Genomic DNA, 144,179 nt, shown 5'->3' with positions numbered 1-144,179 from the left:
CAATAAAATTTTCTCAATTTCCTTGACATGATTTAATTGAGAAAAATAAAATAAAATTTCTCAATTAAATCTACATTGGCCGGCCACATCATTGGAGAACAAATTTGACAAGTTTCAATCAACAATTAAAACTTCCTAATTTGTTTCCGGAAATTTTAAAATTAAAATTTCTCTTTAAAAATCTCTACATGGTTAATAAAAGAAATTTCTATAATTTTAATTTTATAACATGTGAATAATTTTTAAAGAGAAAATAAAATATCTCACCAATCTACAAATAAGGAAAGAGATCTAATCTCTTTCTTTAATCTTTTGTAAATTTTACAAGAGAGATAATTTAATTTAAATTCTCTTTAATAAATTATTTCTTCCACATAATAAAAATTAAAATTAAAATTCTTTTAATTTATTTTGGTCGACCCTACTAGCTTGGGTTCAAGCTAGGGCCGGCCTTGTTTCCCAAGCTAGCTTGGCCGGCCCCTATTGGGTGGGTATAGAAGGTGGGTATAGGTGGGTATAAAACTCTATAACTAAGAGGCTACGATAGGGACCGAGAGGAGGAATTGGTTTTGGTCTCCGATAACCGTGTTTGCCCCGAACACACAACTTAATTTTATCAATGATAATTCATTCCACTAGAGAACTATCATTGAACTACCGCACCAATCCCAAATTACATTTTGGGCTCTTTCTTATTATGAGTGTGTTAGTCTCCTGTGTTTAAGATATCGAATGTCCACTAATTAAGTGAGTTCTTGACAACTCATTTAATTAATATCTAAGTCCAAGAGTAGTACCACTCAACCTTATCGTCATGTCGGACTAAGTCCACCTACAGGGTTTAACATGACAATCCTTATGAGCTCCTCTTGGGGACATTATCAACCTAGTATCTTTAGGACACAGTTTCCTTCTATAATCAACAACACACACTATAAGTGATATCATTTCCCAACTTATCGGGCTTATTGATTCATCGAACTAAATCTCACCCATTGATAAATTAAAGAAATAAATATCAAATATATGTGCTTGTTATTATATCAGGATTAAGAGCACACACTTCCATAATAACCGAGGTCTTTGTTTCTTTATAAAGTCAGTATAAAAGAAACGACCTCAAATGGTCCTACTCAATACACTCTAAGTGTACTAGTGTAATTATACAATCAAGATAAACTGATACCTAATTACACTACGACTTTCTAATGGTTTGTTCCTTTCCATTTTGGTCGTGAGCTACTGTTTATAATTTATAAGATACTGACAACATCATCTTCTGCATGTGACACCACATACTATGTTATCTACAGTATAAATTAATTGAACAACTACAACTAAATGTAGACAATTTGACCAAATATGATTCTTTATTCATAATGAATGTTTACAAAGCTTAGGCTTTCAGTATACACTCCAACAATCTCCCACTTATACTAATGACTAAGCTGCCATATCTTCTACCATACATCTGATTCTCATTCCCTCCACATGCTGATCAAAAGCTTTCGCCGGAAGGGCCTTAGTGAAAGGATCTCCCAGGTTATCTGCTGATGCAATCTTGGCGATGATAACTTCTCCTCGCTTCACGATATCTCGTATCAGGTGGTACTTGCCTCTATATGTTTATTTGCCTTATGAGCTCGTGGTTCTTTCGAGTTTGCAACTGCACCGCTATTATCACAATAAATTGTGATGATTTTGGGCAAACCAGGAATCACATCTAAGTCCATTAGAAAGTTCCTGAGCCATCGCTTCTTTAGGCGCCTCGGAGCTACATACTCACTTCCATGGTTGATTCAAACGCATCGCTTAACACTCCACCATGAAATGGCTCCACCTCCTAAAGTAAACACATAGCACGATATAGACTTCTTGTTATCCCTATCGATTGGAAATCGAATCTGTAACCCACGGGAAGCGGATCGTGCTTGGTAAACTAGCATATAATTTCTTGTCCTTCTCGGTACTTTAATATATGCTTTATCGCATCCAATGTCCTTGTCGAGGGTTACTTCTGTGACCATTACTGTAAAGATATCGGGTCTCGTACATAGCATTGCATACATTAGGCTTCCTACAACAGAAGCAAACCGCTTTCATGTCCTCTATCTCTTTTGCGTCTTTGGAGACATCTCTTTAGATAGAGCTACTCCATGTCTAAAAGGTAAGAAACCTTTCTTGGAATCCTGCATGCTAAAACGAGCAAGGATTGTATCTATATATGAAGCTTGGGACAGACACAACATTCTTTTCTTACGATCCCTTATAACTTTGATCCCAAGAATGTGTGCACAATCTCCTAAGTCCTTCATATCAAATTGTTTGGACAACCATAACCTTACGTCTGATAATACCTTGACATTGTTGCCAATTAACAAAATATCATCTACGTATAGTACAAGAAATACCACCACGTTTCCGTTACACTTCTTGTATACACAAGACTCATCCGGACACTGAATAAATCCATACGACTGGATTACTTCATTAAACCGGATGTTCCAAGACCTTGAAACTTGCTTCAGTCCATAAATGGACCGATTGAGCTTGCACACTAGATGCTCTTTGCCTTTTTCAATGAACCCTTCTGATTGCTTCATATGAATGTTCTCTTTAAGACTTCCATTAAGGAAAGCTGTCTTGACATCCATTTGCCAAATCTCATAATCCATATGAGCAGCAATAGATAAGAGTATCCGGATAGACTTAAGCATGGCTACCGGTGAAAAGGTCTCCTCATAATCGATTCCCTCTTTCTGAGTGTACCATTTCGCAACAAGCCTAGCTTTGAAGGTCTCTACCTTCCCGTCTGTCTCTCTTTTCCTTTTGTAAATCCATTTGCATCCAACGGCTTTTACACCATCAGGTGGTTCTACAAGCTCCCAGACCTTATTAGAGTACATAGACTCTATTTCAGAATTCATTGTCTTTTGCCAAGATGCTGCATCTATATCTTGGAGTGCTTCGTCGTATGATCATGTTCACCAGGGATCAAGTCCAAGACTCTCCCAAAAACATGAATCTTCAGGTGCCTTACAACCCTCCCACTACGAGGATCCGTGGTTGTGTATCATGTGTGACACGTGTTGCGGTCTCTTGTGGTACTTCATCTTGTCCTGTTGATGCTGAAGTAGACATGTCCTCTCTAAGTTCTTCTAAAGAACTTTACTTGAGCTTGTGATCCATTATATAGTCTTCTTCTAAAAACTGGGCATTGGTGCTAACAATGACCTTCTGGTCTTTAGGACTATAAAATAAACCACCTTTCGTTCCTTTGGGATATCCTACAAACACGCGAACTTCTGTATGGGATTCTAACTTATCAGCATCTGGTTTCAGCACATGTGCTGGACTGGGTTTTGCCCATTCCACAATTCTATAGGAGTAGAAGAAACTGGTTTAGAAGGTACTAAGTTCAGAACGTATACTGCTGTTTCCAGAGCATATCCCCAAAACGAATTTGGTAATTCTGAATAACTCATCATTGATCTAACCATCTCCATAAGAGTCCTATTCCTTCGTTCTGCTACACCATTCTGTTGGGGTATTCCAGGTGCAGACAATTGGGATTGAATCCCGGCCTCTGATAAGTAATTCCTAAACTCTCCTAAGAGGTATTCGCCACCATGATCTGACCGTAGTGTCTTGATACTTTTACCTAGTCGTTTCTCCACATCAGCCTTGTATTCTTTGAACTTATCAAAGCACTCGGACTTGCGGCGCATTAGGTAAATGTATCCATATCTTGAATAATCGTCTATGAAAGAGACAAAATATTCAAAACCTTCTCTTGCCTGGACAGACATAGGACCACACAAATCAGAGTGAACCAACTCTAACACTTCTTTGGCTCTATACCCCTTGGCCTTGAACGACCTCTTGGTCATTTTACCTTCCAAGCAAGATTCACAAGTTGGAAAATTTTCCAACTCAAATGAACTCAAAAGTCCATCGACTATAAGCCTCTGAATCCTACTTAAGTTAATATGACCAAGCCTTAGATGCCAAAGATATGCTTGGTTCATTTCCAAAGGTTCTTTTCTCTTATTCGAGTTAGAAGATGAGTTATAAATTTTCATGTTTTGCTTTGTGGAAGAAATTGGATTTAAAGTATACAAATTGCCAACTAATGCACCAGAACATATAATCACTTTATTTCTTTTAATAACTACATCATTACTGAAAGAAACTGAATATCCATCTAAAAACAGTTTAGAAACTGAAATTAAATTCTTTCTAAAACTGGGTACATAAAGATAATTTCTTAAAATCAAATTTCTATTTCTACTAAAAGATAAGTAGACGTCTCCCACTGCAACAGCTGCCACCTTAGTAGCATTGCCCATGTAGACGGTAATTTCTCCTTCAGATAGTCGTCGGGTTTCCTGGAACCCCTGCAAGGAATTGCAGACATGATCAGTGGCTCCCGTATCTACACACCAGGTGCTGGTAGATAACACCGCTAAACATGTTTCAACAACTAGAGTATGAGATATACCTTTGTTTTGGTTCCTACGAGGATAGTCCGCCTTCCAATGTCCTGCCTGCTTACAGATGAAGCACTTGCCCTTCGGCTTCTTCATTCCAGCTTTAAATCCCGTACTCTGAGATTTATTCACTTTCTTTGCTGAACCAGCTTGTTTCTTTTTCTTCTTTCCTTTCGGTTTAGAAGTAGAACCATTTTCAGCATAGTGAATTTGAGCATTGTGACGAAATAATCCTTCTGCTGCTTGAAGTTCTGTCAGTAGTTCCGCTAATGAATAAACCCTCTTATTCATATTATAGTTCAGGCGAAACTGCTCAAAACTTCTAGGTAGCGTTTTGGAGGATCATATCGATCTGGGTTTCCCCATCAATTTCTCTTCCAAGTATTTGTATCTCGTTCAGATAAGCCATCATCTTTAGGATATGATCCCTTACAGGAGTACCCTCTTGCATGGTGCTGTCATTATCTTTCTCATGGCTTCTTGCCTAGAAGCCCTATCCTGATGACCAAAGAGTTCCTTGAGATTGTTCATAATATCATAGGCTGTTGGTAAATCTTGATGCTGATGTTGCAATACATTTGACATTGAAGCCAAAATATAACACCGCGCCATCTTATCTGCTTTTACCCATTTCCTATGATATTCAATCTCCTCTTGGGTAGATTCACCAGTAGGTGCATCAGGGCACTGCTCAGTCAGTATAAATTTATAGCTTTCAGCAGTAAGAACAATGTCCAGGTTTCTTTTCCAATCTATGTAGTTTGGTCCAGTAAGTCTATTCTGTTGAAGTATGATGGACAGTGGGTTGAAAGACATCCTAAGAATCACAAATAACTTTTGGTCAGAACTCTAAATTTAGAATAATATTGATTCCTCAAACAATACTATTTTAAATTAACCAACACCTCAAAACACCGTGAATTTTATATGCCACGTTAGTGTGGACGTATACAAATTCAACATTTGTAAAAGGAGGGTTTTAACCCATTAATTTTATTATCTTGTCAACCTAACTTTTTGACAAATAAAATTAATAGTTGGTATATTTTGGTCACACAAATAATAGCAGTGACTCCGATGGGAGGATACTATTAGGTGTGTCTAAGTGTATACCATTACTTGACATCGAGTCCATTAATAAGATTATGCCCCTTGGTTGGGGAAGATCACACGCTCTTAATTAATTTCCTATAGTCATCCAAAATGGAAGTCATTCTAGTGATCCACAAACAAGCTCATCCATTATGGAGGAAGGCACTCGAGCCAACGCCAGCTTGTTTGCATCACTTACAAACCAGTAATGGAGACCATGGGATTTATTTGAAAATCCCTCTCCCACTTAGTTATTTATAAATGAGAATTTTAACTATGCTAGCCTACTAAGCATGTAAACTAACACATACACACGACAATATAAAAGCAATAAATAGAAAATCTAATTTTCAACTATTATGACTTTTTCTATCCTTGTGTTGTCATCCCAAGCTTCCGCCATATTTGGCCACCGCCAACGGTCTCATTGTCGCATCCATCTTACTCCTAGTTCCGCGCCTCTGGTCCTTAGAAGGTTCCATGCTTTGCAAGATTCGATCCGCGACATAAATAGAATTTTACATTTTGATCCTATATTCCATAAAAGGAATGTACATGTATCTAGATCAAAAATAAAATCCTAATAAAACTAAATACAGCTCCTGCTGTATTTTAATACAATCATGCACACACATATAAATGCCCTTGACATGTCCAAGGGTCCAATCACACACATAATAACTAAAAGCCATAATAGTTGGATCCTGCATCCACAAAGTTAGCATATCCTACTATTATCCTGCCTAAATTATGTATGACATGTGCATAATTAAACTAATACCAAATACACAGAGGCAAAACCCTAGCTCTAATACCAATTGTTGGTTGCTACTCAGAAAACCTATAGGTTCCACTGTACAAAAATTTTGTACAAAGGTCTGAACCTTTTCCTAGCTACCATGTGTTCTTTTAAATTAAATTTTGGATCGCCTGCGGAACTTAACACGTTTGATCCAAAACTTAATCTATTTGTCTTTTAGGTTTTGACTTGGATCTCCTGCAGAACTTTACACGTTCGACCCAAGTCTCCTTAAGTTATTAATTCCATTAAATATTAATTTCCATAATTGGTTCCCAGTACTGACGTGGCGAGGCACATGGCCTTCTTGGATATGGGAGCAAGCACCACCGACTAGACAAAACCTTTTATAGAAAGCTAATATTTAATTTCCTAAAATAACTTTAGGTTAACCAAAAAGAACAATCAAATCACAAGGAAAAGAAAAAATAAAAGAACACAGCATCGAAAAAACATATTCGAAATTCTAGAACGTAAGCCTCTTGTATTTGGTATTATTTCCATAAATAACTAGCATGATGCGGAAATAAAAATTACTAGTTATACCTTGTAGAAAAACCTCTTGATCTTCTACCGTATTCCTCTTCTAACCTCGGACGTTGTGTGGGCAACGATCTACCGAGATGAGAAACCACCAACCACCTTCTTCTCCTCCAAGCAAGGTTCGGCCACAAAGGAAAACTTCACCAAGGAGAAAAACCAAAATACTAACCAAGCTCCAAGAGATGCTAGCTTTCTCTCCTTCTTCTTCTTCTTCTTCAAGTAGTATCCGGCCACCACAAGAGCTCCAAGAGAGAGAGAGAGGTTCGGCCACCACAAGAGGAAGAGAGGGAGAGGATGGCCGGCCACACCAAGGAACAAAAGAGGGAGAGAAATAATAGATGTTGTCTCTCATGAAGGCACCCTCTCCCCTTCTTTTATACTCCTTGGCCTAGGCAAATTAGGAAATTTAATTACAATAAAATTTTCTCAATTTCCTTGACATGATTTAATTGAGAAAAATAAAATAAAATTTCCCAATTAAATCTACATTGGCCGGCCACATCATTGGAGAACAAATTGGACAAGTTTCAATCAACAATTAAAACTTCCTAATTTGTTTCCGGAAATTTTAAAATTAAAATTTCTCTTTAAAAATCTCTACATGGTTAATAAAAGAAAATTTCTATAATTTTAATTTTACAACATGTGAATAATTTTTAAAGAGAAAATAAAATATCTCACCAATCTACAAATAAGGAAAGAGATCTAATCTCTTTCTTTAATCTTTTGTAGATCTTTTACAAGAGAGATATTTTAATTTTAATTCTCTTTAATAAATTATATCTTCCACATAATAAAAATTAAAATTAAATTTCTTTTTTAATTCAATTTGGCCGGCCCCCACTAGCTTGGGTTCAAGCTAGGGCCGGCCACCCAATCTTATACCTAGGCCGGCCCTAGCTTGTTCCCAAGCTAGCTTGGCCGGCCCCTATTGGGTGGGTATAGAAGGTGGGTATAGGTGGGTATAGAACTCTATAACTAAGAGGCTACGATAGGGACCAAGAGGAGGAATTGGTTTTGGTCTCCCGATAAAATTAAGCATCCCGTGTTCGCCCCGAACACACAACTTAATTTTATCAATGATAATTCATTCCACTAGAGAACTATCATTGAACTACCGCACCAATCCCAAATTACATTTTTGGGCTCCTTCTTATTATGAGTGTGTTAGTCTCCCTGTGTTTAAGATATCGAATGCCCACTAATTAAGTGAGTTATTGACAACTCATTTAATTAATATCTAAGTCCAAGAGTAGTACCACTCAACCTTATCGTCATGTCGGACTAAGTCCACCTGCAGGGTTTAACATGACAATCCTTATGAGCTCCTCTTGGGGACATTATCAACCTAGTATCTCTAGGACACAGTTTCCTTCTATAATCAACAACACACACTATAAGTAATACCATTTCCCAACTTATCGGGCTTATTGATTCATCGAACTAAATCTCACCCATTGATAAATTAAAGAAATAAATATCAAATATATGTGCTTGTTATTATATCAGGATTAAGAGCACGCACTTCCATAATAATCGAGGTCTTTGTTTCTTTATAAAGTCAGTATAAAAGAAACGACCTCAAATGGTCCTACTCAATACACTCTAAGTGTACTAGTGTAATTATACAGTCAAGATAAACTGATACCTAATTACACTACGACCTTCTAATGGTTTGTTCCTTTCCATTTTGGTCGTGAGCTACTGTTTATAATTTATAAGGTACTGACAACATCATCTTCTGCATGTGACACCACATACTATGTTATCTACAGTATAAATTAATTGAACAACTACAACTAAATGTAGACAATTTGACCAAATATGATTCTTTATTCATAACGAATGTTTACAAAGCTTAGGCTTTCAGTATACACTCCAACACTTATGCTCCTAAATGGGTTTAGGGGCATTGCCAACGTTACAAGAACCTATAGGGTCACACACTAAGGACAATTAAATGGAGATTAGGTTCATATGATAAACCAAGAGGATTAGATTTATGTGATGAATCAAATTGGATTAAGAGTAATCCTAATTGAGCTAATTGAGTTGGACTCAAGTTGATTCATATGTTCAATGAGTCTAATTTAGATTATGACTCATTGAATCAATTTAATTAAATGAATTAGATTCACTATATTAAGTTGGTTTGAATCAAATGGTTAGATTAGATCAACCATGAGAGAGATCTGGTCAAGTTTGACTTGACTTGAGAAGGAAGATGAAAGGTCAAGTTTGACTTGACCATTTGCCACCTCATTTGTGAGTTGGCATTAGGAGGACTAATGATGATGTGCCACATCATCATAGTTGGCACATGTGTGTACCACCTCATGGAGGTTACAAGTCTCCTCTTTAATGACCTCCACATTTAATGAAAAGGAGTTACACTCCTTAATGTGGCCGACCACTTTTGTGAGTGAATGAAATTCATTTTTTCATTCAAGCCAATTATTCCATCTTCTTCCTCAAGCTCTCTCCTCAAGCTCTCCCTCTCCTCTCTTGGTCGAACCCTACTAAGGTGCTAGCACACTTTAGTTTGGTTTTCTCCCTCTTTTGTTCATGTGGATACGTGTAGAGGATTGTCTACTTTGATAATCTTGAGATCCGACACCTTGGACGAGCGGGATTCGCGAAGGGCGCACATCAAGGGTAAAAACTCTTAACCATCTAGAACTCTAATGTAGATTTAGAGTTAGTAAACTCGTACTCGAAGGTTTTTCGAAATTTTATTCTTCGCACGGATCCGGTGATGGGGGTTTCGGGGTTTCCGCGACGCGAAAAAGCGATTTTCGCGGCCCGAAAAGTCCAACAGTGGTATCAGAGCCACGTGCGAAGTCTTGTACGAGTTTATTTTGTATTTTTATAAAAAAAATAATAGTTCTGTAATATTCTGTAAATTTTCTATTTTTATAGTTTTTATGGATATTTTTCTCATAGAAACGAAGCCCAAGTGTCACTTGTAGGTTTCGACTACCGAGAAGATTTTTCTGAAACGGCAAGGTTTCGCCCCAAATCTTTTTGGGACAGCGAGGTAAGGCGATGTAGGATCGCTAAGGAACACTTGCGATGGTTAGATCGCGGGTAGGGGCGTTGCCCCTGGCCCCGCAAGGGGATTCATTCCGCGATTGCGCCCGAAACCCCGCTAAACGGAACCGCCAGAAATTTTACTCATAAAAATTGTAAAAATTATAGAAAATGATAGAAAATACATAATTTAGACTTATGTATCATTTTGTGATAGTCATGGCCCAAAAAGACCCAATTTGATTGGAAATGTGTTGTAATTCATAATACGACCTGCGTGTCGTCATGTGATTTGCGTATTGTATATTTGATTCGCGACCTACGTGTCGTGCCTTTCTCTATTTTTTATTCTTGTTGTAAATTAGTTTAGACTCGAATGTAACTCGAGTTTCAAAAATTGTAATGTACAAAATTGGAGCGGTGGAAGGTCCACTCGAGACGGAGTTACGAGGAGGGCGCGAGCAACACAAGGTGGTCAAAGGGAGGAGCTTGAGAAGCTGTTGACCTTAAGTTGACCATCCGATCTTCTCATTGGCTTGAGAAGATCGTCGTAGGGCCATGACTAATCACAAATAATTTAATTAATTGCTTGAGTGTATGTTATGCATAATTAGTAATTAATTAGTACCTAACGATTAGATTAGATCTAAATCATGTACAAGATGCACCCTCTAGATTAGATTAGATCTCAATCGCGTTAACTCAAATGCCTACCGTGCCGTGATACCTATCACTACCTCGATCACATGTGTTGTTGAATCTGCCAAAGTAGAGCAACACATATTATCTTGATAGGGTACGGAGGGACAATCTTGGTCCCGCTTATCAACACATGGGTGAGTACAACTCAATTAGATTGAGTAACTAGTTAACTCAATTAGATCGAGTTTAACTATAGGCATTTTCCAATGGTTGGTAGATAGGTCAAAATCACATTTATATTAATTCTTGGGCGTATTAGCCTAAGCTAACTCGAGTTTTAATATAAATACGGATCTTGATCCTATAAATAAGAGTTGCATAGAGATGTAATTGGTAAATTGTTACCTACCGATCATATTAAGTCTTGGGCGATTTAGCCAAAGCTAACTCAAAGCGTAGTATGATGTGGATCTTGTCTCACATGAATTATAGAATTCAGTGGGAGCATCATTTAGTTAAAGGTCTAATTAAATGATTTAAAAGAATATGATATTTATTTTCTGTATTTTTTTGTTGTAGATAACCATGACGTCGAATACGAACTCTTTCTCCCTGCGTTCTGTCCTTGAGAAGGACAAGCTCAACGGAGCAAATTTCCTGGACTGGTATAGGAACTTTAGAATAGTTCTCACTCAAGAACGTAAATTGTACGTTCTGGACCAGCCCATTCCGGAGGCTCCTCCTGCCACTGCCACGCGAGCTGACCGAGATGCTTACAAGAAGCATCAAGATGACGCATTAGATGTGTCCTGTCTGATGCTCGCGACCATGAACTCTGAGCTTTAGAAGCAACATGAGTTGATGGGCGCTTACGATATGGTTGAACATCTTCGTCAACTGAATCAAGGACAAGCGAGGCATGAGAGATTCGAGATCTCTACGGGACTATTTCAGTGCAAGATGTCAGATGGGGCTCCCGTAGGTCCATATGTACTCAAAATGATTGGGTACATAGAAAACCTACAGAGGTTGGGATTCCCGCTTGGCCAAGAGATGGCCACTAACCTGATCTTGCAATCCTTGTCAGATAACTATAGTCAATTCGTTCTAAATTACAACATGAACAAAATTGACAAGCCACTGCCCGAGCTGCTTAGCATGTTAAGAACTACTGAGCTGAACCTTAAGAAGGTTAAGCCCAACTCTATTCTGATGGTTCAGAAACACAAGGGCAAGGGCAGGCCCAAAGGCAAAGGAAAGTCTGAAGCTAAGGCTACCTGCTTCCACTGCGGTCAGACCGGGCATTGGAAGAGGAACTGCAAGATGTACCTGGAAGATCTTAAGAAGAAGCGAAGTGAGACTTCCACTTCAAGTATATATGTTATAGAAGTCAATCTATCTATTTCTTCATCATGGATATTAGATACCGGATGTGCTTCTCACATTTGTACTAATGTGCAGGCGCTGAGAAATAGCATGGGTTGTTGCTGTTGCTGTAGGGACTTATTTTCTATCTCTGCCCTCTGGGCTTGTACTAGAGTTGGATGATTGTTGTTATGTGTCTGCTTTAACTAAGAACATAATTTCAGTTTCTTGTTTGGACAAGAAAGGTTTCTCTTTTATAATAAAGGACAAATGTTGTTCTGTTTATTTAAAAGATATGTTCTATTGTAGTGCACCTCTGATGAACGGACTCTACATTCTAGACCTTGAAAGCTCTATCTATAACATAAATACCAAGAGGTTCAAGTCAAATGACATGAACTAAACCTATCTCTGGCACTGTCGCTTAGGTCATATAAATGACAAGCGCTTATCCCAGCTCTATAAAGATGGTTTGCTGGACTTATTTGATTTTGAATCTTATGAGACGTGCGAGTCATGCCTACTAGGCAAGATGACCAAGACTCCCTTTAGAGGGCACAGCGAAAGAGCGACTGATTTGTTAGGACTTATACATAGTGATGTATGTGGTCCTTTCAATGTCGCTGCTAGAGGCTGTTATAGGTACTTCATTACATTTACTGATGACTTCAGTAGATATGGTTATGTGTACTTGATGACACATAAGTCAGAATCCTTTGAAAAGTTTAAAGAATTCAAGAATGAAGTATAGAACCAGTATGGCAAGAGTAGTAAGATAATTCGATCAGATCGAGGTAGGGAATACTTTAGCCATGAGTTTCGTGACTATCTAGCTGAGTGTGGGATCTTATCCCAACTCACTCCTCCTGGAACACCACAGTGGAATGGTGTATCCGAAAGGAGGAATCGTACCCTATTAGATATGGTACGGTCTATGATGAGTCACACAAATCTTCCTACATTTCTTTGGGGTTATGCTCTAGACACGGCAGCTTTTATACTCAACCGAGTTCCATCCAAGGCCGTGATAAAGACACCATATAGGATATGGACTGGGAGAGATGCCCAGGTGTCTTTTATGAGGATTTGGGGTTGTGAGGCTTACGTTAGACATCAAGTCTCAGACAAACTAGGACTCAAATCCGAAAAGTGCTACTTTATTGGATATCCCAAGGAAACTAAGGGATATTACTTCTACATTCCCAATCAACACAAGGTAGTTGTGGCAAAGACTCGGGTTTTTCTAGAAAGGGACTTTATTTCTAGAAAGGCTAGTGGGAGTACATTCGATCTTGAAGAAGTTCAAGATGCGGACCATAGCACAGAAGCCTCGATGGAAGTTGAACTGGAACCAAAAAGTGTTGTGGATGATGTTGTTCCATAATGAGTTGAGGAACAACAATCAGTTCAAGTAGACATACCTCTTCGCAGGTTTGATAGGGTACGTCGTTAGCCTGAGAGATACTCATTTCTCTTGTCTGACCATGATGACATTGTGCTCATAGAGAATGAGCCTACCACCTATCAAGAAGCTGTGATGAAACCAAATTCCGAGAAATGGCTAGAGGCCATGAGATCCGAAATGGAATCCATGTACACCAACCAAGTATGGACTTTGGTTGATCCACCTGAAGGGGTAAAACCCATTGGGTGTAAGTGGGTCTTTAAGAGAAAGACTGACATGGATGGACTTATCTATAAGGGTCGCTTGGTAGCTAAAGTTTTTAAGTAAATTCATGGTATTGACTATGATGAAACATTTTCTCCAGTAGCGATGTTTATGTTCATTCGGATCATGCTTGCTATTGTAGCATACCATGACTATAAGATATGGCAGATGGATGTCAAAACAGCGTTTCTGAATGGAAACCTGCTCGAGTATGTGTACATGACACAACCTGAGGATTTTGTAGATCCACAGCATACTAGCAGAGTATGCAAGCTGTATAGGTCCATTTATGGACTAAAGCAAGCTTCTCGGAGCTGGAATCTTCTATTCGATAATGCAATCAAACAGTTTGGTTCATCAAGAATGAAGATGAACCTTGTGTCTACAAAAATATTGTAGGGGATATAGTTGTCTTCCTCATATTGTATGTGGATGACATACTACTCATTGGGAAAGACATCCCTTTGCTACAGTCTGTCAAGACTTGGCTAGGGACTTGTTTCTCAATGAAGGACTTAGGTGAAGCATCCCTCATTCTAGGGATACAGATCTATAGAGATAGATCTAAGAGATTGCTTGGCCTAAGTCAGAGTACATACATTGACAAGGTACTCCTTCGGTTTGCCATGCAGAACTCCAAGAAGGGATTTCTGCCGATGTCACATGGCGTGAGTCTTTCGAAGACTCAAGGTCCCTCTTCTAGAGAGGAGAGAGACCACATGGATCAAATCCCTTATGCCTCAGCCATAGGATCTATCATGTACGCCATGCTATGTACTGGTCCTGACGTCTCGTATGCTTTGAGCATGATGAGCAGATACCAGTCAGATCCAGGTGAAAGTCACTGGATAGCGGTCAAGAATATTCATAAGTACTTAAAAAGAACTAAAGAATATTTCTTGATATATGGAGGTGATGACGAGCTAGCTGTAAAGGGTTACAATGATGCTAGCTTCCAGACTGACCAGGACAATTATCGATCACAGTCAGGGTTCGTGTTTTGCATAAATGGTGGTGATGTTAGCTGGAAGAGTTCGAAGCAGGACACAGTAGCTGATTCTACGACAGAGGCCGAGTAAATTGCTGCATCAGAAGAAGCAAAGGAGGCAGTTTGGATCCGCAAGTTCATCACTGAACTTGGGGTGGTTCCTAGCATTGCTGACCCTATTGAGCTCTATTGTGACAACAATGGAGCTATAGCACAGGCGAAGGATCCTCGCTCAAACCAGCGGACCAAACACATACTACGGCGCTTCCATCTCATTCGAGAGATTATCGAGAGAGGAGATGTGAAGATTTACAGAGTACCCACAGAGGCTAACATCGCAGATCCCTTAACTAAGGCTTTGGCATAGAGAAAGTATGATGGTCACACTTGGTCATTGGGGCTTAGAGCCTACACTGATTGGCACTAGTGCTAGTGGGAGATTGTTAGTTAGAGCCCTAGAGCTAATCATTTGATGATTGTATTATGGACTTGTTGTATCATATTCTTATATAAATAAAGGCATTTGTTTTGGTTATTATACTTACTTGTATTGGTGCCAAATAACTAAGTATTATAGCATCCTTGAGTAGAGGGGTCTTACCTATATCAATCGGTTAGTTGAACTGATAGTGAGATGATATAGGGAACACTACTCTTAATCATTCCTAGTCGAGTATTAACATTCAGGGACAATGTTAATGCGACGAGACTAGCATGTAGGTCAACTCGATGACTTGATCTCAAAAGTCATGGATATAGAGATATCAAGTTGACACATGGGTATGCATTGGAGAATGTATACTGAATGACCCGCCGTGAGAAAGTATCATGGATCGTTATATAAGTGTCATATATTTTTTCATGTGGCTATTACTATGACTATTAGTCCTTGGACCTGAAGTCACCATGGTTCCCTATATAAGGAGTTACGTACTTTGGTTTCGTCAAACGTCACCCGTAACTGGGTGGACTATAAAGGCGATTACTGGTTATGTAACAAATTATGCGAAGGGATGTGAATGATGTAGATGGGATCTATCCCTCCTATATGATGGGAGTGACATCGATATTCTTGATAGAGTGAGACCACGAAGTACATGGCCATGCCTAAATAAGTCAATATGAGATATTTCGCTCATTTGATTTAGTGAGGCTACTTGGAGTTCAAGATTTAGTTTGGTCAGAGGATGACACGCGGTCTATGCCTCACATTGATCAATCTAGATGTCTAGGATAGAAGGACACTTGTCATATATTGTGTGGAGTCACAATTAGTAGTCACAAGGTGATGTTGGATCTCAACATTCTTGTAACTTGGGTAGTAATGATGTGTTGCTAGATAACGCTCATTACTTATGCTCCTAAATGGGTTTATGGGCATTGCCAACGTTACAAGAACCTATAGGGTCACACACTAAGGACAATTAGATAGAGATTAGGTTCATATGATGAACCAAGAGGATTAGATTCATGTGATGAATTGTTACGCTCCGCAAGTGTACGGAAATGTCGCAAGTAATATAAAAGATTATCGTATCCACAGGGACTGGAATAAGCACTAGAAATTTCTCAATGCGAATTAGCTAAACAACTATCCAATCGTTTCAAATGCAAAGTGAAGGTAAACAAATCTAATATTAAAGATCAACAAACAAGAGTTTAGTGTTTTGGGTTATGATAAAGGGAGATTCTAGGAGTTTCGGTTTCTTTGTAAGGTTTCTTGAATGTAAATGGTTCACCAATTCTTATCTCTCAATTGCCAAACACTTGTAGAAAGTTGCCGGTTCTCTCTTGCAATAGATAACTGGCTAAGGACTGAGAAATGTATCTAAATATGATCAATTAGACGTGAACCTACGTTGTCCTTACACAGAAGCGCACCTATTACTATGCCTTCCTCGGATATCAACATAGAAGCCCACAACTTATTAATCTATCAAGATACAAGAAACTAATCACAAAATCCATCCTACTCTCTTGAATATTCCTATTTCCTCTTCAAGATTATCTCTCAAACGTCCTTACACGGGCTTGCACCTGTCACGTGGATCCCTCGGATGATCGAGTGAGAGTTTATCTTTACAAAGTCCACAAGAAATCCAAACAATCAATCAAGAATGAGAATTAAGCACAAATCACCATTAATCATTCAAGATCTAATTGATACAAGCAAGACAATGTCATTGAAACAAGAAAATGGCAAATCCATAAGAGATTACATCAATCCATCATACAAATACTCCCTTAATCCTAGAATACAAGATCTACTCCATGAATCGAGGAAGAATACCCGAAGAAATAAAGATTACAAGCATTTCTTAAATCCCCAATCCAAGAAACCAAGAAAAGGGGAAGGAGAAAACTTATCTACGAAGAAGCCTCGTCTTCAGATCCAATCCTCGCTCCGGAGTCGAAATCGTCAAGAACTCCCTTAGAATCGCCCATAAATCCTCCCAAGAATGGGAGGAAACCACCAAATCTTGCCTTCACCCCAAGGGGGAGAGATCCCCTTTCAATTCATGAAGGAAGGTTTAAATAGAGGAGGAAATCGGGCGCCACACGGCCGTGTGAGATTCACACGGCCATGTCCAGTTCCTTCTCTACTGCCACACGGCCAGGACCCTACTGTTCTCTGGAAGTGCTACACGGCCGTGTGGTGCACACGGCCACCACCTGCTTGGTCTCTGGAAACTTCACACGGCAGTGTGATGCACACGGCCACCACCTTCTTGGCCTCTGGAAACCTCACACGACCGTGTAGATGCACACGGCCATGTAAGGCATCTGCTCTGATTTCTTTAAATCAAGACAAGGCCGTGTGAGATTCACACGGCCATGTCCTCTTCCATTCCTGTTAAGACTACACGGTCATGTGTGGTACACGGCCTGATGCTCTCTCCCTTCAATTACTTCCAAGCTTGCCCGAGGACGCATAATCTTCACCAATTTCGACTCCTGTGTACAGAAAATGCACAAAAAGCAGATCTCCGAACCAAAAGAGTAAATATGCTAAAAGGAAAGCTGGAAGTATAAAAATGCATAGATCAAGCATGCTCAAAGTATGTAAATGTGCGTAAAAACATGCGTAAAAGAGTATATAATCTACGCACATCACACCCCCAGACTTAAACCTTTGCTTGTCCTCAAGCAAAATGCTGCAGTTTAAATTCATATGTTCTACAACACATTCATAAAACCTAGTGCACTTTCCTAATTCTATCAAAAAGTTTCATTAACAAGCATGATCATGGAAACAAGTAAAGTATGGTTCAAACATAAGAATCTTGTGCACAGTGTAAAAGTAACTCAACACCCTTCAAGTTTCAATCCATGTCCTAGTCAAGTCGTCATCAAATTTGAATTCCTAATGTTTCCAGTGAAAGACAAGTAACCAGTGATAGGCACTTACTCACCATTCACTTGGTTCATATTTCTCAACTAACCCAAGGTCTCAAAGGTGTGCTCAATCTCAAGGGAAGCTAAGCAGTCATTTCCCCAGTAACCTAACTCGGTCTTAAAGGGGTGACTTGCTAGATTCCACTCATGACAACTATTTTTTATATCCCTTTTTTTTTTTTATAAGTGTTTGCATTGTGCAAAACTTATTCACAAATGTACTTTTAGCACACATGTTGGGATATTTTGATTCTTCCAAATGAGCTTTAATGATTTGAGCCTCATCCAGTAACCAAAATGAAAGTTGAGAAATCACCATGGAAACCAAGTACTAAGCAAACAAGATGAATCATGACTATTTCAATGACATCAACTATTCAAGCATCAAGCACAAGTGTAGTGAAGATAAAATCCTTAAGGTTGAACCAAAACTAAAACTCATCACCATAAGATTCTTAGCTTATTAATGCTTCCCAAGATAGAAAAAAGAACTACACAAAGTTTACTACTAGCATCATTCGAACATCATGAATCAAGACAATAATTGTGCTAACATTTCACTTGAATCCAAGAAAGCATATAAGTGAAGATTTGATGTTCTCAAAAAAAAATTTTTTGCCATGATTATTTCAAAAACAAGCACAATAAAGCAACAAGCAATGAAAATAAGAACCAACATGAAAAACTAACAAAAACTAAACAGTACATGACACCCCCCCAGACTTAAACTTTTCATCGTCCCGATGAAATCAATATGGTGGAGGAGGTGGAGGTGGACGAGGAAAAGGGGGTCTACGACGTGGTTGGCCAATAGGAAAACTAGGAAAACCTGGAATCTCACCCAAGGATCTATGATACTCATATAAAGCATCTACTTGTTGGCTAGTAAGTGTCATGCTCTACATAAAATCTCTCATCCTAGCCTGATCAGTATCATAATCCTGCACAAACTCAGCCACTTGACCTTGAAAATTCCTCGTAAACTGAAAATGATTTTGTACCTCCCTAAACTGATCATCAGATAAAGAGAAGCGACCCTCCAACATTTTTCATTGGGCATCTTGCTTCTCATGAAGTGATTCTAGAGACGTACGAAAATCTGAAAAATCAAACCTAGAAGATCCCGTGCCATATGCAAAAGAATGCCTAGCAGGCTCCATAAAACTAGAAGGCTGCGGGTGTCCAAATGACGAGGGCTCATGATGTGGCTCAGTGTCTCCAGGTATAGAAGGGTTATCCTCAAAATCTGACTCAGAAATTACCCAATTAGCCGGGTTACGAATAGTAGTTCGTTCAGGAAAAGGAAGGGGTAAAGGAGAACCACTCCTCCTAGGAAACGCGAAACCATTCTCATCCCGAACGATCATTTTCATAGCAAGACATGCATCAATGTCAATCATGTCATTACCATGAATTATTTCCAACCCATCAACATCAAGATTTAAATTATAAGCTATTCGGGTAATCAAACCACCAAAAACAATTGATCCCAATGATGCCCTAGCAGATCTTAATAAGGTTTGAACAAAATAGAAACCAGAATCAAATTCAACCTTATAAAGCATAGCCCATAAAGCATAAAGCTCTATCTTTTTAACTACCCCATCACTCTCTCCCCTACCAAAAATAGTTTTACTCATGACTCTATGTAGATACCTAAAGATGGGGTTTTGCATATTGGAGGCCTTAGCTCTTGAAGGCTCATAAGGTTGATCTAACCCAGTTATTGCATTCCAAAAATGATTCCAATTAAACCTTGGATCAAACCTACGAGGGCTCCCGGTGGTTAATCCAAAACAAGAATTAAAGTCACTAAATGTCCATAGAAATTCTTGATTCATTAGTCTAAATGAGATATTTCCAAAATAATCATCTTCATTAGTAAAATAGACATCTAATGAACTTAAAAATTCCAAAACAAGACGAGGATATGTAGGCAAATGTGTGTGCATAATATCACTCCAATCCAAAAACCCAATCATCAAATATACATCTTCCCTAATTCCAAGCATATCAAGAACAGTTGGGTCCATATATCTAGTACACACTATCTTTCTATTGAGAAGAATTGCAAATCTAGTTACTTGATCATCATTTCTAAACACAATATTGAATTCATTGTCATTACCTTCGTTGCGTGAAGTCCTTTTGCCTTTTCCCTTCACTGGTTGTTTTCCTTTGTCCCTTGATGGCTCCTCCTCTTTGTCCCCACTGGATCCACCACCTCTTTTGCGAAGTTTCTTCAAAATGTTGGACATCTTGATGAGTTTAGATAGGGGAAGAATTATCTAGGGTTGGAAGAATGAAACTCAAAGAACACAACTTCAAAGAGCAAAGATCTTAGGTTAGGAGAATGAAAAGTCCAAGTCTTAGAGAGGAAGAGAATCCAGATCTAAGAGATCTTGAGAGATTAGAGAGGAGTTTTTAAGAGATTGGGAGAGAAAGAGATGTTTTGGAGAGTTGGGGGTGTGCGGAACACGGCCAAGATCTGGCCGTGTGAGGTAGAAAGAAGACTTTAATAGCTCCCCTACACGGGCCGTGTAGATCCACACGGCCTCCCCCTCTTCCTTCTCTGGATTCTTCGCACGGCCGTGTCTGGGACACAGCCTCTCCATCTTTCTTCTCGGGATTCTTTACACGGCCGTGTTTGGGACACGGCCTAGACCTTTTTCTCCTCGGGAGATCCTACACGGCCGTGTCTGGATGACACGGCCCAAGCGCTTCCCTTCTCTGCAACTTTTGCCTGGCCGTGTATAGCACACGGCCGGGCTCTGTTTTGCACCTAACCTGAAAACAAAATCAAAAGAATGCATCAAACTAAAAGAAATTAAAACACAAATCCAAACTAACTAAAAGAACCCTTGGGTTGCCTCCCAAGAAGCGCTTGTTTAGGGTCTTTAGCTCGACCAATCCAACTTATTCTTCTCTTTTCCTTGCCCTTGGAGGGCAGACATATTTTCCATTTTTGTTGGGAGTTCTCCTCCCAACATCCTCCACCAAATTATTCTTTTCATTAGGTGGCCTTCCATGAGGATGGAAATTCCATTCCTCAAGTTTGTAAATGCTTGCCCTGATACAAGCATTTAAAAGAGAAGAAACATGGTTAGAGACATTAGATAAATCATACTCCAACCGTTCCTTACCAACTACCAATGACAACTTATGATTTTTAACATCAATAATTGCTCCAGCTGTAGCAAGGAATGGTCTTCCCAATATGATAGGAACCTTCCATGTCCAACACAACAAAATCTGTGGGAATAATACTCCCACTAACTTCTACTGGCACATCTTCAATAATACCCATAGGGTACCTGCAAGAATGATCAGCAAGTTGTAGTGCCATAGTAGTAAGTTTAATGTTTTTGAGACCTAACTTATTACAAATTGAATAGGGAATGAGGATAACACTTGCCCCCAAATCACAAAAAGCTTTTTCAAAATTTCTTTTCCTATCTTGCAAGGAATATAAAAGCTCCCTGGTCCTTTAGTTTTGGGGAAGTGTTCTTCTCAAAAATAGCACTACATTCCTCACTAAGCGCAATGGTCTCAACCTCTCCTCTTCTTCTCTTGTTTGACATGAGATCCTTCAGGAATTTGGCAAATCTAGGCATTTGAAGAATAGCATCAATAAGAGGTACCTCTACACAAATTTCCTTAACTTTTTCTAAAAACTTGCCAAATTCTTCATCTTTCTTGAGCATTGTAAGTCTCTGAGGAAAAGGGACAACTTTGCTCTGATGGTTCAGTGGAAGAGTCTCTTCAACCTCAATGGTACTCTCCTCATTAGCTTGAATTCGATTTGGTATAGGAGGAGAGAGCTCTTCTTCTTTTGTATCCCTTTTGGAGCAGTCACTTGGGAGTCTCCCAAGGTCCGTCCGCTCCTAAGCTCAATTCTATTGCAATGCTCCATAGGATTCACATCAGGTTTTCCTGGAAGTTGTCCTGGTGCTCTGGATGATGAGGAAGCTAGTTGGGCAATTTGACTATCCTGGATCTTTTGATGCTTTTCAGAATTATCCATTCTCTGAATGAGCTTTGCTAAATCTTGCTTCATTTCATTCTGACTTGAGATAATTTCTTCAAGCATCTTTTCAATATTTGACTTTGGTAAGCCTTGAGAAGATAGATGTTGAAAATTTTGTTGCCCAGCTTGAAAATTTGGTCTTGCCCCCATAGATGGTCCTTGATCTTGATTATTTCTGTAAGAAAAATTGGGATGACTCTTCCATCCAGGGTTATAAGTATTTGAGTATGGGTTGTTCTGCCTTTGATTGTAACTCATGATTGCATCACATTGTTCAAGTTGATTGATTTGTGCAGTGATAGCTCCCAATGGACATGAGTCATTTGAATGCTCTGAACTCCCACATACTTCACAAGATGTACTAATAGCATTGACCATATTAGCACTAGTCCCCATATTCTCAAATTTCTTTGTAAGAGCGTCCAATTTTGCAGACAAAAGAGTGACTGCATCTACATCAAACTTCCCTGATGCTTTAATTGTTGGGTTTACAGAAGAATAGCCACCACTTCTTTCATTTGCCCATTGATGATGATTTTGTGCTACACTTTCAATGATTTCTTCGGCTTCATCTAAGCTTTTGTTCATAAGTGCCCCTCCAGCAGCTGAATCAAGGGACACTTTGGTATGATAATTGATACCATTATAAAAAGTGTGCAACACTAACCATCTTTCCAACCCATGATGTGGGCATTGTCTGAGCATACTATTATATCTATCCCATGCTTCAAAAAGAGATTCTGAGTTAGTCTGCTTGAAGCTTGCAATTAAATTCCTCATATGAGCTGTTTTGCTTGGTGGATAGAATTTATCAAGAAACTGTTGCTCACACTGCTCCCAAGTGGTGATGCTATTAGGGGCCAAAGAATTCAGCCATTGCTTTGCCCTATCTCTTAGAGAAAACTCAAATAATAATAATCTAACTGCATCTGAAGGAACTCCATTCATTTTCATGGTACCACATATTTTATAAAAGACCTCTAAGTGTTGATTGGGGTCTTCATGAGGTCCTCCACCAAATTGGTTCTGCTGCACCATAGATATAATTGCGGGTTTGATCTCAAAGTTATTAGCTTCCACTGAAGGTCTTGAAATACAAGATCGAAAACCTCTTGCATAAGGTGCTGCATAATCCTTGAGTGGTCTATTCGCCATTTTCAAATGTTCCTGTTCTTCAATTTGCCTTTGCAGAATTCTTCTTTTATGGAAAGTTCTGTCAATCTCAGGGTCAAAAGGAAAGAATTCCCCTGCAAAGTTCGATCTTTGCATACACAAGAACAAGATAGCAAATGACAGTTCAACAGAAAAAGAGAAATAAAAGAATCAAAAATGCAGAATTGAATTTGTACAAAAAGAATTAACAAGAAGTAAAAGTTATACAAGAAAGTAAAAAGAGAAATCTAATGATTAGTTACAACTATGCAATATGAAAGGAAAACAAATGTTATGTTTAGTCTAACTCAATTGATAATTCCTAATGTTATAGCGCAGTCCCCGGCAAAAACTTATTACGCTCCGCAAGTGTACGGAAATGTCGCAAGTAATATAAAAGATTATCGTATCCACAGGGACTGGAATAAGCACTAGAAATGTCTCAATGCGAATTAGCTAAACAACTATCCAATCGTTTCAAATGCAAAGTAAGGGTAAACAAATCTAATATTAAAGATCAACAAACAAGAGTTTAGTGTTTTGGGTTATGATAAAGGGAGATTCTAGGAGCTTCGGTTTCTTTGTAAGATTTCTTGAATGTAAATGGTTCACCAATTCTTTTCCCTCAATTGTCAAACACTTGTAGAAAGTTGTCGGTTCTCTCTTGCAATAGATAACCGGCTAAGGACCGAGAAATGTATCTAAATATGATCAATTAGATGTGAACCTACGTTGTCATTACACAGAAGCGCACCTATTACTATGCCTTCCTCGGATATCAACATAGAAGCCCACAACCTATTAATCTATCAAGATACAAGAAACTAATCACAAAATCCATCATACTCTCTTGAATATTCTTATTTCCTCTTCAAGATTATCTCTCAAACGTCCTTACATGGGCTTGCACCTGTCACGTGGATCCCTCGGATGATCGAGTGAGAGTTTATCTCTACAAAGTCCACAAGAAATCCAAATCATCAATCAAGAATGAGAATTAAGCACAAATCACCATTAATCATTCAAGATCTAATTGATACAAGCAAGACAATGTCATTGAAACAAGAAAAATGGCAAATCCATAAGAGATTACATCAATACATCATACAAATACTCCCTTAATCCTAGAATACAAGATCTACTCCATTAATCGAGGAAGAAAACCCGAAGAAATAAAGATTACAAGCATTTCTTAAATCCCCAATCCAAGAAACCAAGAAAAGGAGAAGGAGAAAACTTATCTACGAAGAAGCCTCGTCTTCGGATCCAATCCTCGCTCCGGAGTCGAAATCGTCAAGAACTCCCTTAGAATCGCCCAGAAATCCTCCCAAGAATGGGAGGAAACCACCAAATCTTGCCTTCTCCCCAAGGGGGAGAGATCTCCTTTCAATTCATGAAGGAAGGTTTAAATAGAGGAGGAAATCGGGCACCACACGGCCCCACGACACGACCGTGTGAGATTCACACGGCCATGTCCAGTTCCCTCTCTGCCACACGGCCAGGACCCTACTGTTCTCTGGAAGTGCTACACGGCTGTGTGGTGCACACGGCCACCACCTGCTTGGTCTCTGGAAACTTCACACGGCAGTGTGATGCACACGGCCACCACCTGCTTGGCCTCTGGAAACCTCACACGGCCATGTAAGGCATCTGCTCTGATTTCTTCAAATCAAGACACGGCCGTGTGAGATTCACACGGCCATGTCCTCTTCCCTTCCAGTTAAGACTACACGGCCATGTGTGGTACACGGCCTGATGCTCTCTCCCTTCAATTACTTCCAAGCTTGCCCGAGGACGCATAATCTTCACCAATTTCGACTCCTGTGTACAGAAAATGCACAAAAAGCAGATCTCCGAACCAAAAGAGTAAATATGCTAAAAGGAAAGCTGGAAGTATAAAAATGCATAGATCAAGCATGCTCAAAGTATGTAAATGTGCGTAAAAACATGCATAAAAGAGTATATAATCTACGCACATCATGAATCAAATTGGATTAAGAGTAATCCTAATTGAGCTAATTGAGTTGGACTCAAGTTGATTCATGTGTTCAATGAGTCTAATTTAGATTATGACTAATTGAATCAATTTAATTAAATGAATTAGATTCATTATATTAAGTTGGTTTGAATCAAATGGTTAGATTAGATCAACCATGAGAGAGATTTGGTCAAGTTTGACTTGACTTGAGAAGGAAGATGAAAGGTCAAGTTTGACTTGACCATTTGTCACGTCATTTGTAAGTTGGCATTAGGAGGACTAATGATGATGTGTCATATCATCATAGTTGGCACATGTGTGTGCCACCTCATGGAGGTTACAAGTCCCCTCTTTAATAGCCTCCACATTTAATGAAAAGGAGTTACACTCCTTAATGTGGTCGGCCACTTTTGTGAGTGAAGGAAATTCATTTTTTTCATTCAAGCCAATTATTCCATCTTTTTCCTCAAGCTCTCCCTCTCCTCTCTTGGCCGACCCCTACTAAGGTGCTAGCACACTTTAGTTTGGTTTTCTCCCTCTTTTGTTCGTGTGGATACGTGTAGAGGATTGTCTACTTTGACAATCTTGAGATCTGGCACCTTAGACGAGCAGGATTCGCGCAGGGCGCGCATCAAGGGTAAAAACTCTTAACCATCTAGAACTCTAATGTAGATCTAGAGTTAGTAAACTCGTACTCGAAGGTTTTTCGAAATTTTATTCTTCGCACGGATCCGGTGACGGGGGTTTCGGGGTTTCCGCGGCGCGAAAAAGTGGTTTTCGCGGCCCGAAAAGTCCAACATCAGCACCATCAGCCTGAGCAGGATCTTAGGGACCAGTCACAACAATATTTGCAACATCAGGAAATACAATTCCAGCCAAGAACACATTCATTGACACAGTTACAGTTACACTCAGATCAACCTACTGCATCAATTCCTAAGGAGATGGATTATAGAGTTTGTGATATTCCTGACTTTGATTCTGTTAGTTAGAGCCCTAGAGCCAATCATTTGATGATTGTTGTATGGACTCATTGTATCATATTCTTATATATAAAGGCATTTGTTTTTTTGGTTATTATGCTTACTTGTATTGGTGTCAAATAAACTAAGTATAATAGCGTCCTTGAGTAGAGGGTTCTCACCTATATCAATCGGTTAGTTGAACCGATAGTGAGATGATATAGGGAACACTACTCTTAATCATTCCTAGTCGAGTATTAACATTCAGGGACAATGTTAATATGACGAGACTTGCATGTAGGTCAACTCAATGACTTGATCTCACAAGTCATGGATATAGAGATATCAAGTTGACACATGGGTATGCATTGGAGAATGTATACTAAATGACCCGCCATAAGAAAGTATCATGGATCGTTATATGAGTGTCATATACTTTCTCATGTGGCTATTAGTATGACTACTAGTCCTTGGACATGAAGTCACCATGGATCCCTACATAAGGAGTTACGTACTTTGGCTTCGTCAAACGTCACTCGTAACTGGGTGGACTATAAAGGCGATTACTGGGTATGTAACGAATTATGCAGAGGGATGTGTTTGATGTAGATGAGATCTATCCCTCCTATATGACGGGAGTGACATCGATATTCTTGATAGAGTGAGACCACGAAGTGCATGGTCATGCCCAAATGAGTCAATTTGAGATATTGAGCTCATTTGTTTGAGTGAGACTTCTTGGAGTTCAAGATTTAGATTGATTAGAGGATGACACGGTCTATGCCTCACATTGATCAATCTAGATGTCTAGGATAGAAGGATAATGTCATATATTATGAGGAGTCACAATTAGTAGTCACAAGGTGATGTTGGATCTCAACATTCTTATAACTTGGGTAGTAATGATGTGTTGCTAGATACCGCTTATTACTTATGCTTCTAAATAGGTTTAGGAGCATTGCCAACGTTATAAGAACCTATAGGGTCACACACAAAGGACAATTAGATTGAGATTAGGTTCATATGATTAACCAAGAGGATTTGATTCATGTGATGAATCAAATTGGATTAAGAGTAATCCTAATTGGGCTAATTGAGTTGGACTCAATTTGATTCATGTGTTCAATGAGTCTAATTTAGATTATGACTCATTAAATCAATTTAATTAAATGAATTAGATTCATTATATTAAATTGGCTTGAATCAAATGGTTGGATTTGATCAACCACGGGAGTTATAATGTCAAGTTTGACTTGACTTGAGAGAAAGAGAAAGAGTCAAGTTTGACTTGACTATTTGCCACCTCATTTGTGAGTTGGCATTAGGAGGACTAATGATGATGTGCCACATCATCATAGTTGGCACATGTGTGTGCCACCTCATGAAGGTTACAAATCTTCTCTTTAATGGCCACATTAAATGAGAATGGAGGTTACAACTCCATTGTGGCCGGCCACTTATTGTGAGGAAAAGAGTTGATTTTTTCATTCAAGGCATTCACTCCATCTTCTTCCTCTTGCTCTCAATTTTCTTCTCCCTCTCCTCTCTTGGACGAACACTTCATAGGTGCTAGCACACCTTTTGTTTGGCCTCTCCACCTAGTTTGTTCGTGTGGATACTTCTAGAGGATCGTATGCTTGACGATCTCGAGATCTGGCGAACCGTTGGACGAGTGGGATTGCGAAGGGCATCACATCGAGGGTAACTTCCTTCTCTAGTGTAGATTTAGTCTTTAGTAAACTCATACTCGAAGTTTGTTTATAAACTTCGCACGGATCCGGTGGCATGGGAGATTCGGGGTTTCCGCAACGCGAAAAAGCGGTTTTTGCGGCCCGAAAATCCCAACAGTGGTATCAGAGCCACGTGCGAAGTTTTCATTTTTATGAAAAATGTAGGTTCAGTAACTTTCTATAAATTTAGGTTTTTTATGGTTTTTATGAGTATTTTTTCGTAGAAGCGAAGCACAAGTGTTTAGACACTTGTAGGCTTCGACTATTGAGAAGATTTTTCCAAAACGGCAAGGTTTCACCCCAAACTTTTTGGGACAGCGGATTAAGGTGATGTAGGATCACTTAGGGACACTCGCGATGGTTATATCGTGGGTAGGGGCGCTGCCCCTGACCCCGCAAGGGGATTCGTTCTGTGATTGCGCCCGAAAATCGCTAATCTACACCGCAGGGAATTTTTACTCATAAAAATTGTAAAAATTGGTATTAAAATTACAAAAAATTATGGAAATTGCATAATTTAGAATTATGTATAATTTTTGATGGTCATGGCCCAAAAAGACCCAAATTGGATTTGAAAAATTGTGTTGTAATTCATATTACGGCCTGCGCACCGTCATTTGTGTTGTGTGTGTTGTATACTTGTTATGCGTCTTGCGCGTCGTGCCTCTCTTTTATTATTATTGTAAATTATTTTAGACTCGAATGTAACTCGAGTTTAAAAATTGTAATGTACAAAATTGGAGCGGTGGAAGGTCCACTCGAGGCAGAGTTAAGAGGAGGGTGCGAGCAACACAAGGTGGTCAAAGGGAGGAACTTGAGAAGCTGTTGACCCTAGGTTGACCATCCGATCTTCTCATTAGCTTGAGAAGTTCGTAGTAGAGTCATGACTAATCACAAATAGTATAATTAATTACTTGTGTGTGTGTATTTGATGCGTGCTAGTAAAGTAGTTAATTAGTGCCTTAACGATTAGATTAGATCTAAATCGTGTACAAGATGCACCCTACGATTAGATTAGATCTCAATCACTTTAACTCTAAAATGCCTACCATGCCTTGATACCTATCACTACCTCGATCACATGTGTTGTTGAATCTACCAAAGCAGAGCAACACATATTATCTTGGTAGGGTACGGAGGGACAATCTTGGTCTCGCCTATCAACGCATGGGTGAGTAGAGACTCAATTTGATTGAGTACAACTAGTTAAATCGAGTTTAACTGTAGGCATTCTTCCAACGGTTGGAAAGATAGGACATAAATCACATTTATATTAATTTTTACGCGTATTAGCCAAAGCTAACTCAAGTTTTAATATAGCTACAGATAATGATCCTATAAACAAGAGTTGCATAGAGATGTAATTGGTAAATCGTTACCTACCGATCATACTAAATCTTGGGTGTATTAGCCAAAACTAACTCAAGGGTTAGTATGATGTGGATCTTGTCCCACATGAGTTATAGAATTCAATGGGAGCATCATTTAATTAAAGGTCTAATTAAATGATAAATAGAATATGATGTTTATTTATTTTCTGCATTTTTCTATTGTAGATAACCATGATGTCAAACACGAACACTTTCTCTCTGCGTTCTGTCCTTGACAAGGACAAGCTCAACGGAGCAAATTTCCTGGACTGGTACAAGAATCTGAGAATAGTTCTCATCCAGGAACGTAAACTGTACGTTCTAGAGCATCCCATTCCGGAGGCTCCTCCTGCCAATGCCACGCGAGCAGATAAAGATGCTTACAAGAAGCATCAAGATGACGCATTAGATGTATCATGTCTAATGCTCGTGACCATGAACTCCGAGCTATAGAAGCAACATGAGTTAATGGGTGCTTATGATATGGTTGAACATCTTCGTCAACTATATCAAGGACAAGCACAGCACGAGAGATTTGAGATCTCAAGGGCACTATTTCAGTGCAAGATGTCAGATGGGGCTCCCGTAGGCCCATATGTACTCAAAATGATTAGGTACATAGAAACCTACAGTGGTTGAGATTCCCTCTTGACCAAGAGCTAGCCACTGATCTGATCTTGCAATCCTTGTCGGATAGCTATAGTCAATTCATTCTAAACTACAACATGAACGAAATTGACAAGCCACTGCCCAAGTTGCATAGCATGTTAAGAACTGCTGAGCTGAACCTTAAGAAGGTTAAGCTCCACTCTGTTTTGATGGTTCAGAAACACAAGGGCAAGGGCAAGCCCAAAGGCAAAGGAAAGTCCCAAGCCAAGGGCAAAGGCAAGGCACTGAAGCCTAAAGGAGTGGTCGCCAAGGATGCTACCTGCTTCCACTGCGGTCAGACCGGGCACTGGAAGAGGAACTGCAAGGTGTACCTAGAAGATCATAAGAAGAAGCGAAGTGATACTTCCACTTCAAGTATATATGTTATAGAAGTCAATCTATCTATTTCTTCATCATGGGTATTAGATACCGGATGTGCTTCTCACATTTGTACTAATGTGCAGGCGTTGAGAAATAGTAGGGCATTGGTAAAGGGCGAGGTGGACCTACGCATAGGCAATGGAGCACGGGTTGCTGTTGTTGCTATAGGGACTTATTTTCTATCTCTGCCCTCTGGGCTTGTACTAGAGTTGGATGATTGTTGTTATGTGTCTGCTTTAACTAAGAACATAATTTTAGTTTCTTGTTTGGACAAGAAAAGTTTCTCTTTTATAATAAAGGACAAATGTTGTTCTGTTTATTTAAAAGATATGTTCTATTGTAGTACACCTCTGATGAACGGACTCTATATTCTAGAACTTGAAAGCCCTATCTATAACATAAATACCAAGAGGTTCAAGTCAAATGACATGAACCAAACCTATCTCTGGCACTGTCGCTTATGTCATATAAATGACAAGCGCTTATCCTAGCTCCATAAGGATGGTTTGTTGGACTCATTTGATTTTGAATCTTATGAGACGTGTGAGTCATGCCTACTAGGCAAGATGACCAAGACTCCCTTTAGTGGGCACAGCGAAAGAGCAACTGATTTGTTAGGACTTATATATAGTGATGTATGTGGTCCTTTCAATGTCACTGCTAGAGGCGGTTATAGGTACTTCATCACATTTACTGATGACTTCAGTAGATATGGTTATGTGTACTTGATGACACATAAATTAGAATCCTTTAAAAAGTTCAAAAAATTCAAGAATGAAGTACAAAACCAGCTTGGCAAAAGTATTAAGACACTTCGATCAGATCGAGGTAGGGAATACCTAAGCCATGAGTTTCGTGACTATCTAGCTGAGTGTGGGATTCTATCCCAACTCACTCCTCCTGGACATCACAGTGGAATGGTGTATCCGAAAGGAGGAATCGTACCCTATTAGATATGGTACGGTCTATGATGAGTAACACAGATCTTCCTACATTTCTTTGGGGCTATGCTCTAGACACGACAGCTTTTATACTCAACCGAGTTCCATCCAAGGACGTGATAAAGACACCATATAGGATATGGACTAGGAGAGATGCCCAGGTGTCTTTTATGAGGTTTTGGGGTTGTGAGGCTTACGTTAAACGTCAAGTCTCAGACAAATTAGGACCCAAATCCGACAAGTGCTACTTTATTGGATATCCCAAGGAAACTAAGGGATATTACTTCTACATTCCCAGTCAGCACAAGGTAGTTGTGGCAAAGATGTGGGTCTTTCTAGAAAGACTAGTGGGAGTACGTTCGATCTTGAAGAAGTTCAAGATGCGGACCATAGCACTGAAGCCTCGATGGAAGTTGAACTGGAACCACAAAGTGTTGTGGATGATGTTGTTCCACAAAAAGTTGAGGAAAAACAACCAGTTCAAGTAGATATACCTCTTCGCAGGTCTGATAGGGTACGTCGTTAGCCTGAGAGATACTCATTTCTCTTGTCTGACCATGATAACGTTGTGCTCATAGAGGATGAGTCTACCACCTATCAGGAAGCTGTGATGAGACAAGATTCCGAGAAATGGCTAGAGGCCAAGAGATCCGAAATGGAATCCATGTACACCAACCAAGTATGGACTTTGGTTGATCCACCTGAAGGGGTAAAACCCATTGGGTGTAAGTGGGTCTTTAAGAGAAAGACTGACATGGATGGACTTATCTATAAGGGTCACTTGGTAGCTAAAGGTTTCAAGCAGATTCATGGTATTGACTATGATGAAACCTTTTCTCCAGTAGCGATGTTTATGTCCATTCGGATCATGCTTACTATTGCAGCATACCATGACTATGAGATATGGCAGATGGATGTCAAAACCACATTTATGAATGGAAACCTGCTCGAGGATGTAAACATGACACAACCTGAGGGTTTTGTAGATCCACAGCATACTAGCAGAGTATGCAAGCTGCATAGGTCCATTTATGGACTAAAGCAAGCTTCTCGGAGCTAGAATCTTCGATTCGATGATACAATCAAATAGTTTGGTTTCATCAAGAATGAAGATGAACCTTGTGTCTACAAGAAAGTTGTAGGGTGCATAGTTATCTTCCTCATATTGTATGTAGATGACATACTACTCATTGGGAAAGACATCCCTTTGCTGCAATCTGTCAAGACTTGGCTAGGGACGTGTTTCTCAATGAAGGACTTAGGTGAAGCATCCCGCATTCTAGGGATACATATCTATAAAGATAGATCTAGGAGATTGTTTGGCCTAAGTCAGAGTAAATATATTGACAAGGTACTCCTTCGGTTTGCCATGCAGAACTTCAAGAAGGGATTTCTGCCGATGTCACATGGCGTGAGTCTTTCGAAGACTCAAGGTCCCTCTTCTAGAGAGGAGAGAGACCACATGGGTCAGATCCCTTATGCCTCAGCCATAGGATCTATCATGTACATCATGCTATGTACTCGTCCTGATGTCTCGTATGCTTTGAGCATGATGAGCATATACCAGTCAGATCCAGGTGAAAGTCACTGGTTAGAGGTCAAGAAAATTCTTAAGTACTTTAGAAGGACTAAAAAATATTTCTTGATATATGGAGGCGATGACGAGTTAGCTGTAATGGGTTACAGTGATGCTAGCTTCCAGACCGACCAGGATGATTATCGATCGCAGTCAAGGTTCATGTTTTGCATAAATGGTGGTGCTGTGAGCTGGAAGAGTTCGAAGCAGGACACAGTAGTTGATTCTATGACAGAGGCCGAGTATATTGCTGCATCAGAAGTAGCAAAGGAGGCAGTTTGGATCCGCAAGTTCATCACTGAACTTGGGGTGGTTCCTAGTATCGGTGACCCTATTGAGCTATATTGTGACAACAATGGAGCTATAGCACAGGCTAAGGATCCTCGCTCATACTAGCGGACCAAACACATACTACGGCGCTTCCATCTCATTCAAGAATTATCGAGAGAGGAGATGTGAAGATTTGCAGAGTACCCACAGAGGCTAACATCGCAGATCCCTTGACCAAGGCTTTGGCACAGAGGAAGCACGATGGTCACACTAGGTCATTGGGGCTTAGAGCCTACACTGATTGGCACTAGTGCTAGTGAGAGATTGTTAGTTAGAGCCCTAGAGCCAATCATTTGATGATTGTTGTATGGACTCATTGTATCATATTCTTATATATAAAGGCATTTGATTTTTTTGTTATTATGCTTACTTGTATTGGTGCCAAATAAACTAAGTATAATAACGTCCTTGAGTAGAGGATTCTTACCTATATCAATCGGTTAGTTGAACCGATAGTGAGATGATATAGGGAACACTACTCTTAATCATTCCTAGTCGAGTATTAACATTTATGGACAATGTTAATGCGACGAGACTAGCATGTAGATCAACTCGATGACTTGATCTCAAAATTCATGGATATAAAGATATCAAGTTGACACATGGGTATGCATTGGAGAATGTATACTGAATGACCCGCCATGAGAAAGTATTATGGATCGTTATATGAGTGTCATATACTTTCTCATATGGCTATTAGTATGACTACTAGTCCTTGGACATGATGTCACCATGGATCCCTACATAAGGAGTTACCTACTTTGGCTTTGTCAAACGTCACCCATAACTGGGTGGACTATAAAGGTGATTACTGGGTATGTAATGAATTATGCAGAGGGATGTGAGTGATATAGATGGGATCTATCCCTCCTATATGACGGGAGCGACATCGATATTCTTGATAGAGTGAGACCACGAAGTGCATGACCATGCCCAAATGAGTCAATATGAGATATTGAGCTCATTTGTTTGAGTGAGTCTACTTGGAGTTCAAGATTTAGATTGATTAGAGGATGACACGGTCTATATCTCACATTGATCAATCTAGATGTCTAGGATAGAATGACAATGTCATATATTGTGAGGAGTCACAATTAGTAGTCACAAGGTGATGTTAGATCTCAACATTCTTATAACTTGGGTAGTAATGATGTGTTGCTAGATACCGCTCATTGCTTATGCTTCTAAATGGGTTTAGGAGCATTGCCAACGTTATAAGAACCTATAGGGTCACACACAAAGGATAATTAGATAAAGATTAGGTTCATATGATGAACCAAGAGGATTAGATTCATGTGATGAATCAAATTGGATTAAGAGTAATCCTAATTGGGCTAATTGAGTTGGACTCAATTTGATTCATGTGTTCAATGAGTCTAATTTAGATTATGACTCATTGAATCAATTTAATTAAATGAATTAGATTCATTATATTAAATTGGCTTGAATCAAATGGTTGGATTTGATTAACCATGGGAGTTATAATGTCAAGTTTGACTTGACTTGAGAGGAAGAGGAAGAGTCAAGTTTGACTTGACTATTTGCCACCTCATTTGTGAGTTGGCATTAGGAGGACTAATGATGATGTGTCACATCATCATAGTTGGCACATTTGTGTGCCACCTCATGGAGGTTACAAATCTTCTCTTTAATGGCCACATTAAATGAGAATGGAGGTTACAACTCCATTGTGGCCAGCCATTTATTGTGAGGAAAAGAGTTGATTTTTTTCATTCAAGGCATTCACTCCATCTTCTTCCTCTTGCTCTCAATTTTCTTCTCCGTCTCCTCTCTTGGCCGAACACTTCATAGGTGCTAGCACACCTTTTGTTTGGCCTCTCCACCTAGTTTGTTCGTGTGGATACTTCTAGAGGATCGTACGCTTGACGATCTCGAGATCCGGCGAACCGTTGGACGAGCGGGATTGCGAAGGGCATCGCATCGAGGGTAACTTCCTTCTCTAGTGTAGATCTAGGCTTTAGTAAACTCGTACTCGAATTTTGTTTATAAACTTCGCATGGATCCGGTGGCATGGGAGATTCGGGGTTTCCGCAACGTGAAAAAGCGATTTTTGCGGCCCGAAAATCCCAACAGATTCTGCTACTCTACATACCTTTTCTAGTTGTTTGTATTGTGATATTATAGTTGATCCTGATAATATTTTTATTGATGATATTGTTGTTCCAGATATTCTTGATGTTGCAGGTGTTATTGATGATGATGGAAGTGTAGAAGAGACCCAAGAATCACTTCCTTTGACTATTCTATCACCCGTGTCAGCTGAGCCAGTTGAGCCTGCTATTGTACTTATTGACGATGGAAGTGTAGGGGAAACTCAAGAATCACTTTCGTTGATTGTACCTGATTCAGAGCTAGATCTTTTACCTGATTAAGATGATGTCACATTCACTATTTTAGAGCCTCTAGGTACCTATCAAAATGGTAAGGTCAATGTTTCTTCTGAATCTTTAGGAAATTCCATGGAGTTAGTTCATTTTGATTGTAGTGGATGTGACATATTTACTTTTTCGCTTCTTAATCTGATTCAATTTTACGAAAAAGGAAAAGAATATTTACGAGCGATATTCAACCCCCCCCCCCCCCTCTATCGTGTTCTTGATCTTTCACCTCCTTACTTTTTGTCCCTTAAATACATCCCTTGTGTCCTTCACGTTCCACCAGAGTACTTTTTCACAGCTCCTCTTACATCAGATGCACCGAGTCCTTCAGATTTTTTCCCATGTCATCCTTCTCGCTAGCTTGTGTCTTCTATCATCTCTGATGCTCCTTAGTCATCGAGTATTTGTATGTTCTCCTAAGTCTCTGTACACTTAGACATATAGATTAGATCTATAAGATCTAACTTAATCTGTGTTAAACTCTCATCAAAATTGTGGCTCAACCACTTGGAGTACTTACACGTAACATGTAATCTGTATGATGGATGAAAAAACATTATTCATACATACCTTAGCTAGATGTTAAACTACAGCTGACTCATCTAGACTTAGTTGTCAAGACTCAACTCCTAGCTAACTTACTTGGACTTATTTGTCAAGACTTCAACTCCCAACTAACTCCCGTTGGATTCGAATCACCAAGTTACTAACTAAGATTTCCTTGCCTATTCCCAACTAGGTCTTCTACCGCTTAGCCCCGTTGGAATTTTCATCTTTCTTGCCTAGTCCCACTAGGTTTTTGCCTCTACCTAGTTCCCAACCAATATTTTTGTTGCCTAGTCCCACTAGAACTTAGTCATTGCCTAATTCCCGACCAAGACTTCACCTCTTGTCAAGTAACCTACACCAACATACTTGACAGCATCCATCAGTACAAAACAAGACTAACTTTAAAATTAGTCATACATCAAAATATAGGTTCGATGTAGTGCTCCCAGCACTAACAATTTCCTAAAAATACTCTAATTTGTTTTAAATAGACCAAAGCACCCTCACTTTGTGTTCAATAATTTCATTCGTCTAACTTTTCGATCGATGATAGAAATTACGTATGAAAAAAGATCCCGGATTAGTCATGAATTTTAATTTAGAGATTTAAAACTCATCAGATGAACAATTGAAAGGTTAGCCCTCCCTATGCTCTTGAGGAGATGAGTCAGCTACAGGCCACGGGATGAGAGGGACAAAGTTGATAAGCGATGATATGTGTTTCGACGTTTCTGAATGAGAGGGAAAGGCGATGAGCTATGAGTAAGGTTTTTGTGTCTCGAGGTTTCCACATTTCGAGTTGAGAGAAGAGATCTCCAAGGTTCCGCATATCTAAGCCCAAAACCTTTTTTTCTATTTCAAAATGTGACTTGGGTGGTCTAGAAGGTACAACCTTTGGCAAATTGAGAAGCCTCAGCACATCATTTAGGAAAATGCTGAAATTTTCTTTATTTATTTAGTAATCCAAGTATGAAGGTATGACGATCCGACTAATATTGAAGGTGATTGATTCAATCCTATAAAAATTTTTAACTAGCCATTAGGTAAATCTAGAAATGTAAATAGCAATCCACACAATGATGTAATGATTCCAGTGATTCAAACGCAGAAGACAAATTTCTTATGCTCCATAAATTTTAAATTCTAAGTGCATAAAAACCCCAAAATATACTTATCACTACATAGCCCGAGGGGCAATACTGAAAGGGGTAATATTGGACAATGCTGAAGTTATATAGGATCATGTATTCATGTGTTGGAAATTATAAAGAAAATGGATTAAGGAAAAAATACTCCATAAAATAATTTCATATTAGAAATTTTATGATAAATAAAATAGTTTATATTAAATGACACAACTAAAATAATGTTATTACTAAATACAAAACTCTCTATACCTTAAAATAATGAAAGGAGTAACTCTCATTTTGCATTCTACTACATTTTAAATTTTGTATCCCCCACCCAATACCTTGATTCTTGAACATGTTTTTTATTGAAACAAAAACATGTTGATATTCATGATTCAGGAAACAACCATCCTTTAATTTTATGATAGATTAAATTGAAAATTTATCAAAGATATAAAAACATATTTTCTTACATATCAAATAAAGCTAGTGAGATTAATTGGGTCAATCGAGTGTAATATACAAGAAAGATCAATCAAGTGGATCCTCTTGGTGGGCCAATTGGATCAATCATCTTGATTGGACCGATCAACTTGGTTGCAACCATGCATTTGTAAACTCAATTAGGCCGAACAAGCATTTCAGCCAGTCAACTTCAGTTAGATTAAGTGTCACGGACCAAGTAAATCATGCAGACTAAGCACGATTTGATCATCAATATGGAGGAAAAGGTGTTCACATAAGTAATATTGTTATACTTGTTGGTGCAATATTTCCTAGGTCAAGATTGACTTCGTTGACTGAGCTTGAATTGGGTCAAGCTCGAGTCTTGATGGTTAAGTTTCGATGTTTGATAATACATGTGGACAATACATGGAGATTGCAAGTGCAATTGTTCATGTGTGAAGGAGAGTCAAGTAGGTCAAGGTTGACTGGATACTTGACTAAAAAGTCCTGGTGAGTGAAGCCAGGCATTTGGAAGTCCTGGTGAGTGAAACCAGACATTTGGGAAGTCCTGGTGAGTGAAGCTAGGCAGATGAGAAGACCTAGTGAGTGAAGCTAGGCAGTTGGGAAAGACCTAGTGAGTGAAACCAGACACGAGGAAATCCAGATGGATCAAGACTAATCGGACATCTGGTATTGGGAAGTCCAAGTAGGTCAAAGGGATTGATCGGATACTTGGCACGAGGAAATATAGATGGGTCAAGGTTGACCAGACATATGGTGGAAGTCCAAGTGGGTCATGAAGGACCGGACACTTGGCACAAGGAGATAAGTCCAAGTGGGTCAAGGATGACCGAACACTTGGCACGAGGAGAAAAGTCTAAGTGGATCAAAGGAATTGACCGGACACTTGATGAGTGGATCCTAGCAGGTCAAGGGTGACCGGATGCTAGGCATGATGTACCAACAGGTCATGGTTGATCGGTTGTTGGTTTAGGGGACTTTGAACTTGGTTTTGGGCAAAAACCTTGAGCTGGATCGATCAGCCGATCGATTGGCTCATGCCCAATCGATCGGCTGATCGATTGGGTGAGTCCCCGCGACAAACCTCCTCCCAATCGATCAATGGATCGATTGGGGAGAAGTGTCACGCGCATAGAATGGCTCTAGATCGATCGGCCGATCGATTCAGAGCCTCCAATTGATTAGCCGATCGATTGGGAGTCGCGATTCTATGCGATAAGCCCTGGATCGATGGGCCGATCGATCCAGGCATTTCCTGAGAGCACAGAAGCGCTCTGGATCGATCGACCGATCGATCCAAAGCCTCCCCAATCGATTGGGAGCAATCCAATCGATTGGGATCTGACCGTTGGCGCAGAATATAGTTGTTGGCGTGCGTTCGTCTTCGGCAGAGCTCACGATTTTCATCTCAGATCTACACAGCGCTTCCAGGGCTTCTTCACAGAGTTCTCACCGCCAGTTCTTGAAGTTCTTAGAGGTCTTTCCAAGTTAAGAGGCGGATCTACATAAAGAAGAAGAAAGCTAAGGTTAGGGTTTTCTTGTGCAAACTTGTAAGCTTTTGCTTGTATTTTGTTTCCTTTCCCTTTCTTCTTGTAGTGTGAACTTGTAGGGCCTCTCCGCCTTTGGTAGTTACCATAAAGGAGTGTTTATTAGTGGAGGGTGCGTGAGTGTGTGGATCCTTGGATTAGTAACCTCTTCTTGAGGTGGATACCAAGTAAATCCTTTGTGTTAGCATTGTATATGTTGTTTCTTGTATTCCCGCTGCATATCATTAAAGAAAGAAGCAACGAAGAGCATGATGAACGTGAAAAGCTATTCACCCCTCCCCTTCTAGCTACATATTTGGTCCCAACAAGTGGTATCAGAGCGAGGTCGCTCTTCACCGGAATCATCGCCGGAAGGGGCAACAAGGTTAGAGGGTGTAGAAGTTGGAGCAAATTCTATCAAGTCAAAGACTTCATCATCAAGCTCAACTTCAAATGGAATTCCAAGATGGCCTTGGATTCGACACAAGGGTGCCTCCACCATATGTAGCTACAAGTTTTGATTCTTGGAAATCAAGGATCAAGAATTTTCTTATGATGGAGATAGAGCAATGGTTTGCTCTAATGGAAGGCTTTGAAGCTCCAACAAACTCCAAGGGCAAGGTTATCAAGAAGAATAAATGGAGCCAAGAGCAAATTCAAAGGCGCGAGGCAAACGATAAAGTGATCAAGCTATTGGTCAATTTATTGCCAAGCAACATTTTAGCTCAAGTTGGAGAAGTTCAAGATGCTAAGGATCTATAGAGTAAATTGTCAAAGCTTCATGAAGAACCCTCCACTATACCAATTCAAGAAAAATCCAAAGAGAGCGACTCATTGGAGAAAATACAAGAAGAAGAGGACTCCGAAGTTGAGAGATGCTCAACTTCCAAAGAGGAAGTCCAAGAAATCTCATCTTCAAAGGAATGCAATGAGAAGAGCAAAGAGGGAGCATACTCTTTGTTCCATATACAAGATAAGGATGAAGAAGCTTCCACCTCCATAAGTCAAGTCAAATCTATTGGAGGAGCACCATTATCGGAACAAGAGGAAGTTTCTATCTCCGGATCAAAAGGAGAAGATGTCATCCCTACACATGAAGGTATAAATATTTCAATTAAAATTAAAAATCATATTACATGTTTTGAGTGTAGGGAACATAGGCATTATAAGAGAAAATGCCCTAAATTGGCCAAGAAGAAGGGCCAAGTGGCACCTAAGGGCAAGAAGAAGCCTAAGGAGACCGCTCCCACAACAAGGAAAAACAAGGAGCACATTGTGTGCTTCTTGTGCAACCAAAAGGGGCATTATAGAAGTCAATGTCCTAAGGGGAAGAAAGCGGGCAAGGCTCAAGGAGGAAGCATGAGTCAAGGGGGAGCCTCCAAGGTAAAACGAAATGTATCATTTATTGAGTCTACCCCTTTAAATAATGGTAGAAAGCATGTTAGTTCTAATTTATACCATTTTAATGCTATTTACCATAAGAATAGGGAGCATGATAGCATTAAAGAAAAACATATGGCTCTACATGCTAAAACTATCACACCTAGGGTTAGGAAGGTAAATGAAAATCTATGCAAGAAAACTAAGAGTTTTAGTTATAGGTCTAAAAATAAAAATGCTCATGGATTTAATGAAACGCCAAAAACTAAGAACTTAATAATGGAAAATCAAGTTTTGAGGTCAAGACTTGATAAATTAGAAAAGACCCTAAAAAGGATGGAAAATATCCTAAAAGGGCAAAATGAGCAAAACCTAGGTTTAGCACAACAAGGGTCATCCAAGGGCTATAAGGGTTTGGGATACAAACCTAAAACCAAAAAGGATGTGCCTTCTTACCATATAGTTCCATATAGTTATGGAACCAACCCTAGGTCAAATGGTCAACTCAAAAATACTAGGGAGGTTATCCCTAAGAGTATTTTTACAACAAACGTGACTAAGACTTCTAAGAAGTCCAAAAAAGTCACTAAGAAGGTCACAAGGGAGGCAATTCCTAGAGTTGACCTAGAAAAGGTGACCAAGGCTTCTAATAAGCCAAACAAGGTCACTAGGAAGGTATCTAGGGAAGCTATCCCTAGTGAGTACCTAGAGCATCCAAGGAGCACCAATAGATTTTGGGTTCTCAGGAGCATTTTCTCTATCCCTTAGATGGGATAGAGAGTGTCAACTCTAATTGAAAGGGTAGTTAACCCAATCATGACGAAGTTGGTACTCTAAGAGCATTTTCAAGGTTATTATTGACCTTTGAAAATGAAGTGGATATTTGAATTACTCTTGGGAAGAGTAAAACGTGTCATAATGTGAGAAAATTGATTTTAAGATTAAATTGGCACAATTGGGAAAATCACAAGAACTACCAAATTGGGTTTTTGGTATGTTCTTAGGAAGTTAAAGGCAAATCTAAGCCTTATTTTATTTGGTTACTCTTGGAAGAGTAATTTGTGCCAAAATTTGAGGAATATACTTAATTTAAATTGGCAAAAATTCAGAAAAGCAAAAGCAATGTCAAAATTAGATTTTGGTATTTTCTTGGGAAATAGTGGGCGACCTAGGGTTTAAATTTTTAAGTTAGCTAAGGTTTTAGGATACTTAGATAGATAATCTAGGTATATTTTATTTATACTAATTTTTCATGCATTGTTTGTCCATCATATGTCATGACATCATATTTATTTTGCATTCATGTATTATTATGAGAAATACAAAAATATCATGTCATATCATACATACATCATGTAATTATAGGAAATTTTCTTTTAAAAATTATTTCATTTTGATGTATGTCATAAAATATCATGCATTATGTTTAAATCCCTTGCAATTAAGGATAAAATGACATTTACTAACAAGTAACATCCTTGATGGATGTTTATATTTCAAAATGCCTAGATAGATATGCATGATCCTTAGATTAGGGCAAAACCAAATTTTACATCTTACTAAAGAACTATAAGATAACTTGTATGTGGTTTCATACACATAAAATACAAGTGAGATGTTAGGATGATGAACAAAACTCAAGATGTTGATTTAGTGCATTCTTTTGAGTTTAAAGTTCATCAAAACACATAGTTATGTGTTTTCCAAACATTGGGAAAGTTAATGTACAAGTCATGTGCATTGAGCCCAAAGAACATGGTTGGATATTAGTTTTGAAAATGATTTTAAAATTCTTTTGGAAAACCTTGATGAAGACTATCTTTTGATAGTAATCATCATTGAAGAGTTAGGCACAAACTTGAAGAAAACACTAAAATTTTTACAAGTTTTCAAGTTTGTGTCAATCTTTGAAAATATAAAGTATTTTAATAGAAAACTATTTTTCCTTGATAAAGTATACCCTAAATAATGTCTACATGAATTTTCATGATTTTTCGAATTTTGTAAAATTTTTGGGGAGTTACTAAAGTTGACTGAAATTCAATTTCAGCAATTTCAGGCCTCCAATCGATCACCCGATCGATTGGAGTACCTCACTCGATCGGGCAATCGATTGAGAGGAGTTTTCCCGCGAGCAGAAGCTCGTTGGATCGATCAGCCGATCGATCCACCACCCTTGAATCGATCAGTGGATCGATTCAAGCAGGTTCAATCGATTGGGACCCAACTCCAATCAATTGGGGATGTTGATTTTGGCTGGGAAAGTCTATGTTCAGCATTCTAAATCATTTTTAGTATATAAAACCATTTCTAACCCCTTGAAACATATTTGTATACATTTATGGGGAGTTTTCATGATGAAAATAAGGATGGATTGGTTAAGAAAGACTAAGTAGAGGTTTAGGTTGAGGTTTGGTTTCATTATTGAATTTTTGAACCTCAAAACTTATAAATTTGGGTTTCCTAAAGATTTAGGGATTCCAAGTCATTGTTAGTGCAATGACAGAAGTGACGTGCATGTCTTTAGGGGGAGTTACTCTTTAAGGACATGAAAATCTATTGTTCATACACCTTGGGAGGTGGTTAACCTTCCTTAGCGTAAATGCTCAAGGTTGGGCATTTACCTACAATGGAGAGTGGATATCTTCATTGTTCACGGGGTATATGCTCAAGGTTGAGCGTTAAGAATAATGAAGGGTATGGGACCTTTGTGATTGTGTTGTGAACATCGAGTGAAGTTGTGAACAACGTTGGGTAACTCTTCAGAGGGAGAATTTTTTTATGTGTGCTAATAGGGGGAGAATGTAGGGTTAAGTTAGGCCTTCATTACCAAAGAGGGAGGTTGCCCTCTAGAAAAGGAGGAGGATGGAGGGAATCCTCATTCATATATTGGCATGAAGGAGGTTAAGGCTATGGGATTAGCCTAACTTAAAGGAGGTATTGTCAAACATCAAAAAGTGGGAGATTGTTGGTGCAATATTCCCTAGGTCAAGGTTGACCTGGTTGACTGAGCTTGAATTGGGTCAAGCTCGAGTCTTGATGGTTAAGTTTCGATGTTTGACAATACATGGAGATTGCAGGTGCAATTGTTCATGTGTGAAGGAGAGTCAAGTAGGTCAAGGTTGATTGGATACTTGACTAGAAAATCCTGGTGAGTGAAGCCAGACATTTGGAAGTCCTAGTGAGTGAAACGAGATATTTGGGAAGTCCTGGTGAGTGAAGCTAGGCAGTTGGAAGTCCTGGTGAGTGAAGCCAGGCAGATGAGAAGACCTAGTGAGTGAAGCTAGGCAGTTGGGAAAGACCTGGTGAGTGAAACCAGGCACGAGGAAATCCAGATGGATCAAGACTAATCGGACATCTGGTGTTGGGAAGTCCAAGTAGGTCAAAGGGATTGATCGGATAGTTGATACGAGGAAATTCAGATGGGTCAAGGTTGACTAGACATCTGGTGGAAGTCCAAGTGGGTCATGAAAGACCGAATACTTGGCACGAGGAGATAACTCCAAGTGGGTCAAGGATGACCGAACACTTGGCACGAGGAGAAAAGTCCAAGTGGATCAAAGGAATTGACCGGACATTTGGTGAGTGGGTCCTAGCAGGTCAAGGGTGACCGGATGCTAGGCCTGATGTACCAACAGGTCATGGTTGACCGGATGTTGGTTTAGGGGACTTTGGACTTGGTTTTGGACAAAAACCTTGAGCTAGATCGATCAGCCAATCAATTGGCTCATGCCCAATCGATCATCTGATCGATTGGGTGAGTCCCCACAATAAACCTCCTCCCAATCGATCAGTGGATCGATTGGGGAGAAGTGTTGCGCGCACAGAATGGCTCTGGATCAATCGGTCGATCGATTCAGAGCCTCCAATCGATTAGCCGATCGATTGGGAGTCGCGATTCTGTGCGATAAGCCCTGGATCGATCGGTCGATCGATCCAGGCATTTCCCGAGAGTACAGAGGCGCTCTGGATCGATCGATCGATCCAAAGCCTCCCCAATCGATTGGCAGCAATCCAATCGATTGGGATCCGACCGTTGGCGCAGAATATAGCTGTTGGCATGCGTTCGTCTTCGGCAGAGCTCACGGATTTCATCTCAGATCTACACAGCGCTTCCAGGGCTTCTTCGCAGAGTTCTCACCGCCAGTTCTTGAAGTTCTTGGAGGTATTTTCAAGTCAAGAGGTGGATCTACAGCAAGAAGAAGAAAGCTAGGGTTAGGATTTTCTTGTGCAAACTTGTAAACTTTTGCTTGTATTTTATTTCCTGTCCCTTTCTTCTTGTAGTGTGAACTTGTAGGGCTCTCCGCCTTTGGTAGTTACCATAAAGGAGTGTTTATTAGTGGAGGGTGCGTGAGTGTGTGGATCCTTGGATTAGTCACCTCTTCTTGAGGTGGATACCAAGTAAATCCTTTGTGTTAGCATTGTATGTGTTGTTTCTTGTATTCCCGTTGCATATCTTTGAAGAAACAAGCAACGCAGAGCACGACGAACGCGATTCACCCTCCCCCCTCCTCTAGCTACATATTTGGTCCCAACAATACTGAAAGATGAAATCTATCATCCCAGTCATCTCATACAGTCAATCTTATAACCATCGATGAAAGACATTCACACAAATATATCGTGAACCATGTAATCATGCAGACTAAGCAAATAATGCTATTTAAATGGGAAAGATAAAATATTCAATTGTGAAAATCAAATTTTTTTATCTATTGTTATAACTTTCTAACAAATCAAACATAATAAATAAAGAAACTATTCAGTATCTTTCTAAGCGTACATAGGTTAAACGAATAGAAGGAGAAGTGTTAGTTAGAGCCCTAGAGCCAATCATTTGATGATTGTTGTATGAACTCATTGTATCATATTCTTGTATATTAATAAAAGCATTTGTTTTGGTTATTATACTTACTTGTATTGGTGCCAAATAACTAAGTATAATAGCATCCTTGAGTAGAAGGTTCTTACCTATATCAATCGATTGGTTGAATCGATAGTGAGATGATATAGGGAACACTACTCTTAATCATTCCTAGTCGAGTATTAACATTCAGGGACAATGTTAATGCAATAAGACTAGCATGTAGGTCAACTCGATGACTTGATATCACAAGTCATGGATATAGAGATATCAAGTTGACACATGGGTATGCATTGGAGAATGTATACTGAATGACCCGCCATGAGAAAGTATCATGGATCGTTATATGAGTGTCATATACTTTCTCATGTGACTATTAGTATGACTACTAGTCCTTGGACCTGAAGTCACCATGGATCCCTACATAAGGAGTTACCTACTTCGGCTTCGTCAAACGTCACCCGTAACTGGGTGGACTATAAAGGCGATTACTGGGTATGTAACGAATTATGCAGAGGGATGTGAGTGATGTAGATGGGATCTATCCCTCCTATATGACGGGAGTGACATCGATATTCTTGATAGAGTGAGACCACGAAGTGCATGGCCATGCCCAAATGAGTCAATATGAGATATTGAGCTCATTTGATTGAGTGGGTATACTTGGAGTTCAAGAATTAGATTGATTAGAGGATGACACGGTCTATGTCTCACATTGATCAATCTAGATGTTTAGGATAGAAGGACAATGTCATATATTGTGAGGAGTCACAATTAGTAGTCACAAGGTGATGTTGGATCTCAACATTCTTATAACTTGGGTAGTAATGATGTGTTGCTAGATACCGCTCATTACTTATGCTTCTAAATGGGTTTAGGAGCATTACCAATGTTATAAGAACCTATAGGGTCAAACACAAAGGACAATTAGATGGGGATAGGTTCATATGATGAACCAAGAGGATTAGATTCATGTGATGAATCAAATTGGATTAAGAGTAATCCTAATTGGGTAATTGATTTGGACTCAATTTGATTCATGTGTTCAATGAGTCTAATTTAGATTATGACTCATTGAATCAATTTAATTAAATGAATTAGATTCATTATATTAAATTGGCTTGAATCAAATGGTTAGATTAAATCAACCATGAGAGAGATTTGGTCAAGTTTGACTTGACTTGAGAGGAAGATGAAAAGTCAAGTTTGACTTGACTATTTGCCACCTCATTTGTGAGTTAGCATTATGAGGACTAATGATGATGTACCACATCATCATGTTTAGCACATGTGTGTGCCACCTCATGGAGGTTACAAATCTCCTCTTTAATTGTTAGTTAGAGCTCTAAAACCAATCATTTGATGATTGTATTATGGACTTGTTGTATCATATTCTTATATAAAGGCATTTGTTTTTGGTTATTATACTTACTTGTACTGGTGCCAAATAAACTAAGTATAATAGCGTCCTTGAGTAGAAGGTTCTCACCTATATCAATCAGTTAGTTGAACCGATAGTGTGATGATATAGGGAACACTACTCTTAATCATTCCTAGTCGAGTATTAACATTCAAGGACAATGTTAATGCAATAAGACTAGCATGTAGGTAGACTCGATGACTTGATCTCTCAAGTCATGGATATAGAGATATCAAGTTGACATATGGGTATGCATTGGAGAATGTATACTGAATGACCTGCCATGAGAAAGTATCATGGATCATTATATGAGTGTCATATACTTTCTCATGTGGCTATTAGTATGACTACTAGTCCTTGGACCTGAAGTCACCATGGATCCCTACATAAGGAGTTATGTACTTTGGTTTCGTCAAACGTCACCTGTAACTGGGTGGACTATAAAGGCGATTACTGGGTATGTAACGAATTATGCAGAGGGATGTGAGTAATGTAGATGGGATCTATCCCTCCAATATGATGGGAGCGACATCAATATTCTTGATAGAGTGAGACCACGAAGTGCATGGCCATGCCCAAATGAGTCAATATGAGATATTGAGCTCATTTGATTTAGTGAGTCTACTTGGAGATCAAGATTTAGATTGGTCAAAGGATGACACGGACAATGCCTCAAATTTATCAATCTAGATGTCTAGGATAGAAGGACACTTGTCATATATTGTGAGGAGTCACAATTAGTAGTCACAAGGTGATGTTGGATCTCAACATTCTTGTAACTTGGGTAGTAATGATGTGTTGCTAGATACCGCTCATTACTTATGCTCCTAAATGGGTTTAGGGGCATTACCAACGTTACAAGAACCTATAGGGTCACACACTAAGGACAATTAGATGGAGATTAGGTTCATATGATGAACCAAGAGGATTAGATTCATGTGATGAATCAAATTGGATTAAGAGTAATCCTAATTGGGCTAATTGAGTTGGACTCAAGTTGATTCATGTGTTCAATGAGTCTAATTTAAATTATGACTCATTGAATCTATTTAATTAAATGAATTAGATTCATTATATTAAATTGGCTTGAATTAAATGGTTGGATTAGATCAACCATGAGAGAGATTAAGTCAAGTTTGACTTGACTTGAGAGGAAGAGGAAGAGGAAGAGGAAGAGTCAAGTTTGACTTGACTTTATGCCACATCATTTGTGACTTGGCATTAAGTGGCCAATGATAATGTGTCACATCATCATAGTTGGCACATATGTGTACCACCTCATGGAGGTTACATATTCCCTCTTTAATAGCCACTTAATGCAAAAATGGGGGTTACACTTCTTGAGGTGGCCGGCCACTTTTGTGGTGAATGAGAAATTCATTTTTCATTCAAGGCTCATTCACATCTTCCTCTTCCTCAAACTCTCCCTCTCCTCCTCTTGCTGTGGCTGATCAAGGGTGTTAGCACACCTTTGTTTAGTTTTTCTCCACTCATTTGTTTGTGTGGATACTTCTAGAGGATCGTACGCTTGACGATCTCGAGATCCGGCACTTCCTTGGACGAGCGGGATTCGTAAAGGGCACGCATCAAGGGTAATTCCTTCTCCTAGTTTAGAACTAGCATAAAACTCGTACTCGTAATGTTTTCAAACGTTTTTACTTCGCACGGATCCGGTGGCTGGGGGTTTCGGGGTTCCGTGACGCGAAAAAGTGATTTTCGCGACCCGAAAAATCCAACATTAATGGCCACATTAAAGAGAATAGAGGTTACAACTCCAAGAGGTGGCCGGCCACTTATTGTGTGGAATGAAAATTTGATTTTCATTCAAGGCATTCATTCCATCTTCTTCCTCTTGCTCTCAATTTTCTTCTCCCTCTCCTCCCTTGGCCAAACACTTCATAGGTGCTAGCACACCTATGTTTGGTCTTCTCCACCTAGTTTGTTCGTGTGGACATGCATAGAAGATCATACACTTGACGATCTCGAGATCCGACGAATCTTTGGACGAGCGGGATTGCGAAGGGCATCGCATCGAGGGTAAATTCCTTCTCCTAGTGTAGATCTAGGCTTTAGTAAACGCGTACATGAAATTTTGTTTTATAAACTTCGCACAGATCCGGTGGCATGGGAGATTTGGGGTTTCCGTAACGCGAAAAAGCAGTTTTTGCGGCCCGAAAATCCCAACAGTGGTATCAGAGGCACGTGCGAAGCGTGTACGAGTTTAGTTTGTATTTTTATGAAAATTGTAGGTTCTGTAACTTTCTGTAAATTTAGGTTTTTTATGGTTTTTATGAGTATTTTTCTCGTAGAAGCGAAGCACAAGTGTTTAGACATTTGTAGGCTTCGACTACCGAGAAGATTTTTTCAAAACGACAAGGTTTCGCCACAAATCTTTTTGGGACAGCGGACTAAGGTGCTGTAGGATCGCTTAGGGACACTCGCGATGGTTATATTGCGAGAAGGGGTGCTGCCCCTGACCCAGCAAGGGGATTCGTTCCACGATTGCGCCCGAAAACCGCTAATCGGGACCGCCGGGAATTTTTACTCATAAAAATTGTAAAAAATAGTATTAAAATTACAGAAAATTATGAAAATTACATAATTTAGAATTATGTATAATTTGTCATGGTCATAGCCCAAAAAGACCCAAATTGGATTTAAAAATTTGTGTTATAATTCATATTACGGCCTGCGCACCGTCATTTGTGTTGTGTGTGTTGTATACTTGATATGCGACCTGCGCGTCATGCCTTTCTCCATTTATTCTTGTTGTAAATTAGTTTAGACTCGAATGTAACTCGAGTTTCAAAATTGTAATGTACAAAATTGGAGCTGTGGAAGGTCCACTCGAGACGGAGTTACGAGGAGGGCGCGAGCAACACAAGGTGGTCAAAGGGAGGAGCTTGAGAAGTTGTTGACCCTAGGTTGACCATCCGATCTTCTCATTGGCTTGAGAAGATCGTAGTAGGGCCATGACTAATCACAAATAGTATAATTAATTGCTTGTGTGTGTGTATTTGATGCATGCTAGTAAAGTAGTTAATTAGCGCCTTAACAATTAGATTAGATCTAAATCGTGTACAAGATGCACCCTACGATTAGAATCGATCTCAATCGCTTCAACTCTAAAATGCCTACCATGTCGTGATACCTATCACTACCTCGATCACATGTGTTGTTGAATCTGCCAAAGCATAGCAACACATATTATCTTGGTAGGGTACGGAGGGACAATCTTGGTCCCGCCTATCAACGCATGGGTGAGTAGAGACTCAATTTGATTGAGTACAACTAGTTAAATCGAGTTTAACTGTAGGCATTCTTCCAACGGTTGGAAAGATAGGACATAAATCATATTTATATTAATTCTTGGGCATATTACCCAAAGCTAACTCAAGTTGTAATATAACTGCGGATAATGATCCTATAAACAAGAGTTGCATAGAGATGTAATTGGTAAATCGTTACCTACCGATCATACAAAATCTTGGGCGTATTAGCCAAAGCAAACTCAAGGGTTAGTATGATGTGGATCTTGTCCCGCATGACTTATAGAATTCAGTGGAAGCATCATTTAATTAAAGGCCTAATTAAATGATTACTAGAATATGATGTTTATTTATTTTCTGCATTTTTCAGTTGTAGATAACCATGACGTCAAACACGAACACCTTCTCTCTACATTCTGTCCTTGACAAGGACAAGCTCAACGGAGCAAATTTCTTTGACTGGTACAGGAATCTGAGAATAGTTCTCACCCAAGAACGTAAACTGTACGTTCTGGAGCAGCCCATTCCGGAGGCTCCTCCTACCAATGCCACGCGAGCAGACAAAGATGCTTACAAGAAGCATCAAGATGACACATTAGATGTATCATGTCTAATGCTCGCGACCATGAACTCTGAGCTTCAGAAGCAACATGAGTTAATGGGTGTTTATGATATGATTGAACATCTTCGTCAACTATATCAAGGACAAGCGTGGCACGAGAGATTTGAGATCTCAAGGGCACTATTTCAGTGCAAGATGTCAGATGGAGCTCCCATAGGTCCATATGTACTCAAGATGATTGGGTATATAGAAAACCTACAGAGGTTGGGGTTCCCACTTGGCCAAGAGCTGGCCACTGACCTGATCTTGCAATCCTTGCCGGATAGCTATAGTCAATTCGTTCTAAACTACAACATGAACGAAATTGACAAGTCACTGCCCGAGCTGCTTAGCATGTTAAGAACTACTGAGCTGAACCTTAAGAAGGTTAAGCCACACTCTGTTCTGATGGTTCAGAAACACAAGGGCAAGGGCAAGCCCAAAGGCAAAGGAAAGTCCCAAGTCAAGGGCAAAGGCAAGGCACTGAAGCATAAAGGAGGGGTCGCCAAGGATGCTACCTGCTTCCACTGCGGTCAGACCGGGCACTGGAAGAGGAACTGCAAAGTGTACCTGGAAGATCTTAAGAAGAAGAGGAGTGAGACTTCCACTTCAGGTATATATGTTATAGAAGTCAATCTATCTATTTCTTCATCATGGGTATTAGATACCGGATATGCTTCTCACATTTGTACTAATGTACAGGCGCTGAGAAATAGCAGGGCATAGACAAAGGGCGAGGTGGACCTACGAGTAGGCAATGGAGCACGGGTTGTTGCTGTTGCTATAGGGACTTATTTTCTATCTCTGCCCTCTAGGCTTGTACTAGAGTTGGATGATTATTGTTATGTGCCTGCTTTAACTAAGAACATAATTTCAGTTTCTTGTTTGGACAAGAAAGGTTTCTCTTTTATAATAAAGGACAAATGTTGTTCTGTTTATTTAAAAGATATGTTTTATTTGTTAGCTAGAGCCCTAGGGCCAATCATTTGATAATTGTATTTTGGACTTGTTGTATCATATTCTATATAAATAAAGGCATTTGGTTTTTGGTTATTATACTTACTTGTATTGGTGCCAAATAAACTAAGTATAATAACGTCCTTGAGTAGAAGGTTCTTACCTATATCAATCGATTGGTTGAATCGATAGTGAGATGATATAGGGAACACTACTCTTAATCATTCCTAGTCGAGTATTAACATTCAGGGACAATGTTAATGTAATAAGACTAGCATGTAGGTCAACTCGATGACTTGATCTCACAAGTCATGGATATAGAGATATCAAGTTGACACATGGGTATGCATTAGAGAATGTATACTGAATGACCCGCCATGAGAAAGTATCATGGATCGTTATATAAGTGTCATATACTTTCTCATGTGACTATTAGTATGACTACTAGTCCTTAGACCTGAAGTCACCATAGTTCCCTACATAAGGAGTTATGTACTTTGGTTTCGTCAAACGTCACCCGTAACTGGGTGGACTATAAAGGCGATTACTGGGTATGTAACGAATTATGCAGAGGGATGTGAGTGATGTAGATAGGATCTATCCCTCCTATATGACGGGAGCGACATCGATATTCTTGATAGAGTGAGACCACGAAGTGCATGGCCATGCCCAAATGAGTCAATATAGGATATTGAGCTCATTTGATTTAGTGAGTCTACTTGGAGTTCAAGATTTAGATTGATTAGAGGATGACACGGTCTATGCCTTATATTGATCAATCTAGATGTCTAGGATAGAAGGACACTTGTCATATATTGTGAGGAGTCACAATTAGTAGTCACAAGGTGATGTTGGATCTCAACATTCTTGTAACATTGGGTAGTAATGATGTGTTGCAAGATACTGCTCATTACTTATGCTCGTAAATGGGTTTAGGGGCATTGCCAACGTTACAAGAACCTATAGGGTCACACACTAAGGACAATTAGATGGAGATTAGGTTCATATGATGAACCAAGATAATTAGATTCATTTGATGAATCAAATTGGATTAAGAGTAATCCAAATTGGGCTAATTGAGTTGGACTCAAGTTGATTCATGTATTCAATGAGTCTAATTTAGATTATGACTCATTAAATCAACTTAATTTAATGAATTAGATTAATTATATTAAGTTGGCTTGAATCAAATGGTTAGATTAGATCAACCATGGAAGAGATTGGTCAAGTTTGACTTAACTTGAGAGGAAGAGGAAGAGGAAGAGTCAATTTTGACTTGACTAATTGCCACATCATAAGTGAGATGGCAAGATGTGGACCAATGATGATGCTCCATATCATCATGGTGTGCCACCTCATGGAGGTTACAAGCCTCCTTTCCCATTAATGTGGCCGGCCACATTAAATGAGTGGGAGTTACTCAAGTGGTCGGCCACACAAGGGGATGAATGGGAATGAATTTTCATTCAAGACTCATTCACTCTATCTTCTTCCTCTAGCTCTCCCTCTCCCTCTCCTCCTCAACTTGGCCGAACCACACAAGGTGCTAGCACACCCTTTTGTGTGGTTTTTCTCCACCTACGTGTCCGTGTGGATACTTCTAGAGGGGTATCTATTTTGATACTCTCGAGATCCGGCACCGTTTGGATGAGAGGGGTATAACTTTTCTTTTGTAGATCTAAGTGTAGATCTAGGTAGAAACTCGTATTTGTATGTTTTTCAAATTTTTCTTTGCACGGATCCGTTGGCTAGGGGCTTTCGGGGTTTCCGCGATGCGAAAAAGCGATTTTCGCGGCCTGAAAATCCAACAGTGGTATCAGAGCCACGTGCAAAGACGAATACGAGTTTATTTTGTGTTTTATGAAAACTTTTCAATTCTGTAATATTCTGTAAATTTATGATTTTTATAGTTTTTATGGGTATTTTTCTCGTAGAAGTGAAGCACAAGTGTTTCGGTACTTGTAGGCTTTAACTACCGAGAAGAATTTTCCAAAACGGCCAAGTTTCGCCCCAAAAACTTTTGGGACAGCGGGCTAAGGCGCTGTTAGATCGCAATGGAACCCTCGCAATGGTTAGATCACGGGTAGGGGTGTTTCCCCTAGCCCCGCAAGGGGATTCGTTCCGCGATTGTGCCCGAAAACCGCTTAACGGAACCGCCGGGAAATTGTACTCGTAAAAATTGTAAAAATTATAGAAAAATTACAGAAAATTATAGAAATATATAATTTTGAATTATATATTATTTTTGTGATAGTAATGGCCCAAAGACCCAATTCGATTGGATAATTTGTGTTGTAATTAATAATACGGCCTGCGTGTCGTGATGTGATGTGCGTGTTGTATTTTATTTTTATTTCGCGACCTGCGTGTCGTGCCTTTCTCTTTTATTCTTGTTGTAAATTAGATTTAGACTCGAATATAACTCGAGTTTCAAAATGTAATGTAAATTTTGAAGCGGTGGAAGGTCCACTCGAGACGGAGTTACGAGGAGGGCGCGAGCAACACGAGGTGGTCAAAGGAAGGAGCTTGAGAAGCTGTTGACCTTAGGTTGACCATCCGATCTTCTCATTGGCTTGAGAAGATCGTAGTAGGGCCATGACATAATCACAAAATTATTTAATTAATTGCTTTTGTGTGTATGTGATGCATGCTAGTTAATTAAGTAATTAATTAGTGCCTAACAATTAAATTAGATCTAAGTCGTGCACATGATGCACCCTTCGATTAGATTAGATCTATTGAGTATATGATACGCATCATCGTTTAGATTAGATCTAAATCGCGTCAACTCGTAATGCCTACCATGCCGTGATACCTACCACTACCTCGATCGCATGTTGTTGTTGAATCTGCCAAAGCAGAGCAACACATACTATCTTGGTAGGGTACGGAGGGACAATTTTGGTCCCGCCTATCAACGCATGGATGAGTACAACTCAATTAGATTGAGTAACTAGTTAACTCAATTGGATTGAGTTTAACTATAGGCATTATCCAATGGTTGGTAGATAGGTCAAAATCACGTTTATATTAACTCTTGGGCGTATTAGCCAAAGCTAACTCGAGTTTTAATATAAATGCGGATTTTGATCCTATAAACAAGAGTTGCATAGAGATATAATTAGTAATCGTTACCTACCGATCATACTAAGTCTTGGGCATATTAGCCAAAGCTGACTCAAGGGTTAGTATGATGTGGATCTTGTCCCACATGAATTATAGAATTCAGTGGGAGCATCATTTAGTTGAAGGCCTAATTAAATGATTTAAAAGAATATGATATTTATTTCTGCATTTATTTCTGTTGTAGAATTTCCATGACGTCAAACACGAACAACTTCTCTCTGCGTTCTGTCCTTAAGAAGGACAAGCTCAACGGAGCAAATTTCCTAGGCGATGCAGGACACGAGAATAGTTCTCACCCAGAGCGTAGCATGCGTTCTAGAGCAGGCTCATTCAGGCTCCTCTTGCGCCGAGCGAGACCAAGATGCTTACAAGAAGCATCAAGATGACGCATTAGATGTGTCCTGTCTTATGCTCGCGACCATGAACTCTGAGCTTCAGAAGCAACATGAGTTGATGGGCGCTTATGATATGGTTGAACATCTTTGTCACCTATATCAAGGACAAGCAAGGCACTGGAAGAGGAACTCCAAAGAATACCTGGAAGATCTTAAGAAGAGAAATAAGATTTCTACTTCAGGTATACATGTTATAGAAGTCAACCTCTCTATTTCTTCATCGTGGGTATTAGACACCGGATGTGCTTCGCACATTTGTACTAATGTACAAGTGCTGAGAAATAGCAGGGCATTGACAAAGGGTGAGGTAGACCTACGAGTAGTCAATGGAGCATGGGTTGCTGCTATTGCTGTAGGAACTTACTATCTATCTCTACCCTCTGGGCTTGTACTAGAATTAGATGATTGTTGTTATGTGCCTGCCTTGACTAAGAACATAATTTCAGTTTCTTGTTTGGACAAGAAAGGATTTTCGTTTACAATAAAGAACAAATGTTGTTCCATCTATTTAAACGATATGTTCTATTGTAGTGCACCTCTGATGAACGGACTCTATATTCTAGACCTTGAGAGCTCTATCTATAACATAAATACTAAGAGGTTCAAGTCAAATGACATGAACCAAACCTACCTCTGGCACTGTCGCTTAGGTCATATAAATGATAAGCGCTTATCCCAGCTCCATAAGGATGGTTTGCTGGACTCATTTGATTTTGAATCATATGAGATATGCGAGTCATGCCTACGAGGCAAGATGACCAAGACTCCCTTTAGTGGGCACAGCGAGAGAGAGACTGATTTGTTAGGACTTATACATAGTGATGTATGTGGCCCTTTCAATGTCGCTGCTAGAGGTGGCTATAGGTACTTCATCACATTTACTGATGACTTCAGTAGATATGGTTATGTGTACTTGATGACACATAAGTCTAAATCCTTTGAAAAGTTCGAAGAATTCAAGAATAAAGTACAGAACCCTCTTGGCAAGAGTATTAAGATACTTCGATCTGACCGAAGTGGAGAATACCTTAGCCATGAGTTTCGTGACTTCCTAGCTGAGTGTGGGATTCTATCCCAACTCACTCCTCCTGGAACACCACAGTGGAATGGTGTATCCGAAAGGAGGAATCGTACCTTATTAGATATGGTACGATCTATGATGAGTCACACAGATCTTCCGACATACCTTTGGGGCTATGCTCTAGACACGGCAGCTTTTATACTCAATCAAGTTCCATCCAAGGCCGTGATAAAGACACCATATAGGATATGGACTGGGAGAGATGCCCATGTGTCTTTCATGAGGATTTGGGGTTGTGAGGCTTACGTTAGACGTCAAGTCTCAGACAAGTTAGGACCCAAATCTGACAAGTGCTACTTTATTGGATATCCCAAGGAAACTAAGGGATATTACTTCTACATTCCCAGTCAGCACAAGGTAGTTGTGGCAAAGACTGGGGTCTTTCTAGAATGGGACTTTGTTTCTAGAAAGACTAGTGGGAGCACGTTCGATCTTGAAGAAGTTCAAGAAGCGAACAATAGTACTGATGCCTCGATGGAAGTTGAACTGGAACCACAAAGTGTTGTGGATCATGTTGTTCTACAAAGAGTTGAGGAACAACAACCAGTTCAAGTAGACATACCTCTTCGCAGGTCTAATAGGGTACGTCGTCAGCCTGAGAGATATTCATTTCTCTTGTCTGACCATGATGACGTTGTGCTCATAGATGATGAGCCTACCACCTATCAGGAAGCTGTGATGAGACCAGATTCCGAGAAATGACTAGAGGCCATGAGATTCGAGATAGAATCTATGTACACCAACCAAGTATGGACTTTGGTTGATCCACCTGAAGGGGTAAAACACATTGGGTGTAAGTGGGTCTTTAAGAGAAAGACTGACATGGATGGACTTATCTATAAGGATCGCTTGGTAGCTAAAGGTTTCAAGCAGATTCATGGTATTGACTATGATGAAACCTTTTCTCCAGTAGCGATGTTTAAGTCCATCGGATCATGCTTCCTATTGCAGCTTACCACGATTACGAGATCTGGCAGATGGATGTCAAAACCGCGTTTCTGAATGGAAACCTGCTCGAGGATGTGTACATGACACAACCTGAGGGTTTTGTAGATCCACGGCATACTAGCAGAGTATGCAAGCTGCATAGGTCCATTTATGGACTAAAGCAAGCTTCTCGGAGCTGGAATCTTCAATTCGATGATGCAATCAAACAGTTTGGTTTCATCAAGAACGAAGATGAACCTTGTGTCTACAAGAAGGTTGTAGGGGACATAGTTGTCTTCCTCATATTGTATGTGAATGACATATTGCTCATTGGGAAAGACATCCCTTTGCTACAGTCTGTCAAGACTTGGCTAGGGACTTGTTTCTCAATGAAGGACTTAGGTGAAGCATCCCGCATTCTAGGGATACAGATCTATAGAGATAGATCTAAGAGATTGCTTGGCCTAAGTCAGAGTATATACATTGATAAGGTACTCCTTCAGTTTGCCATGCAGAACTCCAAGAAGGGATTTCTGCCGATGTCACATGGCGTGAGTCTTTCGAAGACTCAAGGTCCCTCTTCTAGAGAGGAGAGAGACCGCATGGATCAGATCCCTTATGCCTCAGCCATAGGATCGATCATGTACACCATGCTATGTACTCGACCTGATGTCTCGTATGCTTTGAGCATGACGAGCAGATACCAGTCAGATCCAGGTGAAAGTCACTGGATAGTGGTCAAGAATATTCTTAAGTACTTAAGAAGGACTAAAGAATATTTCTTGATATATGGAGGCAATGATGAGCTAGCTATAAGGGTTACAGTGATGCCAGCTTCCAAACCGATCAGGATGATTACCGATCGTAGTCAGGGTTCGTATTTTGCATTAATGGTTGTGCTGTCAGCTGGAAGAGTTCGAAGCAGGACACAGTAGCTGATTCTACAATAGAGGCCGAGTACATTGCTGCATCAGAAGCAGCAAAGGAGGCAGTTTGGATCCGCAAGTTCATCACTGAACTTGGGGTGGTTCCTAGCATTGCTGACACCCCATTGAGCTCTATTGTGACAACAATGGAGCTATAGCACAGGCGAAGGAACCTCGCTCACACCAGCGGACCAAACACATACTATGGCGCGTCCATCTCATTCGAGAGATCATCGAGAGAGGAGATGTGAAGATTTGCAGAGTACCTACAGAGGCTAACATCGCAGATCCCTTGACCAAGGATTTGGCACAAAGGAAGCATGATGGTCACACTAGGTCATTGGGGCTTAGAGCCTACACTGATTGGCACTAGTGCTAGTGGGAGATTGTTAGCTAGAGCCCTAGAACCAATCATTTGATGATTGTATTTTGGACTTGTTGTATCATATTCTATATAAATAAAGGCATTTGGTTTTTGATTATTATACTTACTTGTATTGGTGCCAAATAAACTAAGTATAATAACATCCTTGAGTAGAAGGTTCTTACCTATATCAATCGATTAGTTGAATCGATAGTGAGATGATATAGGGAACACTACTCTTAATCATTCCTAGTCGAGTATTAACATTCAGGGACAATGTTAATGCAATAAGACTAGCATGTAGGTCAACTCGATTACTTGATCTCACAAGTCATGGATATAGAGATATCAAGTTGACACATGGGTATGCATTAGATAATGTATACTGAATGACCCGCCATGAGAAAGTATCATGGATCGTTATATAAGTGTCATATACTTTCTCATGTGGCTATTAGTATGACTACTAGTCCTTAGAACTGAAGTCACCATAGTTCCCTACATGAGGAGTTATGTACTTTGGTTTCGTCAAACGTCACCCGTAACTGGGTGGACTATAAAGGCGATTACTGGGTATGTAACGAATTATGCAGAGGGATGTGAGTGATGTAGATGGGATCTATCCCTCCTATATGACGGGAGCGACATCGATATTCTTGATAGAGTGAGACCACGAAGTACATGGCCATGCCCAAATGAGTCAATATAGGATATTGAGCTCATTTGATTTAGTGAGTCTACTTGGAGTTCAAGATTTAGATTGATTAAAGGATGACACGGTCTATGCCTCATATTGATCAATCTAGATGTCTAGGATAGAAGGACACTTGTCATATATTGTGAGGAGTCACAATTAGTAGTCACAAGGTGATGCTGGATCTCAACATTCTTGTAACATTGGATAGTAATGATGTGTTGCTAGATACCGCTCATTACTTATGCTCCTAAATGGGTTTAGGGGCATTGCCAACGTTACAAGAACCTATAGGGTCACACACTAAGGACAATTAGATGGAGATTAGGTTCATATGATGAACCAAGAGGATTAGATTCATTTGATGAATCAAATTGGATTAAGAGTAATCCAAATTGGGCTAATTGAGTTGGACTCAAGTTGATTCATGTATTCACTGAGTCTAATTTAGATTATGACTCATTAAATCAATTTAATTTAATGAATTAGATTCATTATATTAATTGGCTTGAATCAAATGGTTAGATTAGATCAACCATGGAAGAGATTTGGTCAAGTTTGACTTGACTTGAGAGGAAGAGGAAGAGTCAAGTTTGACTTGACTAATTGCCACATCATAAGTGAGATGGCAAGATGTGGACCAATGATGATGCTCCACATCATCATGGTGTGCCACCTCATGGAGGTTACAAGCCTCCTTTCCCATTAATGTGGCCGGCCACATTAAATGAGTGGGAGTTACTCAAGTGGCCGGCCACACAAGAGGATGAATAGGAATGAATTTTCATTCAAGACTCATTCACTCCATTTTCTTCCTCTAGCTCTCCCTCTCCCTCTCCTCCTCAACTTGGCCGAACCACACAAGGTGCTAGCACACCCTTTTGTGTGGTTTTTTTCCACCTACGTGTCCGTGTGGATACTTCTAAAGGGGTATATATTTTGATACTCTCGAGATTCGACACCGTTTGGAGGAGTGGGAACGCGAAGGGCTTCGCTTCATAGGTATAACTTTTATTTTGTAGATCTAAGTGTAGATCTAGGTAGAAACTCGTATTCGTATGTTTTTCAAATTTTTCTTTGTACAGATCCGTTGGCTAGGGGCTTTCGGGGTTTCCGCTACGCGAAAAAGCGGTTTTCGCGGCCCGAAAAACCCAACACTATTGTAGTGCACCTCGGATGAACGGACTCTACATTCTAGACCTTGAAAGCCCTATCTATAACATAAATACGAAGAGGTTCAAGTCAAATGACATGAACCAAACCTATCTCTGGCACTGTCGCTTAGGTCATATAAACGACAAGCCCTTATCCTAGCTACATAAGGATGGTTTGCTGGACTCATTTGATTTTGAATCTTATGAGACGTGCGAGTCATGCCTACTAGGCAAGATGACCAAGACTCCCTTCAGTGGGCATAGCGAGAGAGTGACTGATTTGTTAGGACTTATACATAGTGATGTATGTGGCCCTTTCAATGTCGCTGCTAGAGGCGGTTATAAGTATTTCATCACATTTACTGATGACTTCAGTAGATATGGTTATGTGTACTTGATGACACATAAGTCTGAATCCTTTGAAAAGTTCAAAGAATTCAAGAATGAAGTACAAAACCAGCTTGGCAAGAGTATTAAAATACTTCAATCAGATCGAGGTGGTGAATACCTTAGCCATGAGTTTCGTGACTATCTAGCTGAGTGTGGGATTCTATCTCAACTCACTCCTCCTGAACACCACAGTGGAATGGTGTATCCGAAAGGAGGAACCGTACTTTATTAGATATGGTACGGTCTATGATGAGTCACACAGATCTTCCTACATTTCTTTGGGGCTATGCTCTAGACACGGCAGCTTTTATACTCAACCGAGTTCCATCCAAGGTCGTGATAAAGACACCATATAGGATATGGACTGGGAGAGATGCCCAGGTGTCTTTTATGAGGATTTGGGGTTGTGAGGCTTACATTAGACGTCAAGTCTCAGACAAATTAGGACTCAAATCTGACAAGTGCTACTTTATTGGATATCCTAAGGAAACTAAGGGATATTACTTCTACATTCCCAGTCAGCACAAGGTATTTGTGGCAAAGATTGGGGTATTTCTAGAAAGGAACTTTGTTTCTAGAAAGACTAGTGGGAGTACGTTCGATCTTGAAAAAGTTCAAGATGCGGACCATAGCACTGAAGCCTCGATGGAAGTGGAACTGGAACCACAAAGTGTTGTGGATGATGTTGTTCTATAAAGAGTTGAGGAACAACAACCAGTTCAAGTAGACATACCTCTTCGCAGGTCTGATAGGTACGTCGTCATCCTGAGAGATACTCATTTCTTTTGTCTGACCATGATGACGTTGTGCTCATAGAGGATGAGCCTACCACCTATCAGGAAGTTGTGATGAGACCAGATTCCGAGAAATGGCTAGAGGTCATGAGATCCGAAATAGAATCCTTGTACACCAACCAAGTATGGACTTTGGTTGATCCACCTGAAGGGGTAAAACCCATTGGGTGTAAGTGAGTCTTTAAGAGAAAGACTGACATTGATGGACTTATCTATAAGGGTCACTTGGTAGCTAAAGGTTTCAAGCAGATTCATGGTATTGACTATGATGAAACATTTTCTCCAGTAGCGATGTTTAAGTCCATTCGGATCATGTTTGCTATTGCAGCATACCATAACTATGAGATATGGAAAATGGATGGTAAAATCACGTTTTTGAATGGAAACCTGCTCGAGGATGTGTACATGACACAACCTGAGGGTTTTGAAGATCCACAGCATACTAGCAGAGTATGCAAGCTGCATAGGTCCATTTATGGACTAAAGCAAGCTTCTCGGAGCTGGAATCTTCGATTCGATGATGCAATCAAACAGTTTGGCTTCATCAAGAATGAAGATGAACCTTATGTCTACAAGAAGGTTGTAGGGGATATAGTTGTCTTCCTCATATTGTATGTGGATGACATACTACTCATTGGGAAAGACATCCCTTTGCTACAGTTTGTCAAGACTTGGCTAGGGACATGTTTCTCAATGAAGGACTTAGGTGAAGCATCCCGCATTCTAGGGATACAAATCTATAAAGATAGATCTAAAATGATGCTTGGCCTAAGTCAAAGTACATATATTAACAAGGTACTCCTTCGGTTTGCCATGCAGAACTCCAAGAAAGGATTTCTGCCGATGTCACATGGCGTGAGTCTTTCGAAGACTCAAGGTCCCTCATCTAGAGAGGAGAGAGACCACATGGATCAGATCCCTTATGCCTCAGCCATAGGATATATCATGTACGCCATGCTATGTACTCGTCCTGATGTCTCGTATGCTTTGAGCATGACGAGCAGATACTAGTCAGATCCAGGTGAAAATCACTGGATAGCGGTCAAGAATATTCTTAAGTACTTAAGAAGGACTAAAGAATATTTCTTGATATATGGAGGCGATGACGAGCTAGTTGTAAAGGGTTACAGTGATGCCAGTTTCCAGACCAACCAGGATGATTATCGATCGCAGTTAGGGTTCGTGTTTTGCATAAATGATGGTGTTGTGAGCTGGAAGAGTTCGAAGCAGAATACAGTAGCTGATTCTACGACAGAGGCTGAGTATATTGCTGCATCAGAAGCAGCAAAGGAGGCAGTTTGGATCCGCAAGTTCATCACTGAACTTGGGGTGGTTCGTAGCATTGCTGACCCTATTGAGTTCTATTGTGACAACAATGGAGCTATAGCATAGGCGAAGGAACCTCGCTCACACCAGCGGACCAAATACATACTACGGCGCTTCCATCTCATTCGAGAGATTATCAACAGAGGAGATGTAAAGATTTGCAGAGTACCTACAGAGGCTAACATCGCAGATCCCTTGACCAAGGCTTTGGCACAGAGAAAGCATGATGGTCACACTAGGTCATTGGGGCTTAGAGCCTACACTGATTGGCACTAGTTCTAGTGGGAGATTGTTAGTTAGAGCCCTAGAGCCAATCATTTGATGATTGTTGTATGGACTCATTGTATCATATTCTTGTATATTGATAAAGGCATTTGTTTTGGTTATTATACTTACTTGTATTGGTGCCAAATAACTAAGTATAATAGCGTCCTTGAGTAGAAGGTTCTTACCTATATCAATCAATTGGTTGAATCGATAGTGAGATGATATAGGGAACACTACTCTTAATCATTCCTAGTCGAGTATTAACATTCAGGGATAATGTTAATGCAATAAGACTAGCATGTAGGTCAACTCGATGACTTGATCTCACAAGTCATGGATATAGAGATATCAAGTTGACACATGGGTATGCATTGGAGAATGTATACTGAATGACCCGCCATGAGAAAGTATCATGGATCGTTATATGAGTGTCATATACTTTCTCATGTGGCTATTAGTATGACTACTAGTCCTTGGACCTGAAGTCACCATGGATCCCTACATAAGGAGTTATGTACTTTGGTTTCGTCAAACGTCACCCGTAACTGGGTGGACTATAACGGCGATTACTGGGTATGGAACGAATTATGCAGAGGGATGTGAGTGATGTAGATGGGATCTATCCCTCCTATATGACGGGAGTGACATCGATATTCTTGATAGAGTGAGACCACGAAGTGCATGGCTATGCCCAAATGAGTCAATATGAGATATTGAGCTCATTTGATTGAGTGGGTATACTTGGAGTTCAAGATTTAGATTGATTAGAGGATGACATGGTCTATGTCTCACATTGATCAATCTAGATGTCTAGGATAGAAGGACAATGTCATATATTGTGAGGAGTCACAATTAGTAGTCACAAGGTGATGTTGGATCTCAACATTCTTTTAACTTGGGTAGTAATGATGTGTTGCTAGATACCACTCATTACTTATGCTTCTAAATGGGTTTAGGAGCATTGGCAACATTATAAGAACCTATAGGGTCACACACAAAGGACAATTAGATGGAGATTAGGTTCATATGATGGCCCAAGAGGATTAGATTCATGTGATGAATCAAATTGGATTAAGAGTAATCCTAATTGAACTAATTGAGTTGGACTCAAGTTGATTCATGTTTTCAATGAGTCTAATTTAGATTATGACTCATTGAATCAATTTAATTAAATGAATTAGATTCATTATATTAAGTTGGTTTGAATCAAATGGTTAGATTAGATCAACCATGAGAGAGATTTGGTCAAGTTTGACTTAACTTGAGAGGAAGATGAAAAGTCAAGTTTGACTTTACTATTTGCCACTTCATTTGTGAGTTGGCATCAGGAGGACTAATGATGATGTGCCACATCATCATGTTTAGCACATGTGTGTGCCACCTCATGGAGGTTACAAATCTCCTCTTTAATGGCCACATTAAAAGGAATGGAGGTTACAACTCCAAGAGGTGGCCGACCACTTATTGTGTGGAATGAAAATTTGATTTTCATTCAAGGCATTCATTCCATCTTTTTCCTCTTGCTCTTAATTTTCTTCTCCCTCTCCTCCCTTGGCCGAACTCTTCATAGGTGCTAGCACATCTTTGTTTGGTCTTCTGCACCTAGTTTGTTCGTGTGGATACGTATAGAGAATCGTACACTTGACGATCTCGAGATCCGACAAATCTTTGGACGAGCGGGATTGCGAAGGGCATCGCATCAAGGGTAAATTCCTTCTCCTAGTGTAGATGTAGGCTTTAGTAAACTCGTACATGAAATTTTATTTTATATACTTCGCACGGATCCGGTGGCATGGGAGATTCGGGGTTTCCGCAACGCGAAAAAGCGATTTTTGCGGCCCGAAAATCCCAACAAGAAGGTCATCCACCTCAGATTCAAAAAAAAAACATTTAATATCTAATAATATTTTATAAATCAAATAAAAATATTTAATCATTGTATATCCTATTATTATTGCATGTTTTTTTTATAGTAGGTATCAAAGTCATCGCTCGACTAATATTAGAGATGATTAATCTAACCCTACGAAAATTTTCTATCGCCCATCAAAACAAATCAGGGAAACACATGTGAAAGATCATTCTAACAACCAACGTTCTCAAAATCACTACCCATTGAGGGAAAAATCTTCCATAATATGTCGTTGCTAAGTCTCAAACTCTAGGTGTATATATGTCGTTAGAGGGCCTAACCACGATACCCAACTCCTAGCGGCATTTATCATCAAGTTTAGTAGAGGTATGAAGTGAAGAAATTACCCCTGGGGCAATGGTGTATCGACAAGTCACCTTCTCATAAACTTCATAAAAAAAATTTTATTTCCTTGAGAAAATGGTACAACGGCAAGGTGCCTTCTCAGTTCCAGATATTTAAAAATTAAGTCCTAATTTCAGTAAATTAATAAATAATTTTTTTTTAATAGATGATCGATTAACTTAAGAATAATGAATTATATATTATCTATTATGAACGCTTCTTAATTTATTCAGATAATTGGTTGAAAATTTCTATGGGCTCAATCAATATTCCAATGATTAGTGAAAACCTTGTGCCAATAAAAAAACACAAAAGTCAACAAATAACCGCAACGCAGTGACTGCCATGTCCTTAGCAAACTTGGAGCAAAATGAAAAAAATCAACTCTATTTTAACAAGAATGTGGAGACAGTCGAGATGGAGATGCGTCAGGTATCAAAGAAACCAACAATGTAGCAAGTGTCGAGGCATCAACCTCACACCTACATGGAAGAACAATTAAATCATAACTCGAAAGCTTAAGGCAACATAATAGAACAAATTGAGAGAGTGGAGCAGCTCAGACTCTTTTTCCCCGAGAACGTGGAGACATTGAAAATGGATATGCGTCAGATTTCAGAGAAACCAACAATGTAGTATCTTGACATCAACCTCATGAGGTTGAATCACAAATCAAACAATTGGAACAAATTGTGAGAGTGATCAGCTCACACTCTCGCTTGTATGCTGAATCACAATGTTCTACAATGGTCTGATTAGTGAATTCAATGACCACATGCTACACTAAAACAATACCATTCCTCTGCCAGATTCCATCGGATCGCCCTCCTCGAAGCTTACAAAGAAAGCATGACTAAAACTTCTCAGGGATTGACCGTTGGTCATAGCAATTTGCTATTTTTAAATGAAAATTAAAAGATGTTCTAATTGAGATGTAAATAATGTAACCAGTGAGTGTAACTAATTGTTGATAATTTTCTTATTTTAAGAGAACAAATTGCTCTAGAAGGCAGCTCCGATGCACCATTGACAAACAACTTAAGCAAGGTACAGATGCCGATTAAAATTGGTCCCGACATAGCTGACATGGTAAGTTTACATGATTGAGCAAGGGTTATTCCTAACAAAGCCGACAGTAATACCCTCTTAGATGGTGGCTTGCTTCGATTTTTTTAATTTACTCTCGTTCAATAATATATAATATGAATGAGGAGCCGTCAAATTGAGGAATTTCACCGTTTGCATAATGCCGACTAAAGCTTAATTGGCAAATACAAAGGGAAAAGGTGTTTTATTTTACTATAACCAATGAAAACGAAACCTAACAGTGTTTAAAACTGATAACTCATCCAGCATGCATGCAATCCAACATAAATATCGAATTCAAGAATTTTAATGTAATGTTCAAATCCTCATATTGTACTAGGTGTGAATAACCCCAAAATCCTGGTTACTTCTGCAAACCTCGACACAGACCTAAGGCAGAAAATGTAACAGTGGCTATGATACTACAGCAGCAATCATTGTAATGGTTTCATTACTTGGTAAATTCAGAAAATCAACCCTAGTGATTTAGGGTTGTTCCTCAAACCACGGCCTAAAACTGACATACATGGAATCACAATTGAAAAAGAACCTGAAAACATAATGAAATTTTATAGATTGAGTTAAATTTTAGGCATCCCGAATTAAAATGTTTTCAAGCAAGCACGTCACCTTCAGTGACTATTCCATTCAGCTTATCCAAATGAGAGGTCATGACAGCAATTCCCATATTGCAAATATCAAACTTGACTACTAATTCTGCATATTACAGAAAATTCAGCCATTCATAATCTTTGATTTCCCTTGCATTTACTTGAGAAACTTTAATACCAGGATTTGGAAAAACATGTTTTCTTTGTTGCTCATAGATTTAATCAACCTTGATAAACAACACCATGAACAAAAAGAAAAGGGGGAGTGGATGAGCCGAGTGAAATGGTCAAGCCAACAAACCAGATTCCATTCTCCAAAGGATCCTATTCCCAGTCCATTCAATTCTCTAAAAGATGCATAGAAAAACTGGTCAAGGGAGACTAGCGGCAGATCGAGCAAACTTAAGGAACTAAGTGGGCCAGCAAACCAGACAGGCAAGGCAAACTGAAGGAGTTGAGCAGGCTAAGTAGGCCAAGTGAGTCATGCAGACAGCTTGGCAAATTGTGGACCAAGTGAGTCAGTGAGCAGGTAGCACAGACCATGATAGCAAGGCAGATCAAACAGAACAATTTGAATGGATAGACCGAGAGAGAAGGGTGAGCCAAATAGGTTGAACTAGTCAGACTAGGCCAGTTAAATAGGCAATCCAGATTGAGTTAATCAAATAGATTGGCAAACCATTACGTGTTACATAAAGGTATATTTCATCATTATGGAGATTTATTCTTTATCTATTACTTATACCATTCTAAAAACCATAGGAAAGAAAATGATTTAATTTTATGAACCAAAGTCGGGAATAAATTTCCTATTTCATTCCCCATCAATTTAATTACATTGGAATAATTGTTCGATTCCATAAATCAGCAATCTCAAGTGTTAGATGCTTTGCTAGTGATCACATGACAAGAATTATTGAGAGAATTGAGGACAGCATTTGAGTCGGCAACTGAAGAATTGGATCCCGTTGATGATTGTTATCAATCGATAAAAGCTGCAGGTCAACCTATAGAAAAAAAAAAAGACAAAAGGTATGAATTTATATGAAAAGGACATTTTGTCTGAAAAATTTGTCCAAACTCTACAAAAAAAAAAAAAGAAGTCAAATTTATGTCCCTAGCAATTCAATATCATCCTCAACCATTAATCACAAAGCAACAGATTAAACCCGTGATCAAAGATGCACCCGACTCATTACTAATAAAATGCCACAGGTTTCCGAAAAGATTTTAGACGATGGCCATTTTCTGTATTTCCAGCCCTTTAAATAACAGACTATCGAAATTTTGTTGTAATGATTAATATGTATCATTTTTGGTGAACAATAAAGGCACTTCACTACCCTACATCGAGGCAGCAAGTATCAGCTAGATGGCTTTCTATTTCTTTATTCTTTTCTGTGGTCATCTTTTCATAAGCACTTCGTTCAGAATTATTTTATAGTGAGAGATTCTCATATGCCTTTTCCAGTCCTAATAGTCTGCCTATTAGTCATCATCTACAGGATGGGTTAGCTGTCAAGCAAGTATTCTCAGGGTAGATACAACTTAAAATAGTTCAACGAACACAAGGCTGAAACAGAAAGATATAGTTAACAATTCATTAAATTCTCTCAGTTGATATGCATACCATTTATATTCCATTTAATCACAAGAAAAGGATAAGACAGATAATGTTTACCTAAAGCTATAGTTGAAATGGAATTATTTGTCTCCCAGGCCACGTTTCTATCTTTTCAAAGTATTTGGCTGGTACAACACCATCAAAGCCTTCGGTCAAGATCACTTTGTTATCAGAAATGTAGAGTTTCATTCCCTCTGTGAATCAGTCATAACAAATGTTGTCAAAACATTGATGGAAGGCAAGGACCCAGAATAAGCTTCAGGTGACATGACGGATTACCTTGTAATGCCTTTTTAACATCCAAATGGATCAAGACATTGACATCCCGTCGCATTCCTGAGATGACAAAGGCAATAATAGTAATAGTAGATTTGTTGATAACAATGCAAGTTGTTAAAAAAAACAACGAACAAAAACCCAACTATAATATCACACGCATCAATTACTATGGAAATGACAGGAAAGACCACGATAACCAAAAACAAACTTGCTGGATTCAAAGATTTTGAATGTAAACATAGAATCTCACCAACATCAAAATAAGGGATATATCACAAGCTCAAAATTTGTCTGAAATCTTCAATGTTTTGGTGTCCTATGCAAGGTTTGAAATATCGTGGCATGCCATCCGAAAAGATGGTATTTATCATTCTGATGTGGGATCGGCACCGGCAGTGACTGCAAGGTTGCCGCGAGCTGCGGGGGGAGTAGCGACCTCCCCGCATCCCTCAATGGGGGTCACGAAGGACCCTACAACCCTTTGCGAGGGTCATAGAGGGCGCTACGCAACGACCTCGCAGCGTCCCTCAATGGGGGTCGCGGAGGGCGCTGTGACCCTCTACGGGGGTCGCAAAGGGCGCTGCGACACTCTGCGGTGGAGGGCGCCGTGACGGAAGTTGTGCCTATGTGGCAAGACGCGCGAGAGTGGAGGAGACAGATAACCAAAGCAGTGGGGAGACAAGGGAAACAGCGTTGACATCTTCGGCTCGCTTGGACAATGCCGACGATCGGGTGGATAGAGGAGATCAGCTCCCAACTTAAATCGATCAACACCTAACTTTAATAGTCCAAACTGACTCCCTAAAATCCTATTATCCTATTAAAATATATAAAAATTTATTTAAAATTCTAAAAAGTTCTAATAAAATTTTGTATATTCCTAAAATTTAATTGTTTTGGTTTAGTTAATTTTTTATTTTTAAATATATATTTTGTATAGGTAAAAAATTATTAATAATAGCTATAAAATAATAAAAAAATGAAATAATTTTAAAATTTAATAAATATATTATAAAATAATTAAAAAATTTTAATAATTTTAAAATTAAATATAAACTTAAACTAATCTATTTTTTTAATATAATTCATAACATTTCAAATAAATTTTTAAAAATTAAAAATTTACAACTACAGTAAAAAAATAATTTTATAATTATTTTCAGCCTCTCAAATGTTTTTATATAATTTTAGATTTAGTTTTGAAATTTAGGAATTATTTATTTTTTAAAAAAAATAAAAATTTAATAGGCATTATCTTATGAGAAAATATTAAAATATAAATTCAACATCTCAAAATCTCAAAATATAAAACATATTTAATAATCAAATATTAATAAATTAATATACATTTATATTTGAAATTTTAGAAAAATATATTGAATTTGTATCGGCATGATATGATAGGATACCAGAATCATATCGTTCAAATTCGGGATCGAAACTCGACGGGTCGAGATTTTAAACCTTGGTCTCATGTCTCATTATTAGAAGGTGGTCAAGAAATGGTTCTCATGGTACTTCTGAGATACCAATACCAGGTTATTATCAGAGTAAAGGGCAAAAGAAGTTAGGTATCAGACAGTCCAAAATATATAAGGATAAACCTCAAGACTCCTATCCGAGAATTGAAAAAAGGAAGCACTTATTGAGAAATAAGAAATGTAGGTGCTATTTCTGTGGTCAAGAAGGACACTTCGCTAGGGAATGCCCAAATGAGTGAAGAAATATCAAAAGAGTTGAGTTATTTGAACAACTAGATATTCCTGATGACTGTGATATCCTATCTGTACAAGAAGGAGAAGCCCAGAGTGATGCAATTTTTAATATTTCAGAAGGAGAAGACGATGCAAATGACTTACAGAGGTCTATCCAAACCCTACATTTAAACTCTATATATATGCTTGGGCAAATAGATGGCGGGTATAGACCACAAATTAAAATCTCCGAAGAACAATCAAATTGTCTTCATGACTGGAAATTGAATAAGCAGATCGTGTCTCCCCAATCTACAATTTGTACCTGCTGCAAAAGAGCAACCCTACAGAGGGTTCCTTATTACTTCAACAAACAGGTACTAGTTGCTCCATCACCTCCTACCCCTTTTTTTTCCCAAAAATTTAATTACAGGAGCAAAGATATTATATAGCCTGGTGTGAAGGAGAGATAGAAAGGTTACAAAGGGAGGTAGCCTACTATAAAGCGCAAGTTGAAGAACTATTGTTAGAAAAAGACCTAGAAGAAGAAGAAGTGAACGAAGTTGCAAATATGCTTCTTGAAGAAACAACCAGTAAAGTAACTGCATCAGTACAAGGCCCAAGAATGGACAAGCAAGGAAGTGAGCAAATTGGAGCTTATAACACTAGCCCTACAGGAGCTCAAGGGGCATCCAGACCCAAAGGCACAGGACCAAATGACGAAGGCCCTACAGGCCCTCTGTATCTCGCTCAACAATACCAGCAACAGCTCAACTCCTTGCACAACTCATACCAAATCACGTTTGACGAAGGACAACGGATTGACCAAACTCTCCGTGAATTACAACAAAGAGCGGTAATCAAAGCAACAAATTTCCTCCGGCAGCCAAAGTTGCTTCATGAACTAAAAAAGCAAGAATGCCTACGAAGGAGTTCTAAGGATAACTGGTGGGGCGATTAGTACCCAGCTATCAAACAGGTTGATGGACAACTTGCCCAAGTGGCCCACCTATTGCAAGATGATGTTTCTAGAATGAACTCCTTCCACCTTTGATTCAACCGATGTGGTAGAGCCTTCAAATCCAATGACGCATCCCAAATCTTTAAAGAAGATTCGCCCTTATCTATGCTTTTTCTTAGGCGTGCTAAAGAAAAGATTCCCTATAAGTGGATAGTGTACTGTAAAGTAAAGCATATGTGTAGTGTGCTGTAAAGTAGACGCATATGCGTAGTGTGCTGTAAAGTAGAGATTCCCTCTTATCTTGATAACGGAGCATGTGACGATGGGGCCCAATGAGCACCCGACATCCCTGCTATAAATAAGAGAGGTTTCCAACCCTTGCAAGGCATTCAAGCAATACTTGAGCCCTACTTGGGAAACTTGTAAGAAGATCCTTGAAAGTAATAATATTTGTAAGTTCTCTATCTCTCTCATTATTATTATTTTCCCTATTCCACACCACACCACCCATAATCCGTTCTACACCACGCTACCAATAATCCACCTACTTGGTATCAGAGCTCATACAAAGAGATGTTTGGCTAATTACCCACGTCCAGGTAACAAGCTTGTAACCAGGCACTTTACCCCTTTTGTTCTTCTGAATTGAAGGTATTAAACAACCCAGAATTTACAAAAGAACAGGTCCTAACTTGGCTATAGGCACAGAGAAGCCAGAGTAAGTCCAAGGGCACACCTATGTGAGTAAACCTGGGAAGGAACTACCATGATTCAACTAGCAAAAGATAAAGAGGCCTCGATTATAAGTAGTTACTTTGGACTTCCTCATCCTACTCCATCTTGTTTTTATGAGCAATTATATCATAACTAGAAACACCTACTCCTACCGAGACGCGATTGCAGCCACTGATCAAATTGAAGCCCCCGTTGTTGGTTTTGCAAAACCAACTAACTACCAAGGCACCTCAACAATCTTAACCATCATCAAGCAAAATAATATGCAAATCCAACTCCTTATCCAAATAGCAGAAGCGTTACGAGAGATACAAGAAGAATTAAAGACTACTGAAAAAAAGTGGAAAGCCTTCAACACCCCCTTTGCCTGAAGATTTAATTGAAAAGCTTAAAAATCTATCCCTTGGACCAGCAGCAAGGCCAAAGGAGAAGCAAGGCAAGTTCAGGGTTTTTATTGATCCGTATAAAATATTAGAAGAACAAGAAAAATGGCCACCAGAACAAGAACTGAGCAGCAAGTCACTGCAACTCCTTTATTTGAAGATCAAATTCGAGATTACCGAAGGAATCAACGAAGATTCTACAATACAAGACAGGCAATCAGTTGACTGGGAAGACGCCTTATGGGAAGAACAAATCAACGTAATACACTTGAACAACAAATTGATCCACAAGCACGGTTACAGCTATCCATGCAGGAGAGAGCTGTCATAGTTCCAGCAGAAGTACTCTATCATTCCAGATGAGATGACACCCATCATCGAGTATATGTGCATAGGTCAGAAGAAGCCCTTCTAATAACCGATGGCAATCAAGTGGATCGAAGTTTTAACCAAGGAGAAAGCTTTAATCAGCTGCAACGAAGCAGGATGCAATATATACACCTTGGCGTTCTTCAAGTACGCATACAAATACTACACATGCAAAGGGAAGGCACTATGGCGTTAATAGTATTTCGGTATAATCGATGGCAAGGAGACCAAGACCAAGCTATTTTGGCTACTATAGAGGTGGACTTAACCCAAGGAAGCCAAATGATTTATGTTATCCCTGAAATTATGCTTATTATTGGAGACTTTTTCAGAATATTCAAGTCTCAATACTTACTAGGGGCTATGAAGCTTGGCACAATGGAGAAGCCAACCTCCTTATCACAAGAGGACTGGTAGGTAGGCTTTCTAATACCCCTAATGTTGGCTTTGCATATGAAATATAAGGAGTGGTTGACTACCTTATTACCCATGGAGTAAATGCCTTACCGAATCGCAACCTATCCACAAGAAGCCTATAAGGCTTAAATTGGGGCATACAACCCACCCGGGCAATAATTCTCATGCAACCATCTGAAGTAAATAGCCGAAATCTGATGGACGGGAGAATTTCATTAAGTTTTCATAACTACAAAACGGCACAACCATCAAAACCACCTACATATAATGTGAAGGATGAAGAAATTCAGGGCAATTAAGATGCATCACATGCTATAGTTGTCCTTGTTGAACAAGCACCTGGTGTATTCGTTTATCAAGATAACCCTGGGCCATTATATAATAACAACAATACGGAGGAAGCAACGGTTTCTAATAACTTCCCCTTTGTTTTGGCACGCAAGTTAACTCCTAATGCAGTCATCCCTATCCAAAGAACTCTTGGAGCTGTTGGTTTTGATTTAGCAGCCAGTGAAGCAGAAACGATAGAGCCCAGAGGGCGCGGTCTAGTGTCCACTGGACTATGCCTCGAAATTCTCTGGGAATCCTATGGACGAATTGTAGCAAGATCAAGTGCAGCATGGAAGCTCAGCATTAATATTGACGCCGGGGTAATTGATAGCGATTACAGAGGTGAAATCCTCATCATGGTTTTAATCATTCTGACTTTCCTTTTCAAATTAACCAAGGTGATTGTTTAGCACAAATTATTTTTGAGCAACTTCTTATGCCAACAATTTATGAAGCGACAAGCCTTTCTCCAACCACACGAAGCCATCAAGGTTTCAGACTACCACTTACAACTAATAAGGACCATCATAAAAGGCATCTCATATGGGACACCTTAGGAGAGCCTAGTGGTAAGTTCGACTACTATGTTAATTATGCACTCCCTGACCCCTTGCCAGATCTAGAGCTCCCAGCACCATCTTGGGATGATGATACAATCACTACAACTCCATCCATCCTTAATCAACTGCTACCGCGAGAAAAACATTTGGCCTCAGTCTGCCTTGAGGATACTATACTCCAACAGGAACGTTCACCAGGAAACCATGCAGGGACTACAAGCCCATGGGCCAATGTACCCCGGTCCATAGACCTTTCTGGCGAAAGTACTGACATAGAGGACGAGTTCTTTGACCATATCCAATATTTGGCAGACTTAACCATACCATTTGCTGAACCACCAGTTTGGGACCCCTCTCATACTACGGATTGGATCAACCCATTCGCAACGAAAGATGGTAGGGATGAAGGAACCCAACTTCTTGCGACTGGTTTTGAAACAACAGAAATGGAATACCCTATTCTAAAAAGACTAATGGAAGTAACAACAACCCAAGATGTGGAAAATCCATTACAACAAGTATATGCAACAAGCGCGGTTATCTCACCCTACTGACCCTAGAAGATACAACTGTGGGACCATCTGGCTACCCCCAGCAAGAGCCCATTATGGGTGTCGTGGTGTGGAACAGATTATGGGTGGCGTGGTGTGGAACAAAGAAAATAATAATAATAAGGAGAGAGATAGAGAACTCACAGTTATTATTACTTTCAAGGATCTTCTTACAAGCTTCCCAAGTAGGGCTCAAGTATTGCTTGAATGCCCTGCAAGGGTTGGAAACGTCTCTTATTTATAGCGCGGATGTCGGGTGCTCATTGGGCCCCATCGTCACATGCTCCGTTATCAAAATAAGAGGAAATCTCTACTTTACAGCACACTACGCATATGCGTCTACTTTACACCACACTACGCATATGCTTTACTTTACAGTACACTAACCACTTACAGGGAATCTTTTCTTTAGCACGCCTAAGAAAAAGCATAGATAAGGGCGAATCTTCTTTAAAGATTTGGGATGAGTCATTGGATTTGAAGGGTCCACCACGTCTGCAGAATCAAAGGTGGAAGGAGTTCATTCTAGAAACATCATCTTGCAATAGGTGGGCCACTTGGGCAAGTTGTCCATCAACCTGTTTGACAGCTAGGTATCAATCGCCCCACCAGTTATCCTTAGAACTCCTTCGTAAGCATTCTTGCTTTTTTTAGTACATGAAGCAGCTTAGGCTGTTGGAGGGAATTTGTTGCTTGGATTGCTGCTCTTTGTTGTAATTCATGGAGAGTTTGGTCAATCCGTTGTCCTTTCATCAAACGTGATTGGGTATGAGTTGTGCAAGGAGTTGAGTTGTTGTTGGTATTGTTGAGCTAGATACAAAGGGCCTATAGCGCCTTCGTCATCTGGTCCTGTGCCTTCGGGTCTGGATGCCCCTTGAGCTCTTGTAGGGTTGGTGTTATAAAGCTCCAATTTGCTCATTTCCTTGCCTAGCCATTCTTGGGCCTTGTACTACAGTTACTTTATTGGTTGTTTCTTCAAGAAGCATATTTGCAGCTTCATTCTCTTCTTCTTTTCCATCATAGTTTGAAAATCCTTCCGCAAGTCTTTTTCTAACAATAGTTCTTCAACTTGCGCTTTATAGTAGGCTACCTCCCTTTGTAACCTTTCTATCTCCCCTTCACACCAGCCTATATAATATCTTTGATCCTGTATTAAATTTTTGGGAAAAAAGGGGGTAGGAGGTGATGGAGCAACTAGTACCTGTTTGTTAAAGCAATAAGGTCCGCAAAGATTGCAGACTGTTAAAAAGCATCCAGGCAATGGATCCTAGCCCTCTGTGGGGTTTCTCTTTTGCAGCAAGTACAAATTGTAGATAGGGGAGGCACGATCTGCTCATTCAATTTCCAATCATGAAAACAATTTAACTGTTCTTCGGAGATTTTAATTTGTGGTTTATACCCGCCATCTATTTGCTCAAGCATATATATAGAGTTTAAATGTAGGGTTTAGATAGACCTCTGTAAGTCATCTGCATCGTCTTCTCCTTCTGAAATACTAAAAATTGCATCACTCTGGGCTTCTCCTTCTTGTACAGATAGGATATCACAATCATCAGGAATATCTAGTTGTTCAAATAACGCAACTCTTTTAATATTTCTTCGCTCATTTGGGCATTCCCTAACGAAGTGTCCTTCTTGACCACAAAGATAGCACTTACATTTCTTATTTCTCAGTAAGTGCTTCCTTTTTTTCAATTCTCGCATGGGAGTCATGAGATTTACCCTTATATGTTTTAGACTGTCTGATACCTAATTTCTTTTGCCCTTTACTCTGATAATAAGCTGGTATTGGTATCTGGCTGCATAAAGAGAGATTTTTAAGTGATCTTTTGAACGCCGCATCTTTACATTCTTGCTCAAGAAACTTATGTGCAAAGATAACCTTGGGGAATACTCCTACTGTTAATCCAGGGTATTTTTCATCAAAGGCCAATTTGATTCGGTTGCTCAAGTCTCCTGGCATTTTGAATTAGAATTTCTCTGATAGCTCTATTGCTGCATAAAGACGTCCTATTTTGGCTGCTAGCCGTATGTAATCATTAATGTATTGGACAATATTTTTTACGTTATCACAAGAGAATTTTTCTAAATCTTTATATGTAGTATCTTGTATAACAGTTGATCCTTGTGATGGGTCTTCTGCAGAAAAAACTCTTCGTATTTGTGATAAAATGTTTTGCGTACCTTCTCTTCCTTCTCCTGTTTGGATGAGAGCATCATATTCGGCTGTATAACTCATTCTCCATTGTATCCATGTAATTTTTTCTATTTCCCTAAGTAAATTTTCAATGTACTCAATTTTGTCTTCGGTGCCCGTAAATACATGGTTGGATATATGATTTTTGGTAATTGATTCCCATCGGGTGAATGCATCATCAAAAAGACCCAATTGTTCTGGAATAACGAATAGAGCTCCTCCATGTTGCTGAGCTAATGGGAGTGTCCATAATTCATTATTAAGCCCTCCTTTGAACTTAGCTTTTGGAGGTTGTTTGTATATGGTTTGAAACTTTGGTGGGCCATCCTGGGCTCTTGCTGGGGGTAGCCAAGTGGTCCCATAGCTGTATCTTCTGGGGGTCGGTAGGGTGAGATAACCGTGCTTGTTGAATATACTTGTTGTAATGGATTTTCCACATCTTGGGCGGTTGTTACTTCCATTAGTCTTTTCAGAATAGGGTATTCCATTTCTGTTGTTTCAAAACCAACCGCAAGAAGTTGGGTTCCTTCATCCCCACCATCTTCCATTGCGAATGGGTTGATCCAATCCGTAGTATGAGAGGGGTCCCAAACTGGTGGCTCAGCAAACGGTATGGTTAAGTCTGCCAAATATTGGATATGATCAAAGAACTCGTCCTCCATGTCAGTACTTTCGACAGAAAGGTCTATGGACCGGGGTACATTGGCCCATGGGCTTGTAATCCCTGCATGGTTTTCTGGTGAACGTTCCTGTTGGAGTATAGTATCCTCAAGGCAGACTGAAGCCAAATGTTTTTCTCGCGGTAGCAGTTGGTTAAGGATGGATGGAGTTGTAGTGATTGTATCATCATCCCAAGATGGTGCTGGGAGCTCTAGATCTGGCAAGGGGTCAAGGAGTGCATAATTAACATAGTAGTCGAACTTACCACTAGGCTCTCCTAAGGTGTCCCATATGGGATGCCTTTTATGATGGTCCTTATTAGTTGTAAGTGGTAGTCCGAAACCTTGATGGCTTCGTGTGGTTGGAGAAAGGCTTGTCGCTTCATAAATTGTTGGCATAAGAAGTTGCTCAAAAATAATTTGTGCTAAACAATCACCTTGGTTAATTTGAAAAGGAAAGTCAGAATGATTAAAACCATGATGAGGATTTCACCTCTATAATCGCTATCAATTATCCCAGCGTCAATATTAATGCCGAACTTCCATGCTGCACTTGATCTTGCTACAATTCGTCCATAGGATTCCCAGAGAATTTCGAGGCATAGTCCAGTGGATACTAGACTGCGCCCTCTGAGCTATATCGTTTCTGCTTTACTGGCTGCTAAATCAAAACCAACAGCTCCAGGAGTTCTTTGGATAGGGATGACTGCATTAGGAGTTAACTTGCGTGCCAAAACAAAGGGGAAGTTATTAGAAACCGTTGCTTCCTCCGTATTGTTGTTGTTATATAATGGCTCAGGGTCATCTTGATAAACGAATACACTAAGTGCTTGTTCAACCAGGACAACTATAGCATGTGATGCATCTTAATTGCCCTGAATTTCTTCATCCTTCTCATTATATGTAGGTGGTTTTGATGGTTGCGGCGTTTTGTAGTTATGAAAACTTAATGAAATTCTCCCGTCCATCAGATTCCGACTATTTGCTTCAGATGGTTGCATGGGAATTATTGCCTGGGTGGGTTGTATGACCCAATTTAAGCCTTATAGGCTTCTTGTGGATTGGTTGCGATTCGGTAAGGCATTTACTCCATGCGTAGCAAGGTAGTCAACCACTCCTTGTATTTCATAAGCAAAGCCAACATTAGGGGTGTTAGAAAGCCTACCTACCAGTCCTCTTGTGATAAGGAGGTTGGCTTCTCCATTGTGCCAAGCTTCATAGCCCCTAGTAAGTATTGAGACTTGAATATTTCTGAAAAAGTCTCCAATAGTAAGCATAATTTCAGGGATAACATAAATCATTTGGCTTCCTTGGGTTAAGTCCACCTCCATAGTAGCCAAAATAGCTTGGTCTCCTTGCCATCGATTATCTCGAAATACTATTAACGCTATAGTGCCTTCCCTTTGCCTATGTAGTATTTGTATGCGTACCTGAAGAACGCCAAGGTGTATATATTGCATCCTGCTTTGTTGCAGCTGATTAAAGCTTTCTCCTTGGATAAAACTTCGATCCACTTGATTGCCATCAATTACTAGAAGGGCTTCTTCTGACCTATGCACATATACGTCTGGAATGATAGAGTACCTTTGCTGGCACTATGGCAGCTCTCTCTTGCATGGATAGCTATAACTATACTTGTGGGTCAATTTGTTGTTCAAGTGTATTACCTTGATTTGTTCTTCCCATAAGGCGTCTTCCCAGTCGACTGGTTGTTTGTCTTGTATTGTAGAATCTTCGTTGATTCCTTCGGTAATCTCGAATTTGATCTTCAAATAAAGGAGTTGCAGTGACTTGCTGCTCAGTTCTTGTTCTGGTGGCCATTTTTCTTCAATTTTTCTTGTATCTCTCGTAACGCTTCTGCTATTTGGACAACGAGTTGGATTTGCGTATTATTTTGCTTGATGATGGTTAAGATTGTTGAGGTGCCTTGGTAGTCAGTTGGTTTTGCAAAACCAACAGCGGGGGCTTCAATTTGATCAGTGGCTACAATTGCATCTCGGTCGGAGTAGGTATTTCTAGTTATGATATAATAGCTCATACAAAGAGATGTTTGGTTAATTTACCCACGTCCAGGTAACAATCTTGTAACCAGGCACTTTACCCCTTTTGTTCTTCTGAATTGAAGGTATTAAACAAACCAGAATTTGCAAAAGAACAAGTCCTAACTTGGCTATAGGCACAAAGAAGCCGCAGTAAGTCCAAGGGCACACCTGCGTGAGCAAACCTAGGAAGGAACTACCTTGATTCAACCAGCAAAAGATAAAGAGGCCTTGGTTATAAGTAGTTACTTTGGACTTCCTCATCCTAATCCACAGAACACCAACACTTCCAATGAAATGAATGACGAGTCCAAAAAGTAGAATACCCCATACCCAAATATTTCAGTAAGAAACAAAATTACCAGAGCAAGAAAATTTTTATTTAAGCATACCACTAATTACTTCTCCATCTGAAGGCAAACCACTTGAAAAGTGTACATGTAGCCGTGTCATTCGCTTAAGACCAGATTGTAAAATTGACTCCAGGTTTCTTCTGTAAGTTCCATGAACACAAACTATAAAGTAAATTAATTAGCAATTGGGTTCACAATCTCAGGATCTTTATAATAAAAACCAATGGTCATTATGTTTATTGTCTTTACCTGGAACTCGATCGGCTGACAGGATTAGCTTTAGTAGACTTTCTGAGCTGATAGTCTACCAAAAATTAAACAAAAAACAAACAAGTAAAAGGCAAGAACCCAAAGCATGTGATAGACAGTGTTAACTGATATAGCATCCAGACTGGGGAAAAACTTAAAACAAGCTTTTGTTAAGTAGAAAAGCATGGATGCACTTATTCAGCTTGCCCACCCAAAAGCAAAACTAGTAGGCATCTCATACTTGATCCTTCAAGTTCATATTTGCCCATTTTATGCTTCTTAGAGTCACTAGGAGGCTTTCTAGCAAAAAAATATAATTGCAAAAGAGTTCAGTTGTCTGTGATGGAGTGATAGTTTCTTGCCTTTTAGAAGTGATGGAAGTAGAGAAGAAGATAAAGGAGCAAGTAGTAAGTATTTAATCAGTGGGCTTGATGTGGTTCTTAAACATCAGGCCTGAGACCTCATGCCTATCATAATCCTTTCGTGCATTGCACTGAGGAATCGCACAGAAATATGATTTACTATGGATATAAACAAGGATCTTTTTAAGCAAACTTCAAATAGTTGGGATACACACATTATTGTTGTTGGTGTACAAGAGCTTTTCGGCTTTACAAAAATAATAACAATAAATATAAAAAGAAGCTAGAATGTACCAAACTAACTCTAGCTCCAAGCTGTCTCTTGAAGCCCTTGCCTCAGACAAATGTGTCCATGCACATGTTGCCAAGCTTTCAAGAATAATAACAAAATTTACTTTGTCATTTCAACAATGTGGGTTGCATCACTCATGAAAAGCATTCTATTCTCATGGGCTTACACTTGAATTTTCTTGAATAACATGAAAATACTTACCAAGAGAGGATCTTCAAAAACATAAACCTTAATATATTTTTGGGTGATAAACCTTAATTTGATTTACTGTATCCTTATTTTACTTGATTTTATCCAATGGAAATCCAGGCAAGTATTTAAATATGCATACGACATTGTATATGGCATACCTCATTTGCAAGCTCCCTTAAAGTACTAAAATTACTAACTAATTAAGAAAATGATCCTGACGTAGAGCATACACGAGTTTTGTTTTTTTGTTTTGGGATAATTTGACGTAACTATAACATAAGAGACATGAATAGTTAACTAACGGCATTTCTTAGCACCTACACATCACATGGTGGTACTAGCCATGCAACCGGATATGCCACAAACAAATGATAATCTCACGTTATTAGGGTATAAATATAGGATCCCAAATGAACAAGGTTTAAAATCTCAACTCATGTCGAGATTTCGGTCCTGGATTGGAACGATATAGTTTTGGTACCGTATCGTGTTATGTCAATATGGTTTCGATATTTTTTAAATATAAAATATATAAACTAACAATAAAAAATTAATCTAAATATTTAAAAATATATAAAAAAAATTAAAATATATATTAAATTAACATAATAGTTTTATTAGAGTTTAATTAAGATTATTTAAATTATACTAACTATAACTGGGAGTTGATTAAACTTATTAACATAAGTTTTTTAATTAAAAGCATTGTTCCTATTCTGCCTTTGTCGTTGTTGTGCGCCGCCTCCACGGTGACCGCAAGGCCATCGTGAGGTCATGGCATGGCCTCCGCAGTAGCCGCGAGGCCATTACGTGGTCTCCGTAGCGGCTGTGAGGCCATCGCGTGGCCTCCGCGGCGGCTGCGAGGTCATTGCGTCGCCTCCGCAACAGCCATGATGCTCGCACGTGGCCTCCACGCCCACGCGTGGCCTCAATGGTTGCTGCAACGGCCACGCGTGACCTCCACAATGTGCGCACAATGCCTTACCGCGGTACCTTAGGCGTGTCGGTGCCTATTTCAGTAGTGGAATGAATTTTTTCACACGTGTGGAGCAAGACAGCATGATATTTTAAACCTTGCTAATGAATATAAACTAAGAATCAGAGCCAAGGGGATGATTTTTAACCATATCGGCTCGGTGTGGAAGAAAATTAACATTTAATTACCATTTTTCATGAATGTGAGTTAGACCTCAAGTAAAGTTACAACTCATAAAATCATACTCCAAAATTTTAGAAAGACCAATCAAAAACCTTACCTGATTTGATTTCCACATAAGCTTGAGAAATCTTTCCTTTTAAAATAGTCAATAAAGTACTAAGGCATTTCAAGTAAAGTCAGACTATTAACTTAAAAAATCTTCATCATCTATTTGAAATCAACTAGAATCATATCCATCTACCATCGATTAATACTATTTATAATCTATCTTAATCCCTCACATCTCTCTTTACCCCTAATACCTTCCAATCTAATAGAGTTAACTTTTCTATCGAATTAATTAGTATCTTAAAAAACTTCAATACCATCTACAGCCTATTTTCTCTCATATTTTTATATATCAGAATTTCATCTAATTATTTTCATAATTTCCATTTTATCCTTTCTAATAGCTTTCTGTGCCCATCTTAGCATTATCATCTCTACTACATTAAGTTTTGATATGTATTACTCAGCAATACGTGACTCTGATCTAAAGTATAGGGAATTATACCAGAATTGTAAAATATTCAAATTAATGATCACGCATGAACTCTAGATGCTCTTCTCCATTTTAATGACACTTTTTTTATCCTAGTAATTATATCTTCATCAACATTGCTTCTTATCGAATAATGGGTCTAAGATATTTGAATCTCTTACAAGGATTTCATGCTTACCATCTTAATTATTCGATTGATTCTTTCCTTATTACTAAAACTTAATTTTACATATTCATTTTTCTCTCTACTTGCTCCTTTAATTTAAACTTTTTCTTCATGGTTCATACCTTGAATCTAATTCAATTATACTCATCAATTATCATCTATGATAACATACGCCAAAGATGTTTATTTGTTACTCTATCTAGTACAAGCATAAAGAAGTAGAGACTTAGACATGACCATTGATGTGGAAAATCATCTACAATAATCTTAATAGCTCAAACACTAGTAATAAATTTACATATCTTATATCACATTGGCATACAACAACAAGAACCAAGCATTTTCCTACTAGGTGGGATCGGCTGTATGAATCCTTTTACGTCATTGAGCTCTATCTTCTACTATATCATCATCTATATTTAAATAAATTTTATCTTGTTTTATTGTTGCTAACCAAGTCTTTTTTGGTCTTCCTCTTCCTCGTTTGATATACATGTTTATCATAGTTTCACATCGCATAACTGGAGCATTTATTGGTCGTCTAAATACATGTCCGTACCATCTTAATCGTGTCTCTTGAAATTTTTTCTCAATAGATGCAACTCCGACTTTCTCTCTAATGCTCTCATTTCTTATTTTGTCCATCCTCGTATGTCCACGCATCTACCTTAACATCCTCATCTCTGCAACTCTCATCTTCTGCTCATGTGCTCGAGTCATACCCCAACATTCAGCTCCATAAAACATAGCAGGTCTAACTGCGGTTTTATATAACTTACCTTTAAGTTTAAGAGGTACTTTACGGTCACATAAAACACTCGATGCTCTCATCCATTTCAATCATCGCTTGTATTCTATGTAAGACATCTCTCTCAATCCTTCCATCGTTTTGCAAAAATGATCCTAAATATTTAAATCTCTCGGTTCCCGGCAACTCGTTCTCTCCTATTTTAACAATTGTCTCATTACTTCTAATATTGTCAAACTTAAATTCTATATATTCTGTCTTTAATTTACTAAGCTTAAAACCTTTCCCTTCTAGTGTTACCTGCCAAGATTCTAGTTTAGCATTTACTCCTTCACATGTTTCATCTACCAAAATAATATCATCTGCAAACAACATGTACCACGATACTGTGTCTTGAATGTGCGCAATGTGTTCGTTCATAATTAGTGTAAAAAGATAGGAACTTAGAGTTGATCCTTGATGTAACCCTATCTTTATTGGAAATGCTTCAGTTACTCCGTCTGAAGTCTTTACTCTGGTCGTTACATCCTCGTACATATCCTTAATTAGTTCAATATATGTTACGCTAACACCTCTTTTTTTAGAATTCTCCATATAATTTCTCTTGGAACTCTATCATAAGTTTTTTCTAAGTCAATGAATACCAAGTGTAGATCTTATTTTTGCTCCCGATATTTTTCAATTAATTGTCTATGAAGATGTATAGCTTCTATTGTCAACCTTCCATGCATGAACCCAAATTGATTTTCAATCACTGTGGTCTCCTTCCTTAATATTTTTTCTATCACTTTTTTCCAAAGTTTCATAGTATGACTCATTAGTTTAATACCCCTATAGTTTGCACAATTTTGTATGTCTCCCTTATTCTTATATAAGAGAACTAGAGTACTTATCCTCCATTGATCAGGCATTTTTTTCGTTTTCAATATCATATTAAATAATTTTATAAGTCATTCAATACCTTGTTTCCTAGACACTTCCATACCTCTATCGGAATATCATTTAGTTCAATGGTTTTTCCATTGTGCATCTCATTTAAAATTTGTTTTACTTCTAAAGTTTGAATTCTACAATAAAAATTAAAATTTTTATTCTCATTTGACCTACTTAAATTACCTAAAGTTAAGTTGGTTACTTAAACCTTCATTAAAAAGTTGATGAAAATACCTCTTCCACCGCTCTTTTATTTCTCCATCGTTTACTAATACCCTATTACATTCATCTTTAATACATTTTATTTGGCTAAGATCTCTTGTTTTCCTTTCCCTCACTTTAGCTATTCTATAAATATCTCTTTCCCCTTCTTTTGTATCCAATTTTTGATATAATCGTTCAAAAGTTTCATTTTTTGCTTCACTCACTACTTTCTTAGCTTCTTTCTTGGCTATTGTATATTTTTTAAAGTTTTCCTCGTTCTTACAAATATATAATTCCTACTCACCTAAAAATCAATAACAATGTAGAAAAATATTTTTTTAATTCATTGCTAAAATTGTGTTTCTCTATTTGCAAATTTATAAGACTTGCATACAAAGCTTTTAACTAGGTTTAAACTAGATTTTTTAAGCCACAATAATTGCAAGTACCCAAATAATATAATTACAAGTTTTGTTAAAACAAATATATTTATTTGCAAACACTATTTGAAGACATTATTTAGCCCACACAAATTCTCCCTCTATTTGTTCTCCATAGGGAAATTACATTTGCAAAGACATTGCAACATCCCAAGGGAAATTAAACAAAAAATTCAATTTAGAATTGTAATAGCCATGTCTAGACAAAGAAAAAAAAGTTAGTAAAACTCTATGGTGGTTTAGCATAACATTCAATCCTTTATATAATAATCATATACCCATGTGATATTTGCATAAATCTAAAATTATAATACAATTTTAAAAATAATATTGTATTTAAAATTTAACTTAGAAAGGGTTAGAATTAAAAAATTGATTTCATTGTCATTTTATATTTTATAAAGAAAATTTAGATAATAATGTCTAAAAAAATTTTATTTTTATATTAAACTTTTTAACCAATTTAGATTGCAATTAATCTACCATCTCTCTAGGACTATATAATTTTTATATTGTTATAAGTATAGTCAAATGTAAAAAAAATATTGTAAAAGATATTTTTGTTGATACTAATACTTTGATTTTTATATCTACCATTTAATTTGATATAATTAATTTAGAACTAGATATTTTTATAATTATTTAAATTATAGATTAGAAAACTAAATATATATTTTAGATCGCTTTGCAAGTTCACAATTTATATAATAGTGAGAATTAAATTTTAGTATTAATTGAGTTGATGTGTTATAATTAATATTTTTAAATTTATAATAAAAGATTTTATAATTTGTTAGTGCAAGTAAGCAACAAGTAAATGAACTAGAGAGTTTTGATATATGAAAGAATTTAAAGTTAGTTATTATATGATCTAACAAGTATTCTAAGAGTAGTGTTCTAAATGGTGGTCGCTTGATAGATGGGCATCAATCACACTGCAGTGCTTTAGGCGGTAACTCACCTCCTTCCGCAACCATCGTGCCTGGAACTGCCACCGTTGTTGCTGCCATTTCGCCACCGCAACTCCTCCAGACACATAGCCTAGGCCCAACGACAAGTCTGGATGCATCGTGCAAGCCCGAATGCATTGTCTATGCTTAACAACAAGCTCGAAAGCATTACGCGACCCGGTGATGCAGTGACGCGCATGGGCACGTCATGCGAGCCCGACGATGCATCCGGACGCGTCACGCGAGCTTGACAACGCTTCTAGACACATCGCGCGAGCCCAGCGACACGTCCACACACGAGCCTGAACGCATCGCCCAAGCACGGGCCCGTAAGGGTCGCCTGAAAGCATCGCCTAAGCCCCATGATGTCGCCGTGGCCGTGCGACGGGTCGCACGGCCAAGGCGATGCGTCACGTGGCCACGGTGACGCGTCACACGGCCACGTCGATGCGTCGCACGGCCACGGCGATGCGTCGCACGGCCACGGCGATGCGACGCACGGCCACGGCGACGCGTCGCACGGCCACGGCGACGCGTCGCATGGCCACGGCAACGCATTGCACGGCCACAACGACCCATCAGACTCACCGCCCTGCCGAAATAGGGTACGCGGTTTACTTGAACATTAAATTAATAATTTTAATCAACTTTTAATCAACTTCTAACTATGATTGGGATAATTTAAGTAGACTTAAAAGCATAATAAAATTATCTCATTAATTTAATACATATTTAAAAATATTTTTTTATTTTCAAATATTTAGATTAAATTTTTTATTTTTAATTAATATATTTTATTAAAAGTAAATATAAGAATAATGACTATTTATAATATTATATATAAAAAATAATAAAAAAAATTAACCGCATAAGCACCACCTAGGCGGCCAAGGTGATAGGTGGTCATTGACCGCCCTACCACCGCCTACCGTCATTTACAACACTAGCCAAATGTAGAAGAAAACTTGACATATACATTGCAGGAGCAATACAAGAGGAGAAGTCGAAGGAGTGGACATTTGATAAGTCAAAAAAAAAAGTTCAAATAGGTTAAGCGGACATTTAGCAAGAGGAAGAAGTCCCGGTAGTTCAAGGACAACAATATACAAGTAGGTAAGAAGTCCTAATAGGTCGAGGACAATCAAATACCAAAATAGGACCTTTTTAGCAAAGAAGAGTGTGAGGGAGGGGGAGCAACTTTTATTCTGAAACGAGACTAGCCTCTTACAACCTAGGCACTTGACCAAGAAACCAACAAGTGTTTTGGAGCTAAAGTCAAATAAGCAATTGATTGAAATTAACTGGGCAATAAATAGTTAACTAAATTTGGCTTCTTAAACCATAATAATAGTTGATCAAAATGATTTTTATTTTTATTCTTCTCTCGTTTTTATCCAATTATTTTATCTCAAACATTCTATACTAGAAAAATAAAAACTTAGTGACCAGATTTCAAGACTTAATTAACCACATTAACAGCAGTCAAAAGACAAGTCAAAATTCAAAAAACTCAATTTTGTCTTGAGCTAGTCAACTAAATTCACTAAGGTGATCGACCAAAATGAGTCTTACCAACAATATTTTTCGACATAAAATAAGATATTCCGATTTATTCAAAGTTGGTCGATCATATGGTGACAAGTGGTCTACCACATGATAAAGTCATATTTGGTTTACCACGTGTAAACTTAGTTGACCACTTTCTCAGTCAGCAATTGCCAGAGACAAGGTTAGTGATAAAGATCAAAATTCGAAACTTACTTAAGTTAGTCAACCATTTGCTCAGTCAATAGCCAATAAAGCAAGAAGATAAAATCTGAACAAAATTGATCCAATTTAGTTAACTAGCATGTGCAAAGTGGTCAACCAGATGACATAATTAGAAACCGACCCAGATAAAGCGGCATACGTGGTAACCAATTTAGCCAACCAATATGCAAAAAGTGGTTGACCACAAGATTTAAAATCTCAATCCGTGCCAAGATTTTAGTTCCCGACCGGAACGATATAGTTTCAGTATTTTTTAAATATAAATATAAATGTATATTAATATTTGATTATTAAAGATGGTCATATTTAGAATGGTTAATTTTTATTTTAATATTTTTTCATAAGATAATGTCTATTAAATTTTTATAAAAAAATTTTAAAAATAAGAAATTTTTAAAATTCAAAACTAAATTTAAAACTATAAAAATAATTATAAAATTATTTAAAAATTTTAAATTATTTTTTAATGCATTTGTAAATTTTTAATTTTAAACATGTCATTTGAACTGTTTAAGAATTATATATTTTTAATTTTTTAGATTATTTTAAATTTATGTTTAATTTTAAAATATTTTAAATTATTTTGTAAAATATTTATTAAAATTTAAAATTATTTAAAAAATTTCGAAATAATTTTTAATATTTTATAATTATTATTAATAATAGTTTATTTATAAAAAATAGATATTTAAAAAATAAAAAATTAACTAAACCAAAAAAACTAAAAATATCGCAATTGCGATGACCGCAAAGATCATCACTATATAACAATTACTAAAGAGAGTTTTAGGAACATATAATTTTTATATATTTTAATGGAATAATTTAATTAGGATTTTAAATTTTTTTTATTATTTATTTAAATTAGATCATTAAAAAAAATTAATAATAAAAAAAAGGTAGCCCAGTGCACGAAACTCCCGCGATATGGGTTCCCAAAGAAGGATCCATTGTAAGCAGCCTTACTGTTTTTTATAAAAGGTTATTTCTAGGATTCAAACTCGTAAATTTTATGTCACAAAGCACAACTTTATTGTTGCGTCAAAGTTTCCCTTCAAAAAAAAATATTTATTTATTTATTAAAAAAATTAATAACATAACTAAATAAATAAATAAAATATTTATTATATATTTTTTAAATTAAAATAAATAAAATATTTAATTAATTAAATAATTTTATTAGGATTTAATTAAGTATATTCCAATTATCCTCATCTATCATGGGAATTGTTTTAATTTTAAAAAGCATTTGATTGAAAAAATCGACCAAGACCGATGCGGCCACAAGGGTCGCGCGGGCGCGAGGGTCGCATGGCCCTCCGACGTGGAAGCGATGGTCGCGCGGCCCTCTGGCGCGACCACGAGGGGCACGTGGCCGCGAGGGTCGCGTCGCGGCCGCGCGGCCCCTCCAATGTTACCACAAGGTTCGCGCGACCCCTCCGTAGCGGCTGCGAGGTTCGCGCAGCCCCTCCAACACAGCCGAGGGGTTCGTGCAGCCCCTCCGGCACGACCGCGGGGTTCGCACGGCCCCTCCGGCGTAGCCCCTCCTATGCGACTACAGGCATCGCGATGCCCTTACTGCGCAGCCACTGGCATCGCGACACCCCTCTACACAGCCGCAGTCGTCGGGATGCCCTTCCTACACGGCCGCCGACATCGTGACACCTCCATAGTAGCAGCGAGATTGGTGCCAAGTTCGTGCCAGTGAGGGTCGACGGGTAAAACAAAATGTTCCGCCCGTTTCGATCAACTCAGCATGAGATCTCATATCTTGGTTGGCCATATAGGCTATCAGACCAGAATAACAAAGTTAGTTAATCAAAGTACGTTGCGGATAACAATAATCTCTTGAATTGGTTGACTAGAATGGACAAATTGATTAACCAGATCATACTAAACTGCAACTATAAATAGAGGCTTCTTGTGTTCATCCAAGACATTCACAAATAATCAAAAATCATTATGAAATCATACAAATGCCCTCAATCCTTCTATCTAGAAGCTCTCTACAGGCAACTACTTGCCTATTGTCATATTATTATTACTTCCCTCTTACGTTGTTTTCTATGTTTTATTTTGTTTTCTATGTTTTATTTTAAATTTGTTCCTGAAAGGTATTAAGAGAGGAGAAAGTATAGCGGTGATTTGACAAAGAGTGATTCACCTAAATCATTGTATCCTTTTTATCTTCCTATTGCACTTAGTCCATTAACACAAAATTTTGAAGAAAAAAAACATATTTAATTTAAAAATTAAACTTAAGCTTGAAAAATCAACTTTATATTATGTTGCATACATGATTTCAAGACAATCTTTCAAACAATATTAGTGCTTTTAAAATTAATTTTAAAAGCACTATTCAAAAAAACATGATCCTACATAATTAACAATTATATTTATTTAATTTAAGCTATATAATATTGGAGGTTTAGAAACTATATAAGTTTTCCATATCCTTCCCTCAAAAATTAACATAAAATATATATTATTCACCTCATAGATAAAGTTAATTATTTATTGTTCAAAGCTTCTAAATTTCAAGCAGACTTATGGATCACATGTACACTCAAGAGAATGACAAAAAAAAAAAGATAAATTACCCCAATAGAGTGTCCTTGGTTTGCACGAATTAAGAGCTCCCCATCTTCCTCCAAAAGGCTGAACCGTTGTTTATTATCCCTCTTGACAGCCTGTTCTTAAATGACACAAATATTAGCATGTATAAGACTGAACCAGTAAGGTCAAAACAAAATCCATTATCACCTAAGGTTGAGCATGAAATAAAAGATTCATTAAACAATAGATGAATAACCCAATTATTTTAACGATCAAAGAAGAGGATACCAGTTCAAGCAAAGAAGATCATTTTAATGATGGAAACAAAGTGATATAATTTAAGCTAAAGTATCTGATACTAGTTCAATAGTGGTCTCAATAATTTGCTGAACTAGTGAACAATACTTCAAAAGTAAAGGGTAAAAAAATAGCGATTGTGATATTTATTCCATGCAAAATATCAAATTTTAATGAAAATAAATAGACAATGTAATGTTCTTTTCTTCAAAATTTATTTATCTTCTATTCTAATTGTAGATTGTTTGAGCATGAAAGAGCTTCATTACTACTCATCCAGCAATTAGATATTCTATGATCTATAGAATTGAAAGAAATGACCGACAAAAGCAAGCATTAGAATGCAGGAATATAGGAATATAGAGATCCTTTTTTGTCCTATAATAAATATCAACATTTTGTAGACACATCCAACAAAAAAGCATATATACAATCTATCAGAAAAAAGAAACTAGGTAGCTAGGGGAATAAGTACAAAATATAAACAAATACAGAAAAATACAAATCAGCTCTGTTCTACTATTGAAACACACTCCAACAGGTTGTCATTTCTTCAAAAATCATATTTCGCAAGTTCAAATTTTGTACTGACATCACCTTAGCATCATCCCATCAGCAAGAATAGTAGACCTACTTAGTAGGAATTGATTGGGTGTTGGTCAGGACTAGGAGGCCAAGGTTAAGGATGCTACTATCTCTAATGCGCAGAAGGTCAATTTACTGAAGAAGTATGAGCGCATTTGGGTGAGGCCCACTCTCATCATCCTATGTAAAGGACAACAAGAACCAATTACTAGAAATGGCAATAGGTACCCCATATTTGGGTATCCTCGGGAACCCAACCTTTTTTTAAGACAGGCACACATCCCCATTTTATCATCCAGAGACTGATATTTAAATGCATTTGAGTGGCACATATTTAAAAGAGTACAGGTAGTACCCAAAAAATGTGGGTACCCACCCCATTACCATCCTTAGCAACACTAATGTCCTATGATAATGACTGGAGTCTCCTAGAGCAAGATCTGATCTCATTCTCCTCATTCCAAAATCCAAGTGAGCCCACCAACACATTCATGCTACATCACCACCAAAGGTTTACCTAAGATTTGTTGCCATTATTATGTAGGAGGCTTAATCAACACAAAACAGACTAGTTCTCGAATGAGGCTCACTCCTCCGTATCAGGGACCCAAGGGTTTAGCAATGTGAGGTTAAGGTGCCTGGTCTGCCTCACTAGGTGCAATGAAAGTCTTTTGTGTCAGTCTTATGGTAATGACCAAAATCAGGATCAGCCTCAAGCAAATCCAGATTCATATTTGCAAGCAGCAGTAAAATTAGAGGATCAGGCTCCAAAACCTAGAGTCTTGAATTGAAAAAATCTTGGGAGGCAACAATTCACTATCTATTAATATAGTACAATCAAACTTAAGACAAGACCACAGTCCCTTTACTAATCACAATCGAGAATCATAAAATCAAAGACCTCAGGTTTTTTTTAATCCAACTGCTTCCCTTTCAAAGAATTTGCATCCATGTACTAATTGCAGTACTTTTATTTGGTACTGTTTAGCCAAAATCACAATTAGAATATGAACTAGGGTTCAAATACCAATCAAACTTTTGAAAAAAAAAAAAAAAAAGACAGCCTGGTGCATGAAGCTCCCTCCAATGCAAAATCTTGAGGAAGGGTATTGTACGCAGCCTTATCTTTTATTACAAGAGGCCCTTTCCACGACTCAAACCCATGACCACAAGGTCATACGGCAACAATTTTACTGTTGTACTAAGGCTCCTCTTCTTCATACCTACTAAATGGTAACAACATTTATTTACTTGTTAACTATATACTAATAGAATTGATTGGAAAAAAGGGGTAAGCTATGACTAATTTAGAAACTGGGATTGTGGATGACAAAATCAGGAAACCAACATTAACTTCAAAATGGGTTATTAGGAAAGTCAAACAGAATAATTGAGAGATGAAAAAATTACTGTAAATATGTATAAGAGAACTTGTCAAACAATATATAAAAAGAAAAAAAAAACATAAAGATGTTTATAAAAACGGTAAGACTTTAAATGGTAAGCTTTACAACACATGGAAATGGTCCTGGCAGAGAAGTGACAAAAACTTATACATTGCAACTAACCAACTCCCGACTCAACTACCATACTCGTGGAATAGAAATTGATCCTTGCAGCAAAATCATTACTGTTTTTCACTCAACTAGGCACTGACTATGATAGTCTAGGTCAGCCAGACTTTTGAACATGAAAAGCCTGATCCATAACTTGTTTGAGCTCAGCAAGGGTCAGATGCCTCAAGGCATTTTTGTATGTCTGCTACAGAATGAGTAGATCATACTATTTTGGTGGGATTATTTAATAATCTATGCAGATGATAATGAGGCCAAAAGATCATCATGGAAAAACACCAATCAAACAATTGAAGATTACCAAATTTTAGGAGTTGACTATTATACAAATGTGTCTATTTTTTTTTTCTGTTTCATCAAATATTTTCATTACTTTTCCCACGCAAGCTTGATTAATTCTCTGATGGATCTACATCTGCAATGAAAACTTTAGATTAGTCAAATATGCAAATAACTCTTAGATCAGGAATCATATTAGAAGGCTTTTGCTACTGCAGATATGTTTAACATTAAGAACTAGAATGATTGATTTACATGATTAAATTTTTGTGATTTTTCGCCTTCCTAGTTTTTATAAGTCTGCCCTTACAGGTCCTTATTTAGAACAGTCAAAAGAAAAGAGTAACTTGATCGCCATAAAGAAAATCTATAAAATTCCCAGATATTTGCAGTAATTAATAAATAGTATATATTCAACAAATATATGGGGAGTTGTTCCATTAGTTATAACATTCCCCTTAAGCTAAGCATAAATTGCAATCATGCTTGGTTTGTCACACAAAATGGAAGATCCAATCTCACAAAACAACTTGGTGGAGATATGAATAATTTATTCTTCAGAAGGAAATAGGTGTCTAAAGTGCTAATTTTCTTGAGCATGCGGTTTTGTGTGTTAAAGAAACATTGTGTTCTTTGCAACATTGACAGTAGCGTGGTTATTGTGGTGATTATCATTAACCAGAACATAAAAATTTGAGATAGTAAGAAGTTCCATTTCTTAAAAAAAGATAAATCTTGATCCACATAATTTAGTAAGTAGTACCATGGTCTGATATCCAACTTCTGCACTAGAGCAATATCCCTACACAGTCAATAGCAGACCCAACATAATTTGCATCAATAAATGCAACATAGCCCACATAAAAAAATAAATAAATATATGAAACCGAATATTTAGATGTTTTGCTTCTCATAAAACATATTTCACTAGTGATCCTTTGATATACTAAAAGTTCTCCGCATTGTATAGTAATGGTAGACTTCAGATCAGGCTTCTGCATGAATAGTCTTGCCATACTAGATTACTTTTCCTATAAGTGAAACATTATTTTTCCTACAAGTGACAAACAACTGGAACAAACTTCAAATGGGTATCTTCTAAAGGGCAAAGTAAATGTTTTGGATAATTTGGATGTCTAATATCTGGATCTAAGTTGGCATGTCTCTTCAGATGAGCCATGGCATAATTCCTATGAGATAAAATATGGAAAAAATAAAACAGCCTTTGGTATTGTAAGCAATTTTATCATCATTAAGTCATGTGCATTCAAACTATTTGGGGTTGGTTGCATGGATCTTAACCTGCATTGAGCTCTATGCAAAATCATATCACTAATAGTACTCAATTCAATCAAATTTTATAACAATAACTGGAATTTCCTCAGAATTCCCTATTGCTTAGGCCTTTCACTCTTGTCAATTCAACTGAACTAATTATAAAATTCTATTGATCATCGCCTTTGGACATGTCATTATGTTTGAACTTTTTTCTCTCATTTTATTATATATATTAGAGGTTGTTCCTAACTGCCATAGAATAACAATATTTTTTATTTTCCTCATTCAAATAATCTCACACATCCATGTTAAAATTCCCATTTATGCTAACTAATTTTTTTGTGTTATTTCCTAATAATGTAATGTTGTGTGCTAAAAAGTATCATAGGTCACACTATAATGTTATAGAATTATGCTTTTAGCTGTTGGAGCACACAAAGATCATACAAGACCTGAAAAGCTCCTCTCCATTTTACTTCCTATGTTTCATCATATTAAATGATTTCTTCATCAATATCCCTTCTTGTTAAAGAATAGATGCAATGTATCAAAAAATTAAAAAGTTCATCTTCATCCATCTTAATGGTTCCTAGGATTTTGTTCTGATTATTGAAACTATATTTTACGTATTCAATTTTAGTTCTACTCAACTTTGAACCTTTAGTTTTAGTTTTTTTCTCTAAAATGATTGAGTTCAATTTATTTACAATTACATCAATTAGCATAATATTGTCCACAAATAAGATATATTTGGTGATAAGATATATTTGGTGAGTTCTAGTATTGCCATCAAAAGGTAAGGAATTAGAGCTGGCCTATGATCAACATTAATAAGCTATCTTTGTCCTAACTATTTAAATCTCCTATTAACCTCTATACAAGGCCAATAACTAGTAATACTCAAACTAATTAAATTAATTTTTTATATGTATTGTTTCCTGGAACAGCCTTTTGCAAAAAACAGAATAAGGTTGCGTACAATAGATCCTTTCCCGAGACCCGCATGGCGGGAGCTTCGTGCACCGGGCTGCCCTTTATATGTGTTGTTTCCTAGTAGCCTAACACTTTAATCCATAAAGTACGGCAAGTAGTACCACAATCTTATAAAAGTTTTGATTAATTCTAAGAGGAATATGACCACCACACAAGACCCCAAAATCTCCTTTTTCATTCCTTTTTCGTTCAGATCATTCCTTTTTAATCCTACTAAAGATATATCTATAGTAATGCTTCAATGACTAAAGATCTAGGATTCCTAGAACTCTTACAAGAATTCCTAGAACTCTTACAAGGACATATTATCAGAGAGAAAACATAAGTTATATGACACACAATAACAATAAATGGGTCAACTTGACCCATTTGATAAACAAATTATTTATGTAAAAAAATTTAACAACATTTTCTATCATACAAGAAATAGATGCATAGATTTACTAGAAGAATAAGAACAAAAAATACTAATATTCAAGAGTAAATAGGTGTAGTTCTAACAAATAATAAAATGGGGAAAAATAGGTTATGATAGTTTAGCAATGTTCGAAACTACTAAAGTGGAATCTATTAGGGTGGATAGTGTAAAAGATGAGGGAAACCAAAAAATAACATTAGTAAATGTAAAAAAATGGTTTACTCAATTTGAATATTGCTAGTATGTTGTTTTATATAGGATTCAACTTGTCTAATTTTACATTGGCAAAATAGCAAGGCTGTCTTATGACATGATCACCATACAACATGAATTGTTAATTTTATTTACCACATCAACATACTTAGCAAATATTTGTCTAATACATCTATCATATTTTTTTAAGCTAATAAAGTCCATATGCAAGAAGAGGAGCCTTAGCACAATGGTAAAGTTGTTACCGTGTGACATGGCGGTCACAAGTTCAGGTTGCGGCAGTCTCTTAAAATGTAGGGTAAAGTTGCGTACAATAGACCTTTGGACCCGCATTGGCAAGAGCTTCATGCACCGGACTGCCCTTTTAATAAAGTACATATGCAAATTCTTCTCTTTTTTTCAATACCTTCTATTAATTTTCTTACTAAATGAAAATATGAGAGGTCTTTTGAAGATAAAACCAAATTGATTTTTTGCTTCTTAGACCTCATTCAATTTAGTATTATGAACAAATTCCTTTTAGTCTGTAGAATCAAAAACTAAATATATTTGAGTGTTCATTGAATAATTTGTAAATAATTTTCTTCTCTTCTTTCTTTGATGCATTATCATCAACAAGAATCTTTTATCTATGGTTTTCATGTATCCCATGCAAGAAGGTGCATTTCACATTATCTGGAATATTTGTCTACCTTGATCAATGACCAAAGTGATGTAGGAAATGGCAAGTGAGAAAACACTCATAGATAACATAAAATTTTATTGAAAATTTTAATTTAATAAAAAAAAGGTGAGGTTCTTTTTATAGACTCAACTTAGCCAAATTTTCTAAAAACATGGTCTAGTATTTACCATGTCTAATAGAATTAGTGAAAAAAATAGCCTTGTCAAAAATGGCAGACTTTCCATTGGTTTATTTTATAGGAGAGATTTACTTAAAAATACCAACATGTTAATAATAATCTGCATCTTAAAAAGAACAATGCATGAGCAACCGTGTTAGACAATAAGAGACAAGCCATGGAGATAGGTAAAACAGGTTTCAAATGTTGGATTAATAGGAAAAAAATAACCATAGAAATAGAGCATGTATTTAGTAAATAAATTTATAAGATTTATATTCATGAAGTTAAAGTTGATAGAATTTGAGATAGAATCAGAGAGAGTAGAAAATACAGAGAGAATAGAGAAAGGAAAAAAGAAGGAATTAAAACAACAATAGATTTCTAAATTACATAAAAATACCTCCATATGGGAACAACTGTGGTTAATTATAGTTCCATTTATTTGACTCAAAATTCCAAAAAATTGATGTAGACTTTAAGGCTTCAATTACTTGGATGGAAAATATGAGGGAGAGAAGGAAAAGTAACAACAATATATACACAAAACATAGAACTCCATTTGCAATTTTGTGATCCTTTTTGTTCTTTCCCTCATAACTTCCATCCAAGTAATGAGACCGAAGGATGATAATTCATCCTAAATTTGCAATGTCAAACCAAGGTCTAATACAACTTTTCCCATAATTACAATAAATCAAATTAAGTTGCATGGCTACAATTATTGGGATTAAGGTGCCTGAAATTTGCATCATGTTCTACAAATCATAGTTCAACTAATTTCAATGAAAAGTGCAATACCCTAGTCCTTGAAACTCAAACCTAGACTAAATTTTTTTCAAGACCTTTTAGTTAGGCCTACATTAGACTGACAATGGGGGCATTCAAGGAAGACATGAGAGTAACTTGCAGAAAGACTGACATGAAAACCTTCATGTAATACATCACTAACAGTAGAAAATACTAGAGATGTCTTATATTGTAACTATGAACAAGATTAGGCAACAGATTGCCAATTTGATTTGTTTAATATGCTGAAAGGCAATTTAAGTTTCATACACTAGATGCACTCCTTTTCTTTCAGAGTTCAAATAATTCAAAAAAAGTTGTTCTGCATAAATAAAAATTTGTGGTCGTAGGCTACAAAATAGAGATGATCAAGTCAATACAATCAAATTATCAGATCTGAACTAAGTATAAGACACAAGCATGGAAATCAATAAAATCTAAAGAGGATTTTTGTAAGTATACAATGAACACAAACTCAGTGCAAAATTCTGATATCAGAAGCTCAATGCCATGAAACATATTAACTATGACTAGGATAACTATCTGACAAAAGTTTAAGAAACTCACCTCCCTAATTTCATCAACTGAATGAGACCTCAATGGAACTTTCGCAAATGTTGATAAATTCAACTTTAATAGGTCAGCAACTCTAACATACCCATCACTTCGTATATCCAGACTTAGCTCAGAAGCCATATGGCGTAAAATCCGTGTCCTGAAATTATTTAAGAAAAACTGAGTTAGTGGGAAACTTGCTGACACCAAAACCTGGTAACGCCACGAATACAGTGCCGCGTAGCACCGAGTCATCACATTTGCCAAAAGAAACATTGTTCAACAGAAAGTTCATATAGAAACATTGATGGGGAAAGGAGAACACAGAAGTTTAAGGCAAGTTGGGTCACTCCACAAAAAGAGTAAAGGAAAGGAGGAGCAGATTACAAGAGACGACCAAGAGCATCGATGCGATCACTGTCAGCAACAGCTCCGTTCCCCCTCCCTCCGGCGCCTCTTCCCCTTCCTCTCCCACTGCAATCAAGCAATCAATTAGACAAAGAGATACATCTTCAGAAATTTCCCTGATGTAATTCCGAGGGGCAGATACCATTTCTTGGAGGGATGCGAGAAAGAAGCCGCGGCGGAGAACGGTTTGGAAGAAGAGGCAGCAACTGAGTTGCGATCAGCCATGCTAAAGAGACTTCGACGGGGGAAACGGTCCGGCAGCAGGAGACGGGAATAAGCAGGCGAATGGTGGAGAAGCGGAAGGCGGCAGCGCAGCACGCGGGCGCAAATCCACATCGGATGGGAGGAGCACGGCCTCACGGGCGGGGATTGATCGATCCAACCCGATCAACAAAAAACCCTTATAAAGCCATATTCGGGCCCAGCAACGCACGGACCTATAAAGGCCTATAAACCGAGGCTGGCGCATCAACGTCTCAACGAAAATATTCCAAACAAATCCTTAATATAATAAATATCTTGCCACATGCATGTCGATACATAACAATTATAATCTCATGGATAATTTATTTAAGAAGCGTTTGATTTGGGGGAATATAAGTAGAGAATGAGAATAACAATCAATGTTAGTATTTAGTTTACAAGAATGGGAATAAAAATAAAGGAATGATTCTTGATTAGTGGGTAATGGTTCATTTCCGTATCCCACACCTTCAATCATCTATTCTTTTATTTGCAGTAATCAACATTTCCCCTTAATACCAAAAGTGCCCTTAACCTAATATTTCTAATCGCACCTCTCCGCTGTTTGCAGCTCCTCTCGAACGAAGGCGATGCCGCTCTCGAATGACGCTGACGCCGAACGCCGACACCATGCTAAGAAATGGCGAAGAAGGACAGCTCTCGTCACGGCCTCGTCGACACCATGCTAAGCGACTCCAGATGGCGAACCCTAATCCCCCTCTGCTGCTCCCTCTCCATGGCCGCCAACCACTCCCGTTCCTCCCCTTTCCTCCGCCACCACTCCGCTTACTCCGCCGTCTTCGCCTTTCCCGCCTCCTGGTCCTCCGACGACTGGATCCTCCCCGGCGCCCGCTCCCACTTCGACGAAACCGACATCGATGCCGCCCTCTTCCCCTCCATCAAGAGCGTCAGGAACGACGCCGCTGTCGCCGTAAACGGAGCCTTTCTCCGCTTCTTCAAAAATCTGCTCGAGATTTCTCCGCTTTCAACTGAGGTGACCTATTTTTGATTTTTTTTAAAAAAAACCCAACTTTTGTCCAGATTTTTGTCTAGAAGTAATCGCTTCGAGTTTTTCTCATCTTTTCCAAACTTTTCAGGCTTAATAATTTGAAAAGATCTTACTCTCTGTGATTGTAAGTGAGAATAAAAATCCCAAGTTTTTACAAATTCTAGCAAATAATTACTTGCTGAGATTGTAAGCTTGTCTATTTGATTTACTTGCCCATCACCTGTTTGTTCTTTGCCACAATGAAATTTACATTTTTTTTTCTTGCGCAACATGGAATCATTGGATTGAATTTTCAACCTATAGGTGCAACGAGCTGCTTCTGAAAAAAAGCAGATCGTGTTCGTAGGGCATTCTTCTGGAGTCTCAATTGCAGTCCTTGCAACCATCTGGTTCCTCGAACAAAATCGAAAATTCAACATCTCACATGGTCAGATGAACGAGAAATCTGGAAATCTTACAAATAAAATCTTGATCCAGTGGATGGATTGTAATAGCTCTACAAGAGGAACGAGAAATCTGATTATAGATCTGATTAAAATATCTTTTGCAATAATTTTAACATATATGTTATTTAAAAAAATAGAGATAGTAATTTTTTAATAATTTTTAATGCATTAACTACTAAGGGTAAAACTGAAAATTTATTTGATTCCCATTACTAATGCTGATTGAAACAAACATTATCAATTATAATCATATTCATTCCGGAATTTGAACCAAACATTGATAATGAAATTTTGATTCTCATTCCTATTGACCCTATAATCAAACCCATTATCATTCCGATTGATAAATTTGAACCAAACGTTCCCTTAATATAATCAATAATACATAGCATGTAAGTAAAAGATGTAGCTTATTTTGCTAAACCACCATTAATATTAAACTTCAATAGATATAAATAACATGAATTAATCACTTAACTAATAATAAATGCATTGATTTTTAAAATAAATTAATTTTAATGTCAGATTAATTGGTAGTAATTTATCGCATTATAAAATTTAATTTAGCAGTTTTGGTTATGTTCCAAATTACAAGAGGTTTGAAGTAGCATAAAATATGTTTATTTATGAAATTTAATAGGAATATAACAGTTTTGATTGAATTTATTTATTAAAATATTTAATAATTTTTATTATATTCTGAAAGTGTAGAAAAATATAATAGTTTATCGTTTTGAAAGTTTAATTTAGTTTTTTTAGATAAAATTATTTACTTTTATTAGAAAAATTTATTGTCATTAATGTATAATAGGATTATACATAATCAATGATTTAGAATTTAATAAATTTTAAAATTAGTTTTTTTCCCTAAACCCTAGATCTCGACTGACATCTACTCTACCTCTGAATATCGTTAAATATTAAATCATACTTTTTACCTAAACGTTAGATCTCGACTGTAGCAACAAGCAAAGAAAATCGCGGGAACAAAGCTGAGTTTCTATTTTAGCATTAAAAAAGATGTTTCTCTAATTGCTTGGTATGAGTAACAAAGCTGAGTTTTCTTGCACTTTCACGTATTTTATATTTTTAGCATTAAAAAAGGCAGTTTTTTACTAAATCCAATAATTAAGTTTATCAAATTCCCATTTCAGGTATATTACTTTAAAATTTACCAAGTCATATATGTGTTGTCCGATTTTACCGTTTCTCCACATTGCTACTCATCCACATAGCCGTCTGATCCTGTCTGAAAGCTAAATCAACGGATGCTGGGCACGTGGCGCTCTCTGAGTGCTGACGTGGATCTCCGACCGGTCATATGGTCCTCCGGCGAACCTGCAAAGAAGTCGGGCCGGGAAGGGGTTCCCAGCGACGACCCTCCGACGTTCAAGTCAGGTAAGCAGATAACAAAGAAGTGGCTCTTAATCTCGTAGAATGCGTACCTCCGGTGAAGTGCGAGACTCCTTATATAGAGCTGGAAAGGAGCTCATGCACACATACCGAGGCGAATACGTGTCCTCAGCCCATACCTCAGTAAGGGCTTGTCAGAAAGCTTACCTGACACCATACTGCTACAGTCCAAGCATGTCTTTGATGGGACAGCGGAACCCTCTATCGTAAGGTTTGGAGTATGGCCTGGTCATAGAACGTGCCCGCTGTCAGAAGATGTTCCTTGTCCTTTTCTCTTCTTACTCCATTCCGGGGCATCCGGCCGGTCGGCACTCACCTCACGTCCGGCCGGTCATATGTACTGGTATACTTAGGAGATTCCCGGTAATGTGTTCTGTGGAGACTGTTCGCAGTATGCTACTTTATGCCTTCGGCCGAACGGGCTATCCGCCCGGCCATATGATCTTGTTCAACCCGAGCGTCGGAATTCCTAGTCGGGTCGTCTTCGGTTCAGCTGGGACCCCGTTCGGTCGAGCGGTCTCCCCTTCGCTGGTCGGACGTCTGGTATTTTGACCTCCACGTGGCGTTGACTCCCCAGAAAGGGGGTCCCCCGTTCTTACCGCCGGATCACCGTCCATCTTGACTGATCTTCCGAAGTAAGTCCTGAACCAATTTTCGTTTTCCCATAAAAATATTTGAGATGTCGTCTCACTCATCTTTAAAAATGTAAAACCCTAACTCCCCCCTTTCGACCTGCTCTTCCCATGTTCGAGACGAAGCCTCGTCCTGCTCATCTTCAAAAATGCAAAATCTTAACCCCTTCCTTTTGACCTACTCTTCCCAATGTTCCTTTTGAACCATGTCACCCCTTTCAAACCACGTCGTCCCTTTCAAACCACGTCACTTGCTCTTCCCGGCGCTCAGTGTTTCATCGACGAAGTCTTGCTGCTCTTCCTAACGCTCAGTGTTTTACCGACAAAGTCCTGCATCACAAATGCTTAGCGTTTCGTCGGCGCAGTCCTACATCACTGATCCTCCTGATATTTGGCTTCTTTACCTCCATTGGCGTCTCCATTGGCTTGTTTGTTCTCTGGTAGTTTTGAAGTTCAAATCATATCCTTCACTGGTTACTATGTTTTCGGAAACTTCTAGGTCAAACTTTGGCTTCACCAGCATCACTATGTTAGCACCTTCTTGTCACGTCACGCTGCATTAACACATCTACAAAAATGTCTAAGCATATATTATCATCTCTAAAGGTAAAAACTTTTAGAGTGTAATTTTTTTTTCCAATTGTTCATTTAGTTCTTATTATAACTTTATTTATGAAACCACATTCTTTATATTTAACTTTGTTAATACTATCAAGATGAATTATTAATACTATTTAACTTTGGTACAAAGTCCATTTTGATTTCTTCTATGTCATACTTTCTACCTAAAATATGTTAAGGATCTCTTAATTTAAATAGGTTATACCATCTCTATCCTATCCCTTATGTGTATATATATATCATCATGTTGTTTGTCATAGTTTATCAACTTTGTTTACCTTATCAACAAATTTAATATTTTTTAAATTATATGTTATTTATGTTTAAATTCATTCCAATTTCAGAATTGTTATTTATGTTTTAATTTGTTGTATAGACTTAGTAACTAAATTTAGTTTAATTTTGTTTTACTAAAGATATTTGATTGAATTACATAAAACTTAATTATTATTTATTATATGGCAGGAAAGTAAAAGAAATATATCAAGTCCAGCAAGTGAGATACAATTATCAATTTTGGAGGACAAATTACATTGGATGAGTAAATTGGAATATTTTATAAATTTTTATTCTGAAACTTCCATAAGGGGAAAGATAAAGGGTCATTTAAGAAACATAATATATTTATACTCCACGAAAAAACACATCAGTGTTATAAGTAGTCCCTGTAAAATACGACAATTTAATAATAAGTATTGATCCGGTGGTAAGGACGGGGGACCCTTGTTGGCGGAAGGTCAATAGCACATGGAGGTCAAAGGTCAAGAGATTCAACCCTGAGACCCGATCGACCGGACGAAGCAGGCCGACCGATCGGACGAAGCAGGCCGACCGACCATGAATCCCCCGAGTCGAATGAAAGACAACCCACCTAGGGGTCGGGTTTCCGATGCTCAAGGTAAAAAAGTTTCAGGGCCGAGCAGGCAGTCCACTCGGCCAGGCGCAAGGCAACAAAGACAGGTAGGAGCAATCTCATCCGAGCATACGACCGCGGCAGAAGTGATATGCCTGCCGAGCGACCGAATCGGTCGGCCCTGGAGTAGACAGGAGGCGCAAGAGGACAAAAGAGACAGGGGATAACATCATCCTTGAGACGTCTGCCGCCGACAGGCAGCAGGGTTGGCAGCCGAGCCGTACACAGGATCATATGGTGGAAGCTTCCACCGTCACATCCGGGATATGCTCAGACGATTGCGGAATGACGTCAGGGGTACTTTTCTGACATGGGCTCGTTAAGGTATGTTTGGGGAAGCGTGCACGCATCAAGAAGCGTGTCCGCGCCTCCCCGGGGTCCTATATAAGGGCCCCAGACATCGACGAAGGTATGCGCAAATCTTCACTGTAGCCACAGTGACGCTTCCTCTCACACTTCTCGTTGCCTGATTTGAGCGTCGGAGGGCCGTCGCCGGGAAACCCCTCCCGGCTCGGCTTCTTTGCAGTTCACCGGAGATCTACACCACCAGTCGGAGACAGCAGAGCGCGCCACATCCCCAGCGTCCGTCGACTCAGTGCTCGGACAGGATCAAATTGGCGCCATCTATGGGAACACACCTGAATCCGAGCAGGGACGATGGAAGAAGTTGGACGCCAACTTATGGTGACGCTCTCTCCCGAGAATTAGACACGCTCATCCAAGCACGGGCGGCCGAGATGGTCGAGCAACAGCAAAAGGCTCAAGTCGATCGGATAGTGCAACAGGCAACGTCGGCTTCAGGCAGTCAGGCGGCACCAGCCGACCGGCCGGAGCAACTCTCAATATGGGGCCAAAACAAAGGACCGATGGGAACGCACCTGGTCTGGAATGTGAAGACGGGCGACCCGGAAAGTTCCGCCCTACTCATGACTTTGAGGTGTTTCGACGAGTATATTGTATTCTCCTCACTCCACGGGTATTCGGGAGTCGAGAAATTGAGTCAGATTTTCTGCTAGTCGGCAGGTCAGTTTTTTAGTTATATTTTTTTTTTCGATCATAAAAGTTATCATAGTTTGTCGAGCAAACACTCCCGTGTCGACCGACTGGGTTTCCATCATATCCGAGCTACGGGCTCGATGTCGATCTGAGCCACGGGCTCGATGTCGAAGACCCAGTACCGTTCGGCGGGGCGTATATTATCTGAGCCACAGACTTGATGACGAAGACCCCGTGTCGTTCGGCTGGGCGTATATTATCCGAGCCACGGCTCGATGTCGAAGACCCTGTGCCATTCGACCGGGCGTATATTATTCGAGCCACAGTCTCGATGGCGAAGACCCTGTGCCGTTCGGCCGGGCATATATTATCAGAGCCACGGGCTCGATGTTGAAGACCCCGTGCCGTTCGACCGGGCGTATATTATCCGAACCATAGTCTCAATGGCGAAGACCCCGAGTCGTTCGGTCGGGTGTATATTATCCGAGCCACGGGCTCGATGGCGAAGACCTCGTGTCGTTCGGCCGGGCTTGTATTAGCCGAGCCACAGACTCAATGTCAAAGACCCCATGCCATTCAGCCGGGCATATATTACCCGAGCCACAGGCTCGATGGCGAAGACCCCCATGCCGTTCGGCCGGGCTTATATTATCCGAGCCACATGCTCGATGTTGAAGACCCCGGGCCGATCGGCCGGGCATACATTATTAAAGCTAAAAGCTCATTGTGGAAGATCGTCGAGCTACGACGTTAAATCTTAGAGTCAGACCGGCGACTATAAACCCCCTGGCTTGAAGACCGTCGAGCAGCGACGTTAAATCTTAGAGTCGAACTGGCGACTATAAACCCCCGGCTTGAAAACCGTCGAGCAGCGACGTTAAATCTTAGAGTCGAACCGGCAACTATAAACCCTCCGGTCGAAAGACCGTCGAGCAGCGATGTTAAATCTTAGAGTCGAACCGGCGACTATAAACCCTCCGGCCGGAACACCGTCGAGCAGCGACGTTAAATCTTAGAGTCGAACCGGCGACTATAAACCCTCCGGCCGGAAGACTGTCGAGCAGCGACGTTAAATCTTAGAGTCAGACCGGCGACTATAAATCCTCCCGCCTGAAGACCGTCGAGCAGCGACGTTAAATCTTAGAGTCAGACCAACGACCATAAACCCCCCGGCATGAAGACCGTCGAGTAGCGACGTTAAATCTTAGAGTCGAACCAGCGACTATAAATCCTCCGGCCGGAAGACCATCGAGCAGTGACATTAAATCTTATAGTCGAACCGGCGACTATAAACCCTCCGGTTGGAAGACCGTCGAGCAGCGACGTTAAATCTTAGAGTCGAATCGGCGACTATAAACCCTCCGGCCGGAAAACCGTCAAGCAGCGACGTTAAATCTTAGAGTCGAACCGGCGACTATAAACCCCCCGGCTTGAAGACTGTCGAGCAGCGACGTTAAATCTTAGAGTCGAACTGGCGACTATAAACCCTTCGGCCAGAAGACCGTCGAGCAGCGATGTTAAATCTTAGAGTCGAACCAGCGACTATAAACCCTCCGGTCGGAACACCGTCGAGCAGCGACGTTAAATCTTAGAGTCGAACCAGCGACTATAAACCCTCCGGCCAGAAGACCGTCGAGCAGCGACGTTAAATCTTAGAGTCGAACGGGCGACTATAAACCCTCCGGTTGGAAGACCGTCGAGCGGTATCTAGAGTCGAACCCGCGATTATAAACCCTCCGGTCGGAAGACCGTCGGCGACGTTAAATCTTAGAGTCGAACCGGCGACTATAAACCCTCGGCGGAAGATCGTCCGGCGACGTTAAATCTTAAGTCGAGGCCGATTATAAACCCTCGCACAAGACCGTCCGAGCGATGTTAAATCTTAGAATTGGACCGACGACTATAAACCCCGGCTTGAAGACCGCCGAGCAGCGACGTTAAATCTTAGAGTTGAGCGACTATAAACCCTCCGACAGGAAGACCGTCGAGCGATGACGTTAAATCTTAGAGTCGAACCGCGATTATAAACCCTCCGGGAAGACCGTCGGCGACGTTAAATCTTAAGTCGAACCGACTATAAATCCTCCGAGGAAGATCGTCGAGCGACGTTAAATCTTAGAGTCGAGCCGACTATAAACTGACTTGAAGACCGTCGAGCGACGTTAAATCTTAAGTCGAATTATAAACCCTCCGGCCGGAAGACCGTCGAGCAGCGACGTTAAATCTTAGAGTCGAACCGGCGACTATAAACCCTCTAGCCGGAAGACCGTCGAGCAGCGACGTTAAATCTTAGAGTCGAACCGGCGACTATAAACCCTCCGGCAGGAAGACCGTCGAGCAGCGACGTTAAATCTTAGAGTCAAACCGGCTACTATAAACCCCCCGGCTTGAAGACCGTCGAGCGACGACGTTAAACTCTAGAGTCGGACCGGCGACTATAAACCCCCCGACTTGAAGACCGTCTAGCGACGACGTTAAACTCTAGAGTCGGACTGGTGACTATAAACCCCCCCAGACGAGGCAGCGTCACGTTAAAGCACTTCAGCGAGACACTATCAGAAAATCCATATAAAATGGAGAGTCATTTAACCGATCGACGCAGAAAAGAAAAATACTCCAGCGACAAACTCATAAAAATCCCAAGTAGAGTGGGAGGTCGGGGGACCGATCGACAAAGTTAAGAAATTCCCTACGGGAAAAAGGTCGAGAGACCGGTCGGCATAGTTACAAGGAATGCTCAAAACTAAAGGTTAACAGTGCAAAAAGTTGACATTATAAAATTACACTTAAAATCTCGCCGATCAAGAGCAAAGTATGGAAAAAGCAAATCTTCATTAAAGATAAGGCTGCAGGAGCCGACCGGGAGAATTATAGAAAACACTTTTCATTCAAGAACGTCAAAAATGGGCTCGGGAATGTGCTCCAGCAGCCCGGCCAGATCCTTTGGGGGGGGGGGGGGATAGAAGACGCCTCCGGGAGTAGGCCCTTAGCCTTCAAATACGTAGTGGTGGCTTGGATGACTTCTTCAAAGGCAAGGACCAGCCGATCGCTGAACTTGTTACCAAAGTCATCCGACCGGAAGTAGTTGTGCCTCATCGCTGTGAAGCGCCCTGGTTCGCCTTCTTGATATTCTTTGAAAGCGGCTCGGGCGGCTACTAAGGCATCTTGGAGATCTTTAATGTCTCCTCGCAGTTTAGCTTCAGTAGCCGATCGACCCTCTTGCTGAGCAGAAAGCAGATCGGCTAACTCCTGGACGCGCTGCTCCAGCACTCGGGCCTGCTGATTCTTGGCCTCTAAGTCGGAGATGACTGTATTCTTCCTATTGGTCTCCAGCTTCATCTCCCGATCGTGCGACTTGACTTGGGCCTCAAGGCCGGCTACCCTGGTCTCCAAACCAGAAGACTTGTGTCGTTTGGCTTGCGGTAACTTCTCCAATTTGCTCAGTTCGGCTAGGAGCGTGGCATATGATGGCCCCTGAGCTGGCGCTCCTCCGAAAATTTGAAGCTTTTTCAATTCTTCTTCCAGGGCAGCCAGGCGATTGCTGACCGCAATATTTTCCACCCATCACTGTTCGGACGAAATAATGTCAAGAACCAAGATTAAGCATAAAGTAGGTTAAGGGCATACCCCGGTTGCTTGTTGCATATGGCTGTCGCCGAGCTATCAGGGGGTCATCAGGGCAACGCGAGCCCTCGCATCTTCCCATACTTTGGCGAGCGGTCCTCGGATGGTAATCTGATGTTCCGGAGCAGTTGGCTGATCGGCGGCCAAAAGGAACTCTTCAGTGGGAAGATGGAGGACGACCTTGATCGTTCGGAGTCCACTCGGATCGGATTGAGAAGAGGTGGATCGACCGGATGACTCATCGAGCGGAGCAGAAGCTATTCCTGAGCACCTAAGCCAGAGACGAACCCGGGGCAGGGAACTAACGGGTCTTGCTTCGAGGGAGGCCGCTAGTTGGTCGAGCTGGGAAGGAGTGCGGTCCGAAGAGATGGCCTCGGTTGGAGCAGGAACTGGGTTGACCGCTTCAGAGGGGGCGTCGGCTGGCCTGGTCTCTGGTTCCACAATTGTGAGATCCGTTCGGCACTGTTTGCGTGTTATCAAGGGGGAGTCGCCGGCCGACTGCCCCGCGTCTTCGGAGGTAGGCTGACCAGCTGATGATATAGCATCTCCGATCGCTCCGGTTGCAGGGATCCGACCAGTAGACTCGCGGGCTTCTGTTGGAGCTTCTTCGCTCTCGTCCTCACGCGAGCCGACCGACACGATCCCCAGATCGGCCATCTCCTTAGCCACTGCTACTTCTATTTCGACAACCTTCAATTTTATCCGCTCGGTGGCCTTGGCGCGCCATATGATTTCACCTGCATAAAAGAAGAATAAATCAGTTAGACCAAAAGGAGTGGGGACAGAGAAAGCACTTACCCATGCTGCTCGGAAGCTTCGTTCGGATCGGGCTCAATTCGAATATGTATAACACCCCCTCGTGAAGTAACTTATTGATGTTGAACCTCTGGCCGGCTAATAGATTGGCTGCATGAAGATAATCCGGCTGGCTCTTGTATTTACCAAGATCCGGCGGGCTCGGCATAGTGGTCTGCCATTGGGTACGAAAGGAGGGTCATTCGGGAAGGCGAAGGTAAAAATAATTTTCCTTCCAGTGCTTGTTCGAGGTCGGCATCTTGTCGAAAAAGACAAACCGATCCGGGATTGGAAGAGAAAAGTACCCCACCCGGATTGTTTGGGATAGTAGAAGTAATGGAAAATTATGGGGGCTAAGAGAATGCCATGCAGCTTGAAAAGGATTACTACGCCGCACAACAACCTAAAAGAGTTGGGGACAAGTTGGCCGAGCGGGATGCGGAAATAATTACAAACCTCACGGATAAAAGGATGTAGAGGGAAGTGCAGACCGGCCACAAATTGGTCGCGAAAGAAGCACATAGTGCCGGTCGGCGGATTGTGGGGCCGATCGGAAGAGGTGGCCAAAGCTAGTCTATGGTCAGGAGGAAGTTCAAATTTGTTAAGGAAGCGTCCCGCGTCATTCTCGTCAAATCGGCTTACCATGGTCATATACCATAGGCCAGGAGAGGGATCAGTAGGCTGCGAAGTGCTAGCCATCGCCGGAATAGTACCAAGGAATAAAGGATCGAGGAAAGAAGAATGAAAGAGTTGACGGAGGAGACCGAAACTATATTGAACGGATGCAAAGACCACCAGAAGGGAGAAAATAGAAGAAAGTAGAGATAGGAGAAGGCTTACTGGGAACAAAGCGTGAAGGAGGAGGTCGAAAGTTCGTCGGAGCACCGAGACAAGCGAGTGTCGGGAAGCTGGGCACGAGAGGAAGCACCAAAGGCACGAAGGTAGGAACGATGGAAGGGAAATCTGTGTCGGCGCTTCATAAACCCCGGACTCGGTCCACCACAACCGTCCGATCCAGGTCATCGAAATAAACGTTAGCATCGGACTGTCAGATTTGAACTGACGTCTGTTTAATCGAAGTTGACGCCCTCGCCGTAGGATGACGGCGGACTTGCCAAGTGGCGATCAGCTATTGGGTGGCATTTAATGAGCGCCATTACTCGCGCGTGGGCAGCTTAATGAGGATTGACACGAATTTCGAGGAGACCCGTCGACTCCGACCGCCCTTAGAAGTGGTAGCGCGATAAGCGGCAAATAAAAATCAAAACTACCAAGGCACAGCTATCAACTCGCCGGTCGGCTGAATGGACCTCCCAAGAGCCGAACGGAGGTACACTTTCAGGAGCGGCAGAGTGGATGTCGTTCGATCAAACTCATAGTCCAGTCAGTCGGACTTAGCGCCTCCTTCGACTAGACTTGAAGGGGAGGCATGTGATCCGGTGGTAAGGACGGGGGACCCTCGTTGGCGGAAGGTCAACGACACGTGGAGGTCAAAGGTCAAGAGATTCAACCCTGAGACCCGACCGACCGGACGATGCAGGCTGACCGACCGGACGAAGCAGGCCGACCGGCCGTGAATCCCCTGAGCCGAATGAAAGACAACCCGCATAGGGGTCGGGTTTCCGATGCTTAAAGTAAAAAAGGTTTCAGGGCCGAGCGGGCAGTCCGCTCAGCCAGGCGCAAGGCAACAAAGACAGGCAGGAGCAATCTCATCCGAGCATACGATCGCGGCAGAAGTGATATGCCTGCCGAGCGGCCGAACCGCTCGGCCCTGGAGCAGACAGGAGGCACAAGAGGACAAAAGAGACAGGGGATAACATCATCCTCGAGACGTCTGCCGCCGATAGGCATCAGGGTTGGCGGCCGAGCCGTACACAGGATCATAAGGTGGAAGCTTCCACCGTCACATCCGGGATATGCTCGGACGATTGTGGAATGACGTCAGGGGTACTTTTTTGACATGAGCTCGTTAAGGTATGTTTGGGGAAGCGTGCACGCATCAAGAAGCGTGCCTGCACCTCCCCAGGGTCCTATATAAGGGCCCCAGACGTCGACGAAGGTATGCACAAATCTTCACTGTAGCCACAGTTACGCTGCCTCTCTCACTTCTCGTTGCCTAACTTGAGCGTCGGAGGGCCGTCACTGGGAAACCTCTCCCGGCTTGGCTTCTTTGCAGGTTCGCCGGAGATCTACACCACCAGTCGTAGACAGCAGAGCGTGTCACGTCCCCAGCATCCGTCGACTCAGCGCTCGGACAGGATCAAGTATTATTTGAGAAATAATTCTATGAGATTTTTTGAAAATTTTTAGAATTTAAATGGAGTCCACATGACACGTTTAAGAGGGTTAAATCTACTAGGCATAGAGAAAACCTATTTGGAATATCAATTAAGTTGAGAGTTGATTAATATCACAACCTAAAGTTGAATTAATTAAACCTAAGTATAAAATAGTGCTATAGTGACCTAAAACTTATACGTCATTTCCTTCTCCTCTCCTCCTCCACCCCCCACTGTTCATCGCGTTCGCCATGTTTCCACTCAATCATCATCATCGCCGATCGATCGTTAGGTGTCGTAGGCACTAGAAGGGGGAAACGATGCAAGAGGGGATGAGCTACCCTCCCTCGGCTTAGGAACCTAATTAGAGTGGTGAATGTTGATGTAGGGAGCACTAGACGATCGAACTTGAGTATTGATTATGTTAAAGGGTTCAAAGTTAAGTTGTCTTATTGTCTAACAAGTTGAACTAAGTATGCAGGAAAATCCTATGTGGTCTAGGCAAAAGTCCTAGAGGATTCTAGGTATATGGAAAGTCCTAGTTATGGTTAGGCATCGAAGTCCTTATTCAGGGGACTGGGCAAAGCCTTGGCGGGTCGAAAATATTAGGCAAAATCTTAGAGACGGGGACTCTAGGTGAAAATAGCGAGGGTTGTGGACACCGAGTGGAAGACTGGATAGGTTAGGGATTGGACGTTCAGCATAAAATCCTGACATCTCGGAAGATGAGCAAAAATCCAGTCAATCTTGAGCACCGATATAGCAAAAGGTAATTTCTTCTGAGAGGAGTAGGTGAGGATGCATTCTCCGTTGAGGGAACAGTAGGCGTCGGTTCGACCTAGGATTTTCAAGAAATTTAAAAGTCAAAACTGGACAGTTCAGAGACTGTCAAGAAGTTCTATATTCACATTTTATTGTGCTAACTTTGTCTTGTTGGACTAACATGACTTGCAAGGAGTGAAAAACATAAAATAAGCTCAGATGAACAATGCTCAAGGCGCCTCCAGGGAGGTTAGAGGCACCTTGAGCACCTTGGCTGAAGGCTCGTGCGGAGAGGCGAGGAGGCGCCTTCCGTGTGCTTGAAGGCGCCTTGGAGATGGGATAGAAGGCACCTTCGGATAGATAAACAGTGCAGGTTGTGAAGTTTATCAACATGGAGTTGGGGATAACTTTCACAGCTAGAGGCGCCTTCCATAGGGTTGAAGGCGCCTTCAATAGCCCATAAAAGGTTGGTTCGAGTAGAGGGCTGACAAAAACTTGAATTCATGACTACTCTCGTGCGCGCTGCTCTAAAACCGATCTAACGAATCTATAGTTGGGACTTTCGGGCCGCAAAAACCGTTTTTTGCGTTGCGGAAACCCCGAGGTACCATGCGACCGGATCCGTGCGAAGATTAAAATTTCGTGTACATGTTTTCTAATCCTAGATATACACTAGATCTACATGGTAAAGAAGTTATACCTTTGATGCGAAGCCCTTCGCTTATCCCGCTAGTCCAAATTTGCTGGATCTCAAGGGTGTCAAGTGAACACCCCTCTATGTGTATCCACACTAGCAAAACAATGGAGAAGAAACCTTAGAGTGTGCTAGCACTCTTGAAGGTTTCGACCAAGGTGGAGGAGAGGGAGAGAAAAGATGAGAGGAGGAAGAAGGAGTGAATGAGCACACAAAACATTCAACACCACTTTCATTAGTCGACCACTTCAAGAGAGGTTTTTAAACTCCATGGAATACCAAGAGTCATAACTCTTGATCTCCCTCATGAGGTGGCATACACATGTACTATCATTGATGATGCGGAACATCATCATTGGTCCACTCTATGCCAACTCACAAATGAGGTGGCATTGGTCAAGTCAAACTTGACCTTTCATCTTTCCTTCTTAAGTCAAGTCAAACTTGACCTCTTCTCTCCCATGGTTGATCAAATCTAACTATTTGATTCAAACCAATTTAATTTAATGATTCTATATCCATTGAATTAAATTGACTCAATGAATCCAAATCTAATTAGACTCATTTAACACATGAACCAAATTGAGTCCAACTCAATTAGTTTAATTAGGATTACTCTTAATCCAATTTGGTTCATCACATGAACCTAATCCTCTTGGTTCATCATATGAACCTAATCTCCATCTAATTGCCCTTTGTGTGTGACCCTATAGGTTCTTGTAACGTTGGCAATGCTCCTAAACTCATTTAGAAGCATAAGTAATGAGCGGTATCTAGCAACACATCATTACTACCCAAGTTACAAGAATGTTGAGATCCAACATCACCTTGTGACTACTAATTGTGACTCTTCATAATATATGACAATGTCCTTCTATCCTTGACATCTAGATTGATCAATTTGAGCCATTGACGATATCATCCTTTGATCAATCTAAATCTTGAACTCCAAGTAGACTCACTCTAATCAAATGAGCTCAATATCTCATATTGACTCATTTGGGCATGACCATGTACTTAGTGGTCTCACTCTATCAAGAATAATGATGTCACTCCTGTCATATAGGAGGGATAGATCCCATCTACATCACTCACATCCCTGCGCATAATTTGTTACATACCCAGTAACCGCCTTTATAGTCCACCCAGTTACGAATGACGTTTGACGAAGCCAAAGTATGCAACTCCTTATGTAGGGAATCATGGTGACTTCAGGTCCAAGGACTAATAGTCATACTAATAGCCACATGAGAAAGTATATGACACTCATATAATGATCCATGATACTTTCTCATGGCGGGTCATTCAGTATATATTCTCCAATGCATACCCATGTGTCAACTTGATATCTCTATATCCATGACTTGTGATATCAAGTCATCGAGTTGACCTACATGCTAGTCTCGTCGCATTAACATTGTCCCTGAATGTTAATACTTAATTAGGAATGATTAAGAGTAGTGTTCTCTATATCATCTCACTATTGATTTAACCAATCGATTGATATAGATAAGAACCTTCTACTCAAGGACGCTATTATACTTAGTTATTTGGCACCAATACAAGTAAGTATAATAACCAAAACAAATGCCTTTATATACATAGGAATATGATACAATGAGTTCATACAACAATCATCATATGATTGACTCTAGAGCTCTAACTAACAATCTCCCACTAGCTCTAGTGCCAATCAGTGTAGGCTCTGAGGCCCAATGACCTAGTGTGACCATCATGCTTTCTCTGTGCCAAAGCCTTGGTCAAGGGATCAGCGATGTTAGCCTCTGTGGGTACTCTACAAATCTTCACATCTCCTCTATCGATGATCTCTCGAATGAGATGGAAGCGTCGTAGTATGTGTTTGGTCAGCTGGTATGAGCGAGGTTCCTTAGCCTGTGCAATTGCTCCATTGTTATCACAATAGAGCTCTATCAGATCAGCTATGCTAGGAACCACCCCAAGCTCAGTAATGAACTTGCGGATCCAAACTGCCTCCTTTGCTGCTTCTGATGCAGCAATATACTCGGCCTCTGTTGTAGAATCAGCAACTGTGTCCTGCTTCGAACTCTTCCAGCTCACAGCACCACCATTCAAGTAAAACATGAACCCAGACTGCGATCTATAATCATCTTTGTCAGTTTGGAAACTATCATCACTGTAACCCTTTACAGCTAGCTCATCATCGCCTCCATATATCAAGAAATATTCTTTAGTCTTTCTTAAGTACTTAAGAATATTCTTGACTGCTATCCAGTGACTTTCACCTAGATCTGACTGGTATCTGCTCGTCATGCTCAAAGCATACGAAATATCAGGATGAGTATATAGCATGACGTACATGATAGATCCTATGGTTGAGGCATAAGGGATCGTATCCATGCGGTCTCTTCCTCTCTAGAAGAGGGACTTTGAGTCTTCGAAAGACTCACACAATGTGACATCGACATAAATCCTTTCTTGGAATTCTGCATGGCAAACCGTAGTAATACCTTGTCAATATATGTACTCTGACTTAGGCCAAGCAATCTCTTAGATCTATCTCTATAGATCTGTATGCCTAGAATACGGGCTGCTTCACCTAAGTCCTTCATTGAGAAACAATTTCCTAGCCAAGTCTTTACAGACTGCAACAAAGGGATGTTGTTCCCAATGAGTAGTATGTCATCCACATACAATACAAGGAAGACAACTGTGTTCCCTACATCCTTCTTGTAGACACAGGGTTTATCTTCATTCTTGATGAAACCAAACTGTTTGATCGCATCATCGAATTGAAGATTCCAACTCCGAGAAGCTTGCTTTAGTCCATAAATGGACTTATGCAGCTTGCATACTCTGTCAGTATGCTGTGGATCTACAAAACCCTCAGGTTGTGTTATGTACACATCCTCGAGCAGGTTTCCATTCAGAAACACGGTTTTGACATCCATCTGCCAGATCTCATAATCGTGGTATGCTGCAATAGCAAACATGATCCGGATGGACTTAAACATTGCTGCTGGAGAAAAGGTTTCATCATAGTCAATACATTGGGTTTTATCCCTTCAGATGGATCAACCAAAGTCCATACTTGGTTGGTGTACATAGATTCCATTTCGGATCTCATGGCCTCTAGCCATTTCTCAGAATCTGATCTCATCACAGCTTCCTGATAAGAGGTAGGCTCATTCTCAATGAGCATAACGTCATCATGGTCAGACAAGAGAAATGAGTATCTCTCAGGCTGACGACGTACCCTATCAGACCTGCGAAGAGGTATGCCTATTTAAATTGGTTGTTGTTCCTCAACTCCTTGTAGAACAATCTCATCATCCACAACACTTTGTGGTTCCAGTTCAACTTCCATCAAGGCTTCAGTGTTATGGTCCATATCCTGAACTTCTTCAAGATTGAAGGTACTCCCACTAGTTTTTCTAGAAACAAAATCCCTTTCTAGAAATACCCCAGTCTTAGCCACAACTACCTTGTGTTGACTGGGAATGTAGAAGTAATATCTCTTCGTTTCCTTGGGATATCCAATAAAATAGCACTTATCGGATTTGGGTCCCAGTTTGTCCGAGACCTGACGTCGAACGTAAGCATCACAACCCTAAATCCTCATAAAAGACACCTGGGCATCTCTCCTAGTCCATATCCTATATGTTGTCTTTATCACAGCCTTGGATGAAACACGGTTGAGTATGAAGGCTGCTGTATCCAGAGCATAGCCCCAAAGTGAGATAGGAAGATCGGTGTGACTCATCATAGACCGTACCATATTTAATAGGGTACAATTCCTCCTTTCAGATACACCATTCCACTGTGGTGTTACAGGAGGAGTGAGTTGGGATAGAATCCCACACTCAGCTAGATAGTCACGAAACTCATGGCTAAGGTATTCACCACCTCGATCTGATCAAAGTATCTTAATACTCTTGCCAAGCTAGTTTTACACTTTATTCTTGAATTCTTTGAACTTTTCAAAGGATTGTGACTTATGTGTCATCAAATACACAGAACCATATCTACTGAAGTCATCAGTAAATGTAATGAAGTACCTATAACCACCTCTAGCAGCGACATTAAAAGGGCCACATACATCACTATGTATAAGTCCTAACAAGTCAGTCGCTCTTTCGCTGTGTCCACTAAAGGGAGTCTTGGTCATCTTGCCCAGTAGGTATGACTCGCATGTCTCATATGATTCAAAATCAAATGAGTCCAGCAAACCATCTTTATGGAGCTGGGATAAGCGTTTGTCATTTATATGACCTAAGCGACAATGCCAGAGATATGTTTGGTTCATTTCATTTGATTTGAACCTCTTGGTATTTATGTTATAGATGAGGTTCTCTAAGTCTAGAATATAGAGTCCGTTCATCAGAGGTGCACTACAATAGAACATATCATTTAAATAAATTGAACAACATTTGTTCTTTATTATAAATAAAAAACCTTTCTTGTCCAAAAAAGAAACTGAAATTATGTTCTTAGTAAGAGCAGGCACATAACAACATTCATCTAGTTCTAGTACAAGCCCAAAGGGTAGAGATAGATAGTAAGTCCCTACAGCAACAGTAGCAACCATACTCCATTGTCTACTCGTAAGTCCACCTCACCCTTCGTCAATGCCCTGCTATTTCTCAACGCCTGCACATTAGATCAAATGTGAGAAGCACATCCGGTATCTAATACCCATGATGAAGAAATAGAGAGATTAACTTCTATAACATATATACCTAAAGTAGAAGTCTCACTTCTCTTCTTTTTAAGATCTTCCAGGTACATTTTGTAGTTCCTCTTCCAGTGCCCGGTCTGACCACAGTGGAAGCAGGTAGCATCCTTGGCAACCCCTCCTTTGGGTTTCAATGCCTTTCCTTTGCCCTTGGCTTGGGACTTTCCCTTATCTTTAGGCTTGCCATTGCCCTTATGTTTTTATACCATCAAAATGGAGTTGGGCTTAATCTTCTTAAGGTTGAGCTCAGCAGTTCTCAACATGTTAAGCAGCTCGGGCAGTGACTTGTCAATTTCGTTCATGTTGTAATTCATGACAAATTGACTGTAGCTCTCCGACAAGGATTGCATGATCAAGTCAGTGGCCAGCTCTTGGTCAAGGGAAAATCCCAACCTCTGTAAGTTTTCTATGTACCCAATCATGTTGAGTACATATGGATCTACGGGAGTCCCGTCTTGCATCTTGCACTGAAACAGTGCCTTAGAGATCTCGAATTTCTCGTGCCTAGCTTGTCCTTGATATAGTTGACGAAGATATTCAACCATATCATAAGCACCCATCAACTCGTGTTGCTTCTGAAGCTCAGAGTTCATGGTTGCGAGCATGAGACAGGACACATCTAATGCGTCATCTTGAGGCTTCTTATAAGCATCACGGTCAACTCGCGTGGCAGTGGAAGGAGGTGCCTCGGGAATGGGTGTCTCCAGGACGTATAGTTTCCTTTCCTGAGTGAGAACAATTCTCAGGTTCCTGTACCAGTCCAGGAAATTAGCTCCATTGAGCTTGTCCTTATCAAGAACAGAACGCAGGGAGAAGGTGTTCGTGTTTGACGACATGACAATCTACAACAGAAAATGTAGAAAATAAATATCATATTCCACTAATTATTTAATTAGGCCTTTAACTAAATGATGCTCCCACTGAATTATAGAACTTTTGTAGAATCAAGTCATGGATGTGGTCAAACCACACCTACTAGATTCTAACCAACTAGCTATAATTCTTGCGGGACAAGATCCACATCATACTACGCCTTGAGTTAGCTTTGGCTAAATCACCCAAGACTTAGTATGATCAGTAGGTAACTAATTACCAATTACATCTCTATGCAACTCTTGTTTATAGGATCAAGATCCGCATGTATATTAAAACTTAAGTTAGCTTTGGCTAAATCGCCCAAGAGTTAATATAAATGTGATTTTGACCTATCTACCAACCATTGGAAAATGCCTATAGTTAAACCCGATCCAATTGAGTTTAACTAGTTTTACTCAATCTGATTGAGTTTGTACTCACCTAGGCGTTGATAGACGGGACCAAGATTGTCCCTCTGCACCCTACCAAGATTCAACAACAACATGTGATCGAGGTAGTGATGGGTATTACGGTATGGTAGGCATTTTGAGTTGACGTGATTAAGATCTAATCTAATCATTGATATGTATCATATACGCGATTAAGATATAATCTAATCGTCAAGGCACTAATTAATTACTCTACTCTAGCATGCATCACATACACACACACATGCAATTAATTAAACTGTGATTAGGTCATGGCCCTACTACGATCTTCTCAAGCCAATGAGAAGATCGGACGGTCAAACTAAGGTCAACAGCTTCTCCAAGCTCCTCCCTTTGACCGCCGCATGTTGCTCGCACCCTCCTCGTAATTCCTCCTCGAGTGGACCTTCCACAGCTCCATTTTGTACATTACAAAGATGAAACTCGAGTTACATTCGAGTCTAAACTATTTTACAATAGGAAATAAAATAGAAAGACACGACGCGCAGGTCGCGTATCACATATACAACACACACAATCACACAAAAATGACGCACATGCCATATTATGAATTACAACACATGTAACCAATCCAATTGGGGGTTTTGGGCCATGACCATCACAAATCATAAATAATTCTAAATTATGTAATTTATATAAATTTCTATGATTTTATTACTATTTTTACAATTTTATGAGTCGCAACTTCCCGACGGTCCCGTTTAGCGATTTTCGGCCACGATCGCAGGACAATGCCCCTTGCGGGATTAGGGGCAACACCCCTTCTCGCAAAATAAGTCTCATGAGTGCCCCACGACGATCATACATCACCTTTAGCCACTGTCCCAAAACATTTTGGGCGAGACCTTGCCGTTACGGAAAGTGTTTCTCGGTAGTCGAAGCCTACAAGTGTTCAAACACTTGTTGCTTTGCTTCTACGAGAAAAATACTCTTAAAAACCATAAAATTAATAAAATCATAGAAACTTACAGAACTATAATTTTTCATAAAAATTAAAAAAAAACAAGTACACATTTCGCACATGGCTCTGATACCACTGTTAGGACTTTCGGGTCGTAAAAAACACTTTTTGCGTTGCGGAAACCCCGAAGTTCCATGCCACCAGATCCGTGCGAAGATTAAAATTTTCATGTACATATTTTCTAATCCTAGATCTACACTAGCTACATGGTAGAGAAGTTATACATTTGATGCGAAGCTCTTCGCTTATCTCGTTCGTCCAAAATTTGCCGAATCTCAAGGGTGTCAAGTGAACAACCCTCTATGTGTATCCACACGAGCAAAACAATGGAGAAGAAACCTTAGAGTGTGCTAGCACTCTTGAAGGTTTTGGCCAAGGTGGAGGAGAGGGAGAGAAGAAGATGAGAGGAGGAAGAAGAAGGAGTGAATGAGCACACAAAACATTCAACACCACTTTCATTGGCCGACCACTTCAAGAGGGGTTTTTAAACTCCATGGAATACCAAGAGTCATAACTCTTGATCTCCCTCATGAGGTGACACACACATGTACTATCATTGATGATGTGGAACATCATCATTGGCCCACTCTATGCCAACTCACAAATGAGGTGGCATTAGTCAAGTTAAACTTGACCTTTCATCTTCCCTTCTCAAGTCAAGTCAAACTTGACCTCTTCTCTCCCATGGTTGATCAAATCTAACCATTTTATTCAAACCAATTTAATTTAGTAAATCTATATCCATTGAATTAAATTGACTAAATGAATCCAAATTTAATTAGACTCATTTAACACATGAACCAAATTGAGTCTAACTCAATTAGTTTAATTAGGATTACTCTTAATCCAATTTGGTTCATCACATGAACCTAATCCTCTTGGTTCATTATATGATCCTAATATCCATCTAATTGCCCTTTGTGTGTGACCCTATAGGTTCTTGTAACGTTGGCATGCTCCTAAACTCATTTAGAAGCATAAGTAATGAGCGGTATTTAGCAACACATCATTACTACCCAAGTTACAAGAATGTTGAGATCCAACATCACCTTGTGACTACTAATTGTGACTCTTCATAATATATGACAATGCCCTTCTATCCTTGACATCTAGATTGATTAATTTGAGCCATTGACGGTGTCATCCTCTGATCAATCTAAATTTTGAACTCCAAGTAGACTCACTCTAATCAAATGAGCTCAATATCTCATATTGGCTCATTTGGGCATGACTATGCACTTAGTGGTCTCACTCTATTAAGAATAATGATGTCACTCTCATCATATAGGAGGGATAGATCTCATCTACATCACTCATATCCCTCCACATAATTTGTTACATACCCAGTAATCGCCTTTATAGTCCACCCAGTTACGGGTGACGTTTGACGAAGCCAAAGTATGCAACTCCTTATGTAGGGAACCATGGTGACTTCAGGTCCAAGGACTAATAGTCATACTAATAGCCACATGAGAAAGTATATGCCACTCATATACCGATTCATGATACTTTCTCATGGCGGGTCATTCAGTATACATTCTCTAATGCATACCCATGTGTCAACTTGATATCTCTATATCCATGACTTGTGAGATCAAGTCATCGACTTAACCTACATGCTAGTCTCGTCACATTAACATTGCCCCTGAATGTTAATACTTGACTAGGAATGATTAAGAGTAGTGCTCTCTATATCATCTCACTATCGATTCAACCAATCGATTGATATAGATAAGAACCTTCTACTCAAGAACGCTATTATACTTTATTATTTGGCACCAATACAAGTATAATAACCAAAACAAATGCCTTTATATACATAGGAATATGATACAATGAATCCATATAACAATCATCATATGATTGGCTCTAGGGCTCTAACTAACATCTATAACGTTGCGCCGACAACTAGAAGCTTGCAATTTCAATACCGTCGTTGTCGGTATATTGTAATTAAATTACTGCAATTGTAATTTTGCTACTTGTAAAGATTTTTTGAAATTATAGTGATTTCCCAATGGAAGCAATCAACGATTGCGAGCTTTAGAGTAGGAGTCGTCATAGGCTCTAAACCAAGTAAAACTTGGTCTTGTTAGCGTTGCTTCTCTTTTCTTTCTTTCTAGTATGTTATTCTCTATTTTTCAAAAGTATGAAAAAGTTGCAAGTGATATTCACCCCTCTCCTCTAGCACATCTCGATCTTACAACAAATTCCTTGATTCCCTACCTCCGTCGCGCTGTTTCCCTTTGCTAAAGTTGTACATGGCCATCGTCCCCAGCACTCAGCCATAGCTATTGTAGTCATCGTCTCTCGCACTCAGTTGTTGCTGGCGTAGCGGCTAGTGACATCCATTGCACCCCCTTTGTAACATCCCTAGTTTTTTTATATTCATATAAATATATAAACTGTAGACATCACTCGTCCATACTTCTATAGTAGTTTCTTAGTTCAATGAAATTACATAGACGGTTCAAAAAAATATAGTTAAATGCGGAAACTAAACTAGAAGGTCTTCAGGTTGTACTGCAGTTATTCTGAGCTGGCTCACTGGTCAACGCCTCTTATCTCATTTACCCCATTGTCTAAAAAAAAGGTTAAAGTCTATGAGTCGAGAGACTCAGCATGTTAAAAACTATGTTACACAATAGTTATCGCCTATAATCTAATGTACTAAGGAAAACCCATACTGGATGTCTTTAGACTTAACCACTAGCATATTATGGACATAAATGTAAGCATAGGTACTAACATAAGCATGGGAGCATGATGTAAGCATATGCATGTAAATGAGATGAACATGAGAATGAGCATAGTCACAAGCATGGGCATAAGCATACATATTAGGCATGAGCATAGACATAATCATATACAAACCCATACTAAGAATAACTTTGAACCTGGGCATAATCATAAACTTGGGCATAAGCTTAGGTATAGGTATACTTGCATGGCATAAATATTCACATAAAAATAGACTTAATCATGAGCATATACATGAACCTAACCATATACATAGCGTAACATAAACATAGCCTATCATGAACCTAACCCTATACATAGCATGAACATAAACGTAGTATATCATGAACCTAAACTTATTCATAGTATAACATGAGTGTGAACATAGCATACCATGAACCTAACATATTCATAGCATAACATGAACTCAAACATAGCATATCATGAACCTAACATATTCATACCATAACATGAACTTGAACATAGCATATCATAAACCTAACATATTCATACCATAACATGAACTTGAACATAGCATATCATGAACCTAACATATTTATAGCATAATGTGAACTTATTGTTGGAGCCCTAGATTGTTTTGATATGATCAAACAAGTTAAGTTAGGTCCTGTGATGTTTTGACCCTGTGTCTAAGTGTGCAGGAACTTAGGAGCATAAGAAATCGAGCGGAAGATGCAACTAGCGAGAAGGACGACACGAGAGAGAGAACCGACGGGCTTGGAGTGTCTGAGAGACGAGGTGCTGCGGAAGATTACACCAATAGATAAGAAGGTAGCATGCAGTGTTTTCGATGGATTAGAAGCCGGAGCAGAAGATTGCTCAAGGAGCAAGAGACGCAGCCAATGAGAAGGTCGGCACGGAAGAGAGTCGACGGGCTCAATGCATCCAAGGGACGAAGAGCTGTGGATGAGTACGTTGGCAGACGGGAAGGAAGCACGCGACGATTCCGAGGGACGAGAAACCGGAGAGGAAGCCTACTCGAGAAGGTCGGAAGTTGGGTTCGGGTGAGCCCTATTCCAGATGGCCGAGATCACCCAAGCGAGCGGAGCCGAAGCGAAAGACTTGGACCGAAGTGAGCGGAGCCGAAGATGGAGGCCCGGAGAAAAGTCAACAAAATATTGACTTTTTCATTCGGGGCGCTCGGAACAGTCCGGGGCGCTCGGAACAATTCGAGGCACACAGACCATTCCGGGCGCTCGGAGTGATTCTGAGCGCCTAGAACCCGACTTTTGACCAGATCACGTTTGACTATGATCCGTTATGAAGGGGATAAAGTTTTATCCCCTTCCAAGAACTTGTAACCCTCCAGGCGCTCCAACTAAGGCTATAAATACAGCCTTGGTCCAGAAACTTTTCAACACAACAAGCAATTTGATATTCAACACTTATACGCTTCTCTTGTTTAGTTTAGCTTCTCATTTCTGTGCTTGAATACTGTAAGAGGCTTCTCCGCCTGAAGGAGATATCTATTGCACTTCAATTTCCTTGGATTAACAATCTCCCCGGTTGTAACCAAGTAAAATCCTGTGCCTCTTCCTTTTAGTTTATTGCTTTTAATTATTTATACAAGTGTTATTTTAAAAGTCTGAGAAGGGTTTTTCTTTTATATTTGTGTAAGGCTATTCAACCCCTCCGATAGCCGGGCACCAACAGTCCCCTACAAGTGGTATCAGAGCTAAGACGCCTTAGAAGGACTAACTGCCGACTGAAGTAACGAGATGGCCAAATTTAACATCTATCCACTAACGTTCGAGGGGGAGTTCACATTTTGGAAGGGACGAATGGAGGCATTTCTTAAAACAGATTTTAGTATTTTACTAATAATGAAATATGGTTATGAAGCACCAAAGAATACGAACAGAGAAGAAATTGAAAAATGTCTTTGGACCAAAAAGCAATGCGATAATTTCATGTCAAACGGTGAGGCTAAATATCATCTCATAAGTGTACTACCGGTGGAGGATCTCGACAGAATCGACAACTACCAAAGTGCAAAAGAACTCTGGAAAAAGTTCTTGAAGCTCTATAAAGAACCGATTGAAGACGAATCTGACTCCTCGATGGACACTGAGTCGTCGTCAGAAGATCCGAGACCGAAGAAATTGTCGGGACAACCCTTATAGCCGAATTCCTTCCCGAGGACACAGAAAGCTCACCACAGATGAGCATTGATGAAGGGGGAGAGTCTTTGAAGGAAAGCAGAGCCCTAGAGCCAATCATTCGATGATTGTATTATGGACTTATTGTATCATATTCATATTTATATAAATAAAAGCATGTGTTTTGGTTATTATACTTACTTGTATTGGTGCCAAATAAACTAAGTATAATAGCATCCTTGAGTAGATTGTTCTCACCTATATCAATCGGTTAGTTGAACCGATAGTGAGATGATATAGGGAACACTACTCTTAATCATTCCTAGTCAAGTATTAACATTTAGGGACAATGTTAATGCAATAAGACTAGCATGTAGGTCAACTCGATGACTTGATCTCACAAGTCATGGATATAGAGATATCAAGTTGACACATGGGTATGCATTGGAGAATGTATACTGAATGACCCGCCATGAGAAAGTATCATGGATCGTTATATGAGTGTCATATACTTTCTCATGTGGCTATTAGTATGACTACTAGTCCTTAGACCTGAAGTCACCATGGATCCCTACATAAGGAGTTATGTACTTTGGTTTCGTCAAACGTCACCCGTAATTGGGTGGACTATAAAGGCGATTACTGGGTATGTAACGAATTATGCAGAGGGATGTGAGTGATGTAGATGGGATCTATCCCTCCTATATGACGGGAGCGACATCGATATTCTTGATAGAGTGAGACCACGAAGTGCATGGCCATGCCCAAATGAGTCAATATGAGATATTGAGCTCATTTGATCGAGTGAGTCTACTTGGAGTTCAAGATTTAGATTGATCAGAGGATGACACGGTCTATGCCTCACATTGATCAATCTAGATGTCTAGGATAGAAGGACACTTGTCATATATTGTGAGGAGTCATAATTAGTAGTCACAAGGTGATGTTGGATCTCAACATTCTTGTAACATTGGGTAGTAATGATGTGTTGCTAGATACCGCTCATTACTTATGCTCCTAAAAGGGTTTAGGGGCATTGCCAACGTTACAAGAACCTATAGGGTCACACACTAAGGACAATTAGATGGAGATTAGGTTCATATGATGAACCAAGAGGATTAGATTCATTTGATGAATGAAATTGGATTAAGAGTAATCCTAATTGGGCTAATTGAGTTGGACTCAAGTTGATTCATGTGTTCAATGAGTCTAATTTAGATTACAACTCATTGAATCAATTTAATTAAATGAATTAGATTCATTATATTAAATTGGCTTGAATTAAATGGTTGGATTAGATCAACCATAAGAGAGATTAAGTCAAGTTTGACTTGACTTGAGAGGAAGATGAAGAGTCAAGTTTGACTTGACTTTATGCCACCTCATTGGTGAGTTGGCATTAAGTGGGCCAATGATGATGCTCCACATCATCATGGTTGCTTAAGTGGGATGCCACCTCATGGGAGTTACCAAGAGATGTGACTCTTGGCATTCCATGGGAGTTACACATGCTCTTAATGTGGTCGGCCACATGAATGGATGGAATAAGTTTTCATTTTATGAATTATTCTCATTCATTCCATCATCTTCTTCCTTGCTCCATTTTCTTCTCTCCCTCTCCTCATCTTGCCGAACCTAACTAAGGTGCTAGCACACTTTAGTTTGGTGATCTCCTTCTTGTGTTCGTGTGGATACTTGTAGAGGGTTATCTACTTTGACAACCTTGAGATCCGGCACCATTGGACGAGCGGGATTCGCGTAAGGCACCCATCAAGGGTAATACTCTTATCTAGTATAGATCTAGAGTTTGTAAACTTGTACTCATATTTTATTTTTATTTTTCTTTGCACGGATCCGGTGGCTGGGGCTTTCGGGGTTTCTGTGACGCGAAAACGCGGTTTTCGCGGCCCGAAAAACCCAACAGTGGTATCAGAGCCACGTGCAAAGACTTGTACGAGTTTATTTTTGATTTTTATGAAAAATATAGCTTCTGTGATTTTATGTAAATTTAGGTTTTTATGGTTTTTATGGGTAATTTTCTCGTAGAAGCGAAGCACAAGTGTTTTGGCACTTGTAGGCTTCGGCTACCGGGAAGATTTTTCCAAAACGGCTTGGTTTCGCCCCAAATCCTTTTGGGACAACGGGCTAAGGTGCTGTAGGATCGCTAAGGAACCCTCGTGATGGTTAGATCGCGGGTAGGGGCGCTGCCCCTGGCCCCGCAAGGGGATTCGTTTCGCGATTGCGCCCGAAAACCGCTAAACGGGACCGCCGGGAATTTTTACTCGTAAAAATTATAAAAATTGGTATTAAAATTGAAGAAAATTATAGAAAATACATAATTTAGAATTATGTATAATTTTTTATAGTCATGGCCCAAAAGACCCAATTGGATTGGAATAAATGTGTTGTAATTCATAATACGACCTGCGTGCCGTGATGTGATGTGCGTGTTGTATTTTATTCGTGACCTGCACATCGTGCCTTTCTCTATTTTATATTCTTGTTGTAAATTAGTTTAGACTCGAATGTAACTCGAGTTTCAAAAATTGTAATGTACAAAAATTGGAGCGATGGAAGGTTCACTCGAGACGGAGTTCGAGGAGGGCGCGAGCAACACAAGGTGGTCAAAGGGAGGAGCTTGAGAAGCTGTTGACCCTAGGTTGATCATCCGATCTTCTCATTGGCTTGAGAAGATCGTAGTAGGGCCATGACTAATCACGAATTAATTTAATTAATTGCTTGTGTATATGTGATGCATGATTAAGTAATTAATTAGTGCCTAACAATTAGATTAGATCTAAGTCGTGCACATGATTCATCCTTTCGATTAGATTAGATCTATCGAGTATATGATACGCATCATCGTTTAGATTAGATCTAAATCACATCAACTCTAATGCTACCGTGCCGTGATACCTATCACTACCTCGATCACATGTGTTGTTGAATCTGCCAAAGCAGAGCAACACATATTATCTTGGTAGGGTACGGAGGGACAATCTTGGTCCCGCTTATCAACGCATGGGCGAATACAAACTCAATTAGATTAAGTATTCCTAGTTAACTAGGTTGGATCGAGTACAACTATAGGCATTCTTCTAATGGTTGGAAAGATAGGACATAAATCACATTTATATTAATTCTTGGACGTATTAGCCAAAGCAAACTCAAGTTTTAATATAACTGTGGATAATGATCCTATAAACAAGAGTTGCATAGAGATGTAATTGGTAAATCGTTACCTACTGATCATACTAAGTTTTGGGCGTATTAGCCAAAGCTAACTCAAGGGTTAGTATGATGTGAATCTTGTCCCACATGAATTATAGAATTCAGTGGGAGCATCATTTAGTTAAAGGCCTAATTAAATGATTTAAAAGAATATGATATTTATTTTCTGTATTTTTCTGTTGTTAATAACCATGACGTCGAATACGAACTCCTTCTCCCTGCGTTCAGTCCTTGAGAAGGACAAGCTCAACGGAACAAATTTCCTGGACTGGTACAGGAACTTGAGAATAATTCTCACCCAGGAACGTAAGCTGTATGTTCTGGAGCAGCCCATTCCGGAGGCTCCTCCTGCCAATGCCACGCGAGCAGATAAAGATGCTTACAAGAAGCATCAAGATGACGCATTAGATGTGTCCTGTCTAATGCTCGCGACTATGAACTTTGAGCTTCAGAAGCAACACGAGTTAATGGGCGCTTACGATATGGTTGAACATCTTCGTCAACTGTATCAAGGACAAACTAGGCATGAAAGATTTGAGATCTTAAGGGCACTGTTTCAGTGCAAGATGTCAGATGGGGCTCCCATAGGCCCATATGTACTCAAAATGATTGGGTACATAGAAAACCTACAGAGATTGGGATTCCCGCTTGGCTAAGAGCTGGCCACTGACCTGATCTTGCAATCCTTGCCGGATAGCTATAGTCAGTTCGTTCTAAACTACAATATGAACGAAATTGACAAGTCACTGCCCGAGCTGCTTAGCATGTTAAGAACTGCTGAGCTGAACCTTAAGAAGGCAAAGCCCCTGTAACGCCCGCCCCTTTTTACCACTCCTGCCTAGTGAGGGCGGGGTTACTTTCTTACCCTTAGACTTAGTAAACTTAAACATTCATACATACATACAGCGGAAGCATATCTATGTTTCTAAGCATAGAGTAACATAGTAAACATGTGTATAAGAAATAACATGGTTCAACTTAAATAGTCATAGTATTCATTTCTAACTCATGCATAGAGAATCATAAAAGACATCACATAACATAACATATTATTCTAAGTTCACTTAAGCAGGTTATTTTGTTTCTTTAGCCAAGTCACCATCACACATCTCTTGCCCCTTCCTGCTGCTCCTCTAGTTTCTCTATTCTTTACCTTTATCTGTGGTACAAGGAAAAGTATCTGTAAGCACTCAAGGCTTAGTGAGATCCTTTCCTACTCACAAAAACCAACGTATCATGCAACATCATCATATCATACATTATAGAGTAATTGATGCTCATATCATCATGTAATTAAAACATATCAAATCATGGCATGAATCTCAGTAATGACATAAGGTAAAGTAAACAACATATTATGGCCTAAATCTTATCATGGTACAAGTAACATCCTATCATAGCATAAATCACATCATAACATAAGAAATCATTATATCATGGTATAAATCATATCATAACATGGAGGTACTATCATGACATAAGAAAATCATCATATCATGGCATAGATCCTATCATAGCATGGAGGTACTATCATAACATAAGAAAATCATCATATCATGGTATAGATCATATCATAACATAAGTGTACATCATAGCATAAGTGAAAACATCATGACATTTCTTTTCATAACATCAAGGCATCAAATCATAGCATATCTTGTAAGCATTACTTTTCATCATATCGTGAGCATGGATGCAAGATGTCCTTTAAAACATGGGAAATGTAAATGTCATGTGCAATATGCCTTTCAAACATGATTTATGTCATGTGTGAGATGTCTTAAAACAATATCATATAGTACTTGAAAATAATCTCAACATGAAAGGGGCCCGGCTTAGTACCACATACATACATAATGCGCGCATCCTAAGTAGACCCAAGGTAGCTAGTCTTGAACCTACTAGGAAACTAGGCCCGTAGCTCGACCTAGGGGCACGTAAGGAGCCCACCCTTTACTAGGCCCGTAATTCGACCTAGGGGCGCATGAGGAGCCCACCCTTTTGGTACAAGCCATTCAAAGTAAAATACATGCCATATCATATCTCTATCATTTCATAACATATTCATGTCGTTCATAGCATATCTTATTCATGTCAATCATAGCATATCATGTTCATGTCATTCATAGCATATCATGTTCATGTCATTCATGGAATTTCATATTCATGTCATTCATAGCATATCATATTCATGTCATTCATAGCATATTTCATTCATGTCATTCATGGCATATCATGTTCATATCATTCATGTCATTCATAAGGTATGCATAAATGGGCACATAGCCATGCATACTTGGGCACATAGCCATCATACTTGTCTTGGGCACATAGCCATCATATTTGGGCACATAGCCATTTAGATATCATTCTCATGCATGGTTCATAAACATATTCAAATGAGCAATATAACACAAAAAGAAAACATAATCATGCATGGATCACAAGTTAACTTCTTCCAATTCAAGTCATGGCAAGGGAAGTACATATTGAGTCATAACTTAGTCTAAATTCTCAACCCACTAAGGGTGGCCGAAACATGCATAGGCTCATTTAGGTTTCATGAAATCATACAAGCATATGAACCCACATTCATTTCCATACATTTAACATAAGGAACATCATAAGCATATGTGATTTAGGTTCTATGCTTCCTAGGGTTTTAAACCCACCTTGGCCGAAACATACAAGGTCCAAACTTGGTTACAAATAGCATGTAAGCATGTGAATCTAAATAAATTTTCCATGCATTTATCCTAGGCATTCACATGAGCATATTAGGTTAAAGTTCAAGCTTCCTAAGTTCATCAAGTGTTAGTGGCCGAATGCTACAAAGCATGGATTCTAAACATATGAGTACCCTATAAATTTCATAGCATATCATGGAGAGGAACATAAACATGTTAGGGTTGAATTTAGGCTTGCCTAAGCCCTACTTTTCATGGTAGCCGAATGTTCAACATGTGAAAAACATAACCCTAAGCAACATGAAATCTCAAGTGCATAATGTTATCTTCATATCTTTTCATAAGGTAAAACATAAGCAAGCTAGATTTGAGGTTGAGCCTCATTAAGGTATTAAATCCCTTAATGGCCGAAACCTTGTGATAGGGTCCTACTAGTTCTAAGCAACATACAAGTATGAAACATCAAGAGAACATTCACAACATATAGTGGAAAACTTCATACTTGATATCTCTTCTAGAATTTACAAGCATGTGAGTACCTTATGAATTTCATAGCATATCATGGGGAGGAACATAAACATGTTAGGGTTGAATTTAGGCTTGCCTAAGCCCTACATTTCATGGTGGCCGAATGTTTACCATGTAAAAAACCTAACCCTAAGCAACATGAATCTCAAGTGCTTTATGTTATTTTTCATATCTTTTCATAAGGTAAAACATAAGCAAGCTAGATTTGAGATTTAGCCTCCTTAAGGTATTAAATCCCTTCATGGCCGAAACCTTGTGATAGGTTCCTACTAGTTCTAAGCAACATACAAGTATAAACATCAAGGAAAATATTCATATAACATCATAGAAGAGATCATAGACATGTTAGTTTTTAAATTGAGCTTCCCTAGGTTTTAAGCCTCTTCATGGCCGAACCCTAAGGTAGACTATTACCTAACTCCAAGCCTTATACAAGAATGAAATATCAAAGTCATATTCATAACATATCATGAGGAAAACTTAAACATATTGGTTTTGGTTTTTTTTTTAAGCTTCCATAAACTTTACAAGTATCATAACCGAAATTTCTAAGGGAAAACTCTAGGTTATAAATTCATATAAACTCAACAAAAATCATATAACCACTTGTACCACAGGTGAGGGGATACTCACATCCTCTTGCTTGGTCTTTTCCTAAGAGAAGGTACCCTTTTGTGAAAAGAAAGAAGAGAGCTCCTCCTCCTAGTGCTCCTTTGTGTTTTTCTTGCTTGTGAGAGGTAGATCTTGAGGGTTCCTTCTTGTGGTTTGGTTTCTTAGGGAGAAAACCTTAGTTGGATTTTCGGGAAAGAAGAGAGGATGCTCTAGGTCACGGCAAGGTGAGGGAAGGGAAGAAAAATGAAGTCCCTTCTTGATTTTCCCTCTTATGCTAGGTGGAAGTAAGAAGCAAAAAGAGGCTTTGCTTTCCCCTCTTCTTAACTCATCTTTTATTCTCTTAATGATGAAGAAATGTCTTCATTCATCCCCCTACTTCCTCTCCTCTCCTTCTCTCTTGTCATCCACGAAAATGAAAAGAAGGTGAAGAAGACAATTTTTCTTTTCCTTGTTTTCTTCTTAATCAAGAGAAGGAGGAAGAAAGCTACTTGATGTTTTCTTGCTTCCTTCTCTTAATCATGGTTTTATCTTTATCTATAATATCCATTCTCTATTTAACAATAACTCATGATGGTCTAGTGGTAATTCCATAATCCTTAGCTTAAGAAGGTTCAAGGTTCAATCCTTGACCAATTCTTTATATATATATATATATATATTTTTCTATCTTATCTTCTTTTATTTTAAAAGAAATCTTCACCTACTTAGCCTAAGAAGTTCGTGGGTGTTACAGCCCCACTCTGTTCTGATGGTTCAGAAACACAAGGGCAAGGGCAAGCCCAAAGGCAAAGGAAAGTCCCAAGCCAAGGGCAAAGGCAAGGCACTGAAGCCTAAAAGAGGGGTCGCCAAGGATGCTACCTGCTTCCACTGCGGTCAGACCGGGCACTGGAAGAGGAACTGCAAGGTGTACCTGGAAGATCTTAAGAAGAAGCGAAGTGAGACTTCCACTTCAAGTATATATGTTATAGAAGTCAATCTATCTATTTCTTCATCATGAGTATTAGATACCGGATGTGCATCTCACATTTGTACTAATGTGCAAGCGCTGAGAAATAGCAAGACATTGGTGAAGGGCAAGGTGGACCTACGCGTAGGCAATGGAGCACGGGTTGTTGCTGTTGCTATAGAGACTTATTTTCTATCTCTGCCCTTTGGGCTTGTATTAGAGTTGGATGATTGTTGTTATGTGCCTGCATTGACTAAGAACATAATTTCTGTTTCTTGTTTAGACAAGAAAGGTTTCTCTTTTATAATTAAGGACAAATGTTGTTCTGTTTATTTAAAAGACATGTTCTATTGTAGTGCACCTCTGATGAACGGACTCTACATTCTAGACCTTGAAAGCCCTATCTATAACATAAATACCAAGAGGTTCAAGTCAAATGACTTGAACCAAACCTATCTCTGGCACTGTCGCTTAGGTCATATAAATGACAAGCGCTTATCCCAGCTCCATAAGGATGGTTTACTCGAATCATTTGATTTTGAATCTTATGAGACGTGCGAGTCATGCCTATTAGGCAAGATGACCATGACTCCCTTTAGTGGGCATAGCAAAAGAGCGACTGATTTGTTAGGACTCATACATAGTGATGTATGTGCCCCTTTCAATGTCGCTGCTAGAGCCGGTTATAGGTACTTCATCACATTTACTGATGACTTCAGTAGATATGGTTATGTGTACTTGATGACACATAAGTCAGAATCCTTTGAAAAGTTCAAAGAATTCAAGAATGAAGTACAGAACCAGCTTGGCAAGAGTATTAAGATACTTCGATCAGATCGAGGTGGAGAATACCTTAGCCATGAGTTTCATGACTACCTAGCTGAGTGTGGGATTCTATCCCAACTCACTCCTCCTGGAACACCACAGTGGAATGGTGTATCCGAAAGGAGGAATCGTACCTTATTAGATATGGTACGATCTATGATGAGTCACACAGATCTTCCGACATACCTTTGGGGCTATGCTCTAGACACGACAGCTTTTATACTCAACCGAGTTCCATCCAAGGCCGTGATAAAGACACAATATAGGATATGGACTGGGAGAGATGCCCAGGTGTCTTTCATGAGGATTTGGGGTTGTGAGGCTTACGTTCGACGTCAAGTCTCAGACAAGTTAGGACCCAAATCCGACAAGTGCCATTTCATTGGATATCCCAAGGAAACTAAGGGATATTACTTCTACATTCCCAGCCAGCACAAGGTAGTTGTGGCAAAGACTGGAGTCTTTCTAGAAAGGGATTTTGTTTCTAGAAAGACTAGTGGGAGTACGTTCGATCTTGAAGTTCAAGATGCGAACAATAGCACTGAAGCCTCGATGGAAGTTGAACTGGAACCACAAAGTATTGTGGATGATGTTGTTCCACAAGGAGTTGAGGAACAACAACCAGTTTAAGTAGACATACCTCTTCGCAGGTCTGATAGGGTACGTCGTCAGCCTGAGAGATACTCATTTCTCTTGTCTGACCATGATGACATTGTGCTCATAGATGATGAGCCTACCACCTATCAGGAAGCTGTGATGAGACCAGATTCTGAGAAATGGTTAGAGGCTATGAGATCCGAAATGGAATCCATGTACACCAACCAAGTATGGACTTTGGTTGATCCACCTGAAGGGGTAAAACTCATAGGGTGTAAGTGGGTCTTTAAGAGAAAGACTGGCATGGATAGACTTATCTATAAGGGTCGCTTGGTAGCTAAAGGTTTCAAGCAAATTTATGGTATTGACTATGATGAAACCTTTTTTCCAGTAGCGATGTTCAAGTCCATTTGGATCATGCTTGCTATTGCAGCATACCATGACTATGAGATATGACAGATGGATGTCAAAACCGTATTTCTGAATGAAAACTTACTCGAGGATGTGTAAATGACACAACCTGAGGGTTTTGTAGATCCACAGCATACTAGCAGAGTATGCAAGCTGCATAGGTCCATTTATGGACTAAAGCAAGCTTCTCGGAGCTGGAATCTTCGATTCGATGATGCAATCAAATAGTTTGGTTTCATCAAGAACGAAGATGAGCCTTGTGTCTACAAGAAGGTTGTAGGGGATATAGTTGTCTTCCTCATATTGTATGTGGATAACATACTACTCATTGGGAAGGACATCCCTTTGCTTCAGTCTATCAAGACCTGGCTAGGGAGTTGCTTCTCAATGAAGGACTTAGGTGAGGCATCCCGCATTCTAGGGATACAGATCTATAGAGATAGATCTAAGAGATTGCTTGGCCTAAGTCAGAGTAAATACATTGACAAGGTACTCCTTCGGTTTGCCATGCAGAACTCCAAGAAGGGATTTCTGCCGATGTCACATGGCGTGAATCTTTCGAAGACTCAAGGTCCCTCTTCTAGAGAGGAGAGAGACCGCATGGATCAGATCCCTTATGCCTCAGCCATAGGATCTATCATGTACGCCATGCTATGTACTCGACCTGATGTCTCGTATTCTTTGAGCATGACGAGCAGATACCAGTCAGATCTAGGTGAAAGTCACTGGATAGCGGTCAAGAATATTCTTAAGTACTTAAGAAGGACTAAAGAATATTTCTTGATATATGGAGGCAATGATGAGCTAGCTGTAAAGGGTTACAGTGATGCTAGATTCCAGACTGACCAGGATGATTATCGATCGCAGTCAGGGTTCGTATTTTGCATTAATGGTGGTGCTGTGAGCTGGAAGAGTTCGAAGTAGGATACAGTAGCTGATTCTACGACAGAGGCCGAGTACATTGCTGCATCAGAGGTAGCAAAGGAGGTAGTTTGGATCCACAAGTTCATCACTGAACTTGGGGTGGTTCCAGTATCGGTGACCCTATTGAGCTCTTTTGTGACAACAATGGAGCTATAGCACAAGTGAAGGAACCTCGCTCACACTAGCGGACCAAACACATACTACGGCGCTTCCATCTCATTCGAGAGATTATCAAGAGAGGAGATGTGAAGATATGCAGAGTACCTACAGAGGCTAACATCGCAGATCCCTTGACCAAAGCTATGGCACAGAGGAAGCATGATGGTCACACTAGGTCATTGGAGCTTAGAGCCTACACTGATTGGCACTAGTGCTAGTGGGAGATTGTTAATTAGAGCCCTAGAGCCAATCATTCGATGATTGTATTATGGACTTATTGTATCATATTCATATTTATATAAATAAAGGCATGTGTTTTGGTTATTATACTTACTTGTATTGGTGCCAAATAAACTAAGTATAATAGCGTCCTTGAGTAGACTGTTCTCACCTATATCAATCGGTTAGTTGAACCGATAGTGAGATGATATAGGGAACACTACTCTTAATCATTCCTAGTCGAGTATTAACATTCAGGGACAATGTTAATGCAATACGACTAGCATGTAGGTCAACTCGATGACTTGATCTCACAAGTCATGGATATAGAGATATCAAGTTGACACATGGGTATGCATTGGAGAATGTATACTGAATGACCCGCCATGAGAAAGTATCATGGATCGTTATATGAGTGTCATATACTTTCTCATGTGGCTATTAGTATGACTACTAGTCCTTAGACCTGAAGTCACCATGGATCCCTACATAAGGAGTTATGTACTTTGGTTTCGTCAAACGTCACCCGTAACTGGGTGGACTATAAAGGCGATTACTGGGTATGTAACGAATTATGCAGAGGGATGTGAGTGATGTAGATGAGATCTATCCCTCCTATATGATGGGAGCGACATCGATATTCTTGATAGAGTGAGACCACGAAGTGCATGACCATGCCCAAATGAGTCAATATGAGATATTGAGCTCATTTGATCGAGTGAGTCTACTTGGAGTTCAAGATTTAGATTGATCAGAGGATGACACGGTCTATGCCTCACATTGATCAATCTAGATGTCTAGGATAGAAGGACACTTGTCATATATTGTGAGGAGTCACAATTAGTATTCACAAGGTGATGTTGGATCTCAACATTCTTGTAACATTGGGTAGTAATGATGTGTTGCTAGATACCGCTCATTACTTATGCTCCTAAAAGGGTTTAGGGGCATTGCCAACGTTACAAGAACCTATAGGGTCACACACTAAGGACAATTAGATGGAGATTAGGTTCATATGATGAACCAAGAGGATTAGATTCATTTGATAAATCAAATTGGATTAAGAGTAATCCTAATTGGGCTAATTGAGTTGGACTCAAGTTGATTCATATGTTCAATGAGTCTAATTTAGATTATGACTCATTGAATCAATTTAATTAAATGAATTAGATTCATTATATTAAATTGGCTTGAATTAAATGGTTGGATTAGATCAACCATGAGAGAGAATAAGTCAAGTTTGACTTGACTTGAGAGGAAGATGAAGAGTCAAGTTTGACTTGACTTTATGCCACCTCATTGGTGAGTTGGCATTAAGTGGCCAATGATGATGCTCCACATCATCATGGTTGCTTAAGTGGGATGTCACCTCATGGGAGTTACCAAGAGTTGTGACTCTTGGCATTCCATGGGAGTTACACATGCTCTTAATGTGGCCGTCCACATGAATGGATGGAATAAGTTTTCATTTTGTGAATTATTCTCATTCATTCCATCATCTTCTTCCTTGCACCATTTTCTTCTCTCCCTCTCCTCATCTTGCCGAACCTAACTAAGGTGCTAGCACACTTTAGTTTGGTGATCTCCTTCTTGTGTTCGTGTGGATACTTCTAGAGGGTTGTCTACTTTGACAACCCTGAGATCCGACACCATTAGACGAGCGGGATTCGCGTAGGGCGCGCATCAAGGGTAATACTCTTATCTAGTGTAGATCTAGAGTTTGTAAACTCGTACTCGTATTTTATTTTTATTTTTCTTTGCACGGTTCCGGTGGCTCGAAAACGCGGTTTTCGCGGCCCGAAAAACCCAACAAGCAGCTCTATAGGGGGAGCATTAGAAATCGACAAGGTAAGTCAAGTACAGTCTCTACCACCTAACTAAATGTTTAAATTTATTAAATTATTAACTAAAGATGGTTGCATGCTAGAAAAAGAAAATAAAAAGTTGAAATTAATTTTAGATAAATCTTGTTTGTTAGAAGATTTTAAAAGATTAGAATTAGAAAATGATAAATTAAAATTAGAAAATGATAATTTGAAAATACAAGTAGATATTTTGAAAAATCATGCATGTTCAAATAATCAACATATTAGAAAATTTTATGGATTAAATTGGTACCTTAGATACCATAAGGGACAAATTAGAAATATTTCAAAGAAATATGTCCCTAAGAAATATCTAATTAATCTAGTTAGCTGAAACCTATATTGGGTTCCTAAGTCTTGTCTTACTTAAATGTTAATTTAGACTAAGTGTTTTTAGCGAGAAAAATTAAACGTTTAATTTCCTATGAGGTTTTGTCTAGAAGTGGTTGATGATCCAATAACCAAGAAGATCTAGTGCCTCGCCATAACCTGGAAGCTAAATATTGAAATAAAATATTTAATTGAATAACTAATAAAGTATTAAATTGAAATTAAATAATGCTTAAAAAAAGTGTTTTCAATTTTTTTTTAGAAATTACTCAAATTTCTTTTGCAAAATTTTTAACTTAGAAAATTTTCTTTCTGCTTGAATTTTACTTAGAAATTTTTCAAAGTTTAAAGTTTTAAAATTATTGCAAATTCTTTTTGGTGATATCAAAAATAATCTTTGAATTTTTCAAAGTTTTCAAAGTTATTACCCTTAGACTTATTATGATACCCTATTTTTTATGTGATCAAAGGGGGAGAAGGAAAATATTAAGTTTAGGGGGAGGTAGATCAAATTTTTACACTTTCATGTAAAATTTATTACTTTTGATTTATGTTGGTTTACCCTAGTTTAACTTGGGCTGCTCACATCAAAAAGGGGGAGATTGTTGGAATCCTAGGTTGTTTTGATGCGATCAAACAAGTTAAGTTAGGTCCTGTGGTGTTTTGACCCTGTGTCTAAGTGTGCAGGAACTTAGGAGCACAGGAAGTTGAGCGGAAGACGCAACTAGCGAGAAGGATGACATGGAGAGAGAGCCAATGGGCTCGGTGCGTCTGAGGGACGGGTGCTGCGGAAGAGTACACCGACAGATGAGAAGGGAACGTGTGGTGTTTCCGAGGGATGAGAAGCCAAAGTGGAAGATTGCTCGAGGAGAAAGAGACACAACCAGCGAGAAGGTCAATATGGGAGAGAGTCGGTGGGCTCAGTGCGTCCGAGGCATGAAGAGCTACAGATGAGTACGCTAGCGGATGAGAAGGAAGCACGCGACGATTCCGACGGACGAGAAGCCGGAGCGGAAGCCTGCTCGAGAAGGCCGGAAGTTGGGTTCGGGTGAGCCCTATTCCGGATGGCCGAGATCATCCAAGCGAGCGGAGCCTGAGTGAAAGACTTGGACCGATGTGAGCAGAGCCAAAGATGGAGGTCCAAAGAAAAAGTCAACAAAATGTTGACTTTTTCATTTGAGGCGCCCGGACCAGTTCGGGCACTCGGAGCGATTCCGAGAGCTCGGAACCCAACTTTTGATTAGATCACATTTGACCGTGATCTGTTGCGAAGGGGATAAAGTCTTATCCTCTTCCAAGCGCCTGAAATCCTCCAGGCATCCCGACCAAGGCTATAAATACAGCCTTGGTCCAGAAGCTTTTCAACACAACAAGTAATTTGATATTCAATACTTGTACGCTTCTCTTGTTTAGTTTAACTTCTCATTTCTATGCTTGAATGCTGCAAGAGGCTTCTTCGCCCGAAGGAGATATTTATTGTGCTTCAACTTCCTTGGATTAACAACCTTCTCGATTGTAACCAAGTAAACTCCTGTGCCTCTTCCTTTTAGTTTATTGCTTTTAATTATTTATGCAAGTGTTATTTTAAAAGTCCGAGAAGGGTTTTGTTTTTATATTTGTATAGGGCTATTCAACCCCTCTGACAGCTGGCCACCAATGGTCCCCTACACTTATCATGAACCTAAATATATACATAGCATAACATGAACAAGAACATAGCATATTATGAACCTAACATATTCAAAGCATAACATGAACTTGAATATAACCTTATCATAACATGGATATGTATATAGCATGAGCTAGCTTGAACATAATTTGTAGCTTAACATGATCACCAGCATGGGTCCCCAGATCATGCCACCGTCCCATTCATGAATGCTAAGTTATATATTTATATGGTTATCATAACCATGTTTCTAAAAAGGATCATATATCATAAAATCCTTTTAAGGCAAGGTTGGATTGTTGACAATGACTAGCTATCATAATATAGTCAATTGATCAATCTCATCTTAAAACGATGGTACCTGGTGGCAAGGCGTCAGTAACTCTCATCACTGGTCATGGCCTAACATGGAAAACCGATATTAGGCTCCCTATGGGGCCTTGTCCTGTAAACGGGATCCCTCTGGGCCATTTCTCTCACGATATTCCCATCAAATCATTATCATTTGGTCACGGTCAACTTACCTGATATTAGATTTCCTCTTGTACCTTTTCCCATAAACAGGCTCCCTCGGGGACCTTTTTCCTCATGATATCCCCATTAAATTTTTATCATTATCATTATCAGCTTGTTACAATCAACTTATCTGATATTGGGTTCCCTCTAGAGCTTTTTCCCATAAATGGGCTCCCTCGAGGGCCTTTTCCCTCACAGTATCTTCATTAAATCTTTATCATTATCATTATCGTTATCACTTTGATGAGTTGTTAAGGTTACTAATTTCCTAGCATTTAACATGATACAAACCGAACTACACCATAACATGCGATATCAAACAACTAGTATATCAACAACACCATTTCAATGGTCCTACTACATGGAACTATATATATATCTTTTTCCAGTATTTAAAAGGGCCTTAAAATTTTCTAAAAAATCTTAAAATTCTCTCTATACATTAACCATGGGTTGCATCAAAAGAATGAAGAAACCAAATGAAATGTTATAGCAACAAACAATGTTCTAATTTCATGAAATATGAAGGAACCTAACATTTTCACCAGCAATTAAATAACATTAAATTTAGATTTAATTTACCTAAATATTCTCCATACAGTAACCATGAGTTCTATAATTTTAAGGGACATTATATGCATCAAAAGAATGAAGAAACCACATAAAATGTTATAGCAACAATTAATGTTTTGATTTCATGAAGTATGAAGGAATCTAACATTTTCACTAGCAATTAAATGACATTAAATTCATATTTAATTCACCTAAATGTTCTCAATACAATAACCATTAGTTCTCTAATTTTAAGGGTCATTTTATGCATCAAACGAATGAAGAAACAACATAAAATGTCAAAACTACAAACAATATTTTGATTTCATGAAGTATAAAGAATCCTAAAATTTTATCAGTAATTAAATGATATTAAATTCAGTTTTAATTCATTTAAATGTTCTCTATATAATAACCATGAGTTCTCTAATTTTAAGGATCATTGTATGCATCAAACGAATGAAGAAACTACATAAAATGTCAAAACTACAAACAATGTTTCGATTTCATGAAGTATGATGGATCTTAATGTTTTACTAGTAATTAAATGATGTTAAATTCAGTTGTAATTCATCAAAATGTTCTCCATATAATAACTATGAGTTCTCTAATTTTAAGGGTCATTGTATGTATCAATGAATGAAGAAACTACATAAAATGTTAAAACTACAATCAATATTTTGATTTTATGAAATACGAAGAATCCTAATGTTTTACCAGTAATTAAATGACCTTAAATTCAGTTTTAATTCATATAAATGTTCTCTATTCATTAACCATGAGTTCCCTAATTTTAAGGGTCATTGTATGTATCAAAATAATGAAGAAACTACATGAAATATTAAAACTACCATTAATGATCCAAATTTTCACTAATTATAGAAACTAACTAAAGCATAAATTAAGTAGGGAACATGCCTTCAAATCTTAGCTACCAACCCCTCCTTTAGTTGTCTTCTCTTGGAGCTCTAGAATTGGTGGAATTGGGTGAGGTGAGGGGCTTAGGGTCGGTGGAAATCAAGAAAATAAGGTGGAGTTCTATGTGAAGATTTTATATAAGGTGGAAGTTTTAGTACTTAGTCTAAATTTTTATATACTAAATCGTACAAATTCTCATACTAGATAGATTTTATAAATGTTAAGTCATATTTATTATTTTTATAAAACTTAACACTAAGTCTAAATAAAAATCTATATTCATGGTTATATAATTCCATATATATATCCACATATATAATCGTATGTTATAGATTTTATAAATGCTAAGTTATTTATATAATTTTTATAAAATTTTGTACTAAGTCTAAATAGAAACCAATATCCATATATAATTCCATATATCTCCACATATATAATCTGTATGTTATTGATTTTATAAATGCTAAGTCATTTATATTATTTATATAAACCTTTGTACTAAGTCTAAATAGAAATTTATATCCATGATTATATAATTCCATATATATTCACACATATAATCTGTATGTTATATTAGTATAGTGATTAATTATTAATCTTTTATTTAAATTTGTTGTACACCATATAAATTTATATTTTTCTTTTATATTGTTTAGATGAATAACCTATATAAGAATTTATACACTAAGCCTTTATACAAGTCATAAAATTTATTTCATATGTTATATAAATTTTTATCTATATACTAAATCTTATAACTTTATATAAAAAATTATTCACATGAGTTATATAAATTTTTATATATTTACTAAGTCATGTATATAAAAATTTATTCTCATGGTTTATATAAATTTTTATATATTTACTAAGTTCATATAAATTTTATATACAAATTTATATACATGGGTTAAATAAATTTTTTATATACGCGATTGGTTTCTAATTAAATTTTTATACATATTTATATTTTTCCTTATACACATTATCCTTTCCCTAATTAATTTGTACAAGATGAATATGACATTTGGATTATATATAATTATCTTAATTATATATATAAATCCAAAGTTAATAATTATTTAGTAAGTTAATAAAAATTTATGTTATGAGTCATATAAATTTTTATACATATTTATGGAATTATATCATATATCAATTATCTTTTCTTTTGTGATCACCGAAATATATTAGAAATATTACTAATAATATTTAATATGGTGTACTACTATTTCAAAATATTAATTAAGTAATTAATATAATAATTTCAATTAATATTCATATTATAAAACATGATTATTGATTTTGGGCACTACACCCTTACTTTAGAGCCTTCTCTATTGACCACCGGGAGGGGATTTTGCTGCCAACAGTAACACTCAAGGTAACCAATTATCTCCCGTAGATGATTTGAGTATAAGATCTATACTTAGTGTTGATTTTAGGGTATTTGACTTGGAAGTCAACAATTTCATTTAGCTCCGACCATCATTTCCGACAGCAACTTCTCTGACCATGAGTCTAAGGAGTCTCCATATTTGGGTTAGTTTTGGAAGGTGAATCATGCATAAATCTGATGCATTTTGATTGTGGAATGCTTAGGGACATCAAATCCAATGTAATTATGATTGATTATAAATCAGATTAGTCAGTCTTATTGAGATGAATTAAGTATGATTTATTCATGAGGGGTTTAATTGAATCATTGGATTTATTAACATATGACTAATATTGATATGTGACGGAGTTGATTAAAGTAAGTGTTGACTTATTAGTAAACATATTATTATATGAATTAATTAGGGATGATAATATAACTAACCTTAATTTGATTAACGAATGAGATTAATTGGAGTTAATCATTAATTAGGGTGAACTAATGATCATTTCGATTAAGGTTTCCTAATTTGATTT

At 39.1% G+C, this 144,179-nt stretch overlaps 2 protein-coding genes and 1 non-coding gene across 3 annotated transcripts; 2 read left to right on the top strand and 1 right to left on the bottom strand.

Annotated features, from left to right (window-relative positions):
- Positions 1-22,717: 22,717 nt before the first annotated feature.
- LOC122030664 lies at positions 22,718-22,823 on the top strand. Its single transcript, XR_006125528.1, has one exon. It is a non-coding gene; the product is annotated as a small nucleolar RNA R71 (small nucleolar RNA).
- A 45,006-nt stretch (positions 22,824-67,829) lies between these two features.
- LOC122028537 (tRNA 2'-phosphotransferase 1-like) lies at positions 67,830-99,407 on the bottom strand. The gene is made up of 9 exons (XM_042587379.1): positions 99,157-99,407; positions 98,994-99,080; positions 98,619-98,766; positions 90,828-90,917; positions 80,471-80,525; positions 80,261-80,383; positions 68,974-69,030; positions 68,752-68,888; positions 67,830-68,077 (listed from the first exon to the last, which is right to left on the bottom strand). Exons 1-8 carry the CDS (start codon positions 99,348-99,350, stop codon positions 68,758-68,760), a joined length of 885 nt encoding a protein of 294 aa, XP_042443313.1. The 5' UTR covers positions 99,351-99,407; the 3' UTR covers positions 67,830-68,077; positions 68,752-68,757.
- Positions 99,408-99,787: 380 nt separating this feature from the next.
- On the top strand, positions 99,788-108,890 carry LOC122029120 (protein EDS1B-like). Its single transcript, XM_042588072.1, has 3 exons — positions 99,788-100,251; positions 100,570-100,854; positions 108,813-108,890. The coding sequence occupies exons 1-3, from the start codon at positions 99,898-99,900 to the stop codon at positions 108,888-108,890; spliced, it is 717 nt and encodes a 238-aa protein (XP_042444006.1). The 5' UTR covers positions 99,788-99,897.
- Positions 108,891-144,179: the final 35,289 nt, after the last annotated feature.

The sequence above is a fragment of the Zingiber officinale genome, chromosome 10B, assembly GCF_018446385.1.
Source record: "Zingiber officinale cultivar Zhangliang chromosome 10B, Zo_v1.1, whole genome shotgun sequence".
NCBI lineage: Eukaryota > Viridiplantae > Streptophyta > Magnoliopsida > Zingiberales > Zingiberaceae > Zingiber > Zingiber officinale.
This window is presented reverse-complemented; position numbering and strand designations above follow the sequence as displayed.

Bases quoted from the DNA above. Each gene is read 5' to 3' on its own strand.
- LOC122028537 (XM_042587379.1), bottom strand. From the start codon at position 99,350: ATGTGGATTTGCGCCCGCGTGCTGCGCTGCCGCCTTCCGCTTCTCCAC. The intron at 99,081-99,156 runs GTATCTGCCCCT...GCTTGATTGCAG, and splicing joins TCGCATCCCTCCAAGAAATG to TGGGAGAGGAAGGGGAAGAG. The intron at 68,889-68,973 runs GTAATCCGTCAT...ACTGATTCACAG, and splicing joins TGTTAAAAAGGCATTACAAG to AGGGAATGAAACTCTACATT.
- LOC122029120 (XM_042588072.1), top strand. From the start codon at position 99,898: ATGGCGAAGAAGGACAGCTCTCGTCACGGCCTCGTCGACACCATGCTA. The intron at 100,252-100,569 runs GTGACCTATTTT...TTCAACCTATAG, and splicing joins TTTCTCCGCTTTCAACTGAG to GTGCAACGAGCTGCTTCTGA. The intron at 100,855-108,812 runs GTAATTTTTTAA...TTCTTCTTCCAG, and splicing joins TATTTAAAAAAATAGAGATA to GGCAGCCAGGCGATTGCTGA.